Below are 144,179 nucleotides of genomic sequence, written 5' to 3' on the forward strand. Positions count from 1 at the left end.
GGCAGAAGGGGATTTACCTGCTTCTGGTGCCAGGCCCTTTTGCTAAAGTGAAATGCTGTACATTTACTGCTTATCCTTGTTATTACAATCCCTGCCCTTGCAGGATATGTGTGTGGTAATGGCACCATCTGGGTTAGTGAAATAGATACTTTCAGGTACAACACACTAAACACAGCAGGATGTTCATAAAACCATTAATCCGGACACTTTGAGCCACCAGGAATAGACACAGAGGTTATATAAGCAAATTACTAAGTCAGGCTGAAACCAGACACACAGACATTTTCATAATTTAAAAAATTCGCCCACACCACAAGAGGCCAACCCTCAGACCCCTCTCTGAGAAGCGCTAGAACACCCTGAGGTGCCAGTGCCTTAAGCAAACATTGTCCCTTCTTGCTGCCTGGCCACCACCTCCAGGAAACCCATCCCTCTCCTAGCCCTGTACATCAGGGCAACTGGGTGGGACCAAATCTTCTTTCCAGAACATTCCATTGCAACACTGTTGTATTAATTTCTACAAGGGGGAAACTATTTCATTGGAAGACTTCAGATCTCCTTCCCAGGGTGATAACGTGGTCAGAGAAAGTATGAACAGAGGAGCCACAGAAGCTTGCACTCAAACCCCATCTCCAGTGGGCGTGCAGTGGGATCCCGAGGAAATGATTTTGCCTCTAGGAGACTTTGTCTCCTCATCTGTACATGGTGCTAAGACAGTCCGCTCCACAGAAGGGTTTTGCAGGGAGCTGGTCCTTTCACGCCTTAACAGAGTAGGCATTTCGAGAAGGTTAGCGCTTCCCCATCCCCCAAGGAGATGATTTCCCCTGCAACCAAGACAAGAAGGAAGCCGGAAGCCTAAGATCCCTGGAGACTTATCACCCTCCAGCCCCCATGCAGGGCTGGAGGGGTCAGTCCAACCTGACAGCACTCACCTCCTCTGTTTACTTACAAACCTCACTTCCAAAAAGAAGGCAGACACTGCTCTGCAGGGGTGCCTTAAAATGCATGCACTCCTACAAACATGTCTGCCTACACTGAGCTCTAATCAGAGCGCCTGACTGGGGTGATGACCTGTTTCACTCATCAGCTTGGGCTGGAAAGGACCTCGGCTCATTGAGACACCTAGGATCCAATACATTTCCCACCCTGCATCTGTGACTGCTAGAAAAGTCAAGTGCAGATGGTAGGCAAGTAATTTGATAGTAAGGAATGACTGATGTAGGAGACTGAAAGGAAACCTACTATAGAGATTCTCTGTGCTCAGGGCCAGGTGCAGAGTGAGCTCGTTTCTAGGGTGTGTGCTAAGAGAAGAATGCAGAGGTATATCTTTTAAAAAATCATAAAAATGTGCACAACCAAGATTGGAAGTCCTATGGCTGCCTTTCCCAGTAGTCTTCCCCATTGTTTGGAGGTCCCAGATTGGTCCTTTTACCCAGGGGTGTGTGGCAAACTTCTGCAGGGCTACTCTGCTAATGCCAAGTTGCTCAGGGGTGCATGGAAAAAGGTCAGAATATTGAGCTCAGCCGGGTGAGTCTGGACAGGACCTCTTGCCTCTGGTTGCCTCCTTTTTCTCATCTGTTCAGTGATATTAATGATGCCAACTCACCTCCAGCCTTGGCTTGCACTCTGAGGACCGAAAGAGGTAATGTTGTTGAAAAGACTTTGGAAAGTTGAGATTTGGCTAGAAATGTAAGGTGGCAATTTTTGCGACTAATCTCACGTGCTGAGGAGGAGAGGCACATAAAAAGTCCATTGGGCTGCTGGGTCCGAGCTTGCTTGCCCACCTTCAGTGTTCTCTCTCTGGGGCACAGCATCTGTTCACACAGTTGAAAACCAAAGCCAGTCACGGGCAGTCCTATACTTCCTTGGGACACAGGGCAGAACCCACCACCCAGCCATCGGACAGACAGCGCCAGCTCCTCTGCTACCTCCCAGACTCTGTGTCTTCCATTTTCCCTGCACAGATGCCCACTCTGCTTCTAAGACTCATCCTGACTTGAGGAGGGAGGCTCTTGGGCAGCCTCAGCCCCACCCAGTGGGCTCTGCATTGAGTCTTCCTAGGTGAGCCAGGTCCAGAGATGAATAAGGGACCCTGCCTGGCCCAGAAATCCTCTCACAGTTAACCTAAGCGGGGTCCAGCCAGTGCTGTGACCTGAGTCACTCCGTCCTTTGCAGGCTCCCTACAGAGATGTGTCTTCTCTGCCTGGATTCATACCCAGCACTCCAGTTTGAGTAGGCTGGCCTGTGGCTTGGCCTCTGGTCCCCAAGTTCCTGTTCTGATATCTGTCTGCTGCTACTCTCTGTCCTTCCCCTGCCACGCCCCTTTTCAAGTCCTGTTTGTTTGGATTTCCAAATAGCACCTCCCCAAGCTGGGGTAGCCAGCAGCCAAAATGGTCCCCATGGATCCCTCCTTCCTGGCCTTCACACCCTCGTACAGTTTCCTCCCACACTGAGTCAGGGGTGATCACACCAGAATGCAGTTGAAGTGACAGTGGATGTGTGACTTCTGAGGCTCTGCCTTTCACTCTTAGATCTATCACTAAACTGGGAAGCCAGCTGTTTTACCCAGAGAGCACTCAAGCTGCCTTTTGAGGGGCCGTGTGGAGGGGAATGCGAGCTTCCCACCGACAGCCAACACCAGTTTGCCGCCGGGGTGGGAATCGTCTTGGAAGCAGAGCCCACAGGTCCAGACAAGCCTTTATATGACAGCGGTTTGGCCAATATCTGATAGTGACCTTGACCTCATGAGAGGCCTTCAGCCAGAGCTACCAGCCAAGCTGCTCCTGAATTTCTGATCAACAGGAACCACGAAAGAGAAGAGGTGATAATTTTGTTTTAAACCACTAAGTTTGGGGGTTACTTGTTACACAGCAGTAGAAAATTAATACACCAGCTCCTCTAGTTGCCCTGAGGCAGTGCTCTACCCACCCGCTGACCCACTGAAGTGGCCATCACTTCATGGACGATCCATAACCCCACCCCTGTCCCCCATCCCTGCCATGTGCTCGTGATCACTTCATTGCTAATTCTATCCCACCTTTGTCACTCTGCCTTGCTGTAAGTAAACAAGCTAGACTTTTCGTGTGAGTTCTGCAAACGACTATAACTAGGCAAGTTCCCCACTGCCAAATCCAGACTGACACTAAATGATACTCATAGGGTGGAGTTTCCAAGACTCAAGCAATCTGATAGCCTAGCGGTTTGTTCTAACATTTAGCACCTTTGCAGATTCACTCTGTAGGCAGAAAGAATAATGCTGTTTCCAGGTGTACCTGTGTCCATTTTACAGATGAGGGAACAGAGGCTGGTGTGGGAGCCCCTGCTGGCCTTGGTTTATATGAGGGCTCAGACTCTCAGCTGACGGCCTGCGGTGGGGTCTCAGTGCTGCCCATGGGTCATTCTTTCTGCTTCAAGGGCCACAGCCTAGTACTGAGCCACGTGTGTCCTTTCTGCCTTGATACACTTGACACACTTCCCTCTGGGGAAAGAGTGGAGTGAAACTGGATGATGTCACCTGGCCACTGCCCAGCTACAGACTGCTCGCTCATCCATCACCATCATGGTTGCTGGGTCCCGGGGGGGATGGTCACCTGACACAGGCGGGAGCCCCCAGACAGAGGAGCCAGGGGTAAAGGCGAGCGAGGCAGTGGCCTCAAAACTAGAGCCAGGTACCAGAGCAGAGTGTGTACCCTGACACAGGCCCCACCGTCAGCTGCCAAATTGGAATAAAGAAATATGATAAATGGCCTCCTCAGCCATCTTGTGAAAGGGCTTCATAAATGCAGTATCATCCTCAATTCCCTCACTGGTGTTCTCACAGATACAGTTGAAAATGTCAACCCCAAATGGAAGCTCCAAAGTCCTAAACGTTGCCGAAAAATGGATTTTGTATCAAGACATTTTCTCATCTGGGCTCCTTCTTTTCCCTCTGCCAAAATGCTGTCTTCAGCTGACTCTCATCTCTAGTTAAAGAATAGCAAAGCAAGAGGTAAGTTGAAGCAGTGAAAGATCTGGATCCAGCCAGATATTGCAAAAAGAGGGCAAGTCCCAAAAAGGGATGAAGATGACCATTCTCGGGGGACATGAGTAAGCCACAGAGAGACAGGAGGGGTGTGTCTGTGTGTGTGTGTGTGTGTGTGTGTGTGTGTGTGTGTGTGTGTGGTGTGCCTGTCCCTGAGGGGAGGAGATAGGAAAATGGAGGGGGAACACAATGACTGCTCACCCTGGCTGTCCTCACCTCTGCCTCTTTTCCAGAACCAATATGCCTCTCTCAACTGGGTTTGAATAAAAACCTTGGGGTGTCAAGTGCACCTGCACCATGAAACCTCAAGAAGAATATACGGCCATCACTTTAGAGTTCAAAATCAGAAGCTGCTCTGGGTGAATCTAGGCTCCCAATATGGTTTGGGGGCAAAAGACTGTCCTGCTTGCAGGATAAGAGTTTTGGGGACACCTTCTTCCTAGGGGTCGGTATTAGTTGAGGTCCTGCTGCAGTGTCCAGGGGTCAAGCACGCCTTGGCCATACTGGTCCCTGTCAATTCATTGGCATTTTTGAAAGAGCCCCATTGTGTCCACAAGAGAGGGCATCTGTGCTCTCCGGACACCTGAGAGCATAAGAAAAAAATGATAAGAATAGCAGCTAACCCTTAAATAGCACAACTGTGCAGACAATTAGTGTTTTACAAATATTCCTTCATTTAATCCTCACAACAAATCTATGATGGAAGAATTTCTGATAGCTTCATGTACAGACCTGAAACTGAGGCTCTGAGTTTAACTGGCTTGCCTAACTTTACATGGCTGGTACTCGGCCAAGTCTGTGTCCTCCACCATCACACTGGGCTTCCAGAAGCACTGGCTCATCAGTAATGGGGAGCCCTCTTCCAGGAAACCTTTGAGATGGGACACAGGCCATTCCTGTCTCCACTGCTCCCCTAGGCATGGCCTGAACTCATAATTGTCCCCATAAAAGGAAGGAGCAGAGTCGGGTGCCCCAAAGCCACTGAGGGCCCAATGGCCCTGTCCTGGCGCTGGTGGGTTTTTTTTGTTTGTTTTTTTCCAGCACTGATTTTTCCCTTTCCTCATTCTTTTTGGCTCTGGCACCATGAAAGTGACTTAGCTTGCTTTCCAGACCTGCTGTGGGTAAGTGACCTAGAAACCCAGGATGTGCACATGAAAATTCAAATGTTACTAAAAAGAAGCCTGGGGAAGAGCCATGGAAAGGCTCCGAACTAGAGAATCCCATGGGCATGGGTGTGACTCCCAGCTTTGCCACTTGGGAGCTTCATGTTCTAGGTCAAACTATAGAAATGTATCTGGGTTTAGACTCTTCATCTGTAAAATGGGGATTGATAAATGCTGACCTTGTAGAGCTGTGGGGGCATAATCAGACCACGTGTGTAGAGCCCCTGGCATGGCACCGTCTTCATGATGGGTACAACTATGAGGTCATCAATGAAGAGGATTCTTGTTCTCTGGGCAAGTGTGCATTTTTTTTTCCTATTTTTTCCATTTTTTCCCATTTTCAGAAATAGGGATTTCTAAAATCTCTTGGTTGTGCACCACAGTTGACTTACCATCTGCCCATGCTATGCTGAGGCCCCAAGAGGTCACAGCTGATTGACTTGAGAGGTTATGTCTGAGTTGATAACAGAGTGGAATCATCTGTCAGCACACAAAAGATGGAATGCTATTTTTTTCCCAACCTTGTGCTGGAGTGCTTGTTTTTAACAATCCACCAGGCCCCTGAGCAGAGCAATCAACCCCTTGTTGTCAATTGCCCAGGGGCGTTGGGGCAGAGAGGTCCAGCTTGTGATCTCCCCGCCTCGTTCTCCAGACATTCTCCACATTTTAACACAGCTGGTGTGGGGAATTTTGACATTAGGCTCAAAGGAGGCTTCTGTCCTTTTCATAGCCCACATCCTGCTTCCCCCTAATTGGGTCTCTAGCAATGTTTTCTGCAGACAGAAGGGTTCTCTAAAATATGATGGATGGGTGGATGGATGAACGATGAATGAATTCCAGGAGGAGAAACAGACTCAGGATAGATAGATGCCAGGCCTTTCTAAGTTGCAGGTGGCTGAACTGGTTGTGCTGATCCTGGATGGACCACAGCCGCCATCCAGATTCCACCTGCATCTTCTGCACCAAGCTCTTCCCAGGGGAGACAGGTGAGGAGCATCGGATAGGAATTGAGTCTAGATAGTTTGCTTTCCAGGATACCTATATCCCCCAGGGTCCAACCAGGAAAACAGAACCCACTGTAAATATTAAAAAGAGAGGGAATTCGAGAAATTAGTGACACAGATTTGAGTGAGGAGAGGCAGAGGGAAGAGTGTGAGCGAGAAGTGGTTCAGTTCAACACCCAAAACTCAAAACTGCCTGTGATGTCCTGTCTGGGTCACTTAGAAAGGCCTGGAAAGCGATGGGTTTGACCTTCATTATGTAGAGTGGCTATGGCAAGCTGGGCCGGCTTTCCCTTGGACTGCAGTGACCTGAGCTGAGTAAAGGCTGCCTTGTGATTGTGATGGGCTTGCAGTGATCATGAACCAGGAGTGCGGCTACATCACTGATGGTGCAGGAACCCAGACCCAGGATGGAGGCGCTGCGCCCTAATCATTCCCTATGCCCTCCAGTAGGTGGAAATGGCCAGGTATTCCAAAAGCCTGATATACTGACCTGGATTGTCCAAATCAGAACACTTGTAGGCTTTGCCAGCCCTCAACCATGACAAAACCCATTCAAACTTTACAACTGACATCCTGCAAGCCCAATCTTAAAGCAAAAATGAGTGGAGCTATTTGGATTAAATTGGTCAGCAGAAGCAGAAATATTTAAAAGGAAAAATGGGAAAAGAATAAAAAGAATGAGGCCAATTGTTTCCTGGGGAAACAGGAAACAATCTTTCCCAAGTCTGTTACCTTCCTAACTCAAAGCATCACAGCATAATAAAGGGCATCTCCCAGCTTCTGAGAGTGCTAATGACAGGAGTCAGTGAGACCCCAGTGCCTAGCTATGATGCCATTCATTCCCTGAAGCGAGGCTTGTCATCTGAGAGCCTGACTGGATGGTAGAAACAGGAAGGTGAGACTTCTGATTGATACAAATCGTCTTTGATCTCTATCCAATGGCCAGGATGGGATCTTTTGGAGATCTAGGAATGTAACCGATCTGGCCATATCTGAAGAGTTCTAAAATATATTTTTAGAGAAAAGTGGCCAAGGTAAAAGTTCAGTCTTTAGAAAAGGATCCACAGACCAATTTGGGGGTTGGTTGGGGGGTGGAATGTTGCTCTAAAAACATTAGTTCTCAAAGTACATCCTATGGAACACTGTCCTGCAAACAGCTCCATCCTTAAGAAGAGCCTAGAGTCAAGTTAAGTTTGGGAAAGGCTTTCTAATGCATTCTGTAGCCTCCTTGCAGAGTTACAGGGCATGTCAGCATGTCAAAGCTCTGAGCTGGTCTTGAGTAAAGCATTCTCAGTTTTCTTAAACTTAGGGTTTCCTAGACTTCTTTTATCATGGGAATCACTTTCCCATTACCTGCCATCGTATCTCAAATGCGAAGTGGGGGAAATCCCTTTTATTTGGGGTTGAAATGTCATTTTCAAAGTCTTATTCCTGAAAAGGATCAGTCTTAGATGACAGTCTGCCTTTCTGCAAGATGCCCATGGGGACCAGCCCTGGATCCACGTGCATAAGCTGTCCAGTCAAGACCAGAAAGCTACTAAAAAACCTCGTGTACATGTAACACTCTGGTTCACACAGAACTCCCATCGTTACTATTAGGGTCCCACATCAAGATAAATAAATGTCACATTGGGATTATTTCCTCTGTTTTGCTGAACAGTCCTGAAGATAAGGGAACATTCTTCCCAACATAATAAGCCATCAAAATACATTTATACCAAATCCCAGGTACGTCCAAGTTATCTATGCTGCTGACAATGGGCTTTCTTCACTCCTGTCTGTTTCATCATGTCCCCAACAAAGGAGCTACGCTATTACTCTTGCCCTGGCAAGAGATAACATTTCAGTCCTTGGAGCTCTGACAATTGGACTCAGCCTATTTAATTACTTCCAGTGCAGGCACACACTTTATTAACAGGGCCAGGATCAGCAGGGGCTTCCTGTAGGTCACAGTACTGGTGGTTAGTTGAGACATGTATAAGGCTCTGTGTCCACACAGAGAGGACAGCAGCAGCACCCATTTTCTTTCCTATACGAGGTCTAGAAATCAGAACCCAGTCCACACAACAGCCTGCAAAAGTTGACAAGGCAACAAACAAATAGCAAAATGCAACTAGTGGTGAATGGACTTTCTGTGCCTTGTTTACACGTTGATAAAATTAAAAACTCCCCGAAACCTAGATGTGTCATCTACTTTTGCCCTTGGCCCCAGCCAGTGCCCTCTCCAGCTGCTGTCCTCAAATCCAACCCCTTCCTCAACACCTCCTTAAAAAAACCAACAAAACAAAACAGAAACCCTGACTTTCCCCACGTTAAAATGTTAACTATCTTGAGAACTTTCCCCAGTGGTCTGTGTTGATGCAGAAGTGTGGTTTTGAAATCCATCGTTGAGTGTTGACTCTTAACCTGCTTACAGGAGGTCCTACCAGGAGCTCAGCACTTCACCACTCCTATAGTATCCCCATGCTGCTTCGTGGCTGCCCTACCTGTGTAGACACATCTGTATATAAGGAAAACCCCAGAGCACCTTGCACCTTTAAGTTCTAACTAAAGGAAGCCCAAGTTGTAAACTCAGGGTTTAAGGCATTGCCTTCAAAGTCTCTGGAAATACTACAAAGTCTCTGTGTATCTCCTTCACCATGAAGGGGCCATCACCACAGCCTCAGATAAGCTTCCAGGGGGAATCTTTTAGACTCCATTCATCTTTGGGCCTCCAAGCTCTGTCCAGGCCACTTGGGTGGTAGGTAAACCTATGTGGCCAGTGGAAGGATGGGGAAGGGGGAGTGGGTTAAATGTAAGCATGATTTCCTTGTCATTCAACCAAAGACAGTTTGTTTTAAAATAGAAGCCTCAGCCCAGGAAAATCATGGCCGTTGAATTCAAATTTACTTTTTAAGTTAAAATACCTTCCGTCTACAGTCATTTATTTCTTTCCTCGTGGTAAGTTACAATGAGAGAAGTTCTAAGAGTTCAGAGGTCTGGATAAACATGGAAAAAAGTTCAGAGCTTACCCAAATTTTATCTGATGACCTAATTAAGAAATTCAACCAGGGGACCTCACGAGAACCAAGAAGAAGACACTCGCAGCTACAAATGCTCTTTCTCCTCAGTGATAACCATTTATCCACTTCATGTCAGGCAAGGAATTAGAGCAAAAGCATTTCTGGCAATTTCAGAAAGGGCCTTTCTCCCAATAAGTAGACTGATGGAAGAGCAAAGATTATGGGTAGTTGGACACTGTTCCCCCAGCACGGGGAGACGCAGAGGCAGAGGTCCAGACCTGTGTTCCAGTCTTCACTCCCCTGCTCCCTGCCATACAGGGCCCCTCCACTCTACCTCTAGACTCACTGAGGCTAGAGTTCCATGTCTCAGTTTATTATCAGATTCTTAGTGATCCCACATCTGGGTAGGGATCTCTTGTCTAAGAAGGAATGGGTAGGACACAGATTCACTCATTCAAAAAATATAAGAATCCCTACCATTTACAAGGAACTGTGCTGTATATTACAAGAGAGAGGGAGAGAGAGAGAGAGATTTACAAGGTCGCTGCCCTCTGGAGCTCTACAGTCTATAGGGAGGGTTTAATATCAATAAGAAGCAGTGGCACTAAGCCACATACATAAATCATTACAGCTGCACATTGAGGTAGGAAAAAAATAAAGTCGTTCTGTTCAGACCTGGGTTTGGGTCCAAGGTAGCTGTGATGAGTTATGTCACTGCAGCATGTTCCCCCAACATATTTCAGCCCTGGTTTCCTATAAGTAGAAATGGAGAAAAAAACCAAAACGCCTTTCCCCCAGGATTTTGTTGAGTATTAAAAGAGGAAAGGCATGTAAATTACCTGGCTCGCATATTGATATCATCAGGTGGCTCCCTGACATTGCTGTTTGGCCCTGTGAGCTAAGCAGTGTCTATCTGGAATCATTCATCATCTCCGAAGGGGGAAAATCTCATTTACTTGCATGGCCCAGGGATCTCCCAAAGTAGTAAAAAGTAATGCTGATTAATTATGTTTATTAAGCACTTAAGGTATGCTGTGCTAAATGCTGCTCAAATATCACCTCATTTAATCTTTACATCACATGAGGAAGGTACTTTACAAATCCTCAATTTACAGGTGAGGCACCTAAACATTAGGGGGTTAAGGAACTCCCCTAAATTGACAGACACTTGATCCAGACTAGGGCCTTTCTGACTCAGGAACCTGTGCTATTAGCCCCCACCTACTTGCTTCTCCAAGGTTTCAAACTCAGGAGTATCTACTTGGACAGCAAAAAGAAGTCTTCCCACATCAACAGTGGGGCTGGCCTCACTCAGACAGCCCTGAGGATGCCAGAAACAGCAGACTTACCCCAGATCAGGGCTGGGTTTGGCAAAGGGATGCTTTAACGTCTGGGATTGCTGTTACAGTGAAAAGCTGGGACTAGCAGCTGGCTACAAGGTACATATAAGGTACTGCTCTGCCTTCTGTCTCCTCTACAAATGTGTGAGAATTTAGGAGAATCGCTCTGAAATATAGTTTTCAGAAACCATGATTCAGTGGACATTTCATTCCAAATGCTTTGAAGAAGCCCAGCCATTGAGTGGCAGCTTTCACTTTCTACTTCTTAAACCCAGACTTTTTAATTTGAGTTTAGTTTCTGCAGGCAGACCATGCTGCTGTTTCCATTATTTTTGTTAACAGGCTCGATTCTTTAAGTCAGTTCTCAGTCCATTGTTTTCACTCTGTTTCACAATCACAGACCTGTGATAATAACATCAGTAAATGTGTTTCTTTGGCCCGGCAGGGGAGAGCTGCTGGTGATAAAATAGCACAATCTCTCATCCTACTTGGAGAAAGAGCTCTAAGAACTGCACTGCCATCTCCTGACATGCAGGGCAGCACCTGTAAGATTTTATAAGTTTAGTTCTGAAACCTTCCTCTAACTCTGGGGTCAGCAAACGATGGCCCCTGGGCCAAATACAGCCTGCAGGCTACATTTGTAAATAAATTTTATTGGAACACAGCCATGCCCATTTGTTTACGTGTTGTCTCTGGCTGCCTTCATGCCGCAGTGGCAGAGATGAATCATTATTACAGACATCAAATGACCCACAAAGCCTAAAATATTTACTACTTGGCCATTTACAGAAAAAGGTTGCCAGCTCCTGTTCTAACTTACTCTTTCCATTTCCATTGCTTGGACTACTGCTGAGACGTAATAAAATACGTATATTTGGTCTTTGTCCCAGTTCCTGAAACAGAACTTCTAAAACCCTTGCAATTTTCTGAGTGAACGTGTGACTAGGAGTATCTTTTGTTCTAAGATTTTGTTCTTAACCCGAGTTCCTAATGTAAAGCTTCTAAAACCAGTGTGATTTTCTGAGTGATGGGGGTGATCGGAGCACCTGACAAAGAGCTCCCAAACCCCTTGGAATTTCTGAGTGATAGGAGCACCTTTTGTTCTAATGAAGCAGCTCTTGGTGGGATCCTGAATGGGGGCTGGTCTCTAGAAACACCAAGCCGTGATTAGATGCTTGAAATTTTCAGCCCTACCTACCTTCCATCCTTCCATAGAGAGATGAGAGGGAATGGAAAATGAATTAATAATTGATCATATGTACGTGATGAAGCCTCCATAAAAATCCCCAGAGAATGGGGTTCAGAGAGCTTGTGGGTTGATGAACAAAAGCGTGTGTTGGGAGAGTGATGCACCTCAACTCCTTGGGTACAGAAGTTCCTGTGCTTGGGACACCCTCGCCCCACCCAGACCTCACCCTATGTATCTCTTCACATAGCTGTTCATCTGTATGCTTTATCATGCCCTTTATAATAAACCAGGAAACACGAGTGAATGTTTCCTGGAGTTTTGTGAGTCATCCCAGAAAATTATCAAACCTGCGGTGGAGGGTTATGGGAACCCCTGACTTTGTAGCCAGGACAGACAGAAGTGCAGGTAACCTAGGGATCCATCACTTGTGACTGGCATCTGAAGTGAAGGCAGTACTGTGGGACTCAGCCTTGAAACCTGTGTAATCTGGCACTAACTCCTATAGCTAGTGTCAAAATTGCCTTAAATTATAGGACACCTAGTTGGTGTCTGGAGGGTTGGAAAATGGCTTGGTGGGGGGCAAAATTCCCCACACGTTTGGTGTCAAAAGTGTTGTGAGTAGAGATACAGTTTTCCTGTAGCTGTGATTTCTAGATTTAAGATGTCTTTATGTTACCACAAAATACTTGTTAATTCCCCAGTGATTTCCATCGTCTCTAGTACAAATCCCAAGTGAAGTCAACATACAGTGTCTTTCATAACTTGACCCCTACCCAGATTTCTATCTTCTTCTCTTGTCTCTTTCCCACCACCCACACACACCCTTGTGATAGAACCACGGTGACTTTGTCCTTCATCCTTAAATAACCCAGCCTCATCTCTTTTATGCTCTGGTCTCTTGTGTGCTGTTTTCTCTGCCTGAAATTTCCTTTCTTCATACTAGGTGGTGAGTCTAGTATGAGGAGCCAGTCTTCCTTTAAGGTTCAACTCCTGCATCATCAAAAAGTTTACAAATCATAAATTCTGGAGAGGGTGTGGTGAAAAGGGAACCCTCCTACACTGTTGGTAGGAATGTAAATTGGTGTATCCTCTGGAGAACAGTATGGAGGTTCCTTCAAAAATTAAAAATAGAGCTACCATATGATCCAGCAATCCCACTCCTGGACATATATCTAGAAAAGATGAAAACACTAATGCAAAAAGATACATGTACCTCAATGTTCATAGCAGCACAATTTACAATAGCCAAGACATGGAAGGAACCTAAACGTCCATCGTCGGATGAATGGATAAAGAAGATGTGGTATAAATGAACTTATCTACAAAATGGAAACAGACTCAATAACATAGAGAACAGACTTGTGGTTGCCAAGGGGGAGTGGGGGAGGGGAGGGATGGACTGTGAGTTTGGAGTTAGCAGATGCAAACTGTTATATATATAGATGGATAAACGACAAGGTCCTATATAGCACAGGGAACTATATTCAATATCCTGTGGTAAACCATCATGGAAAAGAATCACTTTGCTGTACAGCAGAAATTAACACAACATTGTAAATCAACTATACTTCAATAAAAAAGATGTGGCATACATATACAATGGGGTATTACTCAGCCATAAAAAAAGAATGAAATAATGCCATTTGCAGGAGTATGGATGGACCTAGAGAGTATCATACTAAGTGAAGGAAGTCAGACAAAGACAAATAACATAAGATATCACTTATACATGGAACCTAAAAACCTTTATATTGTGTTTTAATTATTCATTTTCATATCTATCTATCCTATGACTGTTTATTTCTTGAGGCCAGGAATCTATATCAATTTATTTTTACATTCAACAGACCTGGCATGTATTCTGGTACATAGTAGGTACTCAGTGGATGTTTATTTGTCAACTAAATGCATGCATCAATTGGTGCCTCCATGAGTAAATCACGTTTCCTCCCTGGGACCACACTCCCTATCTCCTCACTCCCATTAGCACTACCTGCCAGGAGTTTTTTATATGTGGAGCAAATATGCACTTAGCAATGAACATGGAGATGGATGAAAGGGCTATCCCTGTAAGCTGGCTGCTCACCTCCCCAGGTGTCACCATTGTAAGCCTGTAACTTCTAGCCACTGGCCTGACCCATGAAGACGGCAGAAGAATTGTGTTATTCCTGAGAGACTGAGAGCACTGGCCCCTGTACCAGAAGCAGAAGGTATAGAAATGGCACAGAGACTATACTGGGATGTCTGAGGGAAAAGTGATCCCCGGGGCCATCTGGGAGTCAGAGGCAGGTGAGAGTGCCCTTGTGTGTCCTCAGTGAGGTCAAGGCAGCTCTGCTGACAGGAGGATCACCTCCCAGCCACATGATGGAAGGCAACTGTTTGGAGTGGAGCCAGAGCTGGAGAAGGTGGAGTGGGGGTGATGGCCATGCTCTTTGGGCACATTCACTGGCTCAGTGTCCCCAAATCTGGGTAAAGAGAAAGAGCAGAAAGGGGCAAGGGAAAAAGAGGGAGAAATAAGAAAGGAACAGAGTAGTCATGGAGGAGAAATAAAAATAAAAACCAAGGAATGAGATCAAGTGAGCAGAGGTGGTAGAAAGTGGTCTGGTGCATTCCATCTTAGACATTCTGTCCCTGAGCAGCTTCTTTCAGCTCCAAACTCAGGGTCAGTTCCTCTACTGGTCAAGCAGGCATTGTCTGCCTTTTCCCTCCTCTGCTGTCTCTCTTTTCCTCCCCTTCCCTCTCTCTCTCTCCATCCCTCCTGCTCACCCCCCTTAGCCTCTATCCTCTTCCTTTTCTTCTCTTTCTTACTTTTCTTGTTGCCCTGTTGCCTTTGCCTCCTTTCCAGTATACACTTAACCCACAAAGGATCTTGGGCCTCAGGTAGGGAGCTCAAAAGCAGTGAGAAGAGGCTGCTTTCTACTGCAGGTCACGTGAAACCAGTGCCTGAGAGTTCCAGACTGGATAAGGGCTCTACCCCGCAATCTGGGAAAAAGTAACTGAGCTTCTTTGGGGAAGATCATTTACACATGCACACACACACACACACACACACGCACACAAACACACATACACACACACACCCAGCAGCTGCAGAAATTAAATGAAGCATGACCATCAGTTCAAACCCTTTCTTTCGAGAGAACACATTAGGCTCTGGGCTGCTGGCTCAAGGGAACAATGCCAGAGTTCCGGACATTTAACATGATTCTTCTGTGGGGAGTTCCAAACTATCATAATCAAATTCAGAGAAGTCTGAGGTCATGCGAGTGGCAGTGGAATAACCCATATGCTGTGGGCTAACCATGTTACATCAATTTTCGTTGCATGTAATTACATTTGTGGAGAGAGAAAGGGATGACTTGACTTGAGGCTCCATCAGTAATAACAGCCTAGGGAAGGGACTTTTGCTGGACCTAATGGGTGCCCTTACATGGATGATGCAAACGCACACTCTACAAAACGAATCAGTTTGCCGAACCATTGGTTCATCCTCAGTGATATCTGAAATTATCCATCCCTTTACCTCTTTTCCATTTCCTTGCTAGTGTCTTGGTTCAGCTCCAGCTGCCTCAATCCTAGACTGTTTTCACAGTCTTCCAAATAATTTCCAACCCTCCTGGAGCTTTCCTTTCCAACACTAACTGTCTGTTAAAGGCAGATTAATTGTCATAAAGAAAAATCTCATCGTATCATTATATAACCCCTTAACTCAACCACAGAAAAGAAGCTCATTCTCCTCCTGCTGGCACTTACGGCTCTCAACACTCTGCCCTCAGCCCATCTTTCCAGACACATTTCCCACTACTTTCACACGTGGATCTTATATTCTGGCCATAAAGGGTCATTAGTTATTGCCTGAACATGTCTCATGTTGAATTACTATTGTGACTTTTTCAAAAAATTCCAACTACAGTCCTGATACTCCTGCCTACCTAATCTTCGGACCCACACATCTATTACCTTGCCTCTGAAACCTCTTTCTGATTATTACCTCAAAAATGATGTCACCCTCCTCTGAAGCCCTAGAGTACTCAGGACTTACTTGTGTAAGGCCAATCAACGTGTACACGTTGGTCTATACTTCCGAACTAACAGCTTATTGAAGACAGGGTTAGTTTATATTTTATTCATCTTCCACAGTATTTTGCATAGAGGAAAACTGAATACATAAACCATTTTTATATATTGAACAAGTAAACACAAATGCCTCTGGAACTCATAAGTTAAATTAGATGACAAGGAAATAAAATACAACGACAGGGAAAACGTATACATTACGTATAGGACCCAAATCTAACAGTCCGTTCGGAGAATAAAATAGCAGCATGAAGTCGTTAGAAGTTGATGAACGGAACCAAAGGGGGAAAAAGACAATGTCAGGGAAGGCTTTGAGACCAAAGGGAGATTTGGACTATGTCAGAACGGAAAGGAAACTAACCTATTCTGTGCTGAAATGTTGTGCCCTTGCTTTACCAGGAATCATCTCATTCAATTCTTCCACCCAGTACTACACACAAGACACTTGCCTAAGGTCACCCAGCTTTAAAGGCGCAGAGTCAGGACTCAAATTCAGACCCCCAGGCTCTTTCCACGGGGTTTCTGCTCCCATGCAGGGGGATGGGTGGGGCAGGGCAGGGCTGCAGCCGGGTGTAAGCTGATGGGAAGACACTATGGTGAATAGGAGAGTCATGAGGCAGAGGGAACAAGCAAGGGGAGCAGAGGAAGCAGTGAGGAGGGGAGGTGGGTTAGCCAGGAAGTCCTGCCTGTGGAGGGGAGGGGTTGCAGATTGCAATATGGGAAGGTTTACGGGAGCATCAGGTAGCAGCATCTCGCTCAGTGTGGAGAGTGCTCTCTTTAAGACCTGAGGGCTACAAGAGAGCCGGAACTGGAAGGGGAACACAGTTTTGAGCCCATAAAAGTCTTGGATTGTGCAATGCTGTGCTCTGTAAGACAGGAGAGCAGAGGAAGGCAAGAAGGGAGGGACTAGGGGGAGGCCCTAGAGAAGAAAGCCATCCTGCTAAGAGGCCTGTCCCTCCAATGGGCAGGGCTGGCTGTGCGCATGCATCACTCTGTGTGTGTGTGTGTGTGTGTGTGTGTGTGTGTGTGTGTTCCAAGAGAAGGCCTTTGATTTACTGCTGCTCATGTGGAAGTTATTTCGGTGGTTATCGATCGCACAGCTGGTAAGAAGGAAGCCAAGAGTCATTGTGCAATTTGGGAATCCTTTTTTGTTCAAAGTGCGCATTTGACTAAGTCAGATATTAAATTAATCCAGTCAAGAAACCACTTAAGTTGTTTTAAACAAATAGATTTGTGGCCTAATTATTACACTTTTAAAAATTTTATTTTATTTTATTTTTTGGTCTTTATGTATTTTTTAATTGAAGTATAGTTGATTTACAGTGTTGTGTTAGTTTCAGGTGTACAGCAAAGTGATTCAGTTTTATATATACATGAATCGATTCTTTTCCAGATTCTTTTCCATTGTATAGTTTGTTACAAGATACTGAATATAGCTCCCTGTGCTATACAGTAGGCCCTTGTTGGTTAGCTATTTCATGTATAATAGTATAAATTATACTGATAATCCCAAACTCCTAATTTATCCCATAGTACTGATCAACTTAGCAAGTAAATAAATAATATAAATGACATTAGAAAATGCAAGCCCTATCACTTCTACTACTACTATGACTGCTACTAACTACTAGTACTTAGTATTACTATCACCATGATTGTTATATTTCATTTTATTACTCTAGCACGTACCATTTATTGAGCACCTTTCTATTTGCCAGGCATACATCTGGCAGCTTTACATCTTTACCTGCCAATACTCATTAAAACTTTGCCAGTAAGTAGTGTTAGCCTTGTTATGTGCGGTCTCCAAGTCCTATTAATGACAGATTCTTTTGCAGATCATACCCAGGAAAGAATCCTTGTCAGCACGAAGGGACCTCCAGGTATCGTACATGCCCTTCCTGAATCATATATTATTTTAGTATCTGAAATCCCATCCCCTGGCCTTGTACGTGGAAAGTCTTCATCCTAAGTGGCTGGGATGCTAAAGTTGGCATTTGTTAGGGACCAAGGGATCCTCTTCTCATCCATTCAATCAATACCCCACCCCCACCAATGCTGCCAGGAGGAAGAAATTAATCCTCACCAGACTGAAGAGTCAGCACAAATGAGATTATTTTTAATTAAATCACCAGTGACTTTTGATTCATGCCAGAGACAAATGTGTAGATATATTATGCTACACACGAAAACTACTAGGTTCCAGCCTATGTCCTTCTAGAATGAGGTTAACGTAGTTACAGTGACCTTGGGGCTATAGGAAATGCTTCCATTATTCAATAGAAAATAAAAATATGTAAGGGTTATCAGACGGAGGTGGTGTCATTATCTCGTTGTGGGCCCAGAAGCAGCTCAGAAACCAGCCTTCCTTTTCCCCACTATGTCTTATGTCAGATGGCAGTTCTGCTTTAAAGATCAAAGTATTGTATTTCATTAGCCCTTACTGTCTTTTATGTAAGATGCTGTCATATTAGGACTAGTCTCATTGCTATAGAAGTCAAGAAAATAGGAGAACTGAACTTCAGAATAAAGGAACACTAATCATATTTAATACTTTGTATTTTTTGAAAAAAAATCTCATCAAGTCACCTTTCGCCTTGTCAAAAGTTTATTAGAACATCTAACCCCTTCTCCAGTTCCTATTGTTCCCTTCCCTACCCCCACCCTCTCTGGTCACAGACTTTGTCAACTGCATACTCTGTTCTCCTGATGGTTGTGCCCTATTCTTACATTTATGGCTTTATTGCTGTGTTGTGATAGAACAGGATAGGACAGTTATATACACATATACAAATGTATGTACATACTTATATACATATGTATATATACGTACATATATGTAATCAGGAAACCATTCCCACCATCTATCACTGTTGGTACCTACTAATATAAGGATAGAGTCCTGGAATGAACTATAAAGAAATGTAAGCACCCTGAAAAAAAGGGAATTAGCTTTCCGTGTACATGGTACATATGTTTTGTTGTTGCCAAAGTCTATTGTCTGTCTGTCATAGCTGACATTAAATAAATGGCTGTTTACCAGTAAATGAAAGGGAATTGGGAAGGGAGGAGGGAGTAAGAGCAATGTGATCCTTGGTGAGCACCTTCAGGAGGCAATACATTTAACTTTCAACATTGACATTGCTCTGCCCACATTAAGGAAACTCTACCACTTTCACACAGTCCAAATCTGTGGTTAGGGCACACCAAGACAAAACTAATGGAGAAAAAAGCTAGAAAGTTCACTAATTCAGCATTTTGTTCCTGAATTCTCCCAACCATTGGTTGGACAGAATATCATTACAACAGTGAGCTATTTTAATATTGTTTCCCAAATTCAAGGCATTTTTACAAAGCTAAAAATCTGATTGGGCTCCACCAGAAAAACAAGTTACATGGAAAGCACCTAAGTGGAAACTTTGGTTAAATTCAATTATTTGAACAGAATAAGACAAAACCAAATTACAATTTGACTTTTAAAAGAAGTGTGAGATATACATATATGGAGATAATGTTGATCCACAACATATGCTGAAAATCCTCTTGTTTGCAGAAGTTAGCAGTGGTTGTTTGGGGAAGATATCACCCAAAGAGAAGACACAACCTTAACAAGACATGGCCACACAGGAAGGCAAAAAGATACACCCTTAGATGATATCCTATGCTTTTATGGTATACATTCTATGGAGAAGCCAGGAAGAAAAGGATAGAAAGAGCTAGAGTAGAAACAAAAGATGAAACAGACTTGAAGAACTGAGATTTATGTAGTCCAATCCCAGACCTTTAAATTATATTGAAGTCACTTCATGGAGGACAGGCATATAGTAGGAGTGAAAAGGACATGGCACTGCTGTCCACAGGCTGGTATCCCACCCATGCCTCAGCCTTCTAATAGCTTTGTGACTTTAGGCCAGCCACCTAAACTCTACAATGCTCATCTTCCTCATCTGTAGAGAAATGGGTTGGAATTGATCATCCTGGTGTTTTTGTCTAGCACTAATATTTTAAGATGGCTGTCTATTTTGTTTTAAAATATTTTTTGTGATATTCCCAGCTAGTCAGTTTCTGGAGTTAGTGATATTTGTTTACTTATGTCTAACTGGAATCTCCCCTCCTGCACTTTAAACTTATGTCTTTAGTTTGGTCCTTGGCAGAGTTACAAATGAATGGCATTTAGTTGATAATGACCCACCATATACTTTAAAAAAAGTTAACTCTTTTTCTTTCATTAAAGTAATGCATGCTCGTTCTGCAAGCACTTGAAAATATAGAAAAATATAGAAAATAAAATAAAAGTGCTTATAATTTCATCCTGAGAGTTGATCACTACTTACATGTATTTCTTTCTTTCCAACCTTTGTTTTAAGTGTGGGATCATATGGCAAATACACTTTTGTACCCTGATTTTTAAACTTTTATCATTATCTCATGACCATTTTCTTCGTATGACTATTTTCTTTGTCATTAAAAATTAGACACACAAATCGTATTAAAGAGTTTTTAATATTCTATTACATGAAAACATCAAGTCTACTATTGGACTTTTGTTGTTTCTTGAAATTCCAGTTGCTTTAAACTAACTTTTATCTTTACCAAACTAATAAAACACATGTATATAAAGTTAAAGGGTAAATACAAAACTTTTAAGAGAAGATAGCAGACCCCTGCTTATTCTCCTTTACTCTAATCTATGATTAGATTTAATTGTTTGCATGTGCAACATTTATTTTTATTAGTTGGATATTTTTGGTTTTGTTGTTTGTTAAATTTTTTATGTTCATATAATTTTTTCACCTCAAACTTGCCTGCAACTTCCCATTTTGCTAAATACATCAAATAACCTATGGCTTCTGCTTGCTTTCCCTAAAGGCACCCTACTTGGAGTATTTTATTATCCTATTCTAATTTCACTGATTGCTTTAAAGGCCAGATGCACATCTGTTGTCCAGATATTTATTATTGGAATCATCCTGTGAATTCCTTGCATCTTGGTTTACTCCTTTGTTTATCCAGCAGCTTTCTGAGGAAAGGTGCATAAGAAATAGAATTTTGAGCTTTGGCATACCTGAAAACCTTTATTTTCCCATCACCATCATAGTTGATGGATAGTTTGGCTGGGTATAGCATTTTAGGTTTGAAAATCCTCCACAACTTTGAAGATATTACCCCATGGACTTTCAGCATCTATTATTGCTTTTTAGTAGTCCAGTGCCATTCTAATTCCAGAATTTACACATGTCGCAATTCATTTTCTTCCCTGGAAACTTCTGGAATCTTCTCATTATTGATAGTATTTTGAAATTATGTGATGATATGCCTTGGAGTGATTGATTACAACATATATTCATTCATTTATCAGCTAGGCACTTTCTGGGCTCTTTCATTATAGAAATTCATGTTGTTTAGTTCTGGATTTTTAAAAATATTATTTCTTTGATAATTTAGTTACTTCTGTTTAAAAAGATCTTTGCCAATTTAAACAATGAAACATAGCATCTAATTTAATTAGCTCTTCTGGATAACCAAGGTTTGCAATTTTAAAATCCACTGATTTTTTTTATTACACAAAATATGAATGAATTTATTCATATTGTACACAATTTGAACATACAGAAATACAGTGAACAAGCAGGGAGACTCCTCCTTACCTCTGCCTATATTTATACTCTCTCACTAAGGTAATACAGCTAAGATTAAGGTGTGCATCTTTTCAGTCATTTTTCTTTTATATGCACATGGACATACATATAATCTATATATCATTAAGGGGGTAATATGCCATATATTAACAGAATAATACTACACTTCTAATTTTGCAATTTTTTTTCACATATCAATGAATTCTGGATAATTTTTTCTATATCTGTATATATTATATATATATATATATATATATATATATTTCATGGTATATAGTATCACACTGATTTATTCAACCACATATCTATTAAAATGTTTTAATCTGGGGGGAGATGGCTAAGATGACAGAATAGGAGGACCCTGAACTTACTGCTTCCCATGGGCACACTAAAATTACAACTACTAACAGAACAACTATCTATGAGAATGACCTGAAGAATAGCCAAAAAGATTTTCCACAACTAAAGGTATAAAGAAGAAACCACAACAAGATGTGTAGGAGGGGTGGAGATCCACACGTCAGGATCAACACATCCAGGTCAGGGACCCACAAACAAGAGAAATATCACAATCCTTGATGTTCTCCCCAAGGAACAAATGGTCCAAGCCCCATATCAGGCTCCCCAGCCCAGAGGTTTGGTAATGGAATACGATCCCTCAGGATATCTGGCTTTGAAAATTAGCAGGGCTTATGTTCAGGAGAGCTGGAGGGCTAAAGGAAACAGAGACTCTGCTCTTAAGAGGCTGTGCAAAATCTCACATGCTCTGACTCTCAGCTCAGAGGCAGTGATTTGACAGGGTTGTGGGTCAGACTCACTTGTTGATCTTGGAGAAACTCCTGGAGAGGCAGGAGGCAACTGGGACTCCCCTTGGGGAGACTATGGTGGTAGCCATTTTGGGTAGCTTGTTCTACTGTGATAACACCAGCACTGGCAAGTAGTATTTTGGAGTGCTTCCTCTCCAGCCTATTAGCACTAGGGATATGTCCCCCACCCACCCCCCCCCCCACCACCTGTGGCCTGTCAGCAATTCCATGGTCCCTGACTGCACAGCAAACCATGCAGTATGGCTACCCTGCCTTCCAGTGGGCTCACCACCACCATATGAGTCATGACCTCACAATCAACCAGGCCAGGGGCCAGCCCTGCCTACCAGCGTGCCCACAGTCATCAGCTCTGCCACAATAGAAGGGTACATGCAGCCCACATGGGGGCACCTCTAGAGCATATAGCTCTGGTGACCAGAGGGGAGCATGCTTCTAAGTCCCACTGGACGCCTCCTACATAAGGCCACTTCTCCAAGATTGGAAAACAAAACTGACCTACCTAAAACATAGAAATAACCAGAGAACTGGGCAAAATGAGGAGAGAGAGAGGAATATCTTTCAAATGTAGGGAAAAAATAACCTCAGGTGGAAAACAAAACAAACTAATTGAAGTAGAGATAAGCTACCTACCCAATTAAGAGTTCAAGGTAAAGACACTGAACTCAGGAGAAGAATGGATGAACACAGTGAGAATTTCAACAAAGAGTTATAAAATATAAAGAACCAAACAGAACTTAAGAATGCAATAACTAAAATTTAAAAAATACACCAGAAGAAATCAACAGTAGATGAGATGACACATTGGGACGGATGAGTGATCTGGAAGACACAGTAGTGGAAATCACCCAAGTTGAACAGAAAAAAGGAAAAAGAATATTTTTTAAATGAAGATAGTTTAAGAGACCTCTGGAACATTATCAACCATACTAACAGTCACATTATAGGGGTCCCAGAAGGAGAATAAATAAAGAAAATGACAGTGAACTTATTTGAATAAATAATAGCTGAAAACATCCCTAACCTGGGGAAGGAAAGTTACATTCAGGTCTAGGAAGGACAGACAGTCCCAAACAAGATGAACCCAATGAGGTCCACAGCAAAACACATTAAAATTAAAATGGAAAAAATTAAAGAGAGATTCTAAAAACAGCAAGATAAAAATCAACTAGTTATTACAAAAGAACACCCATAAGACAATCAGCTGACTTCTCAGGCCAGAAGGGAGTGGCACAAGGTATTCAAAGTAATAAAAGGAAAAAAAATCTACAACCAAGAATACTCTACTGGGCAAGGTTATCATTCAGATTTGCAGGAGAGATGAGAGTTTTGCAAACAAGCAAAAGCTAAGATTTCAGCACCATTAAACTGGCTTTACAAGAAATGTTAAAGGGTATTCTCTAAGTGGAAAAGAAAAGACCACAACTAGAAATACGAAAATTATGACAGAAAAAGTCTCAGTGGTAAAGGCAAACGTAAAGTAAAGGTAGTAGATCAACCATTTATAAAACTAATAGGAAGTTTAAAAGACAAAAGTAGTAAAATCATCTATATCCACAATAAGTAGTAAAGGGATACACAAAGCAAAGAGATGTAAAATATGATGTCACAAACATTAAACATCTGGGGGAGAGAGACTAAAAATATATCATTGTTAGAATGTGTTTGAACATAAGGGATCATCAAATTAAAATAATCATATATATATACATACAAAAAAAGAGGAGTGAATTCAAACTTCACACTAAACAACTAAACATGTCATCAAATCACAAGGGAAGAGAGGAAAAGAAGAAGAAACAAGAAAGGAAGGAAAAAAGAAGTACAAAAACAATCAGAAAACAATTAAAAAATGGCAATAAGTACATACATATCAATATTTGCTTTAAATGTAAATGGACTAAATCTTCCAGTCAAAAGACAGAGTGGCTGAATGGATAAAAGCAAGACCCATATATATCATGCAGACAAGAACTTACCTCAGATTTAAAGACATTCACAGATTGAAAATGAGAGGATGAAAAAAGTTATTTCATGTCAATGGAAATGAAAGAATGCTAGGGTAGCAATAATTATATCAGACAGCCTGTAACAAGGCACAAAGGAAGACATTACATAATGATAAAGGATATAATCCAACAAGAAGATACAACAATTGTAAATATATATACACCAAACTTATAAGCATCTAAATGCATAAACTCAATATTAACAAACACAAAGTGAGAAATTGATGGTAATACAATATTAGTAGTAAACACTAATACCCTTACATCAATGGACAGATCATCCAGACAGAAAATCAATAAGAAAACACTGGCTTAAATGAACCATTAGACCAGATAGAATTAATAGATATACACAAAATATTTCAACCCCAAACAGAATATACCTTCTTTTCATTAAAAAAATTAATTAATTAATTAAAAAATTCTCCAGGATAGAACACATGCTAGGCCACAAAAGAAGTCTCAACACATTTAAGAAGATAGAAATTATATCAAATAGCTTTTACCTCCACAACAGTGGAAGACTAGAAATGAACTACAAGAAAAAACTGCAAAAACCGCAAACATGTGGATCTAAACAACATGCTACTATACAACCAATGGGTCACTGACAAAAAAAGAGAGAATAAAAATATACCTGGAGATTAAGGCATGCAGAAAAAGCAGTTCTGAGAGGGAAGTTTAAAGTGATACAAGCCTACCTCAGAAAACAAGAAAAATCTCAAATAAACAATCTAATCTTACACCCAAATGAACTAGAAAAAAGAACAAACAAAACCCAAAGTTAGTAGAAGAAAAGAAATAATAAAGATAAGAATGAAAATAAATGAAATAGAGTTAAAAAATAGACTAATAAAATGAAGAGCTGGTTCTTTGAAAAAATAAAGAAAATTAATAAATCTTTAGCCAGACTCAACAACAACAACAAAAAAGGAGGATCCAAATAACTAAAATCTGAAACGAAAAAGGAGGAGTTACAACCAACTTCACAGAAATAAAAAAGATATGAAAAAGTACTATGAAAAATTATACACCAATAAAATGGACAGCCTAGAAGAAATGGATATATTCCTAGACATGTACAATCTCCCAAGACTGAATCAGGATGAAATAGAAAATATGAACAGATGATTCCCAGCAATGAAGTTAAATTGGTAATTTAAAAAATTCCCAACAAACAAAAATCAAGGACCAGATGGCTTCACAGGTGAATTCTACCAAACATTAAAAAAATAACAACTATCCTTTTTCAACTATTCCAAAAAATTGAAGAGGAAGCAATGCTTCCAAACTCATTCTTCAAGGCCAGCATCACCCTGACACCAAAACCAGACAAAGACACCACAGAAAGAGAAAATTACTGGTCCATATTACTGATAAACATAAATGCAAAATTCCTCAACAAAATATTAACAGATCAAATTCAATAATACATTTTAAAAAATACAACATGATCAAAAGGGATTTATCCTAGGGATGCAAGGATGGTTCTATATCTGCAAATCAATCAATGATATATCATATTAACAAACTGAAGAACAAAAATCATATGATCATCTCAATAGATGTATTTCTTAGTATTTAGTCAAAGAAAATGAAAACACTAATTCTAAAAGATATATGTATGTCAATGTTCATTGCAGCATTATTTACAATAGCCAAGATATGGAAGCAACCTAAGTATCCATCAGTGGATAAATGAATAAGAAGATGTGGTATATATATATATGTGTGTGTGTGTGTGTGTGTGTGTGTGTGTGTGTGTGTGTTATTCAGCCATTAAAAAAAGAAATCTTGCCATTTGTGACAATGTGGATGTATCTAGAGGGTATTATGCTAAGTGAAATAAATCAGACAAAGACATACCCCATATGATCTCACATGTGGAATCTAAAAAACAAAACAAACTATATGAAAGCAGTCTCTTAGATACAAGAACAAACAGGTAGTTGCCCCAGGGGAAGAGGGGGCCAAATAAATGAAGGGAATTAAGAGGTACAAATCTCCAGTTATGTAATAAATAAGCCACAGGAACGTAATATACAGCATAGGGATTATGATCAATAATATTATAGTTACTTTGTATGGGGATGGATGGTTACTAGACTAATCATGGTGATCATTTCATAACGTATGCAAATGTCAAATCACTATGTAGTATACCTAAAACTAACACAATGTTTTACATCAACTATATTTCAATTAAAAAAAGTTTTCACTTATCTTGATGTTTAAAAGCTGGTTATATTTTAAAAATATTAACCTTTTAAAGTAACATTTTATCATAAATAGTCATGTTCTTTGATGACACTTGTTATACAGCCTTTAAGCTGACTTGTTACCCTGGACTATGAATGAGATTCATTGGCCCTCTTACAGTTAAGTGAAAGGGGAAATAATCAAAGATGTGAGAGGCAGAAAAAAGAAAAGTACTCTGGCTTACATGAAGCTCCGACTTATCTTCAAGAAATTGTTCTGTACCCTGGGAGTGTGTCTCTCTGCTCTGTTGAGAAGGAAGTTTGTCACAGTCTTAACTCTGTTTCATTAGGGACTGGTGATTCTAAATATTTGGCTATTCTATGATCTGTGCAGCCTCACCTCCAGCAAAGAGTTAACAAATATAACCATGATAATGGCAATAACATTTGTATAGTCACACAGCCCTTTCAAATGCATTACCTCATTTGCTGGGCACGATGCATAATAACAACCATGCAATTTGTCCTCATGGTTCCCATCAACCACATATTTGTTAATGCTCAAAGTGTGGCATTGTGTGGGCCAACTTTCCAAACAGGCAGACCTGAATTAACAAATTCCTCTTTGGTCACTGACTAGCTCTGTGATGTGGGGTCACAACTCAGCCTGCCTTAGTCTCAGTTTCCTAAGCTAGCATCACATGCTCGAGAGTCCTGTTACTTTGAATAAATACTACTATAAAAGTAAAGCTTCTAGCACAAGAACCACATATTTTAAGCATTCAGTAACTTAGAGCTCTGTTTTCCCTCTTTCCCAATCCAAATATCAAGGGAAAAAATAGACATCTTCCTTTTTCCCTAGTTGTTTTAGGGATTGGCTTTTGTAAAAGAGTGCTAACAATGTCTTAGAGACGTAACGCTCATTTTACCAGGCCACATGGGGTCAGGAGCACAAGACAGGTGTCATCAGGAGATGACAGGAGGGTGGGGTGGGGAGATTGTGTTGGCATGGCAGAAAATGAATGTGGCCCATTTGAATGCAGAATAAAGTGTGTTCAGGCACTAAGGCTACCAGCTATCAAGATTCAGCAATTAGAGAACACAGACTCATAAGACCTCCCAGATTGATGAGCTCCAAGTGTTAAGCACAGACACCTGTAATTAAATGTTTCAGTGACATGGGTTCCAACATAGCCTCATTTAGTAACTGCCTGCCTGTAAACAGTCTTTGGATGCTGGGACTAGGTACTCACAGAGCCTCATCCCAGGAGGGAGGAATGATTCAGAAGATATAGCTCACTTAGGTAATTTGTAACAACAGCCATAAACTGCTTAGATATTTTCCCCTCCACCCTCCAACCCCACTTTTGCTGACACTTTTCTGTGTCCTCTGCCCTTCTTTCAAGGTATTATAAGGCCAACTCCATGGAGGAAAAAGCAAAGAATAATTGAGATAACATCTTCTCTGAAATAACCAGCCTTCAAATGGAATAATGATTGACAGGGTCTGGTCATCTTGGGAACCATCTTTGTTGTTGTGAGCTATTCTTTAACATTTTTTTTGTTTTGTTTTGTTTTGTTTTGCGGTACGCGGCCCTCTCACTGTTGTGGCCTCTCCCGTTGCAGAGCACAGGCTCCGGACGCGCAGGCTCAGCGGCCATGGCTCACGGGCCCAGCCGCTCCGCGGCATGTGGGATCCTCCCGGACCGGGGCACGAACCCGTGTCCCCTGCATCGGCAGGAGGACACTCAACCACTACGCCACCAGGGAAGCCCTATTCTTTAACATTTTTGATGATGCTGATTTATGATTATTTCCAGCTGGAGAGTCAGGTGACAAGTCCAGTTATGCTCTAGCTAAAATGACCAAGAAAAAAAAAAGGCTGGCTTTATTGGTCTTCAGTGATAAAGGCCAAATGTTCACACCAGTGGTTTTTAATGATCTATTGATATGTTCAAAAGATACATTAACGATTTTATTTAGCACTTTAAATTCAAGGAAACAGATCTGGCATATCAGCTAAGTTTTATTGATAACTAAGACATGTAAGCTGGCAGTAAGTGCTCATTTATCTACTTGCTCTAGAAAAATTGTCATAAATGAATCAACTTTCAAATTAGAGTTTTTCTATCTTTAAGGAATACACAATGATTAAATGAATTAATACACTTCAGTGATTATGGGTTTGGGTTTTTCTAAGGAAAAGAATAGGGTTGATAAGACCTCATTAAATGAATCCATTACCAATCTGCCATTCCACAGACTTAAAAAAAGTAGTTTTATAGGAAAATGACTATAAAATGTTGCACAAGGCAGTTCTAATTGTTGTTTGCTATTTTTATATTCAAATAATATTTATTTAATCTTATAAGTCATCCTATCAAAATTCAATTTACAGTCTTTTCAAGATACTATTTAGCTCACCAGGATTCCATTTATCTTGAAAAATGTAAACAAACCTACTCACATTTGCTTGTCACTGACTTCTCTCTTCTTTTCCTCTTTCCTATCTCATTAGGGTAAAGAACACAAGTACTCTTTGCTTCTTTGCTTACAACATTAAAATATAGTCACTTTCTATACTGAGAGATCTTTGGAACCAAAACAAAGAGAAAGGAAGGAATTCTTCCAATCCTATGTATTGTCTTTGCTTTAAGTATGTGTTCGCTTCTATGTTGTCATAGCAGGTAAGAAGTAAAGTTCTTCAGATACAATTCGGTCAGTTAGGGTGAGGATGGGGCTCAAAATATGAGACAGGGTGAGAGAGAGGCAGGGTAGGAAATTTCTGATACAGATGAGTTCAATGAATGGAGAACAAAGACCTTTCCTCTTGCTCCCCAGCTCCACTGCTTTCGGACATAGATTTTCCTACTCTAGGTAAGATCAAATGGGTTTTCTTTCAACCACAAATGAACCATTTATCTACTAACTAGTGACAAAGATGAATTGTGTAGTTAATCCAAAGTCACTTGTGCTTCCTATGTCTGAGTTCTTGGCAGGGCTTTTCAATCTCACGTAATCTGAGTATTATTTATTTATTTATTTTTATTTGATAATTTATTCCCCTCTGCCTTCTCTGTTCTCCCCCCACCCCACCCCTGGAACACCTACACTTTTTCTCTCCTATTTTCCTTTCTCTTTCATTTTGTGCTATATTTTATCAGCATCTTCTTTCAACGACTCTATTGAATATATAGAGTCCTCATCCTCTACCATGATCTCTCTTTTTTTTTAATAGCATCTCTTTTTTTTTTTATGCATGCACTATCTTCTCTTCTCTTTCTGAGACTATTTTCATAACTTGTTGAAATTTTATTCCTCTCTCTCATTTTCTTTGTTTCCTCCCAATCTCTTTCTTTTTTCCCACTTCTCTGTTTTGGTATCTGTTTTAATGCTGCATCCTTTCTCAACATGTCTGGTGATTCCTAGTTCCCTGTTCCTATTTAAGAACAGAGCACTAAAAATTAGAACAGAACCATAAACAGAGCTAAAAGGGAATTGCAAACTAGAGAAAATATTTGTATGTAAGACCGATAATGGTCAATGTTTATATATCTAAAGAGCATGAACAAATCAACAAGAAAAGATAACTATTTTAATAAAAATGGATAAATGTCTTAGACAACCAATATGCAAAATATAATTAGCTAACATTTTAAAATGCTTAACTAGTAATCAAATATAAATTAAAACAAGATGCCAGTTTTAGTACCAAATTGTCTTTAATTTTTAGTTGTAATTCCAAATGTTGGCAAGGATGGGGAAAAGATACTTTCATATTGCTGATAGGACCAAAAACTGGTGATTTTTTTTCAGGTAACAGTTAAGCTATATGTATTAAAGTTTTGAAAGAAGAGTATACCCTTTAAACTAGGAATTCTACTTCTGATAATCTTCAGGAAATAATCATTTAAGTTGGCAAAGATCTATATTCATTCTACTATTGTTTATTATGCTGAAAATTGGACACAATACAAGTGTCAAGCGTTATGGAATTAACAGGATAAATTATGGTTACATCCATCTGAGGAATACGATTCAACTCTAAGAAATAATGATATTGCAATTTGTTTATTGACAAGGAAAAATGTTAATGATATATTGTTAAGTCAAAAAGTTATGATAGAAAAGAAGATTGTATAAAAATGGGGATCCACTGAAAATGATACTGCTTATGGTATATACACACACAGAAAATGTCTAGATGACATACATAAACCATAGTTATTTATAGATGATGGTAATATATGTGTTTTATTTTCTTCTTTATCTTTTTATATATCTTCCAGATCATCTATAATAAACATAATACTCCATGCATAATACAAATATTTATTTAAAATGGAGACTGAGCGAGAGAGTGTGTTTAGAAGCTCTGAGAACATTTGTGTGCGGGAGTGATGGTTAAGCATTGCTTCTCATCAGTAGGCTTTATCATAGTGTCATTCATGGGGTACCTACTGCCTCCAGTTCCTAAAGTTTTCCCGGTCCTGCAAGTCAAATTCATTTGTTTCTTGTGCCTCCCTCCTCAACATCCTTTCCAGGCTCTAATAAATTAGTTACTACTCATCTGTGTGTTTTCAGATTTCAAAATGTTGTTGATATTTCTTATCTGGTGAGATCATTTTTCCGTTGATTTGTATCTCTTTTTTTCCTACTCTCATTTTAATAAAATTTCAGAAGGAGCAGAGATAAACATTTGTGTTCAATCCAATACATTTAACAGGAAGTCCCATGGATATTTATAATTTGCTCCTATTCATAAATAACATTGTGCACAAATGTCTCAAATAAGAAGCTGCAAGGGCTTGGGTAGGTAAGTTAGTACTAACCTGGGAAAGAGGTGACACATCACTTGGATTCACCTAGCTAGGAGTTGGGACATGAAGATTCTTTTCCTTCCCTGATTATCCTAGTCATAGCCAGGGACATGCAAAAAACAAGTGGCAAACACAATATGCCAATTTCTCTATAATAAAATATTTTGCTTGAATAGGAAGGAAACTGCAGCTGTTCAGTACAGATGGCAAATAGCTGACTGCTTTTTAACGGGATACAATGCAATATCTACAGTGAATAGACACATCGAGAAATAGATGTGTGAGCAAAGTTCCTGCTTCCCATTAAAAAAAAATCCCTGAATAGTTTACTTTCATTTAGATTTTTTTTAAATGAAAAGTTTGTCCAAACCACTGGCCCAAGTAGAAAATTTCCAAAAGTCAATTCACTAAGTACTGTGTCCCCAAATGTATTTGGACCGCCCAAAATTTATTGATCTTTCAGGAATCATCTTTGTACAACCTGTTTTAAAGTTTTCATTATCACATAGATGAGGCAATAAAGACAAACGTCTACCTGTGTCTGTAGATATGTGCTTGTCTGCATACTTGTGTGCTCATGCTTTTTACTATTATTTTGTGTGTGTTCACTTAGCCTCCAGATCTACAAAATTAGAAATTTCTTAAGGGTAGAAATAGTGATGTATTTTTTAAAATTCTTCTGTTTCTCATGGCACCCAACCCTCTGCTAAACACATGGTAGGGATTCAATAAATACTTACTAGTTTACTGATGAACTGTGTTGTTGAAAAGTGATGTTTGGACCTCCAATAGCACCAAGAGTACATCTAGATGTGATACAAACACGTTGACAGAGGAATATGTTAGTTAAGGATCATCAGTTAAATAAGTCAGTCACAAAAAGACAAACACTGTATAATTCCACTTATAGGAGGTACTTAGAGTAGCCAAATTCATAGAAACACAAAGTAGAATGGTGGTTGCCAAACCTGGGAAAAGGGAGGAATGGGAATTAGTGTTTAAGGGGACAGAGATTCAGTTGGGGAAGGTGAAAAATTTCTGGAGATAGACGGTGCTAACGGTTTCAGAACAATGTGAATTTTACTTAATGCTACAGAACTGAAAACTTAAAAAATAGTTAAAATGGTAAATTTTACGTTGTGCATATTTTACCACAAGAAAATAAAAGAATTGTCAGTCACATCATTCATGGTTTGGGAGGGCCTCCTTTGACCAGGAATGTCTGAATCCTAGAAAGATCTCCTTGTTTACCAGGGTGATCTCAGTCTCATGAATCTCTAGTTCAGTAGATCAGATGCACTGGGGTCTGGTAAAAGGAAAATTCACATCTGAATAAAACACAATGAAAACACACTTCTTGTACACTTCATAGCGACTGCTCTCTGTCAGTGTCACTCCATCATTTAATGTCTTTTGGGAAGATAAAGCTTCCATTGGACTTTCTCTTTTGAGAAATTGCTCACTGCTTGAGTTTTCTAGCGAGCTCCATCTGGGTCATATTTGTACAAATGTGTCCCTGCTGGCTTGGTAGCCAAGGATAAGATACTGGGTGGGTAGTTGAAGAAAGCAGATTTCAGCTATGAAGCCCCTTGTTCCCATAAAAATTTTGTTCCCCAATCTCTGGACATTTCCAGAGATTGGAAATGTTTCTGTTATGATTCCGTGTTCTTTGGAACATCTCAGAGCAGTGAGATACATTCAAGGGCACAACACTGAGGTCACTCAGATATTTGCTAAGTAGCTTGTAGCAGTCTGGAAGAGCCAGTGGTAGGGTGCCTGCTTAATGTCCTGAGGTCCTAGAAGTTTTCCCAACTTGGTGTTTGAAAGTCATCCATGGAGTGGTCGGACTTGCTCAAGCATCATCTGGGAAGCCACTTGAAACTCTGCTCATTGGCACCTACATTGATGTGAAATGTTCCAGGGACTGTACAGCACCCAGTGTTACCGAAAGAAAAATCCAAATTGTTAACAAGAATAGAAGCAGGAGCTTAAAGTTAAGAGGAGCAGTGCAAGGCTAGCTGGGGCGAGGGGCTGGAGTCCAAAACTCTGAAATAAATGAAGGTGTCAGAGGCCCACTGTCAGCTGGCATTGGGGGCGGGGGTGGCTGGCGAGGTAGACATGATGTCTTTAAGTTGCTGGGCAAGATTAGACACCAGGGAGCACAGAAAATTACAGAGATGGCAATCAGCGAGTACCATGTTGCCATGGAGAGTCACAACACTGATGAAAATGAGAAAGTTCGCTTATTCATCAGATGTGTTATCTACATTATATGAAACCTCTGTCTCCATGAAAATGGTCAAGTTGTTAATTAAATGTTTCCTTTTCCTCCAGCTATGACACAGAGAACTAGCCTGAGAGAGCACATGATGAGAAGAGAGAAAAAGGAAGGAACCAGAATTTCCTTTTTCAGGATTATCTTTGTCACTCATTCTTTTTCTGAGTCTCATCGCTATTTTCTTATCTTCAGGGCTTGATTAACTAAAGGTCACTTCCTGGTTTCATGTTGTCAAAGCTCTCACTGAACTTCCTGCCGGGAACAACGTCTCTGTGCTGCTTGCCTAACTGAACTTCCTTCAACACAGCCTCCTGTGCCATTACTTGGTTGATTTCTGTGACCTCAGAACATGCTCTAAAACTTCTTTGCCCCTCCCTTAACTTTCTGAGAGCCCAGGCATAAGACTCACCCAAGCAGGATCTTCCTTCCACTGGGCGGGTCTCCAAGAAAAGGATATACATTTGCAAATAATAAAGGAACATGGAGTCATTTCTGAAATGTTTGCTTGATGACTGAAAATTTAGCTATCTCACAGCTGAAGGTTAAAAGATTCCAGGACCTCATCCTTCATAACCTTTTGTTTGAAGTCAGTTTGGAACTGTAGGAAAAAAAAAAAAAACTATGAATAGTATCTAATTTTGTGAATCTCATTTTCAAATTCGAATCTCAAATGTTCCCTAAGGCAGTGGATTGCAAAGGCAGCACAGTGATGAAAACTTAATTAAAGCCCCAGAAAGATCATAGATCACGCTGGCTCGTCAGCTGTCATAGGTAAGGGAACAATAATGATATTATTCTAATATTTAGGGATGTTCTTGGCTGTGTTTCATTCTCTGCAATGACAGCTACCCTGGCTTCAAACTTCATCACTGCCTAACATGAGCTCATCCGTGGTTTTCCGGTCATTTCTGCCATATACTTTCTTCCTTCTGCCTCTGTTTAAAACATGTTTAACCACAAAACTTATGCGTGATAATATCTTTATGTCATCACTTTATATCATGATTTTAGTCACTTTCTATCTCAGGCTCTCCTATTTTTCATTCCATTAACTCTGCCCACAGTTATCTTTTTATCACAGAAGCATGGATCATATAGATGCCATTCTCTGGTTTCCCCATTCCTACAGGGTAGGTTAAGGTCCTTTGAACAAAATACAGAGACTTTACAATAGAAACTTTGATTCATTTTATAGCCTAATTTCCTGTCACTTTGGCCCTGCCCCCCTCTGTCTCCAAGTCCCCAGCTCCACCGTGGTTTATTCCACCACAATCCCAAACATGGGAGACTCATTTAGTTCTCTGTGCTTTTTCTGTAATGTCCTTTCTCTTTTTCTCTGCCTGGACAGAGAGGATTTGGCCTCCAGAGCTTACAAATGTCCTTATCTATGAAGTCTTTCCTAAGCCACGATAATTTCTCTGCTCTCCAGTGATAGGGTGTCATATTGGAACTGTCTGGGATCTGTTCCTATGGCCATGACTTTACTCAGACACACGAGACCAGGAACCTTCCCTTTACACTCCCCCCTTTTATTTTTTTGCAGTGCCTGGCCTCATGGCTCAATTAATGCTGAATGAAGGAAAGTATGAATGAAGAAAGGGAAGGGGACAATCTATCCAAGAAGAGTGGTTAAGTGGTGTGCCATCTTCAATGGAGCTAAGGTTGGCTTTGTACCAACTGCTACACCCAGGTTCTGGGGATACCCCCCTCAGTCTTTCTCCAGGAGCTCCCAACTGAGAGATTAGCCCATCTTTGCTTTCCTTCCTGGTTGATTTCCTTCTTGAAGTTTATTTCCTCAGTGTCCCATAGAAGGAAAGTTGACATGTAAATGGAAGGAAGTACATTATGTGTCACATCTAGTGCAACTTCAATTCCTCTTTTTCAATTGGGGGTAATGACACCCCTAAAGGAGACTAACCTCCTTCCCAGTCCCACACACACCATTTCCAGAGACCCAGGATCAGCAGGTGTTACTTCTTCCCCCAACTCCACACTCTGACAAAGTCAAAAGAACAAGTTTATCCATCCTCTTCTGCTGGGAGTGTTAATTAGTACGTTTCTCTAGAAAGCAATTAGGAAAATGCATTCAGTCTTCAAAATCTTCCACCCCTTTGATCCGGCAATCTCATTTCAGTAATGGGGAAAAATATATATACACAGATGTTCATCCCAGAATTATTTATATTAGAAAAAAATTAAAAGCAATAGGTTAAGTTAATTACAGAACACACATTAGTCAGTAACAATTATATCTTCGAAAAATGTTTAACGACATTCCCCAAATAGCTATGTTAATTTGTTCATGAAAAACAAACAAACAAACACCTACCAATTTTTCCATACTCACAGCGGCTAATGTAAAGGAATTGGAGACTTTTTCTTTTTGGCCCAGGAGCAGCCTCATCCTGAAGCCGGAAAGAGAAGCGACCGCTCAGTTCGCTGATTGGAACCTGATCTTAGAGATGCTCCAAGCATCTTCAGAACCCCTCCCTCCCTGTCTGTCTCCACGCAGGAACAGTATGACTCCCTGTGATGTTTTCTGGGGTGCATGACCCTCTGCTGGCTCTTCACAGCACCCTGCCACTTGCTGTCACACTTCTGAGTTTCCAGAGGGATGGAACACGGGTTTTTCCTAGCCCACATCCCAGGCTGCAGTCCTGCTCCCAGGAGCCGGGAGAGATACTGCCGGACTCCTGGCTTTCCAACCTGGAACCAGGTCCACCCGCTCTGGCCTTTCTTTGCCTTCTAGTGTCAGAGATCCCTCACGTTCTACCTCACGAGCACAAAGCACTCCTGACACACCAACACCCACTTCTAAATCTCCTCACCCAAATGCTTCTCCAAGAGGAGAGTAAAAATCAGAGATGATGGAAGCAGGAAACTAAAAAGGGTGTCACCCTGCGCTAAGATTGTCCACCCTATGTCCCAGCTACCCTTCCTTGGTGGCTCTTTCCATATCTTTGATGCAACTGGGCCCTCCCCAGAGGAGATAGGTATGAAGGGAAGGGTGAAGGTAGATTTATAGGATTCTGAAGATGCTTTCATATCCTTCCTGCCCACTTCCCCGCCCAGGAAAATCATCCAGGTTAATGACAGTTGGTCACCTAAAAAGAAAAGGGCACACTTAAATACAGATACCTTGACCCAACCTTCTCTGAAAAAAAAAAAAAGTGCAGATTTTGTCTTGAATTATTGAAAATGGTCAGTATCACAGGATAATCTATATTGCTTTACTTTCTGTTTCAAAGTAGACTTGGATTGGACATCATAGGGCTTTAGGGTCCAGGGCCAGGAAACAGAGGCTCTGCTCCTTTACTGTCACTGGTTCAGCATTTTGGAACTCACTTCTGGTTCCTTGTATGCATCCCTCTTTTACAATCCTCTCCCCTCCTATGGCAGCAGTTCTTAGGCAAGTCTCCCCATAGAGAAACATGGCTTTATGTGGACTTCTCAGTGAGCTTCCTTCTCTGGTTCAGCTCTCTTTCTGCACCCATTTTCTCCAGCTTAACAGACATTGTGTCACTAGTTTTCTTTATCTAAAACACTCCTGCCGTCACTCTGGTGGCCTGTGCTACCAGATCAGCAGCATGTTTGTGTCTTCAGGCCGTTGAGAGTTAAACGAATGACACAACAGCTTACTTGGCAGTGGCTCCTGGGGTTTCAGTGTGCCTCTTTGGCCTCAGTCTCCTGCAGGTGAGTAATGGTTGTAATAAAATCACAGAGTCAAATTGGCTTGTTACTGTGAGGCTCCAGAGAAGTTGGAGCTGTCCAGCTAAGTTGCATCTTAAAAGGTGACCATTCTCATCAGTATCAGCTTCAGGGTAGATGAGAGACAAAGGACAGAGAAAACCGACTCAAAGAGTATTCTGGGGCACTTGGAGGGAAAAATGTCCAAAGGACAAGGCTTATGAGGTGGTCAGATCCTGATGAAGTCTCCCGTGTATGCCAGGAAAGGCATGGATGAGACAATGAAGATTAGGAGACACGATAGAACTGAACATGTGCCTTGTCTTTCCAGAATTGATCCCTACCAGAGTTAAAGTTTAGATAGCCTAAAGTTATCAGAGTGCAGTGATACTTTTAGGCTGGTGATACTCTCCAGAAGGAGCTTTTACAATTCATTGTTGGTATCATTTGACATCCAGCAGTAGAGTTAAAAGAATCATGGGGCTTCCCTGGTGGCGCAGTGGTTGAGAGTCCGCCTGCCAATGCAGGGGACACGGGTTCGTGCCCCGGTCCGGGAAGATCCCACATGCTGCGGAGCGCCTGGGCCCGTGAGCCATGGCCGCTGAGCCTGCGCGTCCGGAGCCTGTGCTCCGCAACGGGAGAGGCCACAAAAGTGAGGCCCGCGTACCGCGCAAAAAAAAAAAAAAAAAAAAAAGAATCAATCACAATGGAATGAAGTGACCACTCAAAAATTTAAGGAAACCTTTCCCGTCTGCTCCACAAGGAAAGCAGTGGTGTCTGTTTTTCAAGTTTGTGCTGCGTAGAGTATGTTTTTAGGAATTACAGCTTGAGTTCTAATATCCCTTCTTTCCATGCCAAGTGATGACCAACTCTGGAAACACAAATACTATGTTACGTCTCTTGGAAAAGCCTCCTTATCTGTTTGAGGAAGCAACGTGATTCTACTATTGTCTGAGTGAAATCATATTTGAGACCAGGATTCTTCAAAATTTCTTCCACTTCAATTATTTCAATTTCTAAACATTTATCAAGTACTTACTCTGAGACATTCATTATGTCGTTGTTATGAAAACCATAAAGATGAATGAATGGTGTTCAGACTCAAGTGGCTTTGGAGCCCTCATCTCATTAAAAACAGAAAGTGACCTGATCCCAACTTCCCTCACAGTTGAACCCATGGAGCAGTTGAAGAGAGTTTTAAAAAAATATCTAGCAGCTAGAAATTTCCCATGGAGATATTGACAGTATTATGATGGTGGTTTCTACTAATACAAATAGTAGATTTCCATTGGATAGCCGCTGTATAGCACTTACTGGGTTGTAAAAAATATTCTTCCATAGGAACCTCAGCCCTATAGGCCTCCTTCTAAGTGTGATAACCTGTACTCTGTTTTGAGAACCTCTTGTCATTCATTGCATGTGTCTGCATTCATTTATCCATTTATTCATGACTCACAAGAATCTGTTTATTTTAAAAGTACATTTTCTTACTACTGAAGTCTCACTATTGAGCATACCAATGAGCATCCAGTGCAGCAAAAAGCAGAGATTTTATTTACACAATTGTTAATGCATTGGGTAGAGTAGAAAATGCAAAACCAACTTTTTTTTTTTAACATCTTTATTGGGGTATAATTGCTTTACAATGGTGTGTTAGTTTCTGCTTTATAACAAAGTGAATCAGTTATACATATACATATGTTCCCATATCTCTTCCCTCTTGCATCTCCCTCCCTCCCACCCTCCCTATCCCACCCCTCCAGGTGGTCACAAAGCACCGAGCCGATATCCCTGTGCCATGCGGCTGCTTCCCACTAGCTATCTACCTTACGTTTGTTAATGTATATATGTCCATGCCTCTCTCTCGCCCTGTCACAGCTCACCCTTCCCCCTCCCCATATACTCAAGTCCATTCTCCAGTAGGTCTGTGTCTTTATTCCTGTCTTACCCCTGGGTTCTTCATGACATTTTTTTTTCTTCTTAAATTCCATATATATGTGTTAGCATATGGTATTTGTCTTTTTCTTTCTGACTTACTTCACTCTGTATGACAGACTCTAGGTCTATCCACCTCATTACAAATAGCTCAATTTCGTTTCTTTTTATGGCTGAGTAATATTCCATTGTATACATGTGCCACATCTTCTTTATCCATTCATCCGATGATGGACACTTAGGTTGTTTCCATGTCCTGGCTGTTGTAAATAGAGCTGCAATGAACATTTTGGTACATGACTTTTTTTGGATTTTGGTTTTCTCAGGGTATATGCCCAGTAGTGGGATTGCTGGGTCATATGGTAGTTCTATTTGTAGGCAAAACTGACTTTTGTTCCAAAGAGACAGACCACAGCTTGAAAGGATTGATGACAACTAAAACAGACCAAGGCACACAAAACCTGATTCCATTTTTCTCCAGAAACAGCAATATTCATTCATCTGATTAACATGTCCTCTGCTTAAAGTACCTAGAATAAAACAAAGTGATCATACATATTATCATTATTTTAATTGCTCTGAATGGTGTGGGCAATTCAATAAGGCTTGAAAGAAAAATAAGAGGAATGACTATGGGAAAGGAAAGAAAGTATCATTATTTTTAGTGGACCCACATTCTACTTAGAAAACCCAAGAGAGGACTGTTAGTCAAGATTGTGCTGTAATTGAAAAACTAAACCAAAGAATGGGAGAGATATAGGCAATACATATAACTGAGAAAAGATTTATATTTAGAATCTACAAAGACCTTCAACAAATCCGTAAGAAAAGACAAATAAACAAATGGAAAAATAAATGGGCAAATTTTTAAAAAGGAGGAAAGCTGAGTGGTAAATGAACCTCTGCAAAGATGTGCAACCTCTCTGGTTCTCACATAAAGGAGGACTCTGTAGATGATGGCCTCCAGGTGATTTTATAATCATGTATCAAACTTAATAACTTTCATTAACTTATTAATTAAACAATTGATGAATTGATGGTCTGTTAATGCTCTAATTGACAAACACTTGTAACATTCTTATCATATGCCAGACAGAGAAGCACCCTTTGTGAAAATAAAAGTCTATTGAACAGATGTACTTGCTCTCAATGAAAGTTACTTAAGATTCTCACACTCAGAAAGCAATAGAATTAATCAAAAGTATTTAATATGGTACAACTGAACCATTATCAAAAGTGAAACCCAAGAATATTTGTTTTCATGTATGGGAAGATTTATCTTTCCAGGTACAGCATTGAATTGAAAATCAGAAAGTCTTCAGAAATATCTGACGCTGTGAGAGGTCAGATGTCAGGCTTCATCAATTTCAATATTTGGGGAAGTGTCTCAAACATTGAGTGCATGTTTACAATCTCTGGTGACTTGTTTGTCTCTTATATAGTGAAGGTACCTGGTAATGAGCTCATAGTTAAGAGCTAATTTGAAATGGAATTTTTATAGAGCCAATTTTTTTGTTGCTTAAAGTTAATTGCCTTGTACCTAATTTAAGTCCCACAGGGAGCAATTCTGATCTCCCCCAGAAAACTTTATCTTAAATGAGGCTGATCTGGGCTTCCCTGGTGGCGCAGTGGTTGAGAGTCCGCCTGCCGATGCAGGGGACGTGGGTTCGTGCCCCGGTCTGGGAAGATCCCACATGCTGCGGAGCAGCTGGGCCCGTGAGCCATGGCCCCTGAGCCTGCGCGTCCGGAACTTGTGCTCCGCAACGGGAGAGGCCACAACAGTGAGAGGCCCGCGTACCGCAAAACAAAAAAAAAAAAAAAATGAGGCTGATCTATAATTCTATTACGTATGTCTGGGTGTCTATCAGTAAATACCACAGGATGCACTAAGTTTCTGATGGATACTTATGATTTTAATACCCTCCAGGAGTTTTACTTTTGGCAAGGAAGTGAGTTGTTTTGTTGAAGTCAGGTCAGTTCATTGTACCAAACAAAAGTTATGGGAAGGTGATGAGATTTGTATTAACTTTTCCTACTAAAACAATAGATCACAGTTGCCTGGCAACTTGCAAGAGGTATGATGCTGTAAATGGAATTAATGAAACAGAGAAATAATTGAAATACTGCATTGAGAAGAGAAGGGCATCAGGGCTGCCCTTCTGTTAATAGATAATTAGAACAAATCCAGATGTTGCCATTAGCCAGGATACATCAGCAGTTCTCAAAATGTGGTTCTGGTATCAGCCTTGCCTATGAACTTTTTAAATGCAAATTCTTGAGCCCCACCCCAGATCTACTGAATCAGAAGCTCTGAGGGTGGAACTCAACAATCTGTATTGTATCAAGCCCCCCAAAAAGTGATCCAAATGCACACTGAAGTTTGAGGCACACTGAGCTAGATTAATGGGATTTTGCTGAAATAGATTCACAAGATGAGTGTGTTCAGTAATAGGAGCACTCATAAATATGTCAGGTTTAGTCTGAGATGTGGAGACAGAGATAGGAAGCATTGGGAAGCAGGCTGCTAACAGAAGTTCATGCAAAAGGGCTTGAATAGCTATTTCCCATTTGGAGAAGGAGTGGAATTGTGAGTCAAGCCAAGTCAGGAACCAGAAGGTTTAACCAGGATGGTAGACAAAACTCAGGGACCAGGTACAGTTTTCTGCTCTCTGCCTGATTTTTTTTTTTTTTTTTTTTTCGGTATGCGGGCCTCACTGTTGTGGCCTCTCCCGTTGTGGAGCACAGGCTCCGGACGTGCAGGCTCAGCGGCCATGGCTCACGGGCCCAGCCGCTCTGCGGCATGTGGGATTTTCCCAGACCAGGGCACGAACCCGTGTCCCCTGCATCGGCAGGCGGACTCTCAACCACTGCGCCACTAGGGAAGCCCCTCTCTGCCTGATTTTTACTGGCATCTCTTGCCTGGAGACATAATAAAGTTAAGGGAAGTCTCTGGTTTGGAAAGTAACCCGCTGAAGATGGAGCTTGAAGGGAACAACCCTTTCATTCATCTAAATTCACTTGTGAGACAATGCACCAAAACTCATAGGTCTGAGCTCACAGGGTATAAATAGGTGAGCTATGGGTAAGAGAAACAAAGAGACCTTTCAGAAAACTCCATGACGTTCTTTGACATCATTCCAATTTTGGTGGACAATGCGGGTTTCATTAGCGTGAATAGAATAGATCGTTAACAAAGCAGTCAATGCCTCTCTCAAGGGATCTTATTGTAGAAATAGCAGTAGAGAGCTGTTTGACAAAGAGAACCATGCCAAGGATACCAAATGATTTTATAGAATCCAGAGTACGTGAAGATGATAAAATATAACTGTGAGGGCTTGTGACAAGTAAGTTTCCAGAGAACTTAGTTTTAGCCATGGATTCCAGTGATCAGGGTGGCCTCTGAAAATGACTTGAATAATAATAGTGTATTGATTAAACGTTAAAGAAGACTGGATCATGGCTTGGTCTCTGGCCCAAAGCTTGTCTGAAAACTCTCCTTCCTGGATACCAGAAGCCAACAGCTTATCAGTAGCAGGAGTTAATCAAAAAGGATCTGTTGCCCCAGAACAGTGGTTCTCAACCTTAGCAGGCATCAGAGACCCCCTAGAGAGTTGATTAATACATATTGCAGAGCTTCACCCCCAGGGTATCTGATTCTGTACATCTTGGGTGGGTGCTGAGAAATTGCATTTCTAGAACACTGGTGCTTCTGTTTCAGGGACCACATTTTAAGCATCAATGGAGGAGAGGAAGCACTGAAGAGTAGGGATGCATTTCTAGGATTAAGCCATAGGAAAGAGGCAGAAAATAGAAACACTCCACTGCATAAAGCTGAAACTGATTTCTCATTCTGACATCCAGGAAGGAGAGATTTCAGGCAAGCTTTGGATGATTCTACAAGATAACTTCAGGAAGGGTTAAAACCCTAGTGCCTGGATCACTTTTAAGAAGTTTTCATTTCACCAGGAATCAAAACAATGACCCTGAAGGGATTATGTTTGAGGCGGTAAGTCCTACCTGCTGTGCTCCTTCCCCGTGATCTCAGCCAGGCTGGCTGCTTGTTTCCAGAAGGTTAGTCAGTAACTGTGCAAGTGGCAGGAGATTGCCCTTTGCTGCAACCCTTATAAATAGTCTCTGGTGTGTGACTGCCAAGATAAGGGTGACCTGGACGTTTTTCTTTTCCAAGGACTCTACCACCCACCCATAGAGGCTGCTTGTAACCCACTTGACGGCTCTCTGAACTTCAGAGCATCAATGTCCCCTTTTGCCCAAAAAGTTGGCCTTGCTCAGGTCTCTCTCTGGTCCCAGGTTGGAATACCATGCACCATGGAAAGCTTCGTCACAGAAAAGGGTTTGAGAGCAAAGCGAAGTACTTGCTTGTCAGACATTTGCTAGAACTTGGTTTTCTGGGCCTGCTTGTCACTACGTCATCCTGCTCTGGGTCCACCACCATCAGAAGTCCCTTGACGGCCCAGTGCCCAGGAACCAACATGTGTAGCCGCTTTGACCTGCGCGGATGGGATGCATCGGAAGGGATGTAGCCTGCAGAGGTGGTCTGTCCACCTGAGGCTACACCATGGAGATTTTCTTGGCCACACCCTGCTAAAAATGACACACAGGAGGAAGACAGCATACCAACAGTGCCTAGGAGGTAGGCCTATTTCTATTGTTTACATGTCATTTGACCCATAGGGGAAGGTGCTGCCACCAATACTTTCATCATTTGTGGGGAAGGGCTGCGTGGGGATTTCCAGGCCCTACCTCATTCCTATGACTTTCCACTTGATAGGAGGAGGAATGACTTATGTGAGTGGTGATATTGATGAGACAATCATTGGTCATGTTTCTATTAGACAGGGTGAAAAAGTTTAAGGTCACTGCCTATACCTGCTCCCCCATCTCCTGATTTCTCTTGGATCAGCCTATGTTCCAGAGCAATAATTTCTGTGCTTTCAGCCCCTGTGGGTCAGCCACTTGGTGAGGCCCACCTCAGAGCAGGGAAGCCTAACTGTCCTCAGCTCTCAGTTTGGAACCAGACAGATAAGAGAAGTCAGCCTTGCAGGACAGACTCGGCTGTCTTTCATTCGGAGTCAGAGGCCGGAAGTCCTGCTACATTCTCTATTCTACCTGTTACCGCAAGTCCTGAATGGAACTGATATTACAATCCTCACCTAGCAATATGTGTATCTTTTATCAACCAGAATCCTCAAAGAGAAGAAAGCTGGGTGTTAGGATCTGGGCACCAACCCTTCCTGCCACCTCACATCCAGCTAGCTGAGACTGAGGCTTTCCTGTATGGGCTCCTCTCGTGCCAGGATTTATCGGGATGCGTGGAGGTTTGTTGGCAGCAGGACAGCATAGGCGGTAGAGGGACTGAGACTTGGCACTGGACATGCCCACCAGGGTGGGGCAGGCCCAGCTAATGAAAGAGAATCAGGAGAGGCACATGGGCAAGGAGTTCAGCTTTCCACACTCCTGTTCAGTTTAATATTCTGTAAGATCTTATGGAAAAACCCAGATGAACTTTTTGGCCAACTCAATAGTTGGCACCAGGTGTTCTAAGTGGAGAGGTAAATTATGCCAAAAGGTGAGCAGGGCCTGCTGGGAATCAGGGGCAGGTGATTCTTGGAAGTCAGGGCAGGCCGCCAGCTTCTGGTAGTTTTGTCCACAGGAATCCAGGCCCCAGCTTAGCTAAGATTCAGAGCTAAATCCTCCCGTGTGACCCTACCTCCACTAGGGAGAGATTTACTGTCAAAAGCAAGATAGGAGACTTTGGGATCAGAACCAAGATCAGAAAGTTCAACCCTTTGCCTCCCTAGGAGAAGCTTCTATATAGGCGCTCTGTAATTACAGAGGAGCTGTTATTTGATGGAAGAACCCCAAGCCAGGGAGACAGAGGAAGCCCACCGGGAGTCTAGTACTAATAAAGAATAAGGGGGACTCAAGTTAGATGGGGAGGCCAGTGGTCAGCTGGCTCAGCCTACATGGGGAGAATGACTCAGTATTGAGGTGCCACTGCTGCAAGGAGGGGAGATACGAAACCTGCTTCAGTATTTCCTGTCTCAAGCCCACATTGGTCTGGGGACTGAGGCCTGAAGTTAAAGGAATTGGTGAATCCGGCTGTAGAGATTGGGAGCCTGCAGAAGCAGGGCATGAGGTGGGCTGAAACTTTTGTATCACATCCTCACTATGAGGGCTTGGAGAGTGTGGAATCTGACCAGGGGACCCAGACAATTAATTTAGATTGCAACAGCTTGCCCTGAACAGACCTGGGAGTGCAATTTGCCAAAGCCTGCAGACAGTAACTCTGGCACTGGCACCCATGGCAGCAGCTGGCATCACCATTATGGGCCAGCCTCCAGCTCCCTCCAAGATGCAGTTAGGGTTTCTGGCTTCATTCTTGGAAGAGTTCTGTTGGATGAGTTAAACTGGGATCGTCTTGCTTTCCTGAGAAACTTGTTCCTTTTGTCTGCTATGTCTCTGGGCAAAATCTTTAGGCCTTACTTGTTGCTATTTTCCTACCACTTTAATAATGGCTCCATTGTTAGGCAGACATGACACAAATGCACATCTCAGGATCCTGGGGGTTTGGGGGTCTTGCCTTCTAATTTTTTGGAAGTTATTTGTTATTATTATTTTTGTTGTTGTTCTTTGGTTGGTTCTCTTTGTTTGACCTCAGCTGAGTCGAGAAATAGGGCAGTTGTAGATGGAGGAAGTCAGCCAAGTAAGTATCCATACATCTTGAGTTGTTCTGGTGAGTCGCTTTTTCCATAATTTTCTGATCTGTCCCCACACATGCTGTTAAAAGTACTTCATGCAATGCAACTCTCCTTAATGTGCCTCACAAGTGAGCTTACTAAATTTGGTGTGTACCATCAATACTCTCACCTGACCATTTGGGATAGCATCAATGATTACCTTTTTTTTTTATTCTTTTGTTTTGCATGTTAACAGGTAGGAATCAGGCATATCTACCCCCTTACCCTCCATTTAAAGCATTTTTCATTTAAGATTTTTTTGGTTCATCTTTTTTTAATTATTTATTTATTTATTTTATACAGTACATGGGCCTCTCACTGCTGTGGCCTCTCCCCTTGCAGAGCACAGGCTCCGGACGTGCAGGCTCAGCGGCCATGGCTCACGGGCCCAGCCGCTCCGCGGCATGTGGGATCTTCCCAGACCGGGGCACGAACCCATGTCCCCTGCATTGGCAGGCGGACTCTCAACCACTGCACCACCAGGGAAGCCCTTGGTTCATCTTTTTGAACCTCCACTCTGCCTCCAATGACCCTGATCCTCATCCCCACCCAGCTTCTTTATTACTCCCTAGAGAGGAAGCAGAAAGGCAAAAGACTTTGCCACTGAGGAAAAGTCACCTGACAATCTGGAAATTAAGGAAGGCCAGGAAAACTCTCAACTGCTAGGATGAAGCTGCCAAGAGTAACAGTCCCAAGAGTCTGGAGCTCTGAACACAGGCACCTGTTTTATGCTAGTGTCTTAATAATAGGATCTTCAATTTAGAATAAATGCATTTCTTTGTCTGTCTCAACCTTCCTTCAAGGCCATTTTGATAGCCACCCACAGCTGTTTGATGGGCACAAAACAAGAGGCAGTACCTTCCAGGCTTGTGGTCCAAGCATACTTTCCTCCTGTGTGCTTCCTTTGGTCACTAAGGCTCTCCTTCTGCCATCGTGTAGCCAGGTGGTAACACTCCAGACATGACCCATGACCCTCTGCATCCTTCCTCTAATATGTGGTTGCCACTCAGCAAATACGAGTCAACTTGATTTCCAACTCCCTTTGCTCACAATATCTCCAGCCCCCTTCCCAGCCACAATGTTCTCCTCTCTCCATCATTGCCCATCCAAACACTCTCTGATTCAAGGTTCAAAACAAGTTCCAATTATACCATAAGGTTTTTCTCCCCACTCTGGTTCTCACTGGTATCTCTTCTAATTATATTATTTAGCAGTTATTACAATGATTCATATCCTGGAACCTCACGTGAATCACCTGGGGAGTATTTAAACCCAGGGGCAGGGCAGGAATAAAGACACAGACCTAGAGAATGGACTTGAGGACACGGGGAGGGGGAAGGGTAAGCTGGGACGAAGTGAGAGAGTGGCATGGACTTATATATACTACCAAATATCAAATAGAAAGCTAGTGGGAAGCAGTGCATAGCACAGGGAGATCAGCTCAGTGCTTTGTGACCACCTAGAGGGGTGGGATAGGGAGGGTGGGAGGGAGCCGCAAGAGGGAGGAGATATGGGGATATATGTATATGAATGGCTGATTCACTTTGTTATAAAGCAGAAACTAACACACCATTGTAAAGCAATTATACTCCAATAAAGGTGTTAAATATATATATATATATATAGACCCTGACCAGACACACGTAATCAGAATCTCTGTGGGTGAGCTACAGACATCTGTGGTTTTACAAAATTTCACAGGCGATTCTAATGTACAGCTAGGGTTGAGAGACACAGATAATATATAGATGGCTACTTTTAGTATTTTCTTTTTTAAAGGGACACTTTATTTATTTATTTTTTGGCTGTGTTGGGTCTTCGTTGCTGCATGTGGACTTTCTCTAGTTGCAGCGAGCAGGGTCTACTCTTCATTGCGGTGTGCGGGCTTCTCATTGTGGTGGCTTCTCTTGTTGTGGAGCACGGGCTCTAGGCACGCGGGCTTCAGTAGTTGTGGCTCGTGGGCTCAGTAGTTGTGGCTTACAGGCTCTAGAGCACAGGCTCAGTAGTTGTGGCTCACAGGCTTAGTTGCTCCGTGGCATGTGGGATCTTCCCGGATCAGGGCTTGAACCCGTGTCCCCTGCATTGGCAGGTGGATTCCTAACCACTGCGCCACCAGGGAAGTCCTACTTTTAGTATTTAATCATACCTTGCTATTGCCACTTATCTGTCTTAGGAGTATATACTTTGTAAACTGCAAGAGGACATGTTTTACTTTCCTGTTGAAAGTAACTCAATGTTAGGTACAGGGCTAACACTTTTCAATGAATATTTTGTTGTTAAATAAACAGTAAATAGTAAGAGGAAATAAATAGTAAAACCACTTAAGTGTTCAATAAACACTTTTGAACAACTTTGCTATGTCAGGCACTAGAGCTATGCAGATATAAGCAATCTTAACCCTTTAGACAATAGTCATTGGCTAACAGGTCAAGGTTGCTGGGAATGTTACTTGGCTGTTGAAGTCCATATGGGACTAAGGAAGGTTTGCTATGATTAAGATGCTTGACTGCTGAGAGGACAGTGAAACGTGGGGGAGGTCTCTCATTTTGTGAAGAGTGAGAGGTGTCTGAGTATATTGAAAAGATTCCAATATTAGTGCCATCAACATTCCACACCTTCTCATGCTGTGCAACTAGCAGGGAGAGGTTGAAAAGCCAGATGCACCTACTTATTCCCCCTAGTTAATGCCAAGACGGCTACTCAGTTAGAAGAATCGTCTGCAGCTTTTCTGCTAAGTGACCATGTGGACGTGCACGAGGTATATAATTGTGAGCACATGTGTTTGCTATGGCGCTACCATGGCTGCATCCACGGATTGGGCATGGGCACCAGGTCGGGTCCCAGGGCTGCCCCAGGAAATAGGTGGCCAATTATAAGAGGTTTCTCTTAGCTGCTCCACTCTGTCCTTCTGACATCCTTCATCTTCCCTGGGGCGTTTGCTCCTTCCATCCCCAGGTGCCTGGTATCCCCAAGATCTCTCGTCCTTCACATTTAGCAAAACCTATTCTTAAGAATGAATTTTAAAAATAAATTCATAAGAAGATATATTTTACTGATAAAGCATTTGCATCTTACCAAATAAATAAGGAAACTGACTTTTATTGAATTCCTAATGTGTGCTGGCTCTGCTATGTTGAGAGATTATTAATAAATTAAATAGGGAAGGTGATTAGAGGGCTGGGATCTCTTGTACCTCAGCATGCATGGCACATAGATGGTAGCTTCTTCTTCTTCCCTGCTTGTAAGGTGAGACCTATCTGTAGCTTCCTAGGGTATCACACACTTAGTCTTGATTTTAGATGCCCATCTGAGATCCGTTATCCTCTCTGTTGTTATTTTTAGTTTTCTTTGAGTATCCAGTTGATTTTGTTCCTGACTTTTCCCAGAGGCACAAGATTACTTTCTAAACTGGGTCATTGGTTTAAACTGTGAGCCCAGGGAAAGGTCAGTTTCCAGTGAGGGTTGCCATCTTGACAAATGGTCCTTTGATTTGAATGTATCCTTCTGGATTCAATCTACATGCAATATCAATCTCTATGAATCTATATGTACTATCAGTCTCTATTTGTAATATCTCCCTTCCATATGTGATGTGACAGCAATTTATTTCCCCCAAGAGATCATAGTAGTTCCCACCTCATAGAAGTTTTGGAGAACTCAATGAAATAATACAGATAAAGAACCTAGAATCGTATCCAACACATAGCAAGCACTCCCCCAAAGTTTGTTCTTTTGTCATCACTTTCTCTTTTGAACAGACAACTGATAGCCTGGGGTTTCTCAGACTACCTCTGTTAGCAGTAACTCACCCAATTTCCCCCACCTCTGCCAACCCCAAGCTGTCCCTTCTTCCTCCTTCAATAGAGTTTCCATTAAAGGTGGTGGCAGCAGTAGTAACATAATTAAAAGTTAATAGTAAAGTTTTTCATGTATCTATTTAGTCATCACTAGTTATAATGACTTCCTCGGCATCAATAAACATGAAAGAGCTCTGGAGGGAAAGGCATTTAAGGCACTGCTCCAGCCCTCTCCTCACTTCCTGTCACTTATGACTCTATGAGCTGTGACTAGGAACTTAGACCTGCCCTGTCTGTATTTGCTGTCATTAGGAACTTAATCACCTTTGTGGGGTGGACCCCTGCTTTGCTAATGCTGACCCAGCTGTGACGTCAGGAAGAAAAACCAGCAAAATTTAGGTTTCAGTGTCATAAACATCTACTTAGGATGGTTTGTTAAGAAGAGAAAAAGACAGTGATTGTCTTTGAAAAATAAGACAAAAAAGTAAGTAATTTATCACAACATAAACAGAGTTCAAGGGGAAAATGGACTTTGTAGTGTAAAACAGTAGTAAAATGTAAACCTGCAGACAGAGAAAAAATATTCTCAGGTTAAAGTTATGAGTTTGGGGGAGGTCTGTGGAGCGAATTTAAAATAGGTGTATGATTAAGGAAAGGGCCAAGGGTCTTGCAGGTACTTCATCTCATATCCTGTGATGCTGTTTACCTATGCTAGAACAAAGTCAGACAGGCCAGTGAAAAGAGTCTGCTTTTACATGAGCCAGGTCACTGGTGATGGTCCCACGCCTGGCTGTGGGAGCCCTCAGGGGGATTCACTCCCTGCCTTCGTCTAGGGAGAAACATTACCCCACCCCCTACCTCCTGCTTTTGACTAGATTCTATAGCGTCCTCCCCCCAAGATAAAATGATCAGCGTCCACTTGGAGCCTTTGGGCAGAGCCAGCCAGAGTTTTGATTTTCTCTTGAATGTATCAGCTTCTCAGAAGAAGCTTGAAAGCAAATGTGTACCTCTATTTTGCTGTTAAAATTTAAAATACACCAATAATGAGAGGGAAATTATTTGATTTACAAAATGCTCTTCATTCTCCGACCCTGACGTCAGTGAGAATGGGGCTACTCTGAGGCATTTCCAGATTCATCTCATGATTTGAGAGGTTCAACCAGAGGCTTGTTACCACCAGTGGGAACAAGAGATACATTTCCAGTGGCTCAGTTTGGTGTTGGACTGATTCTATATTCCATAGGTACACTGGCTATTTGGGAACAGATTAAGGCCAGCAAGGTCAAGTGCTTAATCCCCAACCTGATACTTTTATGTTTCTTCTTACAGACCAGGTCTCCTCAAACTCATTCAAGTATCCCCAGCTTCAAGGAGGCATCCACATATTATGTCATATTATGTTATGTCATATTATGTCATGTTATGCATATGACATGTTATGTCATATTATGTATGGATGTGTGGATTGATGGATGGATGGATGTTAATGTTAATAACAGGATAGAGATGTTTTGCTAGTGTAGTTAGGTGAAAAATGATCCAGAATCATGATTGCTGGATAGGCCCAGATAGTGGCTTAGGGTATGTCAGTGATGGACTGGCATTGATGAGGCATTGAGTTCCAAAGACTCAGGATGTTTTCATGTATATTTGGGAAATATGTTAGAGAAGGGCAACAGGGATGGGGCTAGGAATTAACATGTGACACCAAACTCAAGGAAATAGAATGAATTAGTAATATTAAAACTTCCCACAAAGAAAAGATTAAGCTTTTCTGTTCATCACAGGCTGCCTTGGTTTCATCCATTTATCTTGGCCCTTGACACTGAGCCACTGAGTTTCAATGGACTGGTCTATAGCTTCTGCCTGATTCTCCCCTGGGGAGGAAGTCTGTGGTGCCCAGGAGATTGGAGTCAGTGGGAGGTGTGATTGTCATTGTTGAGACTGTTTCCTGTGCAGGGATCACTTACCCTAGAACCTGCATCTCTCAGAATAGGTTTTCAGGTCTCTGAGCTCAATTCCAAATCAGCTCTACAATTAGGCTGTGCATATCCCTGGAAGCAAGTGCAATGCGGGCTGCAGTGTCTCTGACCTGCAGCTTTGACAAAGGGAAAATAAAGAAGCAATGTGAGGTTTAACTAGAGCTTCTAGAAGAGTAACAAGGATGCCCACACTCATTTACTGAGAACCTATTATGCTATAATAGCTGCTGTGCTGTGATTAGATATATTAATATGATCAATGATGGCATCCTCTTATGATGTTCCTGTTCTTGTTGGTTTTGCTAATGAGGAAACAGGGAATCTGAATCACTAACATGCTGTCTTAAAGTAGCAGTGTCAAGAATTGGACCCCAGGTTTTGATGCTTCAGGCCATCCTTTTTCTCTTATAGTCTGCTTTTTTAGAGCTACCATATGGTTAATGTAACATCACACCCAGATGTGCTACAGTGGGAGAACAGAGTACCGGGAGAGCACATATGTCATTGATGTCATTGTACATTAGTTTATTGGGAGGATCTTTTCTAGCATATGATTTGGCAAGAGCTGAGGATTTAAATTAGCTTGTCTTGAAGAGGCATCCTTGACCAGACTCTTCCTTGAAGACTTTTAAGGCAGATGTTAGTGGTATGGCCCAACTCCTGCAGCATGTCCTTGTGAAGGAGAACGTGAGTTGGCCCCTTCTACTTTCTGAGCTACTATTCTAAGAAATAAGCCGGAGAAGCAGCAAGAGGTTAAATCCTCAGAAGAGACATTGTTATTCTCCAACTGCCTCTGCTGTCTGCCCTGCTGCCTAAACAAATATTACCCTAAATATATGAAACAGTCTCCTTCCAAGAATGCACCTGACAGGCCCAAAACCGGACAGGCTTCTGAAGTGGTTAGTCTGTACTTCAAGACCTGGGTAGGTTTTGAATTTTCTCCACATGCCTGGCGGGTCCTTGTTGGTGTTTACCAGATACCAGTTCATTAGTTTTCTGTTTTTTCCTCTTTGGCAGACTGCCTCCTTGTAACACTGTGTAATTAACAACCAATGGGTTGGACTAGTGGCAGGCATGGCTGGCTTGCACGGACCCCCATTCTTTAATTTCAGGTTTGGGCATCTGCCATCAATTACATCTCCCTATCTTATTAGTGACGGTGCAATAAATACAAACAAACTTCAGAGGCCCTCATCTACAGGTAAACCATGCCAGCATAAATCAGCGAGGTGTTAAGAAACTGTATGCCACATACACTGATACTCTGTAGTTCTATTTTTCTGGTTCCCGGAGCCCTCCCACAGACTCCAAGACTTGGTTTAGAAATCTCTCTGCCTTTCCCAACTTAGCTCATAATGATCTCATACAAAAATGTGGACTTCTCAGAAGAGACGCTGGAACAATGGGAACTATGGAGGTTGCGTTATTCTTACTATTCAACTACATCTGGACTATGTCCAATTTGACAGTCAGAGTCTGATCAAGTCTCCTCAAAGCCATCCCTGGGCCACTGGCATCAGAAGCAGGTGCTTGTGAAAAATGTAGATGCCCCTCTGGACCCACCACTCATTCAGAATTTCTACAGTCCCTACCCAGGAATCTGAATTTTGAACAAGTTCCCTGTTGATGTGCGTTGTCAGAGCACCTGCAGGAAACTGCTGACACACTCAAATTAGGATAATTGGGGGAGAGTTTAATAAAGGCATCATCTTCAAAGTCGTAAGCAGGGGAAACCACAAATGCAGTGCTCTGGCTTGTAAGAACCCTAGCTAAGGTAGGAAGGGGTATGGAGAGACAGTAGTTACCGGAACCCAGAGTAGAAGAGTTGTATGGGGACAGCCACCAGGCAGGATGTCCTTGGGATTCTCCCGTTGGAAAGACACAGCAAGCCCTTGGTGGGCCCACAGGGAGGCAGCCAAGAGAAGAAATACTCCAACCTCTCTTTACTCCTGACCTCTGTTCTTCTGCTGGGACTCCCCATTGGCTGAACCAGAGGCAAGGGACTTTCAGGTCAGCCCCCAGGGCACCGGGCAGGGTGGAAGAGATGGCGAGTGGATCCACAGGGGCAAAAGAGACTGTCCAGCACCTGGCTCAGGCTCACTGAACCTGGAGAACCACTACGTGGTGAAACTTTTGCCCTGTCCTTGTCAAATCAAGGCCAACCTCAGTTCTGAGCAAGTGAGAGGAAGAGGAGAGGTAGAACAGGACGAAACCAAAAATCCAATTATGAGAAATCCAGGAAACGCCAGAGATCCAGGAAGAGAGAGGTAGGCAGTGGGAGGGGTAGGAGCAAGTCTAGACTCCACTTCCCTGGAGCTCGCCGAATTCACTCCTGCTGCTTCGCCTGTTACTTCTATGGCCCCCTCCTTCTCCCTGGCATTGTTCCCCAAACTCCCCAGTCTAGTGGAGGCCCTGGTCCTCCATGCCCTGCTACTTGGGGGCAGCATTTTATGTGTTTTGACTCTTCCTCTTATATCCATCTTTACTACAAATTGTTTCCCATGTTTACGGGCACTTTTTAAATGATTCAATTGACTGATTCCAAGAGCTCTGTGACTAGCTACTGTCAAAGGTGTATGAAAGGTGAACAAAGAGGGCCAGCACTAGAGACACCAGCAAGACCAGGGGTGGGCATCTGACGGATCCTTAGAGAAAGCCCATTTGACATTTATTTTTGACTTTATTGAGAAGCTAGGCAAAAATTGAGATTATCTAAATGGTTTCAAAATCGTGTCTCCAGAGTAGGAATTGCTGCCAGCTCTCTAAAGGTGGTCATTTATTTCATAGGTATCTTAGTAGTTAACACGACAGAACCTGTCCCGATCCACCTTTTTTTTAATAAGAAAAATGGGGATTTTTTTTTTCTGTTTGATGACATATTTTGCCCTTTGACTATATTTTCTTTGGCTAGACATTCCTGTTACAGCTACATTTGACTGTATTCCAGCATCCTTCTTACTGCACCAGAGTCCTTATAAAGCCTGGAAGTAAACATCAGGAGGTGCAGCTCGAGTCCAGCTAGGGAGAGTGAAGGCAAATCATAAAATTCACTAACTTTTTTTCCTTTCTGCTTTTTACTGAAAATGAAACCTGAATTTCTCTCTGTCCTTCACACTCTAAACCCATCCAACTGTTCATCTGAGTGCAAAAGCATTTTGCCAAAAAGAATCAAATCCACAGGGGAAGAAGAAGCAACAAGAGTTACCGTTTATTGAGCACATACTATATGTCTAGCATATTCTACATATTATTCTGTGTTATTTTATTTAATCCTCACAGTGGCACTGTGGACTAGGTACTGTTAGCATCACTGCTTTTCCAGTGTGGAAATTGAGGCACACAGTGGTAAATTACTTGCCTAGGATTGTCCTGCTAGTAGATCTTAGAGCCAGGATTAAAACCAAGACAGTCTGACTTCAGAACCTGTGTCCTTACCCACAAAACCATGCTGCCTCTCTGGCTATTAGGAGTACCTGTATTTAAGTGTATCAATCTCTTTTCCATTCATTTCTCATAAGCATTCAAAGAGTACCAGACATTGGTGGCACAAAGCTGAATAAGACTCGTTCTCCCTTCAAGCAGGAACACGATGGGCCTACAGAGGAGAGGAGGAGAGTAATGTTTCATCGTGACATGTGCAGCAGACGTAATCAGGGATATGAACAAAGTGCTGTGGAAAGACAGGGAGGAAGTGACTAATTCTTTTTAGGGAAGTTGTGAACAACTTCTTGGAGGACGTGATATTTAAGCCTGTCAAATAGCAGGCACTTAGTAAAAGTTTGTTGAGTGAATGAATGAATGGAAAAATGAATGAATGAATAACAATTGAAGTTCATAAGACAGAAAAGAAGATGATAAATGAAAGAAAATCCAAGGACAGAGGGTGAACCTTGACTCTGTTAGCCATTAGGGGAACTCAGGAAATGTGTGTTTCAAGTGGTGCCAGATGCGGGATGGCTGAGATCTAGGTTTCCTGAGCTGCCCTGAGCACCTGCGTGCTAAAGTCAGGACTTCGATGTGGCTGGAAGCCTGGCTTATGGGGGTAGAATGGTGTGACCGCAAAGGGCAGCGGGAGAGTGAATTGGAGTCACAGCCACACAGAGGTGTCTCTAGAAAGGGCAGGAAGTTAGGTGAGACCGATCAGCCCGGGAGTCCCTCAGCCCAGAGAGGGTGACGGAGAGCTGTAGGGAGACTGTACTGTTACAGACAACAGACAGGAGGAGAGTTTTCTCTGCACATTCCAACTGCGGGATGCCCACTGTGTTTGCACCCCAAATACTTCGAGAGACTGCAAAGTTGCAAGAAAGCCAATCCTTTCAGAATGAGGAAGTCTCATTGAATCCATCGTATGTGCTTTGCCCCAATCTCAGAAAGTATCCCCTTTCATTTTATTTTCTTGTGCACTAAGGACCAAGATGGATTTCCAGCCTGGATGTTTCGGTGGGAATTCTGCCCAGTGATGGGAGCCTGGACCACGTGCCACTTTGACAGCCTTTCCAGCCTTGCATTCAGCGATCCCATGAGGATCACCAAGAGTCCCCTCCAGGGACCCAGGCTCAGCGTTGCAGGCACAGGCCAGGAGTTGCACCAGCCAAGTTCATGGGTCGTTCCTGCTGCGTTCTCTCTGACTCACCCGACACGGATAACTCATAGCAGTGAGGCTGGGCACACCATGTGCCTGGTACCAGCCAGATGGGTAATGCTGTTAGCCCCTGGATCCCCAGCCATCCCCAGGCTGACTCACAGGCCCGATGTCGGGACACTGGCACACACCACTCATTTCTCCTTCCTTTTCCCCTGAGATCCTCACTCAATATTCTAGCCTTGGAAATATGACCTTCTCTTACAAAGGATCTTGAACTTGGGGTGGTTACTGGCAGAGACTGAACCCACAGATTCCACCCAGGAGAGGCCCCTTGTCCAAAAACACCACCAGAGCACAAGTGATGAGTTTTCCTTTATCAAAATGGGTATGATTCAAACTTTTGCCAAAGCACATGTCCTCCCTACTTTCCCTGTTGTCTTCCACCAGTTGGGCTGTTCCCAAAGCCTGGGGAAAGAAAGAAAAAGGAGGAATTTAAGACTGGAACACAGAATTTCTCCCACAGGTGAGCAGACTGTGAGCTCAACTTGTGTTGTCAGTACTTACAGACAGAGACCTAGGTGGGGCTGTGACCGCTGTCAGCATGTGACCTGCAGGCGTGGTGACAGAACAGGGTCCGCTTGGCTCAGCTGTCCTGCCAGGGTCTCCTGATTTCCTCTGTTGGCATCAGGACCCTCCTTGGGGAAGTTGCATCCATCAGTAACGCCTCTGGCCGAGGCTGGCAGCCTAAAGGATACGTGCTATTACCTCGCATTCACAGGGGACAGATCTAGCGGTCTCTGTGACTCTCCCGAATACTATTATGGAACACCTTTTACCCCATAAAGTGTGGCGAGGTAGAACTCAAACTCTAAGTGATCCTCTGCTGACCCTTCAGGGGTGTCAAAGTAGAAAAGAACCAGGGTGAGCTAAGCTGCCCTTGCCGGAGAGTGATCTCTGTGCTGTGAGTCGGAGATTCAGCAGATCATATATTACCCAAGTCATGGACCTTTGGGTCAGGGTGGTTGGAGCCAACAGGAGCGTGCATGTGAGTGTGTGACAGCGACAGAGGGCAGGGTGGCGGCGGCGGGGACGGGGGACGTGGGGGAGGGGAGGGATAGGACGCGTTCCTGGAGAAAGAGGTTGAGTTAGGTGTTGAAACAGGCAATCTGACCAAAGGGACAGTCGTGTCAGGGAGTCATGGGCTGAGTGTGTCTACCATTTACCACCCATGGGGCTTTGGCAACCTGGGAGCCTTCACTCCCTCACCTATAGCGTGGGACGATGATGTCAAACTTGTTGGTGAAAAGACAATATAAACAGCTGCCCAGCAGGGTCCTGGTCGCCTAGCAGATCATCTGTGAACGTAAACTATTATTCTGAGTGAGAACTAACGCAACAGTGAGAGAGCAAGCCGGGCTAGAAAATATCATGACCCGTGGAACTACAGTTAATCTCATATGCTTCTAAATACAAAAACATATCCGTCTTCCATTTTGTGGTACACAAACCCTTTCTCTCTCTCTCTCTCTTTTTTTTCCCCCATAGCCAAATCTCAACTTTTATTTGTGATCTTGGATGAACTACCTACTCTCTGTAAGTCTTAGATTTTTGGGGTGCAAAATAGGAATCATTAATGGGCAACTCTTTGGCCAAGTCTCCATGAAGATTCAATACGTGAGTAAATGCAAAGCATCTTGCACAATGCCTGGAAATCAGCTAAAGTTGTCAAACCTTTTATGTCAACTCGTTTTCTCTTATGTCAACAGAAACCCTCTAAGGCAGTTACTGTTCCCTTTGCAAGGATGAGGAAACTAAGGCCCAAGGTCATGCAGCTGGTAAGTCCTGTGCATCTTTGTGCTGCAGCATAGGGGAGCAGTGGCAAGTCATGAATATGCCCATCAAGCAGCAGCATCTGTGTGACACTGAAAGGATGAGCTAGAAAATGGGACTTTGCATTAACTGCAGAAACTCTAGAAACCATTCATCCATTTATTCATTCACTCAAGAACTATATATTAAGCACATACTAGGTGCTAGGTTCAGATGCTAGCAAAGACCCTTGCCCTTGAGAGACAGACAGTGAACAATAAGCATAACTAATAAGTATATAGTATATGAGAGGGTGGGAGGTGCTTTGGAAAGAGAAAAATAGAGCAGAGAAAGGAGGACCCGAGCTGCAAGGGACAGGGTGGTTGCGCTTTGAAATAGGTTAATCTGGGTAGGTTTCACTGAGGACAGTATTTAAAGGCGAGGAGGAAGTGAGCAAGTGGGTACGTGGAGGGAAGCATCTCAGGGAGAGGAAGGTGAGAGCCAAGGCTCTAAGACAAGAAGGTGCCCAGCACGTTGGAGGAACCGTTAGCACCATGCTGGTACTATATGGATTGGTTGACGATTGATTGATTGATTGATTGATTAAGATGGGCAATCACCAACCCATAAAGCTCAGTTTCATGTTTCGGAAAATCCCGTTCAAGATTGTAAGGGCCCTGAAACCATATTTGCACAAGACTGCATCTATTTAGCCCGTAAACTAGATGAGATAGTATTATTCCCGTTTTAGTAAGTATCCTTTCTTTACCAAAGGAATCTTTTAAATAGTGAACTGTGTTCTCGTACTTAAAACGATCTTATCTCTAAAGGTTCCATTGTTGTTTGACTTTGCAGGGATGAGTCGACTATGTATTGGGGCCCTGGTCTAAGTACCTCTGTCTATTACCCTCCAACACCCTGAGCATTTAGTTATGCGTTCTTTCATGGCAGGTGGTGTGTCCACTCTGTTCACTCAGACACTCAACTCTTTCTACCAACTGGCCCCTCTTATCTGCATCCTTATCTCCCCTACTGTCTTTTACACATCCCTTACTCTAAGTCAAGCTGGAAACCCTCCCATTATCGGATTTAGAAGGAAAATGTCTTATCTGCACAAATGTGTGTGTATAACAATGAACTATGCATTTAAATCTGCACCTGCAGCTACTTTTCCAATAGCCTTAACCTAAAGTAGAAAGAAAAAAATCTCTTTAGCAAACAAACTGTGCCCTGGCCATATCCAGACAGCATGCCTTCCTTAATGTTTCCTATCTCCCCTTTCCTTGGCATTTCCCTCTTCTGCAATCACTGAAATCAAGCCAAGGAAACTCTTGACTGCTCCAGATTTTGAAAAGGTGGAAGGAAGGAAGGAAGGGAGGGAGGGAGGGAGGGAGTGAAGGAGGGGGAAGGGAGGGAAGTAAGAGGGAGGGAGGGAGGGAGGGAGGGAGGAAGGAGAGGGAACTGGAGTGTTTCTTCACCAGGGCTTTGGGAAGCAGCAAGACTCAGTATTGCTGACTAAGCCCAGCAGGTCATCAGGGGCTGCTGTTCCCCTAAGAGAGGACGTAGAGAGTGACAGTGCCATGGATTATAAAGGAACCTGCACCCCTGTAAGTGTGCTGTACCTGGCCCTGTGCGTCTGGCAGTCTTGTCTGTGAGGCCTATGGTCCACCACCACGTTAGTCTGTGTGTGCGGGGAAGAGGAAAGGGATAGGGACGTGGTATGAGAGGAATCTGGAAAAAAAAAGAGAAAGGAAGAGAGAAAACAGAATGACTTCTCCTTTCAAAATCTCTGGGCTCAATTTCCCAATCTGTCTCAGGCAGAGCAGACACTTGAAATAATCACTCCAGTCACAGATTCCTATAAACAGAAAGTAATTGAATACGTGCGAAGCAGTGTGCTAAGTACTTCCTAGGCATTATTTCATTTAATAATTATCTATTTCATATTTATTATTTATTTAATTCCCTCAGTAACCCTATGAGGTAAATGTTATAATTAAGCCCATTTTACAAATGAGAAAAGGCTTAGAAAGTATTCAGTAATTTGCCTAAGGTTACCTATGTGGTGGTAGAGTTGAAACTCAAACCCCATCTGACTCCAAATTCTGTAAGTTAAACCTTATATTCATCAGGTTTCAACAAATAGGTTAAATCATAGAATTTTAACAAACAGCTTAAAAAGAGAATTTCTCCCGTCTGTCATGAGGCTTATGTCTGATTTCTTTTGCCTCTAGAGTCCCCAGGTTCAAATCTCTCTCGTGTCTCCTCTCAGTCCAATGTGCTAACTCGCTGGGTCACATACATGAGTTAATAAAGACTGAGATTAACTGGGGGTGTTGGTTACTGGTGTATCTGCATAAGAAAAAAAATTAAATTAAAATTGACAAATGTTGCAAAAACAATGTTCATGGGAAATAACATACTTTGGGGATGCAGGTTAACGCTCACCAAGAACAGAGGTGGATAAAATTCTAGGAGATCCAGGCTTCCCTGGTGGCGCAGTGGTTGAGAGTCCACCTGACGATGCAGGGGACGCGGGTTCGTGCCCCGGTCCGGGAAAATCCCACATGCCGCGGAGCGGCTGCGCCCGTGAGCCATGGCCGCTGAGCCTGCACGTCCGGAGCCTGTGCTCCGCAATGGGAGAGGCCACAACAGTGAGAGGCCCGCGTACCGCAAAAAAAAAAAAAAAAAAAAAAAAAAATTCTAGGAGATCCTTCCTCTCTCCCCATCCAGGACAAGTCACTGCTGAATGACCACTGGGAAGAAGATACTGGGCTACAAGCCACCTTGAAAACTGCAAAATCAGAACAGCCAGGATTCCTAGTGTTCACTATTATGGTACTGAATATGTTTCTTTGTCACAGTTTTTAGACTTGATCCAGTCTTTTTTTTTTTTTCTTATACCGGTATTTTATTTTTAAATTGAGGGTGAAAAGTTGGAAAGATATAATATCAGAGTTTGAGTCCAGGTTCCCCACTATCTTTAAATGGAAAATAATAACAACAGTAATAATAGTAACGCCAACAATAGCTAGAAGACTCCAAGCAGCAGTATCAGACAGATAAACTGACATCCAAACCAATGGTAAGAAAGAAAAAGACTGAGGAGGAGTAATCCATGAAGTAAATTAGACATTTTAGAACGTCCTTTACTTTCAAGTTGCAGTTTCAGGTCCTAATTTAATTTAATTTAATTTAATTTTAGATAAAAAAGAATGGGTGCAGCCGTCATGGCAGCCCGCTGTTTGGAGTTCCTCACACTGGCAATGGCCCTGAGGAAAGTGAAAAAGAGACAACTTAAGAAGGAAATGAGAACAAAGGAAGCTGAATCTAGGAAATAGGTCCATAAAGTACTTCACTTTCAGACTGATGTTGTCAAGAAGTTCACTGAACCTCCATAGGTAGCAGTGGTGTTTATATTAAAACATGGGAAAGAACATGTATATGCATAGGCAGAGTCACAATGTATGCAGAAAAAAGCAATTGTCTTTATTTTCTTCTCTGTTGGGAATGGGGTTAGGACTAGAGTAAGAGAAACATATTAAGGCAAACAGGCAAACATATTAAGGCAAACAGTTTTATTTATTGTAAAACTAGGATCACATGTTCTGTAAAGGCAAGAAGAAACCCAGATTTGACATGAGGGAGCAAAGGAAATGGAGGTTTACACACACACACACACACACACACACACACACACACAGCCCCTGATCCTGCCCATCTACATCCCTGAGCACATCCACCTATTTGTGAGGCAAATACATAAGGCAAGAAAAATGAAATGAGTCTGATGAGCAGTTACGTGCTGTTCTCTACTTTCTTTGTTACTTTATAACTACTCCGAGCTTTACTAGAAATGCTGAGAGATTCAAACTCTTTAAGTCCAGGAAGCATGACCTGGTGACACGGAGTTTTCTGCCTGAAAACATCTAGTTTATATCTTAACACCCTACAAGACTATTTTGTACAAAGACACTCCTCTATCCATTTCAGCTGCACTCCAGGATGGCTTAGGATGGTTTTCTGGGAACTTCTAGAAAACAAGCTATTCCAGTAAGGAGTAAAGTTATTCTGAAAAATCAGCCTATCAAGGTATAATACACGCATAGTAAAAAGCAATTATTTGGGGTATACAATTCAATGAGTTTTGGCAAGTGTATACGGTTATGTAACCACCACTATAATCAAGCTGTAAAACAATTCCTTTACCCCAACAGTTTCCTCATGCCCAGTGAATCTCCCCTCCCTAGCCCCGGCCCCAGGGAACCACTGATCTTTCTGTCGCCCGTAGTTTTGCCTCCATAGAATTTCATGTAGATGTAATCAAACAGTAAGAAGCCTTTTAGTCTAGCTACTTTCATTTAGCAAACTGCTTTTGAGATTCATCCACGTCGTTGCATGAGTCACTAATCCATCCCTTGTTATTTTTGAGCACTAGTCCATTGCGTGGGTGTGCTGCAACTTATTTATACATAAAATAAGTCAGTGGGCATTTGAGTTGTCTCCTGTTTTTGGTTCTTATGGATAAAGATGCTGTGAACATGTACAGTTTTATGTGGACATATATTTTTAATGAGATAACATTTCATTACTAATATTTTATTATGTCCTTTATTCCTATTGTAAATTTGGTTTTCTCATTCACTATATATTCTCATGGTTATGTGTATGTGAATGCTATCAATTTTTTTCATGTTAACCTTATATCTTGCTGCAGCTGAATTACTTTACTGAGATAGTTTATCATTAATTCTCTGAGATTTTTCAGGTACACTATTATGTCTTCTGTAAGTAAAGATTATTTTATTTCTTCTTTTCAGTCACTGGCCTATGATTACTTTTCCTAGTCTCATTACGTTAGCTGGTATGTTGAGAATGATGTGAAATGGCCATGCACATGGGGAACATCCTGGCTTTGTTCCTAGTCTTGGTAGAATGACCCTAGGATTTATCATTTATTAAGATGTTGATCTTTCCTAATTTTAAGGAGATAGCCATCCATTTGTATTTTCTCAGGAGTTTTAATTAGGAAAGTACGTTAAATTATTTCTTTTTTAGCATCACTACAAAAAATCATATGGATTTTTTTCTTAGACCTATTAATATAGTTTCTAATGTTTAATCTCCTTTGAATTCCTGGCATAAACCCCATTTGTTCATGGTGTGTTACTTTCATTATTTTCTTAATATTTCTTAAGGTGGTTTTAGAGTGTGTTCACTAAAATTTCATTTGGGATTTTTGCACCAATATTCATAAATCATGATGATTTGGTCTATAATTTTCTTTTTTGTGTGGTATTTTTTAAATCAGGTCTAGGATTTGTTACACTTGCTTCATAAAAAGAATTTGGAAGGTTTCCTTTATTTTATATGCCCTGAAACAATGTGCGTGCCATATAAAACATATATTGTACTTTCAATGAATTTAGTTATTTTGAACTCTAATGAAGTTATTTCATGGTAAATTTCTACTGTGGGTCTCCAGGCATGCCCACCCTACCCACTGCTGTGCTGAAGAGCATTTTTTTTTTAAATGTAATGATCAAAGCAAGGGCTTTGACCAGCTAGCATTATCTTTAATTTTAGAGATGGGCTCCAAACACTAGAGATACAGGTGCAAGTCAAAACATTGTCTTTCGGGCTTCCCTGGGGGCGCAGTGGTTGAGAGTCCGCCTGCCGATGCAGGGAACATGGGTTCGTGCCCCGGTCCGGGAAGATCCCACATGCCGTGGAGCAGCTAGGCCCGTGAGCCATGGCCGCTGAGCTGCGTGTCCGGAACCTGTGCTCTGCAACGGGAGAGGCCACAACAGTGAGAGGGCCGCGTACCGCAAAAAAAAAAAAAAAAAAAAAAAACATTGTCTTTCTTCCCACATAACCTGAGATCTGACCTTTAGTTTTTCAATGCCATGGTTTGACAAGGACAAGGTTTATACCTCACATGGTCCACTGATGAGTGAGGTCATCTTGGATTGCCTCTTAGCCCCCTGGGCCCTTCACCAAGGATTGAATAAAATACCATTCCTGGGGGAAACTTTGTAAACTGAAAAACATATATAATGTTAGTTGTGATTAAAGGTTGTGTTGAGGGAACAGAGCACTGGTCTCTATCACCTTGAGTAAGTTACTTAACCTCTTTACATTTCAATTTTACCACTTGCTAAATAGAAATAGGATTGTTTTGTGATATAACACAAGTAAGGCCCTAGCACAGTGTCTATCATAAACACTCAATAGGGGTATTATCTGCTGTCCTTACTGTTGTCTCGATTCCTCGTTCCCGGTTAGTTGCTGGTGGGAGCCCGTGGCAGAGTGCCACAAGGACATTGACAAGCATTCTGTCCTCTTAGCCATTGTCCTTTCCCCAACTCACCTCCCAGAGACCAGCTTCTGGCCTAGTGAGCACTTAAATCAGTGAGCAGATACATGAAAAGAAAGAAAATATCCAGCAACATTCAAATAACTTATTTTGGATACAGGCTCTAGTGGACAGGCATTATTTAGAGCTTGGAAATAAACTCTGAACTATTCATTCTGCCTCTCCTTGGGCCCAGATGAATCCATCAGCTCTGCCTGTCCTTGCGGGAACACACACACACACACACACACAGCCCCCCCAGGGCAAAGTCTCCCTCTAACCCCTTTCCCCACCTGAGGTGCAGAGATTCTGCATCCATCCTGGGCTTCCAGGCACCTGGGATGCCCTAGTCATGTAGGTGGGAGATGCCCGGGGCCTGAGGTACAGGGAAGTCAAACATACAGGAAGAAAATGCAGTTTAGGAAGGAAGGAAAGTGGTTCAAATGGGCTATTAAATCATGTGTTAACTCCTTAAGAGGAAGGGAGGGTGGAGGGAGAATCCTGGGGCTCCCCACCGAAAAGAAAGAGAAATCCTCCCTCCAGCAAATACACACTTTGCCTCTTAGCTCTTTTCTGGTTCTAATTGCAGAATAGAGCCCAAGATACAGCCACTAATATATAAGACACGACCCAAATGTGGACATCTTCCCTTCATTATAAACCAGGTAAATATAGCAATAAAAACAACTGATTTGAGACTATGCGGGAGAGGCTTTTTTTTCTAGCTACAGAAATATTTACTTTAAAAGTAGCACTTCATAAAAAACACTGGAAATGATTCAGATTAAAAGCTCCAAGGGGTATTGTTTCCAGTGGGTGTTATTGCTATCCGTACCTTCATCCCACTTACTAAGAGGTTTCAAGTAACTTCAAGTTCAAAAAATAAAATAAGCTAAAATAAAATAAAATGCAATTAGAGTTTATCATATTAAGTGAAGTAAGTCAGAAAGAGAAAGACAAATACCATATGATATCATATGTGGAATCTAAAATATGACACAAATGGACCTATCTACGAAAGAGAAACAGACTCAGGGACATAAAGAACAGACATGTGGTTGCCAAAGGGGTGAGGGTTGGAGGAGGGATGGAGTGGGAGTTTGGGGTTAGCAGATATAAGCTATTATATATAGGATGGATAAACAACAAGGCCCTACTGTATAGCACAGAGAACTATATTCAATATCTTATGATAAACCATAATAGAAAATAATATTAAAAATAGTATGTATATATATATGTGTGTATAACTGAATCACTTTGCTGTAGAGCAGACATTAACAACATTGCAAATCAACTATACTTCAATTTTTAAAAAAGTAATTTCAACTTCATACATTTACAGTGAAGTACAGAGCCCAGCCAGGATGGTACAGAGTATGCTCAGGTTAGAAGGGCACAGCGTGGCTCCTTGGTGATGTACAATTAAGGTTTTCTTAATGTGACCAAATTGTCACATTCCGATTTGTGATGCTCTAGCTGTGATTGGTTCAGTCTCCTTATCTTGACAACGTACTGCTATGTTGCCTAGAAGTTGAGCCAATCTTCCAGACCCCTCCTGCAGGCCTCAGCAATCAGCTTACATGCACAATAGTTCATATCTATTTTTTGAAAAGCAAAGCAAATAAACTTTATTTGAAAAACAGAGCTTTTTTAGGACACATTGTTGATGACATTTGGTTTATTTTATTGTACTCATACTAGATTGCAGTCTAGTCAGAGCTAGTTTCCCAAGTGATTCCAAGTTTTTGTCCATGTCCACAGTGGAGCTTTTCCACACACACCCCAGACAGTCTTTGAACTCTAGCTCCTACCACTTCAAGTTCTCCTTGAAGACTTCATGGGCTTTTCAGCACATATGATAGTGAGAACCATCCCACGTAGCATGTAAGGATTCCTTGGTTGTTATGAGTTCGCTGCTTCTATGGAACTGGATTCTGAGTACCCTGAAGGTGCAAATCTCATCATTCTCCTTGTCTCCTCTTCCTGCCTACAGCCCTCCGCCCCTTATGACACAGCTTGAGCACCTAGTGTATGATACACCTAGTGTGTAAGGCTTGTAGTGTGTAATGCACCAGGTGTATAATGCATGTAATATATATCGCATGTAGTTTGTAATGCACATGGTGTGTAATGCACCCAGTGTGTAATGCACTGAGAATATAATGCACCTAGCGGTATAATATAATGTGATTGCATTGTAATTGTACAGACTCTTGATACAGGCACCACCACCAAGCTTTTCGGTCTTTCTCTGTCAGTTTGCAGATTCCATACCCAGACCTTTTACCATCTGTCTTTAACCACATGCAGCATACTCCAGTAACTAGCCTTCCTTTCATTCTCTTTGGAGGCAGTTCTTTAGGACGCCTTGAATAACCAGAAAGAAGACCCTGAGTACATTTTATAATGGTTTGCATCCCCCTACCCTCGCCTGCCCATGCAGCAGGGTTTGGTCAATCAATGCAGTTTCTTTCACATTATTAACACTTAGAGAGGACAGGCATGGGCTTCGGTTCTCCTCCTGGGTCATCCAGCCTGGGGTGGAGGTCTGGGACCTCTCTGTGTGTTTTCCATCTTGGCCGGCCACCCATGGCCTGACCCTTTGGGACACACACAGAGGGGGCGGCTGGTTGTCCGTGAGACTGTTTTATAAAACCTCCCCCTGCCCTTTATCCCTGCCTGGCTGCCAGCAGTGGTGTCTCATGTCTCCACTTGGCAGCCACGACCCGTGAGGTCATCTTTTCACCACGCTGTTTCCTTCAGCATTTAGACTCTCTGGCTATGACTCAGTGTTTACAATCCCATCAAGCTGGTGTCGAAGAACATGCCCTTGCTGGCACTGAGGGAAGTGAGGACGTGTTCTGGGGGGGCAGGAGGGGAGCAGGGACCCAGCAGCAGGTAGGCTGGGGATACCTGTCTGCGAGGTGCTCTCTTCAGCTCTTGGCAGGGCATCAAGTCCCAAAAGGAGGTGAATGACTCGTCGTGTCCAGTCTAGTCCATGCTGTTGGTTGGCAAAGAAAAGGAGCTGTGTGTTCATGAGCCAGGGCGAGCACAGTCCCCAAGCAGCCAGTCCATGTGGCCGAGTCACACAACGATGACGTTCATGAAGAAGGAAGACCATTCCGGGAAGCGTTACCCTGGGGAAGCCCCCCTAAAACACACACTGTGAAGTAATCTCACCCCTGGAGTGGGAAGAAGCAAAAGGAAGTGCCTTCTGATATGGAAGTGAGGACACATGGGCAGAATAAGTATGAGCAACTGAATGGCATCCTTCAAACCCCAGAAGCTGGTCTCCAGCAAAATGTGGTAACAGTTTCTAAGTCCAGCGAGAGCACAGATTTTATTCACACTATGTCTCAAGGGTACACAACATGAGACACAACTCTTGATTTTGTCTGTGGCTGTAAGGGTTTCTCTCCTGAGGGCTCACTGACCGGTTGGAGGACAGGATACTTAAAGCCCTATCAACTTCAAACCCAGTCGCATCAGATTATTTAAACAGTCTCTTTGGTGAATGCTCAGGTCACATGCTAGGCTCTCAGATGTGCCTGCCTCCTGCCTCCCTCCCTGGGAAGTGGGATCCTCAGAGATGGGATCTGAGCAACCGATGCTGTCTTAGGGCAGAGGTGAGGCTATGGGTCCTCCAGCCTCTGCTTCCTAGAGAACCTGGTTGTTACCCTGCTGCATGGGTACACAAGTGTGAGTCTGGGCTTACTCCCGGGGAACTATTTCCAGGTCCTGACCTTGACACAGAGGAAACAAGCGTGGCACCAACAAGCTAAGCTTTAAGGCCTCCTATCACCAGACCATGCAGTGTGGCCAAACTGACCTTGATGGGGTCGCACCAGGCCAGGATGAATCGACCTTCTTGTCAGGTACCCACAGGGAGCAAACCAAGAGTCCTTCCTTGAACCAGGTACTCCGCTCTCGCTCTCTCTCTCTCTCCTCTCTCTCTCTTTGTCTCTCTCTTTTCACCCCCCCACCCCCCATACCCTTTCTGGGCCTCACAAATGTACACATCCTGGAGTGTAAGTTTCAGCTCCAAAGAAGGTAAGACCAACACCAACTGACAGCGTGATCATCTAGCCTAGTGCTATTCCAACATAATTTACAGATAATTTACTCTAAAAATAATAATTATTATTATAATCTAACTTGAAAGCCCAGTATGCCAGACAGATGAAAGCAGAGCTGACCAGTTGAAGAACATAGAGAAGGACCAGACCCTACAGGATATAAACCCCAGAGCTTCACAGATATTATTCTGTGCAAGTTATGGATCTTTTTCAAACCCATCATCTTCTGGATGGAGAAGCTGGAGTGTCATGTGTGGAAGGAAGTTGTTATGCAAGTTGAAAATGGCAGAGCCAAGATTCAAAATCTGTCTCTGAACTTTCCACTACCTTATGCATTTCATTTCCCCCAGGCCTTAACTTGATCACAAGGACCATATGCTGCTGACACTCAGGTGCAAACCAACCTTCTGATTCTCCCAGGGTCAATGACTTTCATATGCAAGAAACAATTCACCATCAAAAACAAATAGTCTCACAGTCATGCTTAACTGCAAAAAAAAAAAGTGAAAAATTCTAACATGTTTCAATCTGATTAATCTTGACTTAATGACATCCTTATGTCTGGCCCTAATGAGACATCCCAATAAATCTGCTTGAAGTGAAAAGTCATGCTCAAGTCACAGAGACACTGCAGACATGACCTACTCAACACTCTAGCTGTTTAGCTGAAGTCTATTCTGATTAATGCACTACTGAGAAATGAATGAATGGACCTCAGGATGCTAGTGGGCTGTTTTACACACTTGCTGAAGTAAAGCTTACTTGAGACTTATAGAGCAAAGGAACAAATAAATGACGTTAGGCCATGAACAGAATGCCCTGCCGAAAGGACACAGGGAGAAGAAAATTTCAAGGAGACACTGAAGATAAAGGTGTCAATCACTTTTAATCCCCAATCAAGGTGGCTGGCATTTGCATCTTCAAAACCTAGGCCATCTCAGGCTGGGAGCAATGTGAATCAGTGGACCATTTATTGCATGGCCAATGACTTGTAAACACACCTTGTCGCTACATGTGTTCAGGCAATTACTGGGTAATTATACCTCCAAACTACCTAGTAATTAAAAGATGGAGTCTCATGTGGGCTGTCATTTGGGAAGCAGTGTCTGCTTTCTCACTTCCTTGGCCTGATCACATCCTCTTGAGAAGACGTTTAGGAGACAACAGATAGGTGATCCATTTATAGAACAGCTGAATCACAGAGGGAAGATGGCTCTGATCCTGAGATGGTTCAAAGCAGTGCTTTCTGGGTTAAGAGGAAAGCCATAAATGACTAAGGAACCATGTCTGCAAATGCCTAAGTCCAGGGCGCATGTGTGGGGTGAACATTTATTAAACAAGGAACTACGAAGCTCTGGGCACATGAGGGAACTTGGACCCACCAAGCAACCCTTACAAAATATCTGTCAGGCTCTGGACATTGTCCTGAGTGTTTTACATCCACCTTCTCCTTTAATCTTCCCAACTAGCCTGAGAGGCAGATGTTATTATCTATATTTTCCAGACAAGTTTCCTGAGCTCAGAAATAATGTGCTAAATAATGACCCCATATTCCCTCTGCTAGTAAACGGTCAAGTTGATGTTAACCCACATATTCTAACTGCAGGAACTGTGTTTATCTCTGTTTCTCTTCCTGGGATAAAGGAAGATGGAAGAGAATTTAAAGATGTAATTCTCATCTCTTTCAGGAGATTACTAAGAGTGAAATGACTCTAAAACAATTAAAAGTTGCCCACAACAGAGCGAAGAGTGATAATGTGCGTTAAAGATAACGCACCAAGGATAGAGAGAGTTAAAGGTATATGGTCCATATAGACACACTTAATCTTCTAGATGTCCTAAATGGATGTGAGTTTTGAGTCAGGTTCTAAAAAATATGACTGACTATTTTTAACTTTATCTACCACAAGTGTTTAATTATATTTCTCTAGTTCCATCAGCCTACCTCTGTGACTATTGGACTGAGTGTTGGAAACATGTTTTTCTTGCCCTTGAAAATACGATGTGCTAGAAATTGCTGGCAGGTGTGTTCATGTTTTGACTGAAAACCAGCTGGTGAAGGAAAAACCTTGGTTTGGGACCTGCTTTTAGGAGTTTGATAACTAAAGCCCTAATATTTTTTTTCCCCTTATCGTTTCAGAGAATACTACAAAGCTGGGAAATAGTGTTATTAACAGCTATCAACTTCTGTATAAGTATTGTTAATCTGGAGACAAGGAGACCAGGCATAAATGGTACATATTTGGAGCAACTTTAACAATTCAAATATGAACTCCTTTCTGGCCCTAGAAATGAACGATTGCTAAGAACAGGAGTCTAGTTTCTACCATGGTGAAGGATCATAGAGCTTAGTCAATGTCAGGTGCTATAGTGGGTGACTGGAGTGGAGAAAAGGGAGGGCTAAGGAAAGGGATCTGGTTTTATCTGTTACCAACAGGTTGGACTTACTGCTGGTAAATGTATAGATTTACTCTATACATTACTATCCTCACTTATATAATTGTAATAATACAATGTATTTGTATTTGAAATGTATGCAAAAGTACGTTGTCAGTTAGAGAAATCCTGTAGTCATAAGGTATTATTAATACCTTTGGTCCTTGCTATACAATGCCAGCTCAGTGAGGTTCATGTATTCTCATAGAAGTTCAAGTATGTTCTCATTTATTTATAATTACTAATAACCATAATCTAAGACTAACATACTATTTAAAATAATGGATCAGTATTTACGATAAAAATATTTTAAAATCCCTATTAAAATTTCTAAATGATTATCACTGCTTTAGAAAATAACTGTTCTTCCCAACTAAAAGGTCTGACTTAATAAGCTTGAAAGTATGGTACTCATAGAGTCTAAATCATAGCAGTGTAAAAATCTTAAAATTTTCTTTATATTTTTTCATCACTTGAATGATGGCATTATCACTGACTTGACTATGTGACATTGGTTTGCATCATTGACAACACACTTATAAAATATCCTAATTAGACTGTTCTTTGCCTCACTTGGAATAGAATGAGAAAAGATAAGATTGTATCTGTTGTTACTGACCCTAGGGTGTCACAGACAAAATAACTAGATAAGCCCAGTGTTACGATGTCTTCAAGGGTAATGATGATGTTAACGATACCTTTTAAAAAAGTTTTTTTATTGAAGTATAGTTGATTTACAGTGTTTCAGGTGTACAGCAAAATGATTTGGTTTTTTATATATATATATAAAACTGAATATATATATAGTTGTATATACATACTTCGTCAGATTCTTTTCCATTATAGGTTACTACAAGATATTGAATATAGTTCCCTGTGCTATAAAGTAGGCCCTTGTTGTTTATCTATTTTATATATAGCACTGTATATCTGTTAATCCCAAACTCCTAATTTATCCCTCCTCCTCACTTTTCCCTTTAACCATAAGTTTGTTTTCCATGTCTGTGTGTCTGTTTCTGTTTTATAAATAGGTTCGTTTGTATCATTTTTTTAGATTTCGCATATAAGTGATATCATATGAATGACATTTGTCTTTATCTGACTTACTTCACTTAGTATGATAATCTCTAGGTCCACCCGTGTTAATGCAAATGGCATTATTTCATTCTTTTTATGGCTGAGTAATATTCCATTGTGTATATATCAATATATATATATACACATCTTCTTTATCCATTTATAGTTTTCTTCCAACAGAGCTGTGCTGAATTTTCAGTTGACAAGACAACTTGAGGAACACCAACTAACCATTCCTTCTAGTGCTGTTGATGAAGGTTGCAGAACTTGGAAGTTGTATTGACACCAACTTATTTTGTGTTGAGGCAGCAGTGTTAATACATCAGCTCTGCCCCGTCCCTTCTTTCCTGATTCCATCCCCCTTACCTGCTAGTCTGTGAATCACATTCGACTCTAATTAACCACAACCTGATAAATGCATCGTCAGCAACCAGACAATGAGGGCAGTAACTTGACCTCCAACATGAGGTCCAGCTCTCCAGGTTGGGGCTCCAGAGTGAAGGCTGGATCCTGGACTTCCTACTTACATATTCTTATAGAAGTTCAAGATTGGGAAGCAACAAGTAGACTATGCTGGAGCGAGAGCCAGCAGACCTGGGAGCTTGCCCAAACACAGTTATTATACTTTGCTGCCTTAGAAAGAGTAGCAAAGACCTATAAGAGTAAAAGAGTAAATAATTGAAGGGAAAGTTACCCATATTCGGTGGGGAGACCTGGAGGTGTGGCACTGGGGAAGTTACTGAATCCAGGATTACTAGCAATTTTTTTCAAATTGGATTTTAGGGAATTTTAAGCAGAATAATTGCGCAATTTGCTGTTGTTATCTTTTTTTAAAGTCTGCATTTCTTATTGTTGTCATCACCAGTTTATTTTTATAGCGTAGCTCATGTAGGAAATATCCAAGTTAAGAACAGAACTGAAAATTCGGCAGAGGATGCTAAGAGAGGAAGGCTTAGTAAAGTCAAGTGCCCGTAGATCTCAATTTACGGGCTTCATGGCTCTGAGGACCCACTTCCTTGGACCTGGAGGAGGAACTCTCCAAGCCCAGGGGATCCAGCAGCTTTAGGAGAAGCTTGAGGTGCTCCCATCTTTATGGGTAAAAAGCAAGGAAAGGCCAACATTGTCTTGTGAACAGGTTTGGCTTGTGCATAAAAAATGTCACACCTGTGACCCTTAGAGAACTACCTACTAAGTTCAAGTCTAAGACAATCTCTTAGAGCTGCAGTACTAAGAATCCACCTCACTTTCTCTCCCCAGCCTACCCAGTCAAGCATGCAAAGACATACTGGTGAGATATGTTTCTTTCTGCCTTACCCCCATCCCTTCTGCTACTTCTATAATCACTTGTTTCCATTTTCTGAAACCCTTGCTTCCCTATGCCGTATCTTTCTGTAGGAAGGGAAGCAATGGTGAAGGTAAAAATCATGGTTGTGACAACAGTCATTTACAGCTCTGAGTCGCCAACCCACAGATTTACTGAGCAACATATGACTTCAAGTTTCTAACCCTTCTTGTGTCTGCCTGATTCCAGGTATCTCAATGTCTTCTTGAAGATTGGTTTTAGTTTGACTTCTTCCTCGCCCACAGAAGGAGACGTTGAGACAAAGATTAGAGTGCAAGTTATTTATTTGAGAGAAGATTGCAGGAAACACTGGTGGGGGAGTGAGGATGTGAGACAGAGAAGAGAAGGCAGCCAACAAAGAGTTATGAAGTAAATTACCACTTTGGGCAACTGAAGTTTAATCCTTCTGGAGAACTGTGTGGAACACAAGTTTCAGAGGAAATCACCAGAGGGGAGGGAGAAGTTGGGTATTGATACACTAACTCCACCAGTGTGGATGAAGAGCGCATTTGAGGAGACGTTAATTCCTTGGCATTTCTGGCCTGCTGCACAGGTGGGCAAACCAGCCTCTGGTGGCCAGAGAAAGCGATCAAGCAGAGAACTGTAGGCATTGGTGGTTGGAAGCTGGTCCTTGTTCACTGACGTGGGAAGGGCAGGAGATATAGGTCAAGGAACTGACAGTTTCTATCACACCATGGAAAGTTCCTTTCTGCTGCTACCCAGGCTGCTTTCTGCTCCACCAGCTGTCTGTGACAACCAGTGGCATCGATGACTTCTGCTGGAGTGTTCCTGCTATCAAATTGTAGCTGACATAGAAAAGGATAACGTAATTGTAAACCACTAGTGTTACAGTTCAGGTAAATGACTCCCCAAAGTGTGGCCATGCTCTCAGTCTTCTTAGAAAACCTGTCTCCAGGATCTCGGGACAAGTTTCCTAGACTGGTTTAAATGGGTTAAATTTATATGGCATCAACCAGGGTCCCAAGCAAAATCATGTCTGTCTGCTGAAAACCACATAGGGCTCTAGACAGAGAAGGCATCAAGGTGAGTTGCTGACTCACCTAGTGATTATTTGGGGTCAGTTGGTCTCTTTTTTTTCTTTTCAAGGATCTAAACCCAGTTTCATAGGCTTGGTCCTTGGTCTCGAAGTCCATGTAGCTGTTACCCCTTGGAAACCATCAAACACTATGCCAGGTCACTGGAGGTGGGAATTCTGTTTAGGCCTCCATTTACTCCACATTTCCACATTGCTTTGTATCCCTCTCCAACTGTATTGTGGGTTTCTGGAAGGGAGGTCTGCTTCTTATATATCTCTGTACTTGCTAAGGACAACCCTAGACAATTGAGGATGGTCATTAAATGTTAATTAAATTGACATGCTCAGAAAACGTGGATGCATGAAAACCCAAGGTCCCACCTTGAGAGCATAGCTATTTCCTCTCTTTCATGCAGGACACAAAAGTCACCCTGCATGACCTCTCCAAACATTGCTGTGTTTTTGAGAAGACAAGGTGGGGAAGGACTGCTTAGGTTCAAAGCTTCTGTTTATAATGTAAAAGAGTAGAAGTCCCCCAAATTCTGCATGAGGGCACTGTAGTCTCCTATCGTTCTGAGAAGGAGGAGACAAGGGGAGACAGGTAGCCTGGAACACTGGTAGCTCCAGGTGTGTCACTCCATTGTGCCCTTAAACTTCAGAGGAGAGCGTGATGGACCAACAGGGTATGGGCAGTTTACTAAGTTTCTGAAGAAGGGTGGATACAACAGCAGCAATGAGCTGATACTCAGGATCCATATTTGGAACGTAGAGGTCATTGCATCTACTTTTTGCACATTTCAGGTGAGAACATGGAGGCCCGTGGACGGACAGTAACATCCTCAAGGTCGTACAATAGTTGTTGGTTAACCACAGGGAGGCTCTTGCTTTGGGATATGCTTTAGCGTTTCTGGGCCTCCTTTTAATGGTAGACACACAAAAGGTCTGCATCCCCTAAACATAAATCTAACGTGTCTTTTAATCACAGAATAATCATTTTCCTAAGCATGTAACTCACAAAGGCATCCCTGAGACCAAAGACACACATGCATATTGAGAACCTATTTTTAATCTCCTTCTCAGGAATTTGATTACAGCCCTAATTCCCTTCTGTCTTGACTGTATTAGGAATATTCCAGAGATAGTAGACTGAGTGGTGTGTCTGAAATTAGTTAAGTTCACTCTGATCTTTTTTAAAAAACATTTGTTTAGTTATTCTATACTCATGTATTTGGGAGAACATCCTTCTGTGCCTACCACTGTAAAAAAAATGCTGAGATATACACTAAAATACCCCTAATACATCATGGAAATGCTCTCTATATTTGAGGAATTTGATGACCTAACAGTCAACAGAAAACCCAACATTCAGGAAGTGGTACCAGGCAAAGAGTAATCCAGTGCTGGGAACGGAAGTCAGAGTAAGAGGAGCTCGGAGGTAGGTGAGATTCCTGGTGGCCAAAGAGGGTAGAGAAGGAGTCATGGAAAGGGCAAAAATGCCAGCCTGGAAGCTTCTGCTTCCTAGTTGATGGCACAGACACAGGGATGGGAGGAAGGTAAGACTGAACCCTCAGGTACCCATTGCTTGTGTCTCTGGGTCAGACAAAGTCAGGGCTCCCAGGTAAGACATGGGGTTAAAGAGGAGACCTTGCTTGTTCCAACTCTAAAGTTCTCCAGATGGAAAAATCAGGCAGTGAACATTGTAAGTTTAAAAACTAGCATCATACTTGCTCATTACCCCAGGCAGAAGATTAATTAACCTGGGACTCTAAAATATGTCACTCAGCTCCTCAAAGGGTAATGTTAGGTAGCAGTTCTCAATGTGTATGGCACCAGGTTTAGAAACCTCATGAAGATTTATAGAAAGTGTAAAACACTGATACAACTATTATATGAGAAAATCTAAAACTTGAGAATGAGTGGCAGGGGAGAATAGAGAAATGATAAATCTGCCAACTGTCCGAGTCAACATCATACTGGAAGACAAATTGAAAACATCTGTCTGTGAAAACCGTGGTCAGAGTGGACTTGACAAGCTCTTGGTTAAGATGGTAGAGTATAAAATGTTGAGAGTCACTGCATTTGATGGTTCTGTCTTTTTGCCAAGTTCTCCCAGCCTGGAATGGATTGCTTTTCTTAGTAGACTAGATAGGTTGGTGAGAAATGTATATTTAGAAATTAAACATAAAATAAAAATCAAATCATAAAATGTAAAAACCATATAAACATCTGGACAAAAAGTTTAAAAAGATGCAGTCTAATACAGTCATTTCCAAATATGTAGTCATTTAGTTGATGGACAGAATTCTCACTTATTTCTTACCATTGGCTACTTTATGGAAGCAATTTCCAATATAATACATTTATTCATGTGTATTTGCTCTACATAATTTTCACCCTGGTAATATTTCTCCGTTTTGAAACAGAAGCCAAAGGTGTCTGTGTAATCTTCTTTTGGAAAATGTGTCTTGGTTTAGCAGGACAGCCGGAATTAAGTCAAATGGCAGGGAGAAGTTGATCAATGTAAGTCCTGGGAGAGAGAGAAAGTTAACTGTCTCTTTTACCCTGGACTAGTTGTCCCTCAAGTTGCTACCTCCCCACTTGACTCAATTATTAGCTGTTCTTAAGAATACTTGACCAGCACAGAGAGGGGTTGTTCTGTGGTCCAGTCCATCAGGCCTTAAACTTTAGAAACTATAACATTTTGAGATACATGGTGTTAGTAAGGTGTTGCCTTTCTCTTTTCCTGGATTAAGTATTTAAGTGACAAATTTAAGGACAGAATGAGAAGAAAGCTGAGGGGTATGTGCTACATAGGCATCTCAAGGGAGATAGCTTGTTTTAGAATAAGGCAGAAATAACTAAATATCCTATTTAAATCATTTTGGAAATTTTGAGATGAAAACACCAGAAGAGGAAATGATGGATATACTCATCATATGGAATCATATAACTCACCTTAATACTCAAGTAACCCACCTTAATACTCAAGTAACCCACCTTAATACTCAAGTAACCCACCTTAGTAATCAATACACACATACTCACCCCTATACAGATGAGGACTTTATGGATCAGTGACATAAAGTGACTTATCCTGACACAAAACTAATTCGTAGCAGAGCCAGGGCCATAACTCAGATCCCTTAATTTTTAATGCATTTCTTTACGACACTCTGCTTTTCCATGAGTTGGAGTAAATCCATCCAAGCTTCCAAATGATTTCAACTACTTGAAATGAGACATTCCATCCCCCTAACACATGTCCCTTCCCTGTCTCTGCTTCATTCAAATTATCCTAAAGCACAGACCCGATCACCCTGTTTTTAGAGAAACCCACAGCAACTCCTTATTTCTAACCAAGAGAGACCACAGAACTCTGCAGGCTGGTTCCCCACTAGGTCATCCTACCCTTTCCAACGTCTCTCCACTGGGATAGTCTTCCAGCCAAAGAAAACCACCTGCTATTACATTTCCTCCTCCACCCTCTGGACCTCTGTGCATTCTCTGCATTCCCCCTGAGGAGCTCCAACACCCGCCTTCCTTGTGAAAATTCCACTCATCCTTTAAGGCCAGGTCACATGTTCTCTCCTTTAGGAAGCCCTTCCAGGAGACCCAGCTGTCTTAGATTGCTCCTCTTCCGCTTTGCTTGTTTCTCTGTATCAGTGTCTGCCACCTGCTCCTTTATAAGTTCTTTAGGGAAAAATTCCTCTCTTACTCATCTCTGCAATTCCAGAGCTTTGTACAGTTCTAGACACATAGTAGTGCTCAGGTAAAATTGTTTTTTTTTTGTTTCAAATATTGTTGAATAAATAAATGTGTAGTTTAATTAACAATATAACAATTCCACCCTCGTCCACCCCCAGAATCAGTGAATTCACATGAAAATAACCCAAATATGAGATAGTAGTGAATAGAAAAAAACAACCTGTTTTTTATTACAAACTCGTTTTTCATGATATCTTGCATAACCCTAGTCTCTCAGGAAAACCCTCAGTAGCTGGAAATTTAAAGTAAATTTTAAAGTTAAAAGTGACACACATTGTCTTTGGTAGAAAAGCATACAATCATAGTAAATTCCCACAGGGTCACAGTTGTCTCCATTCATTAATTTCAATGATGCCACAGAAATGTCCTATACCAGAACATATCAAATGGTGTTAATACAGTATCTGCTTCTAACATTGCTTAGTAAACATTTAGTATCAATGTATGAGCTTTGAATATTACCAAAGAGTGTTTGGAAGATAGAGATACCAGAGAGAGAAAGGGATTGTGAGGGTTAGAGTGGCAGGCGCCATACGGCTTACTGAATAAGTCATGGTGATGCTACCAAGTTCAGCAGTTAAATATATGGGGAGGCAAAATTATCCTCTTGATGCATCCATTTTACCATTAATAAATATAGATGATGAACAACTCTCCCTTCTCAAGCTGCACAGTAAGTCTAACAGAGAAAGTATTAGTACCCCAAAATTGTTCCCCTATACTGTACACATCCAAGGAGGAAAGTAAGGTCCATACAGCCTATCCCAGGCTGGTCCTGTTCCTCTTTCTCCCTTTTTCTCCTTCCTGATCATCTTACTACTCCCAATATCCAGGTTTCTGGCCTTGGCATCACTCTTGTTTTCCATTAGGTGTTCTTACTCACAATGACCTTACAAAGTCTTAAGATGCCCTCTTTCAATGTAGCACATCAAACTCCTCCTCCTGAAGGATGTTGAATTTTAGGTACTCTTCAAAAGAGCCAAAACAGGGCTTCCCTGGTGGCGCAGTGGTTGAGAGTCCACCTGCCGATGCAGCGGACACGGGTTCGTGTCCCGGTCCGGGAAGATCCCACATGCCACGGAGCGGCGAGCCAAAACAAAATAGAAAGAAATCAACCCCTGTGGTCCCCGCAAGATGAAGTTGTGATGGGGTAGCATCAGGTTGCTGGAGTTAGTATATTACATCGGAGCTTGTTCTATCCATCTTTCCAGAAGGCATATTATGAACATGGAAACTGGGATTGGGAGAGCTCCAATGGGGAGGGCTTGTGGGTGGAGGGTGCTACACCTGTCTGTTACCCCATGCTGTAGTGGTGGGAAGAGGGAGGAAATGAAGACTTGGCTTGTCATTTTTGAAAGGCTGCCAAGGTCTGTGTCAACCCTAGAGTTCTAGGTTTGTTCCGCCTCATCCAAATAAATGCTCTCTCTGTGGGCCTTGTAAAACCAAGGCTTTCATGTACACGTTTCTCCCAAGCTGCGCAGGCCAGCTCTCCTGCATTAAATCAACTGTGATCCAAGCTGATTCTCCTTCAAAATGACTCGCAATTAGCATGCAGCAACATGGTATAAGACTTCCAAATAGATCAATTTAATAGCTGCATTGTGAAGAAATCATTTCCCATGGGTCTCATTTTAGTTTTGTCCTTGATGTACTGGAACAAATATATATCTTTTTCCTGTAAAAAAAATGACTCCTCAATAAAAATATGAAATGATCTGATTAAAATATTGCTTTTGAATGCTACATTTGGGGCTTACGGAAATTTTTCTTTCAATCTTCTCTGACAGTCATCATCCACCAGACTTTGAATCATAAAACTCCCCTTGTCACCCTGCCCTCTTTCTCTCAGGAGAATGCACACATCACAGGTTATTATGACCTAAGTGTGTACATATGTAGCCCTGGGACTGAACAAATAAATAGCCTCAGTCCACTGTTCAGCATCCTGGAATAGAAACAATGTGTGTATGTATATATACCCTTGAATGTTCTGTGTCTTGTGTCTTTCTCCATAACCTCAAAAGATTTTTAGAACAATTTTCTTTTTTATTATCAAAAACTAAATACTACACATGTTGAGAATTTAAATAAAACTGTTCCTTTCAGGATTATTAGCACATTCTGATTTTAATCAACCATTTATTCTGTCTCTTCAGCATTATACTTCAGAATGGTTACATATTAAAGAATAACAATGTGTATAGTTTTTGTTTGGTTTTGTTCTTTTGCCTATACTTCTTTCTTCAGTTCTCCTTGGTAATTGATATTTACTTTCTGTGAAATAAATAGCCACCTCTCTGAAATTCCAATCTTTTCCAAAAGTTTTTTTCACAGAGTTTGTCTCAGACCTGAGTCCACCTGGGCTATGGTTGCTCATCCTCCTTGCTATGGAGAAGGACGCCCTCAATCTCTGTTGGAAGAAATGCACTTGTGGCTGTATGACTGATTAAAGGGACAAAAGGTAGAAAAAGTCCATGAATCTGGCTCCAACTCAGCGATGAATTTTCTTGTCCCTTTGGTGAGTTCCTTGCTGCCCTCTGTCAGTTTTCTTACCTGTGAAATGGGGTGATTCCACTGCTGGGTTTGACTGGGGAATTGCTCTGAGCTATGTAGACTAATAAAGATACTAATTAACATTTTGCTAGTCCAGTTTGCAGCAGTTTTTTTCTGACTCAGAAAAAATCTTTTCACCTAGGTTATATTTTGGTGAAAATTTTAACCACAGAAAACTTTTACATTTTAAAGGACCTAAATCTATAATTTACCAGATTCCTTAGAGACTTCTTCTATTACTTCTATTCTTAAAAAGTTTTTACCTCTTGAGGTTTTATATTTTTTTTCTATTATTATCTTCTCATTTTTCTGCGGTTTTCTTCTTAAATACTTAATTCATTTCTTTTCACAGCTCTAATTTATTTTTTTTTTGTACATCTGAAGAGGATATAAAAATGCTAATGGTTTTCATACCACCATAAATAGACTGTGGATAATCCCACATTTCTCCATTGAACTGTGATGCTTCTTTTACCAGATACTCATATGTAAGAATCGGTCTTTTGAGAGAATGTTAGTTCTTTGTCCTTTGAAACCACACAGCGTCCTATGTTTTGTCTTTCTTCTATTTCTCTAAAAACTTGTCTATGCCCTTTACAAGACTGTGACCTTTTCTGGAGTGTGAGAAATGTATGTTTTTCATTCTCTTTACCTTCACTCCAATATTTAGCTGTTAACTCACGGTATGTTTTTTGAGTTGTATTCTGACACTATATACCAAAAATACACACAAGGACAGAAGAAGGAAAAAGCAGATGCAGTAAAAATGCTTTAATTGAAAGCAGCGTCAAGGCTGCTGGTCGGGACCCTTGACTGCTGGTCCACAGGACAGTCTAGTGGGCTGTGACACTGCCTTCTGGAAAGGGCTGCCTTCACTAGGTGGTCTTGAATGGGGGCCCAAGGGAACCTAAGCCTCTGTGCCCTTCCCAGCCTTCCCCCTTCACATTTGGCTTGACACCCCCCAACCCGAGCTTTCCCATTTGAGTCAGAAGGGCAGCTCCTCTTAGGACTCTAGGCAGAAAGTCAGGAGGAAGCTCAGAGCAATGCTGATGCCCTCAAGTTCATGACAATCACTCTCTTCCCATACTCAATGTAACTAGGCTACAGATCATTCCAGAACCTGTCAAAATTCATTTTCAGCAATTGAAGTATACTGACAAGCTGCCATCCACTGACAATCAGGTTTCCCATTCCTTATGCAGTTTTCATGAGCCATCAGCTGTTGAATCCTGTGCTAAGGTCTTTTCCGTCCATAAACTTATGTGCCTAGTTCATTTGTTATCTCAGGCGGGACATTTGTCACCCTTTCTGGCAAGAGGCACCTGAGCTGTTAATATTAGCACCAAATTCCTTCAGCCTTTGTAAACTCTAGGAAAAGATGATATTGCACAGCCTCGAGTCCCCTTGTAAGAAACCTGCTTGAGTTCCCAAGTCCCAAAAGGATAATCCCCACCAGGGCAGCTCAGGTGTCATTTTGGTCCTTCTCAGTTTCAGAAGGGATGACTGCAAATCGATGTCCTGCTCACTAAGGTCACTTAGAGTAAGCCTGGGGCAATGAAGTGTAGCCCTTCCTTGAGCCCATTCTTCTGCCCTTTGAGGATGGGAAGTTATCGAATTGTCTTGAACATACTTGCAAAAAATGCACTGGAATTTGAGAAAAGGTGAAATGGTTTAGGAGAATTAATCTAGTGGGTCTGTGTTTGAATCCAGACTCTACCATGTTGAGACACATGACTGGAGTTAGTTATTTAACCTCTCTGAGCCTTGGTCTCTTCATCTGTTAAACAGAATAGCAGCCACCTTATAGAAGCACTGTGCAGGCAAGTCCTATGTGTTTGAAGTGCCTGGCCCATAGGGAACTCTCAATACGATGTGGCTATTATTAGGATTGGAGTAAGCAGGGTTTATTTAAAGGTTCTTGGATGGTATGGGCTCAGATCAGTGAGGATGACGATCAAGTTCTCCCCTGTGTGCTCCCTGGGGCACAACCAGAGTGAGGACACAGCAGCATATGGGTTGTTCGGTTGCCCCAGTGGTGGCATGTTCCTGATATTAGGAAATGTTGGTACTGCAGTGGATGGTAAGAATCAGAAGTTGTAGGCAACAACTATGCTGGAGAGCTGGGACATGGCCAGGTTTATGGGGCTCTTACCGATCACCCCACCTTGCTCAGTCCATCTCTCACTGATTCTTCACTACAGGTGCAATGCTGGTAGTTGAGGCTGATTGCAATGTGACAGTAAGACCCAAGCACATGTAGTCCCAGGTGGCAAGTGCCACCTGCTATGGTGTTTTCCAGAGAAAAGAAAGGGACAGTTCATGTCTGTACACCTTGAGCCCTGGCTCCCCTCAGTAATGTTTGGCCACTTGGCCTTATCTTTATTAATAGAAACCTTGGTAATGTCACCTGGGAGAAAAATAAAAACACTGGCAGAAGTGGGTATGTATTTTCAGATGACACAGTTTATATTTAGAGATGGGGATTATGCCCCTTTGGAGACACGAAAGAAGAGGAAGCGAGATTAGAGCTAAGCATCTGGCAGGGGCAAACGTCATTTCCCGAAGTGGTCATGCTCGGTGCAGGTGCCCACCAGAGTGGAGGAAGGTGGAAAACCCAGAGCTCACCCACCTGCAGAACTCCCCACTGCCCAAGGTGCTGATGGGATGAGGACCAAAGTCAGGGCTGGACAAGCCAGGGAGGGTGAGCCTGGCCAAGGTGCAAGCTCATGGGCCAAAACACCTCTGCTCTCACCAAAGAGCGATGTCGGACAGAGTGAAGTAAACTGATGGACCCTGGGGCCTTGAGACACAGAAGACTTCACCTCTGAGGTACACATTAGTATTTTCCACCAAGGTGTTCTAAGGACTGACATCATCGTTTGAGGCAGAACTGGAAGGTTGATGTGTTCATTTGGCATGCAGTTATCACCTGTCTATGGAGGTGGTACGATCTGTTCTTGTATAATTTTTTTTTCTTTTTTTTTTTTTTGCGGTACGCGGGCCTCTCACTGTTGTGGCCTCTCCTGTTGCGGAGCACAGGCTCCGGACGAGCAGGCTCAGCGGCCATGGCTCACGGGCGCAGCCGTTCCGCGGCATGTGGGATCTTCCCGGACTGGGGCACGAACCCGTGTCCCTTGCATCGGCAGGTGGACTCTCAACCACTGTGCCACCAGGGAAGCCCTGTTCTTGTATAATTTTTAAATTAAAATTTTATTGCTGCTTCCCTTAAAGATGAGTAACCACCATAAAAACAGCAATGCTCACCCACATTTTTTTCAGCTGTTTTCCATTTATTACCTCACTTTATTCACATAATATCCATGTAAAAGTTGTTGACTAGCCCTTGACATGTTAGTATAAAAGTTATTAATATAATCATTGTAGAACTTTTTTTAAATATAGAGAAACTGTATTAAAAACATTTTAAAAGTTATCTACCCAGAGAAAACCATTGTTAATATTTTAGTGAATCTATTTCCATTATACTTCCACACATATTTTAAGTAATTGAGATATTCTATACAAAGTGCGGTGCACTATTTTTTCAACTAATGTTATACCATAAGTATTTACTATGCAAACAGTTTTTTATGCAGAATTCTTTGCAAATATAATTTTAAAGCAGCATAGTAATGCATTGAGGGATGTGCCACGATATCCTTAATAAATTTTTGACGTTTGGAATTTATCAATTTCCAATATTTTCTGCTCCACTGCTTCAATGAACACTTCTGTGGATACATCATGGTCTGGAGAGAACACGAGGAACTTGCTTTTATAACTGAGAAAGCACAAGCTCAGACATCTGGTCACCTCATCCATAAATGCTCAGCCTGTGAAAATGGAACAGCAATTACAGCACAACTTTTCTTTATGCCTGGATCAGTATAAAGAGGCAAAGGGAAAGAAGATTATCAACCCAACCAAGGGAATAAAGCAATCAGAGAATTATAGACCCAAATTTGTACCTGCAGTCACATTCATGTACTTGTAGACTCTTACAACTAGATTTAAACTAAGAAAAGCCTTTTAGATCAGTGGTTACAAAATTGGCAGGCACAATAGAGTCAACTCAAGAGTTTATTAAAATAAATCAATAGGTCTAAGGTCTAGTGCTTGAAAATCTGTATTAAGCAACAAAAGGAAGGAAGGAGAGAAAGAAGGAGGGAAGGAGGGAAGGAAGGGTAAGAAAGAAAGAAAGAGAGAGAAAAGAAAAAGAAAGAAAGAAAGAAAGAAAGAAAGAAAGAAAGAAAGAGAAAGAAGGAAGGAAGGAAGGAAGGAAGGAAGGAAGGAAGGAAGGAAGGAAGGAAGGAAGGAAAAGAAAGAAAGAAAGGAGAGAAATAAGAGAAAAGAAAGTAGGTGGCCCTTCTGCTTTGAAACAGACTTGCTAGCATTGCTTTAAAGTTATTTGGCAACTACCGTATGATAATTTCTGACTTTGAAGAGATGGTTACAAAGCTTCTATGTGTGCCACAGCCCTGTGATGGTCAATATCACAAGGCAATTGTAAGCGCAGATGGGCCAGTGAGCCTCCCATGTGAAGTGCTGGACCTCTGGTGGTTCTCCTCCTGAAAGGAAGAGCCAGCTGATGGATGGAACATACAGTAATCTGAGCACAGGTGTGAGCATTGCTCTGCAGCTCCTGACCCCACATGAGGGGACTTGCTGACCATGTGCCAGTGACCACTCTGGTTGCCTATAGTAGCATCTATTTTAAGCCAGGGATGCAAAAAAGGAGTTAGTCCTTTAACCCTGGCTCACATAGAAATAAGCTGATAAAGGTTCGCTAGATGCTGTGATAAACAGCTGAGAATGGCTGGAGTTAAGCTCCTCAGTATCTCTTTCATGCATTTAGGCACCACAAAGACTCCTCCAAACATGGCAGTGGTGAAAACGATTAGTGCATCTGCTGGAAATTTGGGGCCAACCACAGGCGTGTAGTTTGGGAGAGTCGTGTGAAGGTCAGATTTATGCTCTGGAATCAGGTCACCTTTAAAGATGACATCAGAGTCTTCTGGGCTTATGTTCTCCTAATGACTTCCAGACTGAGTGTGTTCCATGAGCCGTCCGGAGGATGAAGCCTCCAGATGCTTCTGCCTGAGGAGCCCACCTGGGACTGACTCACACAGCTAGATTTCCTTTCTTCTAACATCGTGGTTGATCACGAAAGCGGGTCCAGTCTGCCTCTGAGTTTCTGCAGGCAGCTGGCAGATGATTCAGGGAGCAGATCCAGCTTGTTTTCACTTCCCCCATTCGCTGGCCAGCTTGGTCCCTGAGACGGAATGATTACTGTGCCTTGAGGTGGCCGTGAAGGGAAACAGATGCAATTCCCTCTTACACAGTGAGGCTCTGCTGAATGCTAAAAGCATTTAAAAGTGAGATGCCACCAGGCAAAGCAGGATTTGCTCATTGTGCCTGGAAGTTCATTGCTATGACTCTTGAAGTTACCCAACACAATGGCACCATTCCAGAATAAGAAGTGGAAGCAGTGCTGTGCAGTTCAACAGGAAAAGGTAGCTTTCCTTCATTCAGCAAACCAAGTAAATGTCTGTGATGCTACATCCCCAGGAGGAGCCTCTCTGCTTGGGTGACAGGGAAGGCGACAGTGGGAGGCAGAGAAGAAGGAGAAGAAGATGGTTGCCACCGGAAGCCAAAGCCAGGCTGTGGTAGGATCACTGAGAAACATGGTCACCACCGTTCCACCTTCACCCTCCTCCCACCCCCTCAAAAAATGTTCCCTGGTAGGCAATTACTCAGAGACCCTGTGAAAAAATTCTTTCCCACTATTTTAAATAGCAGACTTTCACTTAAAATCAGTAGGGATAACAGGCTGGAGCCCTGGGCTGACCATTCTACTGACAGGGTGAATTTTCTCTTTATCCTCTTCAAGCTACTGCCTTAGAAACCATCTATATGAACATGTCTGAGGCACTGAAGTGTTGCTGTGCGCTGAGGTGACTGACATTTTGTGTTCCTAGGGCCTGGGCTTGATCTTACCATCCTTTCCTTGGATTCTAAGGTTATACAATCTGGTCTCATCCCTACTTTCTCCTTCTCTGTACCTCTCCCACCTCTAACTTCATTTATGAATCACTCACAGCTCTCTCTCTGCTCGTTTTATATTCCAGGGATTTATTTTTAGAATTCTTGCCTCCTTTCTCCGAGTGCCATCATGGTGTGGGAACAAGACAGTGTCCACCTACAGGAATGTTTCCTCCATCTTAAAAGCCCATGATCTTAGGTGAAATAGATACTATAACTACAAAGGCCAGATATAGATAGACAGATAGATAGATAGATAGATAGATAGATAAATATCTCTAGAGATAGAGATAGGTAAATGATAGATAGATATGGATATAGAGATAGACAGAGATAGAGATATGTCTATATCTATCTATCCATATATATCTGTCATTTATCTACCTCTATCTCTAGAGATAGCTATATTTCTATCTGTCTATCTATCTATCTATCTATCTAACCATATATATCTGTCATTTATCTGTCTCTATCTCTAGAGATAGCTATACCTCTATCTATCTATCTTTCTCTCTCTCTCTATCTATCTATCATTTCCAGTATATAAAAATATCTTGCAGCAAAAAACTGCCACCCTTGCCATCATGAAACATATTTCTACTTGACGGGACCTAGAGATAGAGGTAAACATTTCACACCCATATAAAAATACTTTTCCTGGGCTGACAGCCTGTCCCCACTGATCCAGCACTCATTCCCCAGCTGTCCCAGGGCTCATCACTGGGGCAGATCCTGATCAGCCAGGTTGGTGGAGCATCAGTGGAAATTGACTAGAGGCCCCTGGAGGGTTGGTCTCACCTAAGTTCAAGGAGGCACTTCATTTTTGCTATACTCAACTTTAAATCTGAGAATTGTGTGAGATATTCATAAGACAAGATGTTGCTTGGACAAAAAAAGGCAAAGTATGTACTAAAAGCACCTATTAAAAGGCATACTGTATAAGTTTCATAAATGTATACTCTTCCAAGTTACTGCGGTACTGTGTGTTATTATTCTTTATGAATAACCAGTCATTATACAGTCATCCGCTGTGTAATATAGTGTCAAGTCTTAACTACTCCATGCCTCTGTTTTTCATTGGAACAGGAATAAAAATAGCACCTAACCCACAGGTTTGCTGTGATGATTAAGTAAATTAAAACATAAATCATAAAACAGTGACTGGCAGGTTATAAGGTATAATACACTTCAGCAGTTTTTATTATTGAAGATAATAGGCTGTATTTACGGGTCTTACTATTACAGGAGAGGTGTAAGAAGAGGAAAGAAACCCTGTTTACAAAAATGAACGTTTTTCTCCATTCAGGATGAGGGAGTAGTCTGCTTAATACTATGTAGTGACACTCCCTGATTGTTTGCACAATGAGGGCATAGTGTCTACTCTCAGGTAACAGCAGAGTAAGGACCTCTCCAAACTGGATAGATGTAAAATGGCTTCAGGGACTGAGGTTACTTAGACCAAAGAAGACTGGAGGGGAGACATGGGCCACTATCCTCAAATATTGAAGCTCTGACATGGGGAAGAATAGTTGTATTTATATTTTTGTTTGGATCCAGAGGACAACACAATGACCAACTGGGTAGGAGTTATAAGCAGACTTGGATTCAACATAGAAGGAACTTTCTAATCCTCAGACCTGTGTAATAAGAAAGTTCAGAAAGCAGTTCAGAAAGTAGTCTCCATCAATGGGAGTGCTATGTGACCTTAAGCGCGTAACTTGAACTCTCCGTGCTTCAATTTCCTAATCTACAAAACGTGGATTATATCTATTTTTCAGAATGTTGTGAAGACTGGATGAGTTAATATGTGTACAGCATTTCAAATAGTGTGGGGACACATTTAGCATTAGGTAGACATTAGCCATCGTGTAACTGTCCCGTAAAGATGGAGAGAGGCAGGTGTTATTATCCCTTATATGATGAATAAGGAATTAGACCAATTATCAAGCAACCTTGTCTACACTTAGGCAACTGATCAATATGACAACCAGAATTACCTAAACTGTCACTTCAGCATTCCATTGGTGTGTCTCACAGCAGCAGCTCTCAGTTTCAATTCTTGGGGTCCTAAACTGTACTGTATAAATTTTGGGAGATCTCCACAATGCCCCGGCAAACAGTGAGTCTTCAGTAAGTACCTGTTGTCTAAACATATACAGCAGTGCCTTCTCATAGAAAGTGTATTGATTTATGCTCTATAATTCCAACCATCTCCACATCCCTCTCTAACCAGGATCAGTGTAAGCCACAGTCTAACTGGGCTCCAGACAGAGTCAGTTAATATTTTTTCCTAAGTCAACAGACACTGCAACTTAACTTGCTTGAATACAACACAGGTTTAAGTGAAACTTAGCTGCAAATTAAGAGCAAAGAATCCATACAACTGGCTGCTCTTTAAATATAGTTTAGCTCAGCAAGTTAATAGTTCTTCTTTGAAGAGGCCATACTCGGTAGATATTAAATTGTGGTTCAAATAGCAAAACAAATAGTGTGTGGGCCTCTCAGTATTTATTGTGATTATGCTGTATGAGTAATAAGTAATATTTAAGGACGTTAGTCATTACTGGCTTTGCATACTTCCTAAGCAGTCAATCCTAGAGCCAGGATAAACACGCCCTAGGATGCCCTTCTTTTAACATGTGCTCATACATAAGGGCTGGAGGAGAGTTATCTCCTCTCTAGATATTTGGTAGGAGCTAGGAGAAAATGACACATTTGTCCAAGTATCAGACTTACCATTCTGAGACAGTTTGCCTTCTTTTAGGCAAATAAATAAAGATCTGCAGGGGATATGGTCACATAGCCCTTCTGATAGATAAAGGTGTTGAAAGGAGAGGAGAAAGGAGCTATTTCCCATTTGCTTTGAAGCATCTTTTTCATGGTTTCCTTAGACATTTTTGTATGGGTGATGGAGGTCTCCAGAAGAAGAAAGATATAGTCAGATTTGTTTTTCTGGAGAGTTAATTTTGGCAACACAATCTTTAACAGTGAAGAGTGAGTTAAAAGAGAGGAAAACTAGTGAAGAGAAATAAGTTAGGATTCTACGGAAATAATGCAGATATACGATGAAGAAGCTGTCATTTAAAAAAAAAAAAAAAAACTGGCAATGGGGGAGAGACCAAATTCTAGACATAGACCTAAGGTAGAAACAATAGAGTTCATTGGTCCATTGGCTGTGATAAATGGAATATTGCCTGCCATATCAGTAAACAAAGGATGTTACAGTCATTAGTGACTGCAGCCACATCCTATGGTGAACTGGTGAGCCCTGAAGGAACTCAGAAAATGAAAACACGAGGATACTGGTCCCAGGTAGCTGAGGTGCATATCAAAGGAACGATTTCAGTGAGCCCAGACTCTTGCATCTTCCCGTACCTAGAAAAGCGCTAAATTCCTTAACTTGAGATGTCTGGTTTTCTTTAATTAACAATAATCTTTTGACGTTCAGACTATCTGCCCTTTGTTGCAAAACTCCTGTGTATCCTGGCTCCCCCGCCTCACCTCCTTGGAGCAGTTCTCTCAGGGTTACTTGAGATGCTGCCTCCCAAGCTTGAAGTCCTAAAAATGCCCACCGAATAAAACATAACTCTCAACTTTTTGTTGTGAATAATTTTTAGTCTACAGCTGTATGATATGAAGGGAAAAGAGGAGCTAACATTAATCCTAGTGTTCAGAGGATGAAGTGAATGATGATACCATTAACTGGAATTTAGGAATAGAGGAAGAGAAAAAAGACTAGGGCGTGATGCATTCTGTTTGGGACCTGCTGTGTTTGAGCTTTATGTGTGGCTCTTTAAAAATAGTTTCCCTGGGGCTTCCCTGGTGATGCAGTGGTTGAGAGTCCCCTGCCGATACAGGGGACACGGGTTCATGCCCGGGTCCGGGAAGATCCCACATGCTGTGGAGTGACTGGGCCCGTGAGCCATGGCCGCTGAGCCTGTGTGTCCGGAGCCTGTGCTCCGCAACGGGAGAGGCCACAACAGTGAGAGGCCCGTGTACCGCAAAAAAAAAAAAAAAAGTTTCCCTGGGCAACCTAATAGTCAGGTAAACATATTTGGAAATATGGGTCTGACATTTAGGCCACATATCATGACTGGGATATAGATTTGGGAGTCACTTGAGCACAATGTTACAATGTCTTCACTGGCTCCTAGCTTTCATGGAAAGTTTCTAAACATCTCCATAAAATATAAAAAATATTTCACCTCCAAATATAAGATACCTTAGATCCCAGAGAAAGTGACATAATTTTGTTTTTCATCTTCTCCATGTTTTAAGAACTAAATAAAGCCCAGGAAAAGTTTTCTGTGGTAGACAGTATAATGACCTCCCCAAGATGGCCATACCCTAATCCCTGGCACCTGTGAATATGTTACCTGATGCGGAAAAAGGCACTTTGCAGATGTGATTGAGTTAAGGACCTTGAGATGGGGAGAGATTATTGCATTATCCATGTGGACCTAATCTAATCACATTGGTTCTTAAAAGCAGAGAACCTTTCCCAGTTGTGGTCAGGGAGCACTATGGCTATGGAAGGACAGTCAGAAAGATGTGACATTTCTGGCTTTGAAGATGGAGGAAGGAGGCCATGAGCCACGGAATGGGAGTGGCCTCCCGAAGCTGAAAAAGGCAAGAAAACAGATTCTCCATAAGAGCTTCAGGAAAGAAGTGCAGCCCTGCCTACACCTTGATTTTAGCCAAGGACACCACATTAGGCTTCTAATCTAAGAACTATAAGATAATAAATTTGTTGCTTTAAGCCACCAACCTTGCACTAATTTATGACAGCAGTAATAGGAAATGAATACATCTTCTCAGTTGAAAAGTTTTAGCACGTGCGAAGAAGAAATAGTTTTTCTTTATTATCATCAATATATATTTAGATTATTATGTATTAAGATTTTACCATTGAATGATATGTACCCTATCTGGACTCAGTCTCCTCAAATATCAGGTGAAGTGATGTTAATTCTGCCCCAATGGAGATACTGTGAGGACTGAATGAGGAAGCATGTGTGAAAGCACTTCACATACTGGAACGTGTTGGTCAGACATTAACTGATAGCAATGGGAGTTTCCTGATCTGGTCACTGGAGGTACAAAGCTTTAAAATCCTTTATATCAAAGCCTGTTCTATTATTGGGAGGCTGAACTACCACGGACAAAGTTCTGAGGGGGAGAAATCACAGTCACGGGTAACCTCAAGGAGGAGTTAATCCTTGAGCAGCTTTTGAATGAAGGTTGGCACTTGATCAGAAGTGGTGAGGGTAAGTCTCCAGGAATTGGGTGCCTTTGAAGAAACCCATATCAAGAAAAAGTGGGGAATACTCTTGGGCAATGAACCCTGACTGGTTGAAAGTGATAGGAGCAGAGGGTGTGAAAAATCCGCCTTCATTTCATGTGATTTCTCAGTTTTATAACCCTTTTTGACCATTCTGTCATTATTAAAACACTCTTGTTTGCTTGCATGACAGAGTTCATTCTTAGTTTTCCTCCCAGCCTTTTTTGTAGATTTCTCTTTCGTGACTTAGCTCTTAAATGCTGACATTGCTTAGGTTACCTTTGGCCTTTTTCACTTCTTTGTGCTCTCCATGGGGATCTTACTCACTCTCAGGGTTTAAACACAGCCTTTGGATCATGACTCTCAATCTGTAGCTGGAGGTCAGAACTCATCAGAATGCTTTGTCTGTATTGACAGTTGCTTACTGGAAGTCTCTGCCTCAGTGTTTCCTGGGTCCCTCAGATATGATCCATCCCTGATTCTACTTCCTGCAATCTGCTCCTCTGTTTATCTTACCTCCTGTGGCTGAGTGGATTTTGGTGTCTTTCATTAACTTAGAGTTGACCTCAGTTCTTCTCTTTCCTTTATACATCCATTCCAATCACTGCCCAGATTCTACTGATACTATTTTTCTTCACTTTTCCTACCTAGCCCTTCTCTTCAAATTCATTGCTACTTTCTTGATTCAGGACTTGACCATTTCTCCCATGGACCATTGGACTCCATATCTAATAGTCTTAACTCTGCTGTCAGTCTTGCTTCTTTCAGTTATCCTCCACCCTACAACCATAGTGGTCTTTCAAAATGAAAATCCAAATATATTTCTTCCCTCTTCAAATCTTTCTCTGGCTCTCTGATGTCTAAGTATATAGACTTTCGTGTGTCATATATGACCCTACACAATCTAGCCTGTCCTAACTTTATTCCTGTCTCTCATCACCTTATCAATTCCTGTTACAGGACAGCTCACTTCAAGTCTCAGGTCCTCATCTGTATAGAATGTCCTCTTCTGTCTTCTCTCTCTTGGGAATACCTACTTATCTTTTTAAGACTTAAATCCCTTCTCCTCTATAAAGTCTTCCATGACCACCTACCCTAAGTACAGTTGGTCATTCTCTTCTTTGGGTTTTCCACTTGAGACATGTATACATTTCTAAAAAGAATTTACAACATTTATACTGCACTTAATGATTTACATGTTGTCTTAGTCAATTTTGGCTGCTATAACAAAAATACCATAGACTAGATGGCTTATAACCAACAAACATTTATTTCTTATCATTCTGGAGACTGTGAAGTCTAAGATCAAGGCACCAGCAGATTTGTTGTCTATTGAGGGCCCACTTACTGGTTCATAGATGGCTGTCTTTGGCTATAACCTCACACAGTGGAAGGGTTGAGGGATCCCTCTGGGGTCCCTATTATAAGGGCACTAATCCCTTTCATTAAGGTTCTGCTCTTATGACCCAATCACCTCTCAAAGGCCCCCATCTCCAAATACCATCACCTTGGTGGTTAGGTTTCAACATACAAATTTGTGGAAGACATAAGCATTCAGTTCATTATACATGCCCTTCTTCCCCCAGTCCTCTGTAAGCCTTTGGGTGCAGAGACTCAGTCTTCCTCATTTTTTAGAACTTCAAAGGATTATCCGACATGGCACAGGGTTTAGGCATCCATCAGTAAGAAAGTGGGGGAGAAGGAAGGCAGAATGAAAGGATATATACAAAGTAGGAAGTCAGGAAGGAAAGATTTGTGTGACAGCATTATTGAAGTGACAGTGAGATAGAAAGCAGGGAGAATGTTAGAAGGCTCACCTGGAAGTGGGGGCAGAGGGATGAGGCCCAGTTTCCTAGCAGGGGAAGTGGACAGAAAGCATAAGACATGCAGGAGACTACAATAAAATTTAAACGACCAGAGCTGGAGACACAGAGTGAAACTTTGCTCTCAGTCCCTAAGCCTCTGAGTAGTGGTCTTTAAGCACAGAAGTGCTTTGTCTAAAACTCATACCATGAACTCAGATTCCAACATTCCAATGCAGTCTTCCCACTAGAACAACACATGGATTCTTTAAACCATCAAAAGGTAATTTAAAACAGCCAGACCCAGGCATTATTGTTCAGTGAGTCACAATGTCTCTGATTAAAATAAGTTTTTCACACATCTGGTCAATGTTTAGACACAATGCCTTTTGCATTTAGTTTTCTCTAAGATTGAGATAACAGCTTGGGTGTGGATTTGGGTAACCCAAATTTTGTTTATTTTTAAAAATTTTTAAATAAAAATAATTTAAATAAAATTTTGTTTCTTCCTGGAGAATCAACCAAATCACAGTGTCAAATGTCAAAGGAACACAGAGAGCAATGCCTTCTGCTTCATTTATTGACTGAGGGCACCCCCATCCCAGGGCACAGCCATAGGGTGCACTCAAGAGCTTAATCCTGAGAAACAGCCCTGCTACTGTGACTTACTGTCCACCCAGAAGACCACAAAACCCAGGCCCTCCCCCGGTGCCATGCATTCACCTGCCAAACAATGGCGGACTGGAATTCCTCTCTGTTAAGTAGGACTTCAAGACCATAGTCCTGAGATACCTTCCTCTCTGCTCACCTGCCCTGAGTGTCTCCTCTCCCTGTGAGGAAGAAGCAGACCTTCAGCTCCTTGGAAGTGTGTCTTCAGAGAAAAGACACCTTTGTATCAATATTAGGAATTAAAGCATCTTTGCGTTGCAATTGAAATACCACATAATTCTGGAATGAACCTTTGATCTTGAGTCTGACCTAGATAATCTACTAGAAGACAAAGAAGGGGCTTGAGGTTCCAAAACTGGCCACTGCTGCCCTCTGGGTGACCAAAGGAAGGTTAAGTCTTTAACAATGACTCTACCCATGGGCCAAGGCAACAGGGAGCCAAAGGTGATGACAAAGGGGGCAGAAAAATGAGCTGTGAACTCCCTCATCTGGAAGCATCATCTCCCTCCTGTGAACTCCCTCTGCATCTCACTGTCCCTCTCCTGCAGGCCTTGTCATCTCTAGCTCATGTTAGCATTTGCTAGCTGGGTGGTGTTGAAAATGTTGCTGATATTTTTTGATAAGAAGACGGTGATAGGGACTCCCCTGGTGGCACAGTGGTTATGACCCCACTGTCCCAATGCAGGGGACCCAGTTTCAATCCTTGGCCAGGGAACTAGATCCCACATGCATGCTGCAACTAAGAGTTCGCATGACACATCTAAGAAGCCCGTGAGCCGCAACTAAAGGAGCTCGCCTGCCACAACTAAAACTCGGAGCAAGCAAATAAATAAATAAATGTTAATTACCACATTTCACCCATTGTAAGACACACATTTAAAGAAAAAAAGGAAGATGGTGATAAAATATCAACCTACAGGATGATTACTGTAAGGAATAAACAGTTAATGTTTTGCAGAAGTGTCTAGCTAAGTCAGTACCTAGCAAGGAGTAGGATTTAATAAGTGCTGTTTTTCTTCCTTTCTTGACAAGTGTGTAAAACTATGGTTAAGAGCATGGACCCCGGAGCCAGAGAGCCTGGGTTAAAATCTGGTTCTGCCAAACTAGCTGTGTGACCTTAGGCAGATTTCTTAACTTCTCTTCACCTCAGCTTTCTTATCTGTAAAGTGGGGATAAGAATCACATGCCCATTCCTATAAGGTGTTGGAAGAATTAAATAAATTATGATATACAACATGCTCGGAACAGTACTGAGCATATGTGTAAAAGCATTGCAAAGCTTAGCTCTTATTATTATCCTCATTATGTAGGAGTGATTCATTTATGTAATTTCATGGAGCCAATAGGACATTAATACATTCATGGTAGATGCTCAATACCTCTTTGTGAATTGAATGAATGAAAGGAGTAGCCTTTCTTTTAGACACTGGAGGGACTTCATAATGCTTTTTTAAAGAGTTTCATTCAGACAAGAAGTGCTTATTGAGAGTCTTCTATGTGCCATGGGATGCCAAACCTCACAAAGCCGACAAAGGTTCTGCTCATGACTTGCAGTCTAGATCCAGGAGTTTTAGCTGCCCTCTAGTCCTGATGCCTTGCTTAGCAAATGAGGACATTGAGACCCAGAGAGGACAAGGAATTTCTGGGAGGTGGTCACTTGTGGACATGTTGTCTTAGGATCCATATGTCAAGACCCCATTTGGTTAGTTGACCCCTCTTCTTTTAATGTCCTTCTTGGTATGGGAAGCAATATGACCCAGTGGAAAGAACTTGGCTCTCAAGTTAGAAAAAATCCAGCTCTGCCATGGGCCCATTGTGCCACTGGGCAATGTACTTCAACTGTCTTGGCTTCAGTTCTTCTATACGATGCAATATTAGCTTATGTCTCAAACGTAAGAGTCCTCTTCTCTTTGTACTGAAGAGGTTGCAGAATGAGACGTACATGTCCTACATCATGTCTTTTTTGTTGTTTTTAATTGAACTAGTGGCAGACATTTAACAATTTATATAAAATCTAGATGTCTGGCTTCTTTTGACAAGTCAGAAGGCCTGGCAGCCACATTTAGTTGCAGTGGACAGCTGCCCCCTGGGATGGGACACGAGCCTTGCAATGTGGCACAGTCTCCACCCTTCTCCATTCATTTCTTCATACCTGGCCTGCCTCACTCATTGACTCACCTGCCTGACCTCTATCAGCACCTAAGTTTTCAGTGCCTGCTGTATGGATGAAGTTTTTATAGGCGGATGTTAGAGTAAACAATCAAGAGGTTTCCCACACCATTTGATTTTCACTAGACTATTTGCTTCTTTTGTAATGACACAGAAGTGTGTTTTCTCCAAACACAAAACCTTTCCCTTTTGCTTCTTAAGAGATTTAGGAGGCAGAGAGATGGCATGATGACAATGTACTAATACAGATACAGCAACATAGATGTTGCTACCACCCTAATTGCCTCTACTCCAGCACCTATTCAAAAGAAGAGAAAGGGGAGAGTTGAATAAGAGTACCAAGCTGAGAAACTAGGAGCTGCTGAAAAATGGTGGGTTGGTTGGGGTCTCATGAAGGATGGCAGTTTGGCAGACCACCTTATTTCCCTTCCTCCCTGGAGCTAACATGAGTCTTATTCATAATTCAGCTCTCAGAGCTCCTACATGTTAAATCAGCAACTGAGAAGCCTGCAGGGCTGGAAGTGGGAAGTGGCTTTCAGGACATCTGGATTAGAAAGCTGCATCCTGCCACTGAAAGAGCCCTGGACTGGGGGCCAGAAATCTGTAGTCCTTGTTCTGGCTCTTGATTTGTTACTGATTGGTTGCATCTCTTTTGTAAGCCCTGTACCCGAGTTAGGCTGTTTTCATCAAATCTTAGAAGGGCCTGTTCTGAGCATCCAGTGAGATGGCTGCTATAGATATAGATACAGATACATATATAGATATAACCTAGATAGTATGAAAGAAAATTCAGATGTGTCACTTTTATTAGACATGTAATCTATGAGGATCCATGCTGATGGGTCCAGGGCCTTGAGGTAAGGGAGAATGCATCAGGATTCATCACGGCAGCAACTACAGAGAAGCCAGGTCTATGTGCTGAAGGGTAATGGGGCAGAATTTTATTACCCAGTGTTTCCAGGTAGTACGATACATGTGGGTTAGTAAGTAGTCAGTGAGGAGTTGGAAGATGGCTTTGCAATACAAACACTACCCAACCCCACTCAGGATGTGCCTTGGAAGAAGCTTAGCTCACCAAAAGTGCCCATGAGTAAGACGCCCACTAAATGGGAGGAAGGACAACAGTTCCAGAATTTTACCAGTTAAAAGGTGAGATGTTAACAGCTAAGAAATATTGGGTTGGGCAAAAAGTGCCTTCAGTTTTTAAGTAAAAATAAAAGAAACATTTTTCATTTTCACCACGAACTTTATTGAACTACATATTCACCCTTTTTTTCCACTACCTTCTGCCATTTTTCACACAACTTCATAATTCCATCTTCTCAAAACTTTTTATCTTTCTGAGCAAAGAACTGTTCCAGGTGCCTTTTACAGTCTTCTAGGGAATTGAATTTTTTTTTCCATTAAGAGAATTTTGTAAAGACCAGAATAAATGGAAATATGAAGGTGAATACGGTGGATGAATCAGAATTTCCCAGCCAAACTATAACAGTTTTTGCCTGGTCATCAAAGAAATATGCTGTCTTGAGTTATCCTGATGGAAGATTATACATTTTCTGTTGACTAATTCTGGAGGCTTTTCATCAAGTGTTGCTTTCAGTTGGTCTAGTTGGGAGCAGTACTTGTTGGAATTAATTGTTTGGTTTTCCGAAAGGAGCTCATAATGGAGGACTCCCTTCTAATCCTACCGTATACACAATATCACTTCCTTTGGATGAAGACTGGCCTTTGGTGTGGCTGGTGGTGTTCATTTTGCTTGCCCCACGATCTCTTCTGTTCCACATTATTGCACAGTATCCACTGTTCATCACCCATCACAATGTGTTTTAAAAACGGAACTTTTCATTACGTGTAAGTACAGAATCACATGTGGAAATACGGTCAAGAATTTTTTTACACTTAACTTATGTGGAACCCAAACATCAAAGTGATGAACACAGCCAAGCTGGTGCAAATGATTTTCAGCCCTTGATTTGGATATTTTGAGTATGTCAGCTATCTCCCACGTGGTACAACGTTGATTGTTCTCAATTAATGTCTCGATTTGGTCACTATCAACTTCAACTGGTCTACCCGACCGTGGAGCATCGTCCAGTGAGAAATCTCTAGCACGAAACTTTGCAAACCACTTTTGACATGTTCAATCAGTCACAGAACCTTCTCCATACACTGCACAAATCTTTTTGAGTGTGTGTTTCAGGTGCGTTTTTACCTTTCTTGAAATAATAAAGCATAATACGCTGAAAATGATGCTTTTTTCTTCCATCTTCAATATTAAAATGGCTACAAAAAATTCACCAATTTTGATAAGTCTGTTTTTTAATTGCACACTGATACAACAGCTGTCACATACAATCTAACAAAATTGTTTGGAATGAAGGTGAAGACAACTAAATGCTACTAGAGCCATCTTATGGAAAAAACCAAACGAACCTTTTGGCCAATCCAATAATTTAAAAGAAATTCAGGGACTTACCTGGTGGCACAGTCCTTAAGAATCCACATTCCGATGGGAGAGAGATGCAAGAAGGAGGAGATATGGGGATATAGGTATATGTATAGCTGATTCACTTTGTTATAAAGCAGAAACTAACACACCATTGTAAAGCAATTATACTCTAATAAAAACATTAAAAAAAAATCCACCTGCCAATGCAGGGGACATGGGTTTGATCCCTGGTCCGGGAAGATCCCACATGCCACGGAACAACTAAGCCCGTGCACCACAACTACTGAGCCTGCTCTCTAGAGCCTGCGAGCCACAACTACTGAAGCTTGTGTCCCCTAGAGCCCATGTGCCACAACTACTGAGCCCGAGTGCTGCAACTACTGAAGCCTGCACACCTAGAGCCCGTGCTCCACAACAAGAGAAGCCACCACAGTGAGAAGCCCTCTCACTCCAAGGAAGAGCAGCCCCTGCTTGCCTCAACTAGAGAAAGCCTGCACGCAGCAATGAAGCCCCAATGCAGCCAAAAATAAATAAATAATTTTTTAAAAAATAAAAGAAATTCATTAGGTGAGTCCATGGAAGATATTTAGAGGATGAAGGGACTTGAAACCATTCATATGAGGAATATATAAATAATGATATACAGCCTGAAAAAGACAAAGACAGAGGAAGAAGAAGAGATAATGACAACACGAAGCTGTCTTTACACATGGCTCATACCATGTGGAAGAGGAATTCGACCAGCCACAAATGGAGATTTAAGATCAATGGCAGAAGTTACAGGTATACTGATTTTATTCTCATTTGTTTATTTTTTCTTTGATCCAAAATCACAATTAAGAACTACACACTTGTACTAAATCCTCACTTTGTCATTAACTAGCTATGAGACCTTAGGCAATTTACTTAGACTCTCTGAGTTTCATTTTTTTATTCTGCAAAAATAGAGATTAAAAAGAATACCTATCATAAAAGGCTGTTTTAAGGATTAAATGAGGCAAAGCAGGGGAACTGATTTATATAAGATCTGGCTTATACTAAGTGCTCAATAGCAGTTAGTTATTATTATTATTATTATTATTATTATTATTCAACATGCACTTGCTATGTGCTAGATTCTGTACCAGGTGTTGTGGTTACAAAGGTAAATCGGGCACAGTCACTACTTAAGGACTTCTCAATCTAGAAGTGGATCAATATTTGCAAGAATAGTCCTTAGAGAGAAATCTGCATGTATAAAGGGACAATTCCCCATCAGCAGCTGTTATTATACAACAGCTGATCAGTTACTTGGGAAGATGGAGCAGAAGCGACTCAAGTTTCAGAAAGGTCCTTGAATTGGATAATCTTTAAGGTTCACTGTAACTCCAAGAGTCTCTGATTCTAAATTTCTTCCTGGAGGCAATGTTGAATACTCCTATGTCCTAATCCAGAGCCAGATGATAGGGTGGGGAGATGGAGGGCAGCAGCAGCCCTTGTGGAAAAGTCCAATGTCAAAGCCTGACAGGGAGCGGGACTCAAATGCCTGACCATGCAGCAGCCACTACGTTTTGTCCTGCACTTTGGTCCCATGACTCAAAGCAGTGACCTCCTTGTCAAGTAGGGCCCTGCCACGACTTCTCTTTCCCTGGTGAATACACGAGGGTTCTGCAAGAGACTTTTAACAGTCTTGACCCTGTCTACAATATTTTATGCCTGCCATTCATTGAGGTTTGTTTACTCTGAAATTATGGGGAGGGTGACATTGTGCTTGGAACAACATTTGATGGATATGTTCCCTGAACCCTCACCCAACAAAAACTCACTTAGGAAAGAAAGTCTAAATTTAGGAATGTGTGCTCAATTATGGGTTGTGGCCTGGCTTACAGTTTTGCCTCTTATCTGTGACCCATTCTTGGGAGCTGTGACCAAGAGCATAACAATAACTTCAGGCCCACACGAAAACTGTGCAAAGGAGATACTTTTAGTTCATCAACTTGGAAATGCCCTCGAACATGAAACCAATACGTATCCTCAAATTACGCAGGAAAGAAGAGCCCTCTTTCCTTTTGTTAGATGTCCAAGTATTTGGAAATACTTGAATCAAAATAAAAAAAACATGGAGTATTTTAAAATTTAATTTGTAATAAATGTAATTCATTTAATTTTGTGTTTAATATCCACAAAAGATGCCATATTGTAACTTGCATTTGTAGGCATAGATACACAAATGTCATTGACAAATTCCATAACCCATACAGACTGAATCAAATAATTTAGCATTTGTTTCAGTATTACCCTTCAGTGTTCATCATGCTTTATGATGCTGGTTTTGACTCTTGAATATATGAGAGGTACCTTAAAGGTAGGAAGGTATCTTCTCATTCCTTGAACCCCATTCCATCCTTATCACAATAATAGCTGACAGTTACTGACCACTTTTTATGTGCCAGGCCCTGGGTTAAGAGCTTTCCATATATTCACTTATTTAACTGAATCTTTACCATGAGTGATGAAATAGTTATTAATATATCTATTTCACAAAGGAAGAAACGTAAGCTCATAGAAGCTAAGTAACCTTGGCCAATGTAAGACTGCTAGTAAATTGCACAGCTGGAACCCAAACCCAGATCTGTGGGATCCAAAGCTCATCCATCTATTTTGTTATGTTCTCTGGTTGCAAAGTAAGTTTTCTGTAAGTAACTGAATGATGATTATGTAGGCAGTTTTATTGCAAGAAAGTTTACTGTGGCCTGCTCCACTGAATACTGGTTATTTGACCAGGTTACAATGGGCAAAAGGAACTTATGTAAGTTTATTTCTTGGAAGTCCAGGATTTAGATAGAAAAAAAGTTTATCACTATGTATAAACTTTCCTCACTTAGGAAAGGTTATAAGTTGACTAAACTAAAAAATATGTTTATGCAAATAAAAGAGCTCCATGCAGTGTTGGTTTAAAAAGGTAGAGACTCATGTGCAGTATGTTGGAATATGTCTTAGAATGCAGCGGGGTGAGTGATAATAGTAGGGAGATATATTTGCAGAATATCCTCTTTAAGTTAACATGGATTCTATTATCTGTTCTCTGTCTTCTTTTTTTTTTTTTTTTTCCAGAAAAAGAAACCAAAATAGGACGGAAGATTTTTCTATTCTGCCTTGAACTTTAGGGGCAAATTGCAAGCATATTTCGAATACATTTTAGATGGGACCTATGAAATAGGGCCAAGTTCATGCACTGATTCTCTAAGTACATTGCCTTATCTCCCCCTCATGCTGACTGAACAGAAAATAAACTTTTTTTTTAGCTTTATATTTTGGATTCATTTAGTTGACTAGATTTCAAATCTTGCAAGCAGTGATTTTAAAATTATTTTTGAAGTCCTTTTTAGAGAGCTCTTACCACTTAAAAAGAATTTTGGGGAGAGGGGAGGCAAGAAAATTCCAAAGCATTGTTTTTGGCTTTAGGTTTTCAAAGTTTCTGGTGCTGGTATCTGGCCCACTTTCAAGGATCATGGGCATCTCCTACATGGTAGCCTCTCTGTGGGTAGTAGCCATGTCTAGCACAATGTTGGAAATCCCTAGAGCGAGGGGCAGTTTATGGGTTCCTCATTTACAAAAGATAATTATAGGAAGAAACAGGAGAAAGAAGTTTTCTTAGCCAAGACACAGAAGTAACCTAAATGTCCGTCAACAGATGAATGGATAAAGAATATGTGGTACATATATACAATGGACTATTACTCAGCCATAAAAAAAGAATGAAATAATGTCATTTGCAACAACATGGATGTACCTACAGATTATCATACTAAGTGAAGTAGGTCAGACAGAGAAGGACAAATATCATATGATATCACTTACATGTGGAATCTAAAAAAAATATTACAAATGAATGTATTTATAAAACAGAAATAGGCTCACATACATAGAAAACAAACTAATGGTTACCAAAAGGGAAAACGGGCAAGGGAGGGATAAGTTTTAAAAAATAAAAAAATAAAGTACATTTCATTTAAGCAACATAAAGTTGGGATATGCCTTTTTATGTAGTCTGACAATCCCTGCCTTATAATTGTAGTGTTTGTCATTTACATTCAATATGATATTGTTGGGTTTAAGTCACATTTGAAGTTAATAGTGGAGCTTTCCCAAGGGGAAAGGAATTTCACAGCCTCGCCAGTTACCAAATCCAAGATCTAAATTCACTTAGAGCTTTGGATATAGCAAAACTAAAGCCTTCATTTTGCATGCCATCTCTTATTCAATTTCAAAAACAACATCTGTAGTTTAATTGATTAATTTTCATCTGCTGGCCTCCTTGTTAACTCTGAGATGTTCTCCCGATGTTACCATGATAATGGCTCCTGGAGATTTACAATAAAAACAACTGTTATCTGTACAGTGCTTAATCACTTATAAAGTGACTTCACAGGTATTTTGACCTAGTGCATCACACTCTATGATCAGTGTAAATGCACCCTGCTGCCTTCAACTACGGGAGCATACTTGGCTCAGGGCCAGATGCTGCACCGAAATCCATGCATGTCTGTGGTGTGGTCTGATGGTCCTTTCAGCTCCACATCCTCTTTTCTCTCACAGGCATTGCCCCTAATAAATGTTTTTGTTCACTTACCCTGCTTTCACATCTGCTTCTCAGAGGACCCAGTCTCTCCAGTTTGGCTACAGTGCTCCCTTCTCTGGGTACCTAAAGCACCCTGGATCTCTCTCCATCAGAGCACTGACCAAACTGCACTGAGCTGTCACTGTCTCCCTATTAGACCGGGATCACTAACCATCATGTAATAAGACGGATGTTGGAAGCGCTGAAGGAAGTGATTCATTTCACTGGGGAGCTGAGGTGTGAGTGGTGGAAGAGTCAGAGGGCTTCTCAGTCGAGGTACATTCAGCTGTGCCTTGAAGGATGGGTAGAATCGAGGTAAAGAAAACGATGGCCAACGTTCAATGCAGAAGGAACAGAATGAGAAAAATGACGGTCTTTTGGAGCCTGATGACTATGTTGGTACTACTGGTGTGTAAGTGCAGAGATACAGCAGCTAGATTGGAAATGCCTTGCTGAACGGTTTTTACTTTATGCTGTATGTAATAGTTCTCAAGCAATTTTTTTTTAATTGAAGTATAGTTGATTTACAATGTACTATTAGTTTCAGGTGTACAGCGAAGTGATTCAGTTATACATATATATATGTATTCATTTTCAGATCTTTTCCATTATAGGTTATTAAAAGATATTGAATATAGTTCCCTGTGCTTTACAGTAGGTCCTTGTTGTTTATCTATTTTATATACAGTAGTGTGTATCTGTTAATCCCAAACTCCTAATTTATCCCTCCTCCCATTTCCCCTTTGGTAACCATAGGTTTGTTTTCTATGTCTTTGAGTCTATTTCTGTTTTGTAAATAAGTTCATTTGTATCATTTTTTTCAGGTTCCACATCTAAGTGATATCATATGATATTTGTTTTTCTCCGTCTGACTTACTTTTTACACTATTTATAAGCACAGTGTCATCAAATACACCTTTTCCGTTATGGAACAATTCTCAGGGTGGGTGTGATGTCTTGTAAGGATCACTCCTGCCTGCATTGCCAATGTAGGTCCACTAGCCATATGCGGCTATGTAAGTTTTAATCTAAAGTAATTTAAATTTAAATCAAATTAAAAATTCAGTTCTTCAGTCATACTAGACACAGGTGGCTAGTGGCTGAGAGCTGAGCAAGGCTTAAAGCCTGAATTTTGTCATTCTTAACCAGGAGCTATTTCCACTGGATTTTCCACTTTTCCCAACTTCCTGCAGCTGGTTAGCAAGGAATCTTATTCATGGCCAGATCCTAGCCCTGTGGTGCCGGCAGTGACATAAAGTGCAAAGATACTAGGATCTAAGGTGAGGTGACATGGGTTTGAATCTAGCACTGACATTTAGGAGCTGTAGAGCTTGTGGAAATCAATCATATTCTCTGGGTCCCAAGTTCCTCGTTGATAAATGGAGATGATGCATTCATTGTCATCTATTTCATGGTGTTGAAAAAATCTAAACTTTTTAAAATCAAGTTAACAATATGATTATATCTTACATAGAGAACATTTTTTAAATTCTTTCCTGTAATTATAAAATAATACATGATTGCTATAAATAATTTGCCAAAAAAAGTAATGAAAAGATATAGAGACAAAAGCATTTAAAAATAAAAGTAATTTCTTGCAAAAAATTTTACAAGTGAGTCTAAATTTTACAACAGTGGCCCTCAACCTTGGTTGTATATTAAAATTTCTTGGGAATTTTTTAAAAATCTTGTTGCCCTGCCTACCTAGACCAATTAAACCAAGATTTCAGAGGGGTAGAACCCACAAGCAAATAGTTTTTGAAACTCCTCACATGATTTAAATGTACAAGCATGATTGGGAGCTAGAATTCTGGAAGGATAGCTCACCAAATTAAAAAAAGAAATTACATATACCACAGGTATGTAAAAAAAAGACACAGATGACAAGCTATTCATTCATGCCAGGAAAAGAGCAGTTTTCACAAATGAATAGAATATGTGCAAAGTTATAGACCTATACCAACCATTGTTAAGGTCCAGATAAAGCTGTTTTGTAAGGAATTAGGAACTTACAGCAACCGGCTTAAGATCTCATTTAGTTGGGGACTAGATGGGGACAGGGTGACCCTGAGTGTGCTCATTGTTGTTTGATTTACTTCTGCCTGTATGGGGTGATATAAACACTTATAAAGCAAGGCAAGAGGGCAGTTTTGCTTTTTTTGTAAGGAAATAGGTGAAGTACCTATTTAATGTCCCTTTCAACCTCAAACCCACTCCTAAGAGGTGACCCCTGATATTATAGATGTAAAGTAGATGCTTATACACACTACACACAGGCACACACACACACCCCTGCACACACACACATATAACACATGCACACACGTACCATACACACATGCACACACACACACATGCACTTGGGACTTTCACTAATAACTTTATCGTGGCCATGCTTCCATATCAGGACATCAGGTGTATCTCATTTTTAATAGATGCATAGTTTCATTGTTCCTGTACATATGGATTATTTTGATATTCTGTAATTGATAGTAAGGTTTTCCCTAACTTTTTTCTATTTCAAATAACTGTATGATAAACTCACTTTTATGTTTATCTTTAGCTTTTGAGCAAACACTGTTAAAGGATAGGTATCTAGCACTGTGATTACTAGGTTGAAAAGCAGACACTGTCAAACTGCCCTCAAAAAGGCTGCAGCAATTTACTTTTTTTTTGTAATAATGCAAAGAGACCATTTCACATGCCCTCCTGGACTTTGGTCTTTTTCTACCTGGCTCACTTAATGGATATGTAAAAGTGCTTTGCAAATAATTACATGCTATACAAACGCAAGGTATTCTGACCGGTGACTTTTCTGAAAGGACCCACATCAAAAGCAGCTGCCCAAGCCTCTGAAGACATAGTGCCATCCAGAGGGTTCTGCTATATGTCCTGTTGTTTTCTGGAAATAATGCTTTGGGACTTGGATGCTAATTTCTTAGGCCACGATATCAGTCTTCCAGGGTGACAGGGTTGTAAATAATGAGTGCGAGGGAGGGACCCTCTGACAGAGGCAGCTATCATGACCCTCAGGGCTTTTCTGCAAAATAATTGAATACCACAGCACACGTGCCCACGGGTGCCACCAGAAATGTTATTGAGTGAGCCTGGCAGGGAGTAATTTGGCAGGGCCTTGCCTCTGTTCTATATTCAAAGCCTTTATGCCATCTATTTTCTCTCCTTCAAGACTTTTCATTTTTATCATTCATTCAGGGTGTTGTGAAATGGAGGCCTCAGCATTTACTAATTCATTTTTTTAAGAAGTGCAAGCCTAAACAGGTGGACTGTAAGAATGTCCCCTGTTGACTTTGGCCCTAAAAGAAAGGAAGTCCTACTCTAAGCTCCTTTTTCTCTACTATGGGATCCACTCAGCTCAGCACCACCTGGTGAAGGTCTGATCCTCCTTCAAGAACTAAAGGATCCCTTTCATGTCCAACAGAGCCTTACCTGTTACAGAGTTGATCACTCCTGCCTCTGTCTTCCACACACTTCATTCATCCCTCCAAGAAATTATGTATACCCCAATAATTTACTTGTTTGCATCTTTCCCCACCCCCATCTCCCAATTATGAATTCCTCAGGCTACACCTGGGTCTTATGTATCTTTGCATCTCTAGCTGGTAGCACCTGGCAAGTTTGTTGAATGGATTTTTTTCTCATTTTGAATCTCTGCCTAGGTTGGCCATAACAGAACCAATAACATTCTTGGGGTATGTGACATAAACACAAGTGCTCCCCAAATATTCCACAAGCTCTTGCATATTTCCCAGTATCCCTTGCATTTATGATGGGGTCATGAGACTAATTCTGGCTCATGAGCATAAGTGGGAGTGAAGTAAGGCATGGTATTTGCTGTCTGAGGCAGTCAAAGGGGGATGGAAGCTCTACGCATGCTCTCTCTCCTGCTGGAATGGCTGGAAGCAAAGAACATTGAGATAGCAAAGTTGCAAGATGGAAGCAACTCAAATTCTCAGCACTGTTGAAAGGTGGCCACCAAGGAAAGCAGGATGACCTGTATCAGACTGTTATGAAAGTGAGAAATAAGCCTTGGGGATTTGGAGGTTTGGTGCCACAGCAAAACTTAGCCTACCCTGACTAACAGATGTGTTTCACAAGTTGAAAATGTAGGTAGGAGAAAAGCTCATGAAACATGATAGCACCATTTGATAGTGAAACCTTTTCTTATCCTACGACAAGTCAGGATTTGTGCCACGGACTTGAGGATTTCAAATCAAAATGGGGACACAACCATCCCCATTATTTGGATGGAGGATCCAAGGCATAGAGAAGTGAAGGGATTGGCTTCTAGAATTATGAGTAGAGTAGCATCAGAACACAGACCTAAATTTCATCTCAGCTATTTCTTATCACTCTTCCTGGATGGAATTTCCCCTCCCCTAACATTTGTGTCCTCTGAGGTTAGTATTCTAGGAATAAGACTGACCTATTTAGAAATGGGGCAGACTTTGCATCTCTAAAGTTAACTCCATTGAAGATTATCTGTTTTGAAGCAACATGGTGGTAAAAAGGTTAACACTGAATTTGAATTTTATTTCCAGGCAGACATCCTGAGCCCTGGGGAAAGATTGCAGCTACCCTGTGGCCCAGATAATGCAATATCAGGGTGAGCTAGGACATCTTAGAACATTCAGTTCTCCTCCCCCGAGACCAATTAAAATCTGTAGGCATCTTTCTTGTTGACCAGGCTGACTTACTAATTGAAACAGAACTGTGATATTTTCATCAGCTTTCTCTTATCCCTCTTGGCCTTGCCAGCAGAGAGAAAGTTGGATAATCATAGGGCTTCAAGAATATGAGGCCCAGGGAACAGAACTCCTCCCACCGTAAACCATTACACCACCATTATGCATTGAACAAGATCCCCAAAAAGATGGTGCAAGATCCCCAAATCTCCGTCTCAGTTCATCTATATAAGGAGAAGCTAAATACCAAGATACCACTTCAGGGTTCCTTATGAACAATAAACCTGTCATTTAGCTGCTGCTGCTCCAGTAAACCAGCTCCCGACCTCTGGCTTCCTAGCGAACCATTCCTCTGCCTGATTGGGAAAGCTCCCAGTAACGAAGAACCAAATGCCTCTGAAACCCAACAAGATCCCCTTCCTCCTATTGAGCTAGAAGGTATTTCTTCTGCACATGCTAATGGCCTAGTAGTTAAGCTTAGAGATTGTCCCAAATAACATCCAAGCCTCTGGGAATGGGCTACATAATTTAGGCCGTGTGACCTTTTTCTGTTTCAGTATGAAGACCTCCTTGTTAGCACCCTCTGTGGAATTATTTCTTTATTATCTGAATGGCCTCAGAAGGTAGTCATTTGGGGCAACATATATTTCAGGTGTGAGGAAGCTTTGGTTGACAAAGTATCAAAACAAACAAATAACAAACAAACAACAAACAAACAAAAAACCCTCTAGGACAAAGATTTCAGCCTCAGGACCTATTTCTCAGTTTTCTAAATGGAAATCCAAGGCTGGGGCATGGTTGGGAAAAAGCTGTTTTAGCCTTGAAGCCACCTCTACCAATGGCAGGGAGAGGTACCAGTATCAAGATAAGGGCTTTGGAGGAAGAGCAGGGGTGATGGAAGATAAACATACCTAACACTCTCCCAGGTTGCAGGGCTGGACCTTCCTAGAGAGGAGGCTCTCCCACATGGACTCACAGGCTGTCATGATGACCCAACCCAGCCCCAAAGTTTAAGAGCCTGAAATTCTAAGTGTGGGATCTGTTCCTCATTCCACCACTGTATTACATGTGACCTTGGGATAATAAACTAGCTTCTGAATGAATCTTAGCTTAGAAAAGGAGTAAGGACAAGATTGTCATAAATCTGGTAGAAAGAGGGACATGAAAGTGTCAGAGAATGTCTTCTCATAAATGGCAAATAGATTTTTGTCCTGTGTTTTTTCTCAGTATAGGTAAGTTTGGACTTCCTCAGAAACATCTTGCCCTAAACATCCTTCAAGTCCTTCTGTGGCAACAGATCCCTCTTGGTGATGAGGAACTGAATGTTTCTCCTTAAATTTGGGGACAAGAGAAAAATGTTTACTCTTGTCATTTCTATTCAACTTTGTACTGGAGGTCCTAGCCAGTTTAATAAGGGAAGACAAATAAGAGCATACAGTTGAAAATGAAAAAGAAGAAAATTTGCTTGTATTGTAGACAACACAATCATCTATATAGATAATCACAAGGAATCAAACATATGTCATCTTTGATTTTCAAAATAGGTGGGAATGGGTAATTTTTATAACAAATGATGCTGGAACAATTGAATATCCACATATTTTCAAAAAATGAACCTTGGCCTTTACCTCAATAATATATAAAAATTAACTCAAGGGCTTCCCTGGTGGTGCAGTGGTTGAGAATCTGCCTGCTAATGCAGGGGACATGGGTTCGAGCCCTGGTCTGGGAGGATCCCACGTGTCGCGGAGCAACTAGGCCCCTGAGCCACAACTACTGAGCCTGCGTGTCTGGAGCCTGTGCTCCGTCACAAGAGAGGCCACAATAGTGAGGGGCCCGTGCACCGCGATGAAGAGTGGACCCCGCTTGCCACAACTAGAGAAAGCCTTCACACAGAAACGAAGACCCAACACAGCAAAAATAAATAAATTAATTAATAAACTCCTACCCCCAACATCTTCTTTAAAAAAAAAAAAAATTAACTCAAAATGGATCACAGACTTAAACATCAATTGAAGTTATAAAACTTCTAGAAGTTAGAGGCAAAAATCTTTGTGTACTTGATTTAGTCAAGAACTTATTAAATAAGATATGTAAAGTATACACTATAAAACATTGAACTGTATCAAAGTCAAACACTTTTGCATTTGAAAATATTGTTAATAAAATGAAAAGGCAAGCCACATACTGAGAAAAATATTTGCAAAATATGCATCTAATTAAAATATGATATCCAAAATATATAACGAACACTTACAATTCAGTAATAAAATGACAAAAAACTCAATTTAAAAATTGTCAAAAGATTTGAACAGACACTTCACCAAAGATATACAAATGGCAAAGCATGTAAAAATAATTCACATCATCATAATATATGAAGGAAATGTAAATTAAATCCACAATGAGAAACCACTACATTCCCATTAGAAAAGCTAAAATTAAGTGTTGCCGAGAATGTGGAAGAACTTGAACTCTCTTTTCTGGCTGGAATGCAAAAATGGTATAGTCACATGGGAAATAATTTGTTTCTTATAAAGTTCAGTATGCACATACCATATGACTCACAATTCTATTCCTAGGCATTTATCCAAGAATAATGAAAACACATGTTCACAAAGAGATTCTTATATGAATGTACATGGTAGCTTTATTTTAAATACCCAGAACTGTGAAGAATCCAAATATCCATCAACTGGATAGGGATACATCCATCAATGTTTATACAAAATGGTATATCCATACAGTGGAATACTTCTTAGCATTAGAGTGTAAAAAACTACCAATGATACAATAACATGGATGAATCTTTAAAGAATTATGCTAAGTGAAAGAAGGCAGATGCAAAAGCTTATATACTATATGATTCCATTTATATGAAATTCTAAAAAGAGTAAAACTGTAGTGAGAGGAAGGAGGTATTTCAGTAGTTGCCAGGAATATGGGGAATTGTATTGACTGCAAAGGGGCACAACAGATCTCTTTAAGATATTGGGAATATCTTGAGGATGATGGAAATGGATTCTCATGGTGCTTGCATAATTGTGTAAACTTGTTAAATCTTATTGAAAATTGGTGAATTGTATGTAGATTATGCCTCAAAGCTGATTTTAGATATTATACATGTTTAATATATATGCATGTAAAATATACATGCAATATATAAAATAATAAGTAATATATAAAATATGTAATAATAAATAATGTAAATTATTTGAAATGACCATATTCATGTGGAAGGGATTATAGACCACACACAGCTTGGTCCTCTCCGTCACTGACAGGACATAAAAAACTTTGGCAAGAGGCACTGGATTCAAGTTTCTCCCTGTGTTCATATTGTTCTTCCTGCTGTCTCTGGGATGGTAAAATTGTGAAAGACATAGTTTAAGGAACACCAGACTCTTCTAAAATAGGTTCTGTATAAATATAAGCTGTCATTATTATGCAGATCTGCAAGTGGACCTGAATCTTGTGCTCTTGGGCAAGAACTATGGAAGCACTGGCGCCAACACAAATAGTTTGCCAAAATAATTTTCTGTTGAGAAATCAAGCAGCCAATCTTCAGGATCCTTGGCTGGCAAGGGAATCATTTTGGCTAAAGCAGGGTAGTGCTTCTTCTGAAGCAAAAGCCCATGGGCATACTAATAAATATGATGAAACGAAACTTGTATTGCAGAGCAGAAGGACAAGGAAAGGGGGCATTTTCCCCTGCCATATATCTGTTTACTTTGTATTTGTTGAGTCAAATAATTGTTGAGAACACAGTACATGCCTACTACAGTGAAAGGCACTGCAGAAGACATGAAGGAGAAAGGGCAGGGGACAGACATGTGTTGGTCCGTACATGTTATGCCTTCAAAGTGTGTATTTTATAAATTCTTATAAATTGATCACTTTGAGTACATATATCAGAAAGCAAGAAAGAATTAAAATAAATGAGTTAAGTATCCAACTCAAGAAGTTAGAAGAAGGACAAATCAAATACCCTGAAGGGAAACAGAAGAAAGGAATTGGTAAAGATAAAGGCAGAAGTTAATGAGTTAGGAGAAAACAAAAAACAGAAAAACTGTAGGGCCAACAAACAGATCCAAAAGCTGGATCTTAGAAAAAATAAACAAAAAACCAAAAAGCAAGAGCAAAAACTAGATCAATTACCAGATTGCCTAATCAAGAAAAAAAAATGGAGAGGTCATAAAAAAATAAATAAAACTAGTGTGTCAAAAATAATTACAGGAACTGAAGAAAATAAAAAAGTCACAAAAGACATTTTTGGCTAGTTCCATGTAAATAAATATAAGTTTGAAACCTTCTAGTTCATTATAAGAATTGAACATAACATTGATAAAAAACCAACAGTACATCAAAAACAGATAACCATATATGAGTGATACTTTTAATTTAGATGCAAATATCCTAAATAAAATATTAGCAACAACAAAAAAATTAGTGGCACACTATCATAAACCATAACCAAGTGGGATTTATTCCAGAAAGTTAAACTATTCCATCATATTTTAATATTAAGAAATTTATTAAGGAAATGTATCTTAATCACAGATTTAAAGAGAAAAGTCAATGATCATCTCAGATGTTGAAAAGATATTTAACATTATTCAAATTATTGAATTGATAAAAGACCCTCAAAATAGGAAGAGAAAAAGATAGATACTATATATACATGAGTGCATTTGTCAGGAAAAAAATGCATATATATATGGACTAAGATTTACATCATTGTCTCCCCTGGTTCTCAAGCCCTCAGATGTAGACTGAATTTCACCAGTGGCTTTCCTAAGTCTCCACCTTTCAGATGGCAGGTTGTGAGGCTTAGCTTCCATAATTGCATAAGCCAATTCCTCATAATAAAACTATGGAGAACCCTAACTAATACAGATCTGTAAAATAAGCCCAATAGCCAGCACCATACCTAATGGGAAAACACTACAAGTATTTCCTCTAATGCCAAGAATAAAAGGGGTACCATTTCACCCCCATTGTTTAACATCTTAATAAATTACTAGACAATGGAAGTGACAAGATAAGTGTAAAAAATGGAAAGAGAAAAGTAAAATTATCAGTATTTGTAGCTATGATTGTATATCTAAAACTTCCAAGAGAATCAACTGAAAAAGCATTTTATACATGAGAGGAGTCAGAGAGATTATGGAGGACAAAATTAATACGTGGAAATGAATGACTTTCATATATGGAAACACCAACAATTTAGAGGAGAAAATGGAAGATCCCATTTATACTATAAAAAAGTGATAAATTTCTAGAAATAAATATCATTTAGAAACAAATATCATTGAGAAATGTGCAAGGGCTATATAGAAAGCACTTTAAAATGTTCTCTAATGACAGAAATGAAGACTAAAACAAGTGGCTATCCAATCTATGTTTTTAAGAAAACTCATCATCAAAAATATATCAATTTCCCTAAGTCAATTTAAAACTTTAATGTAATTTTCCCTGTGCTGCTAAAGTTATCAGGAAGCAGGCACTCTTACACTCTTACACATTGCTGGCAGGAATTTAAATTAGTATAACCTTATAGAAGGCAATTTGGTTAATGGTATCTATCAAAATTGAAAGTAAACACACTCCATGAATAATGACAGCTATTTATTTCATCTTACATATATACTCATGCAAAATAACATAAGTGCAAAGTCATTCATACCATCACAATTGTAGTAGCAAAAGATTGGAAATAGTTCATCAGGAGGGTACATTCATGCAATGGAATACAATGCAGTTGTAAAATTCAATATAAAGAAAAGAAAAAATATAAGAAAATTCTCTGTACATAGATACAGAAATAACTTTAAGAAAGAAAGAGCAACATACAGAGTAAGTTACTGTCCACGTAAAAAAGTTTATGGGTCAGAGGAATAAATATTCATATTGCCCTGTATTATGTCAAGAAAATCCCTGGGCAGATACACAAAAATAAATCAGTAACAGTTGCTGCTATTTTGAGGATAGGAATTGACACTGGGAAGGATAGGAAACAGGAGTGAAAGGAAAAATTTTAAGAATATACATTCTGATAATATGAATTTTTGATCTATATGAGATCATTACAATTCAAAATCAAAGTTTTAATAGAGGTAAATAGACGAAATAAGATATAATAAAGTCAAATTTGAAACATAAAGAAATTCAAATGGGGGAAGTTTGATTAATAAAACATTAAAATGTTAACAATGAATTACTAAGTGCTTAATACGTGCTATGCCCTGTTTCAGGCATCTTACATGTAAGTATGAGATGGGTACTATTATTATCCTATTTTAGAAGTGCTATTATTACCCTCTTTTATCGATGAGGAACCTGAGGCAGAGAGAGATGTATGACACACTCAAAGTCACAGCTGTGCAGTCTCCAGAGACCTGCAGTTTTAACTGCTTGGCTATGTCACCTCCTGATTTATAACATGATGTCTTGTGGTGCAGTTAAACACACACAGACCCCATCACCCCATCAAAACACCTGAGGTTCAATACCTCACTCTGCTTACCATCTGTATTGAATATTCACTCAGTATATACAGATTTGATTCCCTCATTTGTAAAAAGGTCCTGTCTCTAAAACTTGCCGTGAGCTCCTCTGTGTTTGTGTGTGATAGGAAAGCAGGTGGAAAAACCCAGCATTTAAGTATTTGCTGCAGGACACAGATTTAAAAAGATGCAAGAACCCACCTTCTGGAGGGAGAGAAAAAAACAAAACAAAACAGTTGAGAAGCAAATCTGGTTTTCCCACTGATTTCCTTTGTAAGTCTCAGGGAGAAGTTAGACTGGGAAAAGTTCTGGACCCTGGCTGTAAGGAGATAACATTTAAGGAAAGAAATGATGGCTACTGCCAAGTAAAAATGGTAACTTTCTAAGAAAATATCAACAGTCACATCCAAAATAGTAACAACTTTAAAAATAGAGTGACACATGAAGAGGAACTCCAGCTCAGAGGGATAGTAGAACAGCTGGGAACAGGGAGCTGCCCAAACTGTGGATGTGCAGAGGGCCATTTCTGGGAGTGAGTTGGTCATGCAGAAATTGATCACCTCGGGCTTCTGTTAAGTGGATTTCTATTGAGTGGGAGCTCTGTGGCTCTTTTGGAGGCAGGTGCCACAACGTAGGGAGAAAAGCCCTCCTTGGGGAGTCTAGCAGAGTAACTTCAGGCTGAAGTTTAGCTTTCAAAAACAAAGTGCCTTTAATACTGTGACATACCGCTCATGACCAAAGTCTATGGCAGGGTTGCCTGGGAGTGAGGAGACCTCAGATTTACCCAACGCCTCCATCTCTGTCAAGTTCACAATGAGCTGAATGGTGGTTACCACCAGGAATGATTCCCTCAGGATCCATGAGACTCCCTCAGAATACTCAGGCTGGGGCTACCATCCAGGAAACCGCCTTCCCCTCTCCCTCCTCCAGCAAGTAATAATGCTAATAATGCAAGTTGACTTCCATCACCTTCATGTTTCAGGTGACAGTGTTGGGGGTTTCCTTCAGCTGTATCACTTGCATACATAGTCCCAACACTAAACCCAGAAAAATATTCATTTAAATATATTTGCCAGTCATTAGACTTGGGATACATAAGTATTGATACATTTATTGAAGTAGAGTTGACTTACAGTGTTGTGCTAGTTTCAGGTATACAGCAAAGTGATTCAGTTATACATATATATTCTTTTTTCACATTCTTTTCCCTTATAGGTTATTACAAAATATTGAGTAGAGGTCCCTGTGCAAACAATAGGTCCTTGTTGGTCATCTATTTTATATATAGTAGTGTATATATGTTAATCCCAAACTCCTAATTTATCTCTCTCCCTCACTTTCCCCTTTGGTAACCATAAGTTTGTTTTCTATGTCTGTGAGTCTATTTCTATTTTGTATATAAGTTCATTTGTATCATTTTTTTAGATTTCCCTATATAAGGGACATCATATATTTGTCTTTCTGGCTTACTTCACTGAGTATGATAAACTCTAGGTCCATGCATGTCATTGCATTATTCCATTCATTTTTATGGCTGAGTAATATTCCATTGTGTGTGTGTGTGTGTGTGTATATATACCACAACTTCTTTATCCATTCCTCTGTTGATGGACATTTAGCTTACTTCCCTGTCTTGGTGATCCTTTACAATCTTATAAGGCTTCCAGAGTTTCCCCCTCTGAGCCTCACAGTGTTGCTGTGAGGGAAACTAGCTGAAGATAAGAAAGATATCTCCATCCTAAAGATTAAAAAAATGGAGACCTGGAGAGGTTAGGTGATGTCCCCTAGGACAGGTAGCAAATTAGACAGAGTCAGGACAGTGCCTAGGTCTAGGGCTCTTGCCACCACCCTCTACTCAAGTGTCCTCCAAGGTCTTTTTAGTTCTGAAGGGTTTGGAACCTAGAAGTTTTATTAGGCTCAGAGCTGTCCTCACAGTGTGACAGTCCCATGACCCTGGAGCACTCCTCACCCTGCACCAACAGGAATTCTCTTAAGGAGAGACAGACACACACCTGGACTGAGTATGTGACATTCTTCTCTTGGTCTATTTAAGTGGCTGAAGATGACCCAGTTTGGAAATTCACTGGGCTGTAGTCTCTCTCTCCCTTCTCTCTCCTGGTTATTGACATTAAGCTATCATGTTATTCACTGATAGAAAACTGGAGGCAAACGAAAGTGAAATTCATTTTGCTGTCCCAAATTTCCCCTTTGTAGGCTCATCTGAACATTGGCTGCTTTTATTCAACAGTTGCTGATTCAAAAGCCATAGTGACCATTCATCCACTCGCAAACTGACAGATAAAATCAACTTACAGAAGGGCAAACCCTGCAGCAGAAAAGAGTGGGTGTCTGCCCCAATTTGGTTTACCAGCTATGGAAGGACCCGCTCTTCAGAGGGAGCAATGTTTCTTTACAAAAAGAAGCAGAACACTCCCCCACCTCCCCCACCAACCACACACACACACACACACACACACGCACACGCACACGCACACGCACATGCACACCCTCCAGGTCTTCTAGAGTCAGTCACTCAACAAATATTTGCAGAGGACTTTGTAGGTACCAGACATTATGCTAGGGAGTGAAATACAGCAACTGACAATGCAAAAACCCTTGTCTTCTTGGTGCTTACATTCTAATGGGGAGGTTTACACAATAAACAAAATTTAAAACTAAATTATTTAAATAGACTCGCCTGCTGTCACTCCCCACATCATACCTTCTAACCCCTCTGGGGCTCCATCTCTAGGACTGCATCTCTGCCTCCATCTTGGTTTCTAACACTCACCTCTAGTAAATCACCTCGAATCCCACAGCCCTCCAAACACCACCTGCCTCGTCTTGGTCACCATCACCCTTGCCCGCTCCTGAGAGCCAACACCTACCCCTGAATCCATTATGTGGAATCCCCCTCAGGTGCGCTCAGTTAGACATCTTGCAACTTGTCCTCAGATGCCCCATCGCTCTCCCCCATCAGCCCTGTCCTTGATTGTGAGTTGGTACAGCTCCACTGTGCCCAGAATGTCAAGCTGGCCACTCCACTCCATCTTCGGTCAGGCCCTAGATCTTGTCAGGCCTTAGGTCTTTGTGATGGGAGCCTTTCCAGTATAATATTGTTCAGAAGGAATCAATAAACCAGGAAGGACCTATGATTCTATTCTGGAATCTACTAGGCAAGGTGGGCCATGTTCTTCATCACTTGGCATCACCTCAAACTTCTGTTTGCTTTCACGTCAGAGTTCCTTTGGCTTCTTTCTTCTCCTGTGTCTCTAACACCACTTTCTGCATCACTCGTGTTCCCTCTCTGACTTTCCAAGCTTCCAGCCTCTCAGCTCAGATCCCTCTGAAGTTATTCTTTCTCCCACAACCAGGTCTTCCTGCCTCTCCCCAGCATGTTCATAAATGATGAGAGACATGTGCCCCAGAAAGAAAAAAGACAAGAAGGGGTGAATGAGCATCCTGATGATTATAGAATGGATTGGAGACAGAAAGACTAAAGTTCAGGTCTCCAGGCCTGAGCCCTTCTGCTCTTTCCTCTTTGTACTAGTCCACATTTCCTAAGACTTCTAGGAGCTTACTATGATGTAACCTCCTTATTTTTGGAGTTCTTACACAAAAACATCAGTCCCTTCTTTCTTCAATCTTTCCCACTTTATCCTCTGTACCTGGGTCTCTCTCTCTCTCTCTCTCTCTCTCTCTCTCACACACACACACACACACACACAGAATCCCTTAACTCGGTTGGGGAAGGGGAGGTGGGGAGGGCTGGGGTGTGGGAGAGGATGCCTCAGACATCTCCATCTCTTGATGAGGCTTCTGAAAGTGTAGATATAGGCACACTTTTGCTGTATAGGGAGATATTCGACTTTTCGTACTCTTCTCCAAAACCTGGGTGTGAGCATTCCTTTAACTAATGTCTACAAGGACTGCCGAGCTAGTCAAAGGTCAGCATTACACTGCACTGCGTTACTCTAACAAGGAGATTAGCAACAGCTTACACCTTTACAGCTAAAGAATTTCTCATCTTGGCCTGTAGTCAGAAAAGAAGGAGAGCAGAAATCAGAAATGCCTCTAATGTCCGCCTCACTCTGGGAGTCCATTCTGGTGTCAAATGAATAAGAATGGTTTCAACAGCAGCGGATGTGTCAAATCTGTGAACGTTACTGCATCCCAGGGGATTCGCGAGCCTCAGAGAGGAAGTGGCAGTGAGCCGTCCTGAGCCCAGCCAAATTATCGACTGCTGAGTTTTCAAAAATAAATTTACCTTTGGAGCACAAGGTAATTACACAAAGCTCATCGGCAACATCTGGAAGAAAAAAAAAAAAAGCAGATGAACAGGCCTTCCGTAAAAATAAAAAAGTCTGGCAAAAGGACTGCTTACTAAAATGCATGTGTTCAGTTGATCTTGGGGAGAAATGATTTTGCTCTGGCAAATTACATTTATATCTAGACATCGTATCTTCAAATAGGATTCTGTTCTCAGCCCAGCATCACAGGGGAAGGTAGACGGTGTCCTGAATGTGCCACAATATACCATACAGATTCCTTTTATTAAAATCTCATTTCACCGGGATGGCTCCTTTGAGGGAGCCATGCAGAATAACAGTAGGAAATCAGTGAACCAACACCACATAACTGTATCACGCATATTAAATATTCCTTCCTGCTCATTCACTGAACACTTGGCCTGTGCTTAATGCGCTGGGAGAGCAAGGACATCAGTAGCACAGCAGCTTGTGAGCTTTTGTTATTTTTTCTTTTTCCTGCTTTCTCTTTCCTGCTTTTAAAATCAAATAAGAGGGGAAGTGAATCAAAGTTCTTCTGTCCTCACACCCTCTCTGCAATGCTGCCACTTTGAAAGTGTTTGATCTGGTTGCTTCTATCAACAGAGCCCTGAGTGATCAATGGGAAATAACAGCTGAGTCATCACACAGGGATCTGCATCATAACCGTATTCCTCCCTCCAGGCCCGGTCCCAGCACCAGAGTTTCTTAAGCATATGAGCTAGTCTCCTCTGGGACCTGCTTGATTACTCTGGAAACAGGAATATAGCTCCAGCTCAAAAATCAGACAATGTTAAGACTTTAAAAAATATTTTTAATTATAAGATTAAAAGTAAAATGTTTACCCATTGTGGTTGGACAACCACATACAGTTTGTTTTAAAGATGGGTGGCTGTGGAGAAGAGAACCTTGTCTGAGCATGTGATTTTATACAATTCTGGTGAGATTTAGTATAAACCAAAAATATTGATGCTGAGATATTATGGCTGATTAGACCTTCATTCTTTCATTCATTTAAGTAGATTTAATGAACAGCTACTTTGTACTGTGTTCTGTGCCAGGTACCTTAGAGATCCAATGGAGAATCAGAAAGAAATCTGCCCGTAAGAGACTTGTAGTCAATTACCAGAGAGAAGGGACGCGTGTAGGTATCTCTGAAACCAGGCAGCCATCGGCAAAGACAGGGGATGCTATGAGGTCCCCTTGGCTTGATGATCTAAGGAAGTCTCCTTGAAGAAAATGTTCTTTGATCTGAGTCTTGAAGCATTAGTGGAATTACACACATGGAAGAAGTTAAGAGAACAAAATAAAATTCAGGCAGAAGGAATAACATATGTAAAGACGAAGTTAGGGAGCATGTGGGCTATGTCAGGAACAGCATACAGAGTTGAGGGGAAGAAAAGTAGTAGATGAACTGGGTATCACGAGGTTTCAGATCATTTCATCAATTCTCTTTAATAGTGTAAAAAAAAAAAAGATCTGTGGGCAGCCTTTATGCAGAAGTTGTTCTGCTCTGTGTCCTGGGACCCTGGGACCCTGCCTGGAGGTGTCTTCATTGTTTGGACCCAGGCTCCTGCCTTCATACCTGCTCCTCCACCCTCTGTTCACACATCTCTTCAGCTTGCAGGTGGCATGTCTGGCCCTGGTAGGTAGGATTCCAGCCCTGACGGAGTAAACGCACCACTCAGCTTGTCTCTCCTCACCTATCTGTTTCAGGGTCTTTGTGTCCCAAATCTAAATTCTCACAATGAAACTCTCACAATGAACTAGACTGAGTGGAGAGCACATTCCTAGTTCCATCATTTGTGACTGGAGGGGATAGCATCCCTCAGACAAATATGGCAGCCCGAGTTCACACCCCTTCCACTGCTGCTAGGGTACAGGGGCTCCCTGGAGAAAAGTGATATCAGTGGACATTTACTTCAAATAAGTATAATATGTGTTTTAAATGTCACAAACATCTACCAATATTTAAGAAGACAAGGAGATGTGCAGACTTTAGAAATTATACCAGAAAGGGTAAGAAACGTGAAGATTTTAACATTAATAGAGGTAACCTAAAGTTACATGGAAGATTGCTATATGGAAACAGTTCATAACTCAATACTGCTCAAAATACATAACTCAAAATAAATGAGATGTTTCATTCTTTTGATATGACATGACCTGTCTATGATTCATCATTGTAATAATTTACCTCATTTCTCTCCACCCCAGGATCCCCAACAGCATGTTAACCAGGAAGACAAAACCTCTCTTTGCCCCATCCTATAGGCATTCAAATCATTTGTAGTATGCAGAACACATTTTAGGCACCCACTTACATAAACGTATCAGAATTACTAACAGAATATATTTTCACCAGCCAAGGGGAGAGTTTTATTTTTATAGGGTACGTGGTCTGATAAACAGTGTCAGCAAAGATGGGAATTTTACCAGGTAGGGGTTTAAAAAAGAGGGAAGACCTGCAAATAGATACTTTTAAAACCTTTTTAGTGCTGGTTCCCTTTCTTTTATAACTCTACCACAAAGTTCTCTATTCAAACAAATGGTGTCTGATTATTTTAATGTGCCAATATGGGCTGTAAGTTCCTTTCCCCGAGGAAGGACACAGATCCAAACTGCCACTGCTGCTTTCAGCTTACCATGCTTTCAATGTGACTATCTTACCCCAGCAGTTAATTGATTAAGACGACATACTGTGTGTGTGGGAGGCGTTGCACGTTCGTAACACAAGCATCCACACACCAAATGGCAAAGATTTGAGCTTATCAGCCCCATGAACGTACATATCTGCCCAACTGCGATAGCCATAAATTCACCACTATATTTGATTCCTCTGTCTCAAACTTAAATATGATACAGACTTTCCCATCAATATTGTGATGTGCTATTTACTTGGCCTTCGTGATTCTTGAGATACTTTGGAAACATTCTCTCTCCTTCTTTGTTTATAATCTGTCACATATCAATTCTCAGAGAGCCATACTTACACACCGCAGTCATCCTGGGCTCAACTAAGATTTCTTGCTTCTAATCAAAGGAAAGAATTTGAACTCTTAAAAGTAAATATTAGTGCTGTCCGGTGAATGCCAGGAGCTGCAATTTTCTACTAGTACAGATGATAAGAATTCATTTTCTATTTGATCCTGTTTGCACAATACTTGGAATGCTTGCAGTGTATGTAGATCAGGATTGTTAATAATGAGTCAGACCTGAAACCCAAAGGAAACAGAGGAAGCAGTTCCTGAGAGGAGCTGATTCCTGCAAGGAATCCCTGAATTTGACACTTTGTTTCCTGGTGGCCAAGGCCAGATGGGGCACCATGTTTTGTTACCCAGGCAGTGTGTTTTAAGGCTGCAGACCAATTATTCTCAAAATTCATTTGTCCAAAGACTATTGGTTGGGACCAAAGACCAAGAGAATATCTCCTCTATTTAGAATACTTGGACTTCATTATGAATATGCCAGTAGTCTTGAAATTTGTAATAAGATAAGCAAATTATTACCTGTTTTTTTCATCGGGTATCAGTTCTATAGATTCCTGAGCATGTACCATTCCATAGTCAGTTGACCACACAAATAACTGGCTTCAACATAAAATAAATGAATAAACCTAGAAAGGGGTGCCATGTGCCTGTGTATTAACTTACCCAGCCTCATCCGTCTGTGACATCAAATCAGCACACGTTTCCCTGGCTACGCAGGTAATTCTGAGTCCTTCAGGGTCCCCAGGGTGCTTCTGAGTCAGCCTCCTCATCAAGCCGCCTTACTGTACCTCCATTACCGAAGCCCCTTGTGGAACTGCCACTCCTCTGATCATCATCTCTGACCCCACAGAAGCTGGCCTCTCCTCTCTCCTGTCACTCCATTTCAGTCGTTAAACAAGTGTTTCCCTTAATGGTCTCCACAGCAAAGCTGAGACAAAGTCCACTTTTAAAAAAGGTTTTACTAAATGTCCAGGGATAAAGAAATGAAAATAGCCTGGCACACTAATGTTTACAATTATCAGCATATCTTACGTTCCTGAGAGCCAACAGGCTCAGATCCTGTAAAGTCTTACCCTCCTTGCTGACCTCTGATCGGTCTGCTCATGGCATTCCTCACGGGCTCCAACCTAGGCTCTCTTAAACCTCTGGCTTACTCACCCAGCCACCTAGAATGTTCTTCCCCTCCTTCCTTCCCCTGGTAAACTCTAAGCCAATCTTTGCCTTAAGTGTCATCTTTTCCAGGAAACTGCCATGATGAGCTTCTCACTGCAAGACGACTGTGCCCTTTATACGTTCACCGCTCAGTGTCATTTCACTTCATATTTCATAAGTATAGTTTTATTTTTCATACTTAAAAGCTATTTATTACCCCCAAAGAATTAAAAGCAGGATCTAAAAGAGATACTTGTACACCCATGTTCTTAGCAGCCCTATTCACAATAACCCAAAGGAGGAAGTAAGCTAAGCGTCCATTGACAGATGAACAAATAAACCAAATGTGGTATAAACATACAGTGGAATATTATGCAGCCTTCAACAGGAAGGAAATTCTGACACATGCTTCAATACAGTTGAACCTTGAGGACATATCAGAAGTTTAATAAGCCAGTCACAAAAAGACAAATACTGTGATTGTTCTTATACATAAGCAAGTACATATAGTTGTCGAATTTATAAAGACAGAAAGTAGAATGGTGGTTTCCGGGGCCTGGGGGAGGGAGAAGTGGGGAGTTACTGTTTAATGGGTACAGAGTGTCAGTTTGGGAAGACAATAAGCTTCCGAGATGGATGACGGTGGTGATTGCACGACAGTGTGAATGTGCGTAATGCTACTGCAGTATACACTTAGAACTGGTTAAGATGGTAAATTTTGTTATGTATTTCTGACACACTATTAATTAATTAATTTGAAAAACTGTTCTTCAGTACTTACCTTCTCCTCTAGACTACATACTCTCTAAGGACACGGACTGTATCTGCATTTTCACTGTTATATTCCTATAACTTGCACATAGTAATCACTCCATATATATTTTTGAAAATAAGACAAATGAGTAAACGGTAGAGCCAGATGATCCCACTTTTGCAGAGGCACCAAAGGTACCTGTGTCTCAAAGTTCACACCCCTTAATGAGACCCCTCCACCCCAGGCAGGAAAAATGTCCACATCGCCGTGTAGTATCCATCATTCAAGCTCCCATTTCCTGCCCCTATATCCACCTCCACCCAGGATGCAGGATGATAAACACACCCCCTCCCCAGCCTTTCCATGGAATCCCCCAGGAAATGTGGTCTCATTCTCTGGACCCAGATCTTATCAGAATATGGTATCACAGCATCAGTACATTTTCCCAAATCTTAGTCATTCTGCCTGAAATAACCCTACAGTTAGGACAAAACATTCCACTGGGATGCTGTGATGACCTTCCCTACACTACTGAGAGGGGAAGGGTGTGTTGGTAAGACGTTTCTGCAATCTTCCATGTCAGCCCTTATCTCCTATCAGTAACTGGTCAAGCCAAAATACCTATGACTCCAGAAGATCACGCCACAAATTTTAGCACAGAGTACTCTAAGCCCATACAGAGCCCCAAATATCTACGTTCCCCATTTCCTTTCCTCTGCAAAATTCTAGAACATGAAACAAAAAAAAACGAATATAGCTCTGGACCAGCCACATACCACAATTTACATGACCAAGCAAGACACTATTTCTTATACTTTTTTATTCAGGTTAATGACACTTTTGAACTTTGCCTCAAAACTTACTTAAAAATTGGTAACCAAATGGCATATTCCAACCGATCCTTCTAAGAACAAAAGGACAATCTTCCCTAAATAAATATTAAAGTTTTCCATTGTAACTAGGTATAAAATAGATTGCAAGTTTAAATGGTAGGTTTTTAAAGTTCTTACCCATAATGGTTGCAAAAATCTTTGGGTTTGATTTTTAACCAGGACACTCATTACCCACACATATATACCTAGTTAAGGATAGATGCTCACTTTCTTGTCAAAACTCTACACTTTTAAATATCTGTTCAGCTCTTGTAGAAAGTATCAGCTCCGTATCCGTTTCTTTATTAAAGGTATTATATCTTTATTAAAGATATTTCTTTCATATCTCTCTTCAATACTTAGTAATACCTCTTCTAAACCTGAATTTTTAGAGCAAAAGCTGTCAGCAACAAGGAACAGGATATTATCAACCTCATGTCAGAACTTATGGTGAATTTTTGAAAATCCATATCTTGAATCTATAAACCTGGAAGTTTTCTTGTTTTATTTCCTCAACTATACTTATTGTCTCACTGTAGACATAAAACTTAAGGAGACAAATTCATCTCTTATTCCAATAGCCTCTTGGACTCCAAGTTCCCCCTGAAACATACTCTGAGGTCATTCTGACAGGAGTGATCCATGCAAGCCTTGTGCATCTACCATCGTCACACATCTCACACTGAGACCGAGCCTGTGGGAATTTTATCTTGTGCAAATTAGGGTCCTGGACACTAGAAACCACTGAAATATAGAACTAAATATTCTGCAACTTTTGAAAAAACTCCAGTTAGATGGCATTACCTGTGGACTGGCAATGCCTCTTGCTGCTTTTTTCCCACACTGTGGTTTGCACAGCTTTTGGGGGACTGCAATAAAAATCGAGTTGTCGAGAGCTGTTCCTTCACAGCAGTCATCCCAACAACGCAGAGAACCATTCAGTGAGGAGCTGCGGCCAGCAGCAGAGGTTAAGGGCATGCGCTCGGGAACCAATCAGCTTCCTTCCCAGCTACGTCATTTACTAGGCACATGACCCAGAGCAAGCTATTTAATATCCTTCTGTCTCAGTCTTCTCATCTTTAAACCGGGGATAGTAGTGTCCCCACCTCAGAGAATTGTTATGAGAGCAAAATGAATAGTAGATGTAAAAGACTCACAACATTACATGCACACAGTGAGCATAGCTTGTTACTATGATAGCTCAATAAACGAGCTAACAATAAATGTTGGTTCATATCATTCCTTACTTTGTCCTATAATTGATTGCTAGCTCCCGAAGTTTTCAAGGGTCTTGGCTTAGTCCTAATCCTTTAAATTACACCTCACTGCCCCCTACTCTCCTCTGTTGTCACTAGAAAATAAAATGTCCACTCCCTATAGGCTGCTGGTTCATTTGGTGGCCGAAGAGAACTCTAGAGGAGAAAGCCAAATGAGGGCTTTCCCATGAGTGGAAAGGCCATCCTCTCATTGGTTTGCTCTGCTCAAGAAAAAAAAGATGCACCTATAACATTTGCTCCGAACAATGAAGGGAAAAAGGGATCTCATTCAATATATAGGTGTTTTATTTTACCTGTGGAGGACCAAGATTCCTGAAGCTGGCTTCTAGTCAATGCAGATAAGCCGTAGATGCATATGTGTAACCCTCAGCCCACTAGCAGCTAATGAATTGATCTACTGATAGTTGACCCGAAGAGTTAATTCAATGAATGAAAGACTCTGGGCTTTTCTTTCTACCTAACATGACCCTGTCTTACTTTTATTTGGGATTCCTGGTATGGGACACAAAGAGGAAGCAGAAGTGGGCCTCCTCAAAGCTTACTCCTTTTTCATTGAACTAAAGAGGAATTGAAAGGTAAATATGTCCATTAGTCTCACCAAATTAGAGGCTATGTTAAAATCACCATCAACATCATGAATGGCAGTGAAGCTCTGTATAGGGTAAAAAGAAGGAATACTGAAAATAAATCCCATGAGGGGAAGTTCCATTTTGCTTTACCATCCTTCTCCAAAAACAGCCTTAGGAATGGGACATGGAATGAAAAGTCAGTATAAGGACACACAAGTCACTTTGTGATTTTTCCCAGAGTGGACACCAACCAGAGCAGGTGGGGTGGTACGAGAAGGGCTGAGGTGAAGATGGCCCAGCAGTAGCCATTTACCCCATGAAGCACGCTGGCAAGATCTTTCTATAGTCTTCTGCATCAACATGCATCTCCTATAAGTAGCTGTCTAGATATGCTGTGTGTTGGGGCAGGGGGAGTGCTCATACACGAGGCTGTTCCATTGTGAGGAACAGCAGCTGTGCCTTGGGGTTAAGGTGTTGCTAACCGCTAGCCACTAACCGTCCTCCTTCTCTGCTCCTCTGCTTAGGGCCTGGAACACAGAAATTGTACAGGTTTGGGGTGAAGTTAAGGATGCAGGCAAGTGGAGAGCGTATCTGATTGTCTTTTATATCATTCTAAGAACTTTTCTGAGAAAGGAAAAAGTCCACGGATATGAGCTTGCAATAACAGACTGCCATGGGAGAAAAGCATGGAATGGATTGGCAGGTGCGACGAGCAGGATAAGTTTCTGCATAGCGCCTCACTTCCTTCAGGTCTCTGCTCCCCACCCACTCAGTTGTTGTGTTCTGTATTCTCATCACCATCTGATATAACCATGCATTCACTTGCTTACCTGGATCCTCCAGCCAGAGCATAAGCCCCATGAAAAGTATCAATAAGACTGCTTCATTGACTGCCTTATCCCCAGCACCTAAGACAATACCTGGAACATAGTAGGCACTCAATAAATAATTGCTGAATGAATGAGTAAATCTGCTGTAGCTGTTGAATAGTTTTAACACTAGACTCCTGGAGACAGAGAAGGATGTCAGACATCAACTTTAGAATAGTCTAATCTCATTTCACAGATGAGGAGACTAAGGCTCAGAGAGGTCATGGTTTGCTTCAAATCTTGCTAACCCAGAAGATCTGATTGAGGCTCAGTGGACCACTGACCAGCCTGCCCTCAGTGAACATAAACATTTTTGCTGTAAACATATGACACGTAACAGAGTGGTGGAGAAGAACTAGAAGGAATTTCCTGGGCACTCCTGGGACATTCCCTGAATGGAAAGGGGAGCACTTAGCTCTGAGAATCAGAACAGATGAGGGTAAACAGCAGCCAGCCTGCCCCTGTCGAACAGGCTGCACACCTGGGGATGGCAGTGCGATGAAACAGATGGCTACCCTGAAACGTGGCAGCTGTTGTAGCCAAGCAAAGCGAGCGCGTCCCTGGCGAAGATCATCACAGTCAGTGGGTGCTCAGTCATAAAAAGGAGAAACAGGTAAGCAAAATAGATTCACATGCATTCTGTAATTTTTATCTCATCTTTTCAATTTTCCCCAGCTAGTAAGGTAGGCTCCATGAAAACAGGGTCTTTTCTCTCTCATTTAATAGATAGCTATTAAATATATGAAAAGATGAATGAACAAATTATGAAGTATCTCTCACGTGACAGACATAATGCTAAACACAGAGGATGGTTCCTGTCCCAGGAGCTCAAAGTAAGCCCTAAATTACCACACAATGTGTTTTGTGCTAAACTAGAGCCATGAAAGGATTCCAGAGGAAACTGGGTTTTGGGGAGTTAGGAGGTTTCAAGAAATTCATCAGGTAGGAGTCAACAATTAATTTGGGTATTGTAAAAAAAAAAAAAGTAGAAATGAATCAGTACTAGAAGATGGGGAACTGAGGGAACAGCCTATGCTAATACCCAGAAGCAGGAGAGGGTAGGAGGAACACCCCAAAGCTCCATGTCACCTAGAAAAAGCATAGATCCAAGTTCAAGCCCTGACTCGGCTTCTTATCACCAGAATATTCTTGGAGAAATCATTCAACTCATCTGAGCTTTGGTTGTAAACATCTATTATGTAGGGGAAATACTGCCTATATTTCAGATTCTTACAAGGAATCCACGAGATGGTGCTTTCTGTAGAGGATCTGGTACGTGGTCGATTCCAGGAATTTCCATCTGCCATTATGGTGTACGGAATGGGCTAAAGGTGACCTGAAATGGTAAGCCAGGGCCAACTCATAGGTGGCTTCAGGTGACAGACAAATTTTGTACTTTGACAAGGAAGCATAAGAAGGAGATGCAGAGTTTTAGGAAGGGAAGTGATAGGATCAGATTTCCCTTTCATGTGGGTCACTGTGAAAGTAATTACAAACATGGATGGGTTTGGGGTTCTAAGAGGGCTGGCAGGGAGACCATGAAGTGGTCACCTGCAATAATCCAGGCAGTAAATAAAGGTCTGGACTCAGGAAGAAGCAATGGAGATAGACAGGAAGGGATGGCCATAGCATGTGTAGGAGCAAGATTAGTTGGTAGAACTTAATTATTCATGGCTTCAGTGGCATAGAAGCCTAGAAAGTGCTTGTGAATATGGTCTTCAGACCAGGGCCAGACCCAAACTGTTTGCTACCAGTTGGCAATGAAATAAGTACAGAATCAAGGGTAAGAGTTTAAGAAGTTTCACAGCAAGATATTTTTAAAAGTAGTAAACCGCAACAGAGTCTGCATTTTTAGATGGTTTTGGGAACCACTGGTCTGTGGCAATGCTGTCCAATGGAAATATAATGAAGCCATGTATGTAAGTGGAATTCATGTTAATAACATATTTTATTTAACTCAATACAGTAAGTCCCCAACATACGAACGAATTCTATTCAGAGAGCACGTTCGTAAGTCCAATTTGTTCATAAGTCCAACAAAGTTAGCCTAGGTACCCAACTAACACAATCGGCTATATAGTACTGTACTGTATTAGGATTATAATACTTTTCACACAAATAATACATACAAAACAAACAAACACAAAAAATAAAGAAAACATTTTTAATCTTATAGTACAGTACCTTGAAAAATACAGTAGTACAGCACAACAGCTGGCATGCAGGGACTGGCATCGAGTGAACAGGCAAGAAGAGTTCCTGACTGGAGGAGGGAGGGGAGGTGGGAGATGGTAGAGCTAAAGGATCGTCAGCAGTAGGAGACGGAGAGCAAGGTGCAATTTCACTCACGCCTGACATTGATGGAACACACGTCTGCATCTTTGAAAGTTCGCAACTTGAATGTTCATATGTAGGGGACTTACTGTATATGTAATCAACATAAAAATGTCAATGACATTTTTACATTCTTTTTTTTTCAAAATCTGGTGTGTATTTTATAATTATTACATATCTGAATCTGGATTAGCTACATTCCAAGCACTCAATAGCCTGAAGGCCCAGTGACTACTGTACTGAAAACCCAGATGTAGAATGTCTATCAGTTTTTGCTTTAAGTGATTGAGTAGATGGTCATGTGTTAACTGTATCTTAGAGGAGGAATAGTGTTAGGGGGAAATACCCCTAATTCTATTGCAGAGAGATTTCTCCTAAAGGTGCATAGCCTCTTGCCCCACCTCTTACCCCTCCCCTGGAGAAGTGGAAGAGTTTCCTGTGGGTAACTTTGGGGAAGCAAACTGGGCATGTCCAGCTCAGCAACTCCGTTCTTCTCCTTTAGGAGCCAGACTGACCAGAGAGAGCACAGAGCTTTGCTTCTCTTCTCAAGGACCCCCTCCATGTAAGGAGGCCTGCCATGGCCCTTCACTGCCCTGATCCAGAAGGTAAACCCTCCTAGTTCTGAGGTTGTGTTATAAGTTCCTTTGACACTCACAATGTCATATCCATCAAATTAGTCTTTATCATTAATAAAGGTAATATTCAGCCTCCAGCTCTGCCTATATCAGCAGAGGCTGGTTCCAGTGGTGTGAGTGGAGAGGTTCTCAGCAAAGAGATTGACCTCTCAGGGGGGGATTTTGGGGTGCAGGTAGTGATAGCTTGACCTTGAATTAGATAGCAACGGGCCCAAGTACACATGTGTGGCCCATGTAGGGCCTCAGAAGATGCTGGCAGGCGATAGAGTCCTTAGTAAGCAAGCACAGCTTCGGCAATGACTCAACTTTAGGAAAAAGAGAGCCTGTCCTTATGCTATTGTTATAGATTTCAGGGAGTTTACAATACTTGCTGTTTTTAAACTTCAAAAGAGTTGCGTTCAGCATGTACTTCAGAGAACTAGGGAGGCTCTAGGTTTAAAGTATTAATGCCAGGCCTAGCAAGTACACTAGCTCCCCCATTCTGTATCCTTAAGAAGAGAGTGATGGAGTAACTAATCTTGGATTTAGGAGGTTTGCTCCCAAACTCAAGAGTGAGCCACCACCAAATGGTCCAAGTTGGTTCATGATTACTTGAGGACATATGATGGAGACAGTTTCTTACCCTTCATTCAGCAACTGCACAGTTATATCACCTTAGCACTGTATAACACCTGCAAATAAGAGAATGCGGTTGCTCTGTAAATAGATACAACCCACACTCACATTGCTCAGTTCAGAACTGAGTAAGTAGGTCTATACAATTCTGGGGCTCAGTTAGTAAGACCATTTGTCACACAAAATAGTGCTCTCCAAGTTAAGGTCTGTATGCAATTATGGTAATGTTTTGGCTTCCAACTAATTACTTACTTTGTATTTTACATTTTCAACATAAAATCTGACAAAAATAATAAGTTCCATTTGGAAGATATTTTTTAATTTCAGGGAGATCTTGAGGCATCCTATAGGCAATTGACTAAGTTGCCTAAAGATATTAAAATGAATTTGGATAGAGATGAAGATGTAGAATTAACCAGTGTATGTGTAGATGGTGTTTGAAACATAGTTGTATAAGAGGTCATGCATGAAGCTTTTAAGAGAGGAAGCCAAGAGCTAAACACTGTAGAACAAAGGCATCTGAGAAATGGACAGAGAAAAGAAAGACACCAAGGAAGTGCCAGAAGAAAATAAGAGGGTAATGTTTCTATGAAGGAAGATGGAAAGAATGTTTGAAAAAGGAGTAAATGGACAACAGTGTGACTGCTATTTACAAATTTGTTCATCCAACAAATATTTATTGAGTATCCACTAGGTGAAGAAACTGTTCTAAGCGCCAGGAATTTAACAGTGAGTAAGACAGAATAAGTCCTTCCTCATGTGAAGTTTGTGATCCAGTGCAAATTCATACATATCAAGTAAGACTAAGAAGGAATGAAGATCGTCCACTGGGTTTGGCCATCAGGTGGTCATTAGAGATTTCAGCAAAAGCAAGTGCAATGGCATAGAGGGGTAAAAGCAGACAGAAATGAGTTCAGGAATGTATGGGAAGTGGGGCCGTAACAAAACAAGACTGTACAGAGTGGTTATTGAGAATATTTGAGGGGTGGGAGAGAAAGAGTCAAGAGAGAAACTGCAGACCCAGGAGAGAGGCTAAAAATTTTCAGAAGAAACTTACAAGCTCATGCATGGGTAAATGTAGTCTATTGTGGTGCAAATTCTACTCTGAGATGATAAGAAGAAGATTAAATTTGTCAAACACTCCCTGAGTGCCTTATTCCATGGTGGGCACTCTGCTAGATGCAGGAGGATACTCCTTGATCTTAAGGATCTCTCAGTGCAGTCGAGTAACTGAACAAGAATAATTAAAATGATCATTATCATGTATTGAGTGAGACACTGTTCTAAGCACTTAGAGGGAATATCACATTCAATTGACCTGGCAAACCATGCAGGAAGGACGGTTATTATTCCCCCTGTGACAGATGATGCCACCAAGGGACAGAAAGGTGAAGTACTTAGCCCAAGAGACAGCCTGGTAGATGATGGAGCCAGGAATTGAAACAAGACAGTTCAAGTCCAGGGCCCGAACTCTCATCAACAGAAGTTAATCCCTTTTGTTTATCCCCCTGAAACATTTACACTGAAATAATGTCTCTTTTCAGGTTTTAGGTGGTTACTTGTCAACATCTATGACCCTCAGAGTCAAGCCTCTGGTGTATCACCAGAAGGTGAGTTCAAACAGATGTTTGTCTTACTTTAGCAAAGTCCGGGTGACAAACAAATCAGCTGCTTGGAGAAGATTAACACATGGCCTGCTGTGGATTATTGTTTGGCCTGAAGGGCTGGGACCTGGCAAGCTCCTCTCTGCTTTCTGAAACCTTGACAATCATGGAAGACTCTAGCCATTCTTTCAGAGAGGAAGTCTCTCAAGTCCTTCCAGACATTGTCTGTGACTCTCACTACCCCCTGACTCAACCCAGATGAAATTGGTTCAATATAGAGAGGGGCTCTAAACCACAGGAAACATATGGAAAAGGACAAATGGAGTAGAAGACTTTAAGGATGTTTTATTCTCCAGACTTCATCAAGTATAAAAAGAAAATGTGGAAATAAAGTCTTGGAGGGCATAAAAAATTAAAATAAGTCAAGAAACATACCAAATGCTTAGATGGGAGAGCCTAAAAACAATAATGTATCCCATTAAGGCAACCCCAATAAATCCACTAGCACTTTTTTTTGAAAATTGAAAAAATACTTCTGATTTAAGAAAAAAATGAAAGTATTTTAAAAGAAAATAATGGTGGGGCTTCCTTGGTGGCGCACTGGTTGAGAGTCCGTCTGCCGATGCAGGGGACATGGGTTCGTGCCCCGGTCCGGGAAGATCCCACATGCCGCGGAGCGGCTGGGCCCGTGAGCCATGGCCGCTGAGCCTACGCATCCGGAGCCTGTGCTCCGCAATGGGAGAGGCCACAACAGTGAGAGGCCTGCGTACAGCAAAAAAAAAAAAAAAAAAAGAAAGAAAATAATAGTGGGGTTTAGAGAAAGAGACACTTGTCCTTCTAGGTAAGAAGTTATGCTATAATAAAGCTACCATAGTTAAAGTGTTGTGGTTCTGGGGCAGAGCTTGACTGACAGATCAATGGATCAGAATACAGTCCTGAGAAAGACATAGCATGTAGAGGAATTTAGCAGATTATTAAGCTGTTACTTCAAATCAGCAGAGAAATGAAAATATTTCTAATAAATAGTGTTGGGACAACTGGCTAGCAGTTTGAATAAAATTTAATTTAGATTCTTACCATGTGTCTTATTCCAAAATAAATTCAGGATGGATTAAATATTTAAATGTAAAACAAACACGTAAAAACACCAGGTGAAAATTCAGGTGGATATTTTTATCATCCTTATATGAAGGATTTTCTGATTATGCCACCAAAGTGAGAAACCATAAAGGATACATTTGAACCCATAAGAATTCAAAACATGAATATGGTAAAACCCACTGTCCCCAACATTAAAAGAGAAAAAAAATTAATTGAACACATGACACCCCAAGATGTTGAGAAAAATAAGATGTTCATGCTTCTATGGAATAAAGTGGGGTTTCAAGAACTCATGCAAGAAACCTTCCTGAGGACCCTCTGGGTCAGATCTTACAGGTGCCAAGGACACAGCTAAGCAGGGAGACTGGCTTCTTGCTCTCACTGAACTTGGGACCCAGTGATGAGTGAGTGGGAGACAGAAAAACAAAAAACTGTTTAATGTTCTGCAGAGATGAGTACTATGATTTAAAGAAAGCAGAATGCTGCCTGGGGCTGGTGAGGAGCAAGGGGTCAGGGAAGGTCAAGTTGAAGAGGTGATAGTTAACCTAAGGGCTGAAGGACAAGGAGCAGCACAGCAGAGAATGGGGCAACATAAGGCAAATCCACTCAAAACAGAAGAATGGGAATGGTGGTATCCAGAAGGTATTATATATAATGAATCACAGGGCTCTTACACAGAATCTGATGTGTGTTTACCATTCTCAGCCCAGTTAACTCATTATTCCACTTTTTAAATTTATACTTTGCCAGCCTAGCCCAGCTGAAGGCCAATTTTATATATACTTTCTATTTCAGAATCTGAGTTCTTTTTGAAATCTCAATGTTTTATAAGCAGATACACAAGTTTTATTTTTAAAGAAATTTAAGTTTTCATGGACATGTGAAAATTAACCAGAAACTGGGCTTTTTATTTCCTAGACTAACCAAGAAAAAGCATGTGCCTCTCGGAAAGGGCTTACATATGACTAGGGAGAAGACAGATGTAGAAATAGACATGAGTATCTGTGTCTGTGTGCACACATGAGTGTGGTGAGGTGTGAAGATGTGTAGAGACCCACAACACATGCCTTGGTGACAGGCACCTACATGTAGCTCAAACTCAAATACAGTTCCCTGTAAACCTGCTGTGACTCCCTCCCATTCTCTCCCACTCAAGAAAGCAGTTCTGTGAATTAAGAGAAATGAAAAGGGCAGTTGAGTTGGAAGTGCAATGGAAGAAATCAACCTGTTCTACCACCTGCAAAACCCTTAGTTGTACCATGACAGAATTCAATTCAAAATGCAAAAGGGACATGCTGTTTTGATTACTATAGCTTTGTAATATAATCTGAAGTCAGGGAGCGTGATTCCTCCAGCTCTGTTCTTTTTCAAGATTGTTTTGGCTATTCAGGGTCTTTTGTGTGCCCATAAAAATTTAAAATTTTTTTGTTCCAGCTCTGTGAAAAATGCCATTGGTAATTTGATAGGGATTGCATTGAATCTGTAGATTGCCTTGGGTAATATGGTCATTTTAACAATACTATTTTTTCCAATCCAAGAACACAATATATCTTTCCATCTGTTTGTGTCATCTTCAATTTCTTTCATCAGTGTCTTATAGTTTTCAGAGTACAGGTCTTTTGCCTCCTTTGGTAGGTTTATTTCTAGTTTTTTTGTTTTGCTTTGTTTTGTTTTTATGGATGGTAAATGGGGTTGTTTCCTTAATTTCTCTTTCTGATCTTTCATTGTTAGTTTATAGAAATGTAACAGATTTCTGTATATTAATTTTGTATCCTGCAACTTTACAAAATTCATTTATGAGCTCTAGTAGTTTTCTGGTGGCATCTTTAGGATTTTCTGTGTATAGTAGCACGTCATCTGCAAACAGTGACAGTTTTATTTCTTCCTTTCTAATTTGGATTATTTTTATTTTTTTTTCTTCTCTGATTGCTGTGACTAGGACTTCTAAAATTATGTTGAATAAAAGTGGCAAGAGTGGGCATCCTTGTCTTGTTCCTGATCTTAGAGGAAATGCTTTCAGCTTTTCACTATCAAGTATGTTGTTAGCTGTGGGATTGAAACTGTTATTCGCAGCAAGCATAAATCCAAAGAACAGGAATACATAAATTATACCATATGATGTAAAAAAAAAAAAAACTTACTATAAACTCTAAGTAATTAACAGAAACAACAATTAATTGGTAAATCAATTATCAATAATCCTATAAATTAATCATCCAATGAATTGATTTTAGGCAAATAGGTCTGCTTCACTCAAGCATGCTTGTTATTTCTAATCTCATCCCAAGCATTTATTGAGCCCTTTCTTTAGTGCTGAGACTTCAGAGAATGTAAGGCTTAGAAAACCCAGTCTCTGCAGCCAAGGATGCACAGAGCACATCTCTTCCAAAGTTTCCAGAACCCACAAAGTAAGCATTACCCCAGAGTGTGGACCCCACTCAGCTACCCACACATGAAAGTTCAGACATTTGTTTTGCTCAAAGTGTAAAAAAAAACTGCCATTTTGCTAACTCATGTTTAATTTATGAGATGATGATATCATTGCAAAGCTATCTTATCATTATAGAAGTTTGGACTATATAAAGAAAATTGAGTTTCAGAAAAAAAAACAAAGACCATACTTTAGTTTTAACATCTTCATTTTTATTAAATGGAACACTGGTTCCGGAAGCCAATTTTTTATGTGACTTATAAAACTTCTTTTTGAAGGAGGCCTTCTGTTTCACCCCACCTCATTCATTCAGCAAACATTTACTGAGTATCATGTGCCAGCTAAGCCTGACCCAGTCAACTGAGTTCCTGTTTCCTTGGGGTCCATCAGCATTGAGACAAATACAACAGCAGGTACTATTACTACCATAATGGATATTCTCCAGCGCACAGGCAGGGCAGGATTATTGAATCCTACCCTCTCTCTCATGGGTCTTTACCTCTCTTTTCCTCTCAAAGAGCAGAGTGAAAGGAATCTTCAGTTAAAGTTGACTGCCATGACTATGCTGATTCCAGTAAGAGAGTTAAAATGCAGGAATGGTGCTAATGACTAGATCGGACGGAGTCCGAACCCCTGGGGGCTGATGTGTAATCCAATAAACTCATAAGCAACAAAGTAAAAGAAGCAAATGCATTAAATAACTCATCCTGCATGAAGCAAGTGAGAAAAAGGGAAAGAAGCATATGCTTTGGTACAAGGTCACCAACACACACACAGACTCCCCTAAACAGACATACTCACACTGTCAGTCACACACACAAATATTCACACCACACACTCAGATGTACTCGTGTGAGAAAAATTGGTGGACTACCTGTCATCCCAATGACTCATTCCTAGATCTTACCAGTTCTTCAAGTATGAAAACCCTTCTGGTACCAGACATAAACATCATTTGCCCTAAGTATTAAAAAGGATCAACTGGATGCAGATACATCAGTTACAGGAGAACATGAGGATGGAGACCCTATTAGGATAGCAAAAGCCCAAGTGGGAGGGCCAGGGCAAAATGGAACCCAGTGATGGGGTCTCACATGTCCACAAGTGTTACTGTTCTTCCCAACTGCATTACACACTGCCTCTTCCGATTCTAGGAGTCTGCTTTACAGCACTCTACCGCCAAGCATTTGGGAAGACTCTGCTCTGTGCCTAGACATAAATTAATTCAGAAATACTTAGTAAGCACCTACTATGTACTCCCCCTCACTGTTCCAGGTATCAAGAACAAAAAAAAAAAAAAGGAGAGAGTCTCTGATCCCAGGGAATGCCTAAGCTTGCTGAAAAACATCACACAATTAGCCAATATTGTAAAACATGTGAATCAGATCTAAGTTGTATATTCAGAGAGAGAAGGAGGACATCTGGAAGTATTAGAGAAGGTATGGAATGCTTCATGGAGGAATGGGACTGAGTGGGTCCCTAACACCTCGTTCTTACTCCTAAAACTGTGAGCTGGAGCCTGGGTGGGCACCACACCCAGGGGCCACCTGGAGGGGCACCATACAGTGGTGGAGTGCGTGGATGTGGGCACAACTTTTGTGCCTAACAGACCTGGTTCGAATCTTAATTCTGCATACGTTTGCAGATTCAGCAAAGTCATTTAATCTCTCTGAGTCCTACTTACATCATCCATGAAATGGATGACTAAAGAGCTAATGTGTGCAAAGTCCCACATCAGTGCCTGACACATAACAGGTGCTCAGTCCATGGTAGTTATCATTAGCCAAAGTTACTTCCCTATGGTGAAGGATAAAGTTATTCTACGCTATTTTAGTCAAAGTTTAATTATACACCTGAAATCATCAAAAGTTACCAAAGACCTCCAAATCTTATTTTTAAGGCAGTAATTCCCAAGCTTTGTTCCATAGTGGAATCACTTGGGGATCTTTAAATTATACTGATGCCTGGGTCCCATGCCAGACATTCTGGTTGAGTTGGTCTGAGGTGCAATCTGGGTATTGAGATTGTTCAAAACTCTCCAGGTTAGGTGATGCTCATGTGTAGCAAAGTTTGGGACACTATTTTATGGCAAAACACTACCTCCTGTCTCACACAAGGTTATTAGAGCAGCAGAGCAAGAATCAGACATGGAAAGCAATTCTCAGCATGGGTGCCTTATTCATTGCATTAGAGCTCTCCAGAGAAACTGGACCAATGGAGACAGAGATGATAGATAGATAGGTAGGTAAACAGATAGTTCGATATAAATAGATAGATAGATAGATAGATAATAGATAGATAGATGATTGATAGATAGATAGATAGACAGAGATTGATTTATTATAAGGACTTGGTGATTACAGAGGCTAAGTCCCAAGATCTGCAGTCAACAAGCTAGAGACCCAGGAGAGCAGATGCTAGAGTTCTAGCCCGAAGGCCAGATAAAGACAATGTCCCAGCTTGAAGGCAGTCAGGCAGGAGGAGTTCCCTCTTACTCATTGAGGGTCAGCCTTTTTGTTCTGTTCAGGCCTTCAACTGATTGGATGAGGCCTACCAATATTAGGAAGAGCAATCTGCTTTACTTAATTAACAGATTCAAAAGTTATTCTCACCTGTAAACACCCTCATAGACACACTCAAAATTATGTTTGGTCAAATGTCTGGGCACCCAGTGGCTTAGTCAATTTGACACATAAAATTAACTGTCACATTTATATTGTATCCCATGCTTTGAGCACATTCCTTGGCATATAATTTGTGCCAGGTCCATTCTTGTTGAATAAAGACCATTGGAAAAAAATCAAATGTTCTCAGCTCTCAAACTGTATGCATGTTCCAAAGGAAGGAAGCAGAGAGGAAGATGAGGAAGAGCTAAGTACCTGAAGATAAACTACAAACAAATGAGGGACCAAGAGTCAAGGGTTATTAGTTCTTCAGAGAGAACACACACACACACATGCATACACAAACATATACACGTAAACATATATGCAGACACATACACACACATGCACACACACACACAAACACATCCACACACACATATATACATCCACCAAACCAATGCAGAGAAAGAACATTTCTAGCTTAACCCCTTCCCTTTAAAGACAAGGAAATTGAGGCCCAGAGAGACAGTGACTTGTCCAAAGTCACAGCAAATGAACGACTGTCTTAAGACCAGCACTCAGGACCCCAGAGCTTCAGTGCAGCACCAATGTGATGAGGTTTGCCTGTTGTATAATCCTGCCTGTGGTCCTGGGTGCCCCAAACATTCTAAAACTCCCTCTTACCCCTGCTGAGCCCTGTGTGATGAGAAGCTGATGACAGAACCCTGCAGCTCTTGATGTCCTTCCAAATAGCAGAGCCAGCACCCCAGGGAGCAATGGTTCCTCCTGGCCCTGAATGTACAGATTTTGAGAAGGAAGGCAAAACGAATGGGAGGCAGATCCATGTGCTAATTGCTTTGAGATCATTATAATCAATACCAGTTGCCCTGGACCAAGGCTGCCTTTGCCTTGTCAGGCTGCTGACATTTTGGGCTCCGTCACCCACCTTCTTGCTCCAAAGTGATAACATTATTGATTTTCATCCTGTCCCATTAAGGCCACCCTCTCACATCTGAGGGATAGATGATGCCCGTGTTCATAATTTGCCCATTCCCAGACTCCTTAGTAGAAAAGGCTGTAGAGAAAGAAGGTTATCTTTGCAATTTCACACCCTCAGATTCTGTCCACAGCCTAAAAAAAAATGCACTTTTACACAAATCATACTGCCTGATGTTCCTAAATGCCCTTTTTGTGCTTCTCCATATGTCACCTTTTTTTAAACCCAGATGAAACTTTCCCTTCTTCCTCTCTGTGCTCCGATGACGCTGGGCTTCAAACATGCACTGAAGATGAGTTGCTTGCCCAGCTCTCTCCCCCGATGAGATGTTGGGAAGATCATAGGTTTGGGATAAGACAGAGCTGGGTTCAAACCATAGCTTCACCATTTACCAGTGCTATGACCTTGAACAGGTTGTCTAACTCCCCTCCAGGCTTTGATCACTCCATCTTTGAGAGGGCAAATAGTAACACCTCCCCCATCACTTTGCTGAGCTCTTTAAATGAGATCACATGTAGGAAGTACCAAGTTGGTACCCACTGAACCTACACATCTCATCCTCTTCCTTCTCTCCTGCTCTTTCCTGATAGACTGTGCCCCATACTCCCCACACCCACCACCAGACAGGGTCGCACCTCCCTCTTCTGTGAGTTTCCCTCCCACAACATGTGGCACAGGAGAGCCACAACGAACGTTTGTGGAATTGAGGACAGCAAGGAAGATAAACTTTTATAGGTGATGAAACTGCCTCTTGGAGAGAATCAGTGGTGCTGATAATAGAAGCCAGTCTACCATGCTCTGCTCTTGACACTTCCTTTAATCTTTCTCTAAGTCTTGGTGCCTCAAATTAGTTCCAAAACAATCTGAACACAATGACCACGCAGACCTGGTGTGGCAGTTACTGCATAACTTTTCTTTAGTTAACGAATCCCAGTCTCCGTTTAGTGGTGAAGAGAGATGTCCACCATGCTCTCTGCCAGCCCCACCTCTCTTCCCCCGCAGCTGCCTTCCTCAGCCTTCCAACAGCAAAGCCCTCCCTAGTAACCAAGAATGATTATCTGAAGGACCAAGGCTGAAACAATGGCAGTTCACCTCTAAGCAAGTGACCGCGGACCTCGGACCCAGGGCCTCGGGGCTCCCATGCTGGGCTTCTAGCTGTGGGTTAACTTCTTCGCAAATAGCACTTCTTAAACCAACATGCTCCCACGTGCTCCAGTTTTAGAGATTCATTCTTTCCTTGAAACTTGTTCTGCACCTCAGCCCAGGCCAGATCTTGCTACCCAAGGGCAGGTCCAGATGCTGCCAACCCATCGGTCTGAACTTCCCAGTGTCTCCTACCTGGGTTCTCATTATTAGCTTAACTCACCTGCTGGGGTTCCTGGTTCTGCGCCACCTGGCAGCACTGGCTGCCAGTCACTATTGACATAAACTACTCGGAGAGCTAGTTTGTCCCATCAGACTCTTCACCTCTGCTGTCGGCCAGGCCCGACCCTGAGCTCCTGTCCAGCTCCCAGCCCTCTCCACCCAGTGTCTGCTGACCTGTCCACTGCGAAGATTTCTCTTCCCAAATATTTACTACTGTCACCAAGCAAGACCCTATGAGACCTTCTGGGGCAGACCCCTCCCCCATATCCTCTGCTTTAGCTCTTCTCTGAAGTACCTAGATAATAGTATCTGATGCACATTTCCGGAGTTGTTTTACAGATGCTAAACCCCCCACCAAATGGAAGATGTTAACTACTTGATGACCTTGAACACGTAGCCCCCATGCCTACTAGAGCCTAAGGAATGATAATGTTAACCCCTGTGACACTGCCCTGTTACCTCGCAATCATCCAATCAGAGAACTGTGCATGAACTGATCACATACCCTGCGACCCGCCCCCCTCACTTACCTGGCCCTTAAAAATGCTGTGCTGAAACCCATCGGTCCATTCAGGCTTTTTCAGCACCAACCGTTCTTGATTCCTTGTATGGCTCCTTACAATAAATGCTGCACTTTCCTTCACCACAGCCCAGTGTCAGTAGATTGGCTTTACTGTGCAGGCAGGGATAGGGTGACATTCTGTAGTCACTTAGTTGCTTTTGTAGGGGAATAAAATTTGCCACCCCAAAATGTCTCTTTGGCATGCGGATTATTTTGAGCTGAGAACAATCAAGGCCTGAAAGATTCAGGAAGAAACGCTGACCTCCCACTAACTGCCTAAAAAAATGTAGGTAGAGAACCTGTTCCAGGAAGGGGCTATCCCGCTAGACCACTAGTCTGAACAAGGTGTGTAGACAGGGAGAAACCTAAAAAATCTGTTTGTTAAAATTCCACTACCTCTGCACATTTGTTTACCAAATGTTTGCTTTTCCATCTGCACATGAATTGCCTTCCTTCTCTTTGAAGCTCCAAACCACTACCCTCAACAGCCTCTTCTTGTCTTCAGCTAAAGATGGTATTTGAAAGTGAGGGTTTGGCCCATTGGTGAGTTACTCGATTTTCCTGGGTCTCTGCCATATATACATGTTAGTAAATTTTGTTTTATTTTCTCCTGTGAATCTGTCTCATGTCAATTTAATTCTTAGACCAGTGAGAAGAGCCTAGAAGGGTAGAGGAAACTGTCTTTTTCCCCAACACTTTGTGCTATTAGTTATCAAAGGCTTCCTCGTGTTCTGAATCCCTCTTCAGGTGCACGTCAATGACAGGGGCTCTATTTTCTTTATTGGGTCCCCATGTTACCTAACAGAGTATCTTGTGTAAAAGCCAGCAATATTGAAAGTGGCATTAAGAATGTGACAAAGATATATGCTATGAAAAATAGCCAACATGCTTTCAGCCACCTAGCTCAGCACCTGGTAAGCATTATCTCATTTGATCCTCAACAAGCTGATGAGGTTGATAATATCGCTAAACTGATTTTAGAGATGAGGAAACTGAGGTAGAGAATATAAGTGATGGCCCCCAAATGGCAGAACTATTAGGAGGGAATTTGAACCCAGATCTGCCCAATGTCAAAATCCACATGCAACCAGTGTATGCACTGCATTCCATCAGTGTGATCATCTTAGAAAGCATTTTATTGGGATGAACATTTAGTGTGGTTTTATTTCAGCATTAAGAATTGCAGACTTTGAGCATCTAAAGTAATAATACTATTCTTGAGATTTTATAGCATTTTATACCTTCCACAGCACTCTTCTATTCATTTTGTCTTTTTAGGTGATAGCTCCATTGGTCATTAGTGTATCTTCTTCTCTCCCTATGTCCTGAATCTCTTTATTATTTAACCATTAATTTGTTATTAATTATTCCTTTCCATGTGTCAGTTCTTTAGCTTTTGCTCTGATTTGTTATTTAACCTTTTCTATCTTTGTATCCCTTGCTTCCCATATCATTTAGAACAGTACTTGGCCCATAGTAGGTACTCAATTCATATTATTTGAAATGTGCCTTGCGCACAGTAACAACTCAGTAAGTTTTCATTGAATTAAATATATTCTATTTCACTCAATACCCTTATATTTTGCATACAGGAGAGTATTTGCTGAATTAACTCTTTTTTTTTTTTTTTTTTTGCAGTACGCGGGCCTCTCACTGTTGTGGCTTCTCCCATTGCGGAGCACAGGTTCCGGATGCGCAGGCTCAGCAGCCATGGCTCACGGGCCCAGCCGCTCCACAGCATGTGGGATCTTCCCGGACCGGGGCACGAACCCGCGTCCCCTGCATCGGCAGGCAGACTCTCAACCACTGCGCCACCAGGGACCCCTTAACTCATTTTTTAAGATGAGAAACCTGAGACTTACTCAACCAGGAGAAAAGTACGAGCTTGGACCACACAGCTACTTAGTGACCTCATAAGAACCTAAACCTAGCATCCTGACTCCTGCCCCAGTGCTCTTTCCTTCCTTTGTTCCACTCTGTCATATGGTGGGAATAGTGTGGGGTGATTTGACTGGAGTTGACATATTTAATCTGTCCTGGAGTGAAATCATCAATCACAGGAACAAAAGTACAGGATAAGAATCCAAGAAGGCCACGTTCTGTGCTCCTGGATTTGCTTCCTAAGGTGATTTGCAGAACAGCTTTTAGCATAATAATGGTCTGAGGGCTTGTCCCTGGA

This window comes from Delphinapterus leucas, chromosome 1 (assembly GCF_059928025.1).
Source record: "Delphinapterus leucas isolate spDelLeu-1000000601 "Yukka" chromosome 1, BTC_Dleu_Yukka2, whole genome shotgun sequence".
Lineage (NCBI taxonomy): Eukaryota > Metazoa > Chordata > Mammalia > Artiodactyla > Monodontidae > Delphinapterus > Delphinapterus leucas.